Source organism: Ovis canadensis, chromosome 15 (assembly GCF_042477335.2).
Source record: "Ovis canadensis isolate MfBH-ARS-UI-01 breed Bighorn chromosome 15, ARS-UI_OviCan_v2, whole genome shotgun sequence".
Lineage (NCBI taxonomy): Eukaryota > Metazoa > Chordata > Mammalia > Artiodactyla > Bovidae > Ovis > Ovis canadensis.
In genome coordinates, this window is record NC_091259.1 from 28677388 (window position 1) to 28821566 (window position 144179).

Genomic DNA, 144179 nt, shown 5'->3' on the forward strand with positions numbered 1-144179 from the left:
ATGGCTTAACTCAGAGTCAGAAGATATGAGTCAACTTTCCTTTTTTTCCATTAAAACCAGCTGTGATCCTGGGCGAATTCTTAATATGTGTGGGTCTTAGTTTCTTCATCTGTGAAATGAAGAGATTAAAGAGTCTGATCTCTAAGTCTCAGCTGTAACATTCTGAGACTCATTTGGTCTTTCGTTAAATAAGAAAAGTCATAATTTTTTGTTATATGAAGATTAATTTTATATAATCAAGACACCTCTGTGCATGTGTATACACCACAACTTACAAACAGAGAGGAGGGGCTTGTGGACAGGGTGGGCGAAGGAGACAGTGGGGTGAACTGAGAAAGCAGTACTGACATATATAGACTGCCATGTGTAAAACAGATAGCTAGCGAGGACCTATAGAGCACAGGTAGCCAGCCCAGCTCTGTGATGACTTAGGGGGCGGGATGGAGGTGGGTGGGAGGGAGAGACAGTAATAACTACTGTCCAAGATTTAAAGAAGTAATTTATGAGAAAGACTTTTGTAAATCTCAGTATTCTGTACAAACACCCTTGGATCTCAGCTACTCAAACATAAGATATCAAGATAACACAATCCTCATTATTCTTCCTAAATCAGCTTTTCTTTATTTATTACTGTATACATTTTGATAAATGCACAATACTATGTGTAATGTATATGTAAATTTTGAAGCCCAATAATAGAAATGATCATCTATAATTTACTGTCTATCCTAAGTGCTAGAACATTATCAACATAATTGAAAACATTCAATGTTTTATCCTGATTTAATCCTCTTCTTTCTCATCAGAGTTGGCATTTTTTAACTTTTCAAATAGTTCCACCACTTGTGTATGGATCCCTAAACAGCATATTGTTTAAGTTTTGCTTCTTTGTTTTTGGTTTATAAAAATGATATTCCGGTTGGGCTATTTCAAATCCTAAATGATGATGCTGTGAGAGTGCTGCACTCAATAAGCCAGCAAATCGGAAAACTTCACAGTGGCCATGCGACTAGAAAAGGTCAGTGCTCATTCCAGTCCCAAAGAAAGGCAATGCCAAAGAATGCTTAAGCTACTGCACAATTGCACTCATCTCACACGCTAGCAAAGTAATGCTCAAAATTCTCCAAGCCAGGCTTCAACAGTACGTGAACCATGAACTTCTATATGTTCAAGCTGGATTTAGAAAAGGCAGAGGAACCAGAGAACAAATTGCCAATACCCATCGGATCATTGAAAAAGGAAGAGAGTTCCAGGAAGACATCTACTTCTACTTTTTTGTTTTGTTTTAAATATAAATTTATTTATTTTAATTGGAGGCTAATTACTTTACAATATTGTATTGGTTTTGCCATACATCAGCATGAATCCGCCACAGGTATACACATGCTTTATTGACTATGCCAAAGCCTTTGATTGTGTAGATCACAAAAAACTGTAGGAAATTCTTTAAGAGATGGGAATATCAGACCACCTGACATGCCTCCTGAGAAATGCTGGACTGGATGAAGCACAAGCGGGAATCAAGATTGCTGAGAGAAATATCAATAACCTCAGTTATGCAGATGACACCACCCTTATGGCAGAAAGTGAAGAAGATCTAAAGAACCTTTTGATGAAAGTGAAAGAGGAAAGTGAAAAAATTTGGTTTAAAGCTCAACATTCAGAAAACTAAGATCATGGCATCTGGTCCCATCACTTCATGGCAAATAGATGGGAAAACAGTGGAAACAGTGACAGACTTTATTTTGGGGGCTCCAAACTCACTGCACATGGTGACTTGCAGACATGAATTTAAAAGACGCTTACTCCTTGAAAAAAAAGTTATGACTGACCTAGACAGCATATTGAAAAGCAGAGACAGTACTTTGCCAACAAAGGTCCATCTAGTCAAGGCTATGGTTTTTCCAATAGTCATGTATGGATGTGAGAATTGGACTACAAAGAAAGCTGAGGGCCGAAGAATTGATGCTTTTGGACTGTGGTGTTGGAGAAGACTCTTGAAATTCCCTTAGACAGCAAGGAGATCCAACCAGTCCATCCTAAAGGAAATCTGTCCTGAATATTCATTGGAAGGACTGATGCTGAAACTGAAACTCCAATTCTTTGGCTACCTGATACGAAGAACTGACTCATTTGAAAAGGCCCTGATGCTGTGAAAGATTGAGGGCAGGAGGAGAAGGGGATGACAGAGGATGAGATGGTTGGATGGCTTCACTGACTCAATGGACATGAGTTTGAGTAAGCTCTGGGAGTTGGTGATGAACAGGGAAGACTGGCGTGCTGCAATCCATGGGGTCACAAAGAGTCGAACATGACTGAGTGACTGAAATGAACTGAACTGAACTGAAAAATGATATACAGTATGTAATCTGAGTGTCCCAGATTTCTTCACTTAATATTACATTTTTTTATTAAAATGATAGTTTTAATATATCAATATTACTAGCTTACAACATTAACCACAATATTATATATTAACCTATGTAACTTGAATTTTCACACATAAATCTCATAATTTTTGTAATAGTTACATAATTTATAGATCTATAACTGTTAAAAATACTGATAATTATAAACATGATTAATATATAACAGTATATATTAATATGTAAGGGGTTTCCCTGTGGTTCAGTGGTAAAAGAATCCACCTCCCAGTGCGGGAGATGTGGGTTCAATCCCTGGGTCAGGAAGATGCCTTGAAGAAGGAATTGGCAATCCACTCCAGTATTCTTGCCTGGAAAATCCCATGGTCAGAGGGGCCTGGCAGGCAATATAGTCTATGGGGTTGCAGAGACAGACACAGCTTAGTGACTAAACAGCAATAACAACAATTAATATATATACATTTATTAACATATAAATACATAATTAGTATAGATTTAATAATATATAATTTACATGTAATTTATGTTATATGTTAATTATAATATAAATATTAGCTTAGAGATGGATCACTCATTTTTGCTATTAATTCATTCTGTAAATATACCATACATTATTCATTTTCATGAAAATAAACACTTGGGTTGTTGCAGTAATTTTACTATTAAAACTATAACATCAAAGCAGACGTAAGCCTCATGAGGAGCCTTCTATTTTCCTGGTGCATGTGAATAATAATTAGTTCTCCTTCTTTGTTGCCATTTTTGTACAGTTGCTAAGTTGTGTACAACTCTTTTGTGACCCTATGTACTGTAGCCCTCCAGGCTCCTCTGTTCTCGCGATTTTCAGGCAAGAATACTGGAGTGGGTTGCCATTTTCTCCTCCAAGGGATCTTCCTGACCCAGGGATCAAACCCGCGTCTCCTTCATTGGCACGCAGATTCTTTACCACTAAGCCACGTAGAAAACCCTGTTCTCCTTCTACGCATGCTAAATTTTTCTCCATAATATTTATCACTATTTACCACTATGCACAGGTTAAAAGGTGGCACATTGGTAAAGAATCCACCTGCAGTGCAGGAGACACACAAACACGGGTTCAATCCCTGGGTGGGGAAGATCCTCTGGAGAAGGAAATGGCAACTCACTCCAGTATTTTCAACTGGAAAATTTCATGGACAGAGGAGCCTGGTAAGTTGCAGTCTGTGGGGTCACAAAGAGTTGGACATAACTGAGCACACACAACATTATGCACACACACATATATCTTGCTAATTACCTGGATTCACAACTAGAATATAAGATTCTATTTTACCAATGTGATATCCCCAGTTCCTATAAAAGAGCATATAGCAAAGGCTTGGAAAATATCTGTTGAATGAATTAATGAATGAATAAATGAATAGGGTTTGGTTTTTAAGTACAATTATCCTGTTTGGATTTCCTGCTGATACATAAATCAGCATGGAATATTGGAAAGATACTGAGCACACTCTTCTGGGTTCTGATCCCAGATATGCCCCTAACTCTGGGCAAGATGCTCAACTCTTCTGATTCTGAGTATCAACATTTATAGAAAGGAAACAGTAAATACTTTCTGGGTATTTTACAAATGTTTTATAAACCCTGACTTCATAAATATGTGCTAGTTGTTATTCCTTACAGAAAAAAGAGACCCACATATTTTTATGGAGATTCCAGAAAATGAGCACAAGATAAAATTATTTGTTTTGTGTCAAGAATTTCTGCAGTTGGGTAGGAAGCCAGAAAGAAAATAATAGACTGGAGAGAGTGAGAGAACCCAGTTCCTGGGCCTAATCTGATACATTTCCTATGCTGGATGTGGGGCAATTAAGCTTCACTGCAAAATCAAGCTATTTTTAACTTCAAGAAAGCATAAAGAGTTTCTTTTTAAGTAGGGCAACCAAGATAGTGTGTTACTCTTTTCAATCAGCCTGCCTAAATGAAATATTCATCTTTAGTGTCAGAATGAGGAGTGATATATATAGCTGGGCACTAAGAAGGGATGAAGTCTTCTGAGAGTAAATCCTTTAATAGTTCTGGATATAGAATTACTGTAGCAGAAACATCCATTTATATTGAATTAAGGTTCTATACTCTAGAGAAATGAGGGTTTGTTTTTTTCTTCTATCTTGGTCTCACACCGACAGGCAGAAGCAAAGGTGATGATGTCTGGGGGAGCTTTTCAATCGCCTGGGCCCAGGGCAGCATAGTGGAAAAGATCCCTGATTTGGGGGTTGGCTTGACCTTGTGCTGCCTAAAGCTAACAGTGTCGGCTTCTGTTTCATCATATGTAAAGTGGAGTTAATGACAATATTGTCCCACTCTGGTGACTGGAAGGATTAAGTATGATGATGTGAGTGAAAGCCATTTGTGAACTGTGAAGCATGATGTTGATGTTATGAGATCTGAGTTCTGAGATTTAGTGTCATGAGACTGAAACTCAAGGCAATGGTGTGTATTTGTATTATGGGATTAGACAGAAGCCGAAGGAGCAGTTTGATTTTAGCCTCACCTTTTCCTGGACGTTCCTTCTTCCTTCCTCACCCTGCCTTTCCCACGGGTGCCCAGCCATTGTCCTCAGCCACTGCCAAGTGTCTCCTGTGCTCAGCCCCTGTGCCCTGCGTATACATCCTGTGCCCCCTTCCCCTTCGGTTTGGCTCTGCTCTCTCCTTCCTAAAACAATACCAAGGTCGAGCAGAGTGGGAAGCAAAAGGATTATTTGGCTTCCTGTTCATGAAGAGCCCAAGTCTGAGTTTTGCTGTGATCTCTGGGTGAGGTTTATATAGTCACAGAGAGCCGCTGACAAAACTGAGGAAGAAAAGGTCCATTGGGAAGCTTTAACTTTTCTATAATTTGCCCAAAGGGTTTTTGACATTTTTACATATACCAGGGACCTCACGAAAAAGCACAGGCCTCTCTAAACTTTTGACAAGGTCTGGGTGACACACAGTTAATATGAAATCATTGTTAATAGAGGCTCATGGAGTAATGTTTATGGTTTTCATTCTGTGTTTCATAGCCACAGTGAGAATTTAAATGGATTGGTTAGGAAAAGAAGTTTACTAAATTCCTAAGGGAAAAAAAATTGTTTAAATTAAAAAAAATTAAATATCACTAATTATGTATGGATTGGAGCTGGAACCAAAAATCAGCTCTTGTAGTTCTCTCTTCTTGTCTCAGTTTTTCTCAACGCTTTTCTCCATTCCCTTCTCCATTCTTTCTAGGTCAAATCCTGGAAGAATTTAGCTTGGCTGGCATAGCTCACCGTTATTACCCTGCCAGGGGCTCCTGAATTAATCCATCAAGTGAATTTCTTCTGGACCACCCCAGCTACCTTGTTACCAGCAGCAGCAGGTACTTTGCAGAGAACAGCTTGGCTCTGAGTCCCTTGGCAGGGCTGAGGGTCTGCAGGTTTCCAATATAAGACAAACATGACCGACAGATTCAAGACACTTAAGTGTCAGGGCTGTATGAGCGTGAGGGAAAGAAATTGCTTTGCACAGATCAACTTGAGAGGCAGACCCTCAAGTTTCACAGTTGCACACCCTCATCCTTCCACTTTTACTATGATCAAAATTGTTTCTGTAGATGAGACAGAAATCTCTCTCTTGCTTAAATATATAGTTCCATTTCTCAAAGATGCCCAAAAGGAATAGGTAAAGAGTTCTGGTCTTGGGAGTTGATGTGGAAAGGCTTTGTGTCAAAGCATCTCAAAGGATTTCACTTGAGATTGTTAGAATTTAAGCCAGTATTGAATTTCATTCCTCATTTCAAATGCCAGACCCCATTCTACCACTCACCAGCTGTGAGACCTTGAGAAAGTTATTTCACCTGTGTAATGGACATAATACTAATACCTACCTCCACACTTTTATAAGGATTAAATAACACATGCAAAGTACTTAACCTGGTTCCTGGCATGTACTCAATAAATTTTAGCTATGATTTTATTGCTGTTGCTTGATTACTTTATTAACTCTCCAAACATACCATTTAATCAACATTTATTAAGAGCTTACTCTGTGTGAAATATTTCACTAAACTAACTTGCACACAAAAATAAATGATAATTTTCAAAATTAAAAATGTTAATCATATAATTTACACTGCTAATTTTTTTATCAGTCTTTCTTTCAGTTCAGTTCAGTCGCTCAGTCATGTCTGACTCTTTGCAACCCCATGAACTGCAGCACGCCAGGCCTCCCTGTCCATCACCAATTCCTGGAGTCCACCCAAACCCATGTCCATCGAGTCGGTGATGCCATCCAACCATCTCATCCTCTGTCGTCCCCTTCTCCTCCTGCCCTCAATCTTTCGCAGCATCAGGGTCTTTTCCAATGAGTCAGCTCTTCGCATTAGGTGGCCAAAGTATTGGAGTTTCAGCTTCAACATCAGTCCTTCCAAATAACATCTAGGACTTATCTCCTTTAGGATGGACTGGTTGGATTTTCTTGCAGTCCAGGGGATTCTCAAGAGTCTTCTCCAACACCACAGTTCAAAAGCATCAGTTCTTTGGCACTCAGCTTTCTTTATAGTCCAACTCTCACATCCATACATGATCACTGGAAAAACCATAGCCTTGACTAGATGGACCTTTGTTGGCAAAGTAATGTCTCTGCTTTTTAATAGGCTGTCTAGGATGGTCAAAACTTTCCTTCCAAGGAGTAAGCGTCTTTTAATTTCATGGCTGCAATCACCATCTGCAGTGATTTTGGAGCACAGAAAAACAAAGTCAGCCACTGTTTCCACTGTTTCCCCATTTATTTCCCATGAAGTGATGGGACCAGATGCCATGATCTTAGTTTTCTGAATGTTGAGCTTTAAGCCAACTTTTTCACTCTCCTCTTTCACTTTCATCAAGAGGCTCTTTAGCTCTTCTTCACTTTCTGCCATAAGGGTGGTGTCATCTGCATATCTGAGGTTATTGCTATTTCTCCCGGCAATCTTGATTCCAGCTTGTCCTTCCTCCAGCCCAGGGTTTCTCATGCTGTACTCTGCATATAAGTTAAATAATCATGGTGACAATATACAGCCTTGATGTACTCCTTTTCCTGTTTGGAACCAGTCTGTTGTTCCATGTCCAGTTCTAACTCTTGCTTTCTGACCTGCATACAGGTTTCATATAGTATCAGTGAGTTTTGTTATTACTCTAAGCTACAGACTGAAGAGTTTTTAAAAAATATTCCTGATAGTGAATCTGTGTATTTGAGATGAAATTACTTGAAAATAAATTCTAAATAACGGTAAAAGTTTATAATATTTAAATAGACTGGGAAATTATGCCAGAGAGACTATGTCAAGCTTCAGAAAGCTTACACTGCTTAGAAATTTGAATCTATGTAATTTTTATGTGACATTTCTTCTCAAAACAAACATTTTTTTTCCTTGAATGAAAAACTGTGCTAACTCATATCCTCCCCAAACACTCCTTGCACTGCAATAACTTATCAGTGTGTGCACAGGATGGGAAAAAAAGCTAAGGAAGTAGTTTTCAGTTTCAAGTTTCCAAAGGGTGACTATAAATAATAGCCAGTGCATTTGAGCAATGGTGTTTTCTAGTTAATTTAAGTTTTTGCTTACCTGGGAATTAACTGTTTTGTTTTGAACTATACTAAAATTCACTATAAGATGGTAAATATAAATGAATCTTTCTTAAGCTAATTTAGATGCTGAGTCATGAACAAGAAGGTCAATTCTTATACAGGCATTCAAGAGACATTTGTTAACTATAGTAAACTGTAGCTATACATGGTACAGAGGGAGAGGCAGGAGATATGATAATTCCAGGTTATGTTCTACAGACTTTCAAACACTTTTACAGAAAGACATTACTTTGCTAACAAAGGTCCGTCTAGTCAAGGCTATGGTTTTTCCAGTAGTCATGTATGGATATGAGAGCTGGACTGTGAAGAAAACTGAGCACCGAAGAATTGATGCTTTTGAACTGTGGTTTTGGAGAAGACTCTAGAGAGTCCCTTGGACTGCAAGGAGATCCAATCAGTCCATTCTAAAGGAGATCACTCCTGGGTGTTCTTTGGAAGGAAAGATGCTAAAGCCGAAACTCCAGTACTTTGGCCACCTCATGCGAAGAGCTGACTCATTGGAAAAGACCCTGATGCTAGGAGGGATTTGGGGCAGGAGGAGAAGGGGATGACCGAGGATGAGATGGCTGGATGGCATCACTGACTCGATGGACGTGAGTCTGAGTGAACTCCGGGAGTTGGTGATGGACAGGGAGGCCTCGCGTGCTGCAATTCATGGGGTCGCAAAGAGTCGGACACGACTGAGTGACTGAACTGAAGTGACAGTAAAGAATATGTTTTGTACTCCAATCCGTTAGCAATAAACACACACGTGTCCATATAAATAGTTGAAAGAAAAGTTTTGCAAAACTATTCTTATAAGCTGCAATGCATTCTGATTGTTTTATCCTAGTCTATTTCCTTTCTAAGAGAGAATGGTGTTTGTGATCTACTAAATTGATTTCATGACCAGTGAATGACATAACATTTGAGAAATGCTGTTTTAAAAACAAGTATCTTATATCAACATAGTATGTTGTAATTTGCATAATTCTCCAAAGCATAGGACTCAGGAGGAAAAAAGTTGTTTTCTAGTTATTTTCTTTAACTTCAGAAAAGTGCAACCAAATTGCTTGGTAAACACTGCCTTTTAATTTGGATTAAATAAATTAGCTTTTGATTACTGATACTTAAACAACACCCTATTCTTGAAGATTTGACCTTAAAAAATTGCTAAATTTGGTTTACCAAGATATCCAAACATGAGATAATTGATTAGTGAAAACCTTTGAAAAAATAAATTCTCAAAGAGTGTAGCAAAATCATAACTTTAAAATCCCTGACATGAACTAAAGATCCAAAAAGAATCCAAAAAGAATACCTCATCAAGACAATGAATAGCTTTAACACATTCTAGAGTCCTTTCTTCTATGACTTATTCACTTTCACTTTTTACTGACATCAGGGATTATTTCTATAGTATCCTAGTATGTTTCATTGCTGTGGGGTATGCAGTGTACATGTCCTTTAAAACAACTTCTTAACACGAAACTTAGTATGTCAGATCCTTAAGATCTGGAGAAATTAAAGCCTCATATTAAGATAAAATGGCTTCTTCCGCTTATTAAGAACTCAGTTTGCCATGGATGAGGATGAAGCTAGCAGGGAGAATAGAGGTGGATTTTATAAGCAAGGATGTGGCCAGCTGTCAAGTTCAGGAGTGTTCTGTCAAGCAGGCAAGCTCCCAGGGGTTTATTGAGTGCCTATTAGATTTTTTAGCCAGCCTTATTCTTCTCAAACCATTAAATATTAAGTTGTCTTGGTACACATTGCAAAACCTCAAATTTTTTTCTTGTGGCTGCCATGTCGCTCTTTATATAGCCCGAGCGGCCGTGTTGTGCAACTAAGTCTGAACACTCCAGACACAGCGTGTTTCTCATGTCAGAGGAAGTGGTGCAGCTGATCTGAAGGCTGGTGAGAAGCAAATATTCAGGCCACATTTATTCCCAGGCCTGACTCAAAAGGGCTGTGTGATTTAAGGAATTACCCCAGCCGTGCTTCCCTATTTCCAGAGAGTAAAACCACAGGGCAGTGTGGGCTGGTGTGTTTGCACCTGTCTGGCGTCTGCTCCATTGCTCCTGTCACCCTGAGTCATAGGGCAGTAGTGACTGCCTTGTGGGGTGCAAGAGTGCAGGGAGGGAGGGAGGGGTCAGTAGCTCTGCGGCTGGAGTGGGTTGATCCCCATTCAAATTTCAGTTGTGCCATGCTGGCTCTTGACTGTAGATATGCTGCTTGAGTCCCTCAATCACTAGATTCCTTATCTTTGAAGTGGGAACAATAATACCATCAAGTAAGGTTGTTGAGAACATTAAGGGAAAAAAAAATTTTTTTTGGAATCTCCACACCGTTCTCCACAGTGGCTGTACTAGTTTGCATTCCTACCAACAGTGTAGGAGGGTTCCCTTTTCTCCACACCCTCTCCAGCATTTATTGCTTGCAGATTTTTGGATCGCAGCCATTCTGACTGGTGTGAAGTGGTACCTCATTGTGGTTTTGATTTGCATTTCTCTAATAATGAGTGATGTTGAGCATCTTTTCATGTGTTTGTTAGCCATCCGTATGTCTTCTTTGGAGAAATGTCTATTTAGTTCTGTGGCCCATTTTTTGATTGGGTCGTTTATTTTTCTGGAATTGAGCTGCATAAGTTGCTTGTATATTTTTGAGATTAGTTGTTTGTCAGTTGCTTCATTTGCTATTATTTTCTCCCATTCAGAAGGCTGTCTTTTCACCTTGCTTATATTTTCCTTTGTTGTGCAGAAGCTTTTAATTTTAATTAGATCCCATTGGTTTATTTTTGCTTTTATTTCCAGAATTCTGGGAGGTGGATCATAGAGGATCCTGCTGTGATTTATGTCTGAGAGTGTTTTGCCTATGTTCTCCTCTAGGAGTTTTATAGTTTCTGATCTTACATTTAGATCTTTAATCCATTTTGAGTTTATTTTTGTGTGGGGTGTTAGAACGGTGTGGAGATTCCTTAAAAAATTGCAAATAGAACTACCTTATGACCCAGCAATCCCACTGCTGGGCATACACACCGAGGAAACCAGAATTGAAAGAGACACATGTACCCCAATGTTCATCGCAGCACTGTTTATAATAGCCAGGACATGGAAACAACCTAGATGTCCATCAGCAGATGAATGGATAAGAAAGCTGTGGTACATATACACAATGGAGTATTACTCAGCAGTTAAAAAGAATTCATTTGAATCAGTTCTGATGAGATGGATGAAACTGGAGCCGATTATACAGAGTGAAGTAAGCCAGAAAGAAAAACACCAATACAGTATACTAACACATATATATGGAATTTAGGAAGATGGCAATGACGACCCTGTATGCAAGACAGGAAAAAAGACACAGATGTGTATAATGGACTTTTGGACTCAGAGGGAGAGGGAGAGGGTGGGATGATTTGGGAGAATGGGAATTCTAACATGTAGACTATCATGTAAGAATTGAATCTCCAGTCTATGTCTGATGCAGGGTGCAGCATGCTTGGGGCTGGTGCATGGGGATGACCCAGAGAAATGTTATGGGGAGGGAGGTGGGAGGGGGGTTCGTGTTTGGGAACGCATGTAAGAATTAAAGATTTTAAAATTAAAAAAATAAAAAACTAAACTAAAATAAAATAAAATAAAATTCTATACTAGCTCAGAAAAAAAAAATTTTTTTTGGCTGTACTGCAAGATTAAAGGAACTTTTTTTTAAAAACTGCACCATGCGGCATTGGGATTTCTTGGTTCCCCTGAGGGAACTTCCATGCCCCCTGCGTTGGAAGTGCAGAGTCTTAACCACGGAAGCCAGGGAAGTTCCAAAAGAACATTTCAAAAGGAGCTAAACATAATAAACACCAGACACTTGTTGCGTTACATATATGAACTCAATTATTTGCTCAGCCATGTCCAGCTCTTTGTGATCTCCTATGCACTGTAGCCCACCAGGCTTCTCTACCCATGGGATTTTCTAGGCAAGAATACTGAAGTGGGTATCCCCTACTCCAGGGGGTCTTCCTTACCCAGGGATCAAACCCAGGTCTCTTGCATTGCAGGTGGATTCTTTACCATCTGAACTACCAGGAAAGACCAAACATAATAAATGCCAGGCATTTTTTGTATACACATATGAATTCAATTATTATTATTGTTTTATGTTAATATATTGTTTTTTCATTAAGATGTTTTTATTTTTATTTTTTCATTGAACTATAGTTGATTTACTATGTTGTGTTAGTTTCAGGTGTACCACAAAATGATTGATACACACACACACACACACACACATATGTTCTTTTCAGTTTCTTTTCCCATATAGGTATTGCAAAATATTGAGTATAATTGCATATGCTTTACAGTAGGTCCTTGTTTATTGTTTATTTTACAGATTTAAATATACACATTTACAGTGTGTATATGTTAACCTGAAACTCCTAATTGATCTTTCTCCATCCTCCCTTTTGGTAACCATAACTTTGTTTTCTATGTCTGCGGATTTATTTCTGTTATGCAAATAAGTTCACTTGTGTCTTTCTTTTTTTTTTTTTTGATTCTATACATAAGCTATATCATATGATATTTTACTTGGTCTGTCTTGCTTACTTCACTTAATATGATACTCTCCAGGTCCATCCATGTGGCTGCAAATGGCATTATTTCATTCTTTTTGATGGCTGAGTAGTATTCCACTGTATAACACCACATCATTTTTTATCCATTAATCCATTGATAGACACTTATCAAGATGTTTCTATGTCTTGACTATTGCAAGTAGCACTGCAGTGAACATCAGGGTGCATATATCTTTTCAAATTATAGTCTTCTCCAGATATATGCCCAGGAGTGTCATTGCAGGATCATATGGTAGCTCTGTTTTTCAGTTTTTTAAAGATCCTCCATACTGTTCAATTATTATTCTTACATTAAACACATAAGCTCAGTTAACTCTCACAGCAACTCTAGGGGTACCTGTTATCACCATTTCCACTTTCAAGAGGAGACTGAGATTGCTTTGTACAAGATGACATAAGTGGGAAGTGGCAGAACAGGGATTGATTGCAGGATCATAAAACTTAAAAAATGATTCTGCTGCATCCAAAATTTATTCAATGAATAATTAACAAATTTTCCTCAAGACCAGCTAGATGTGAAGCCCCATATTAGGTGATATGGGAAAGTGAAAATAAAACATTGTTGTCACTATAGTTCAGTTCAGTTCAGTTCAGTTCAGTCACTCAGTCATGTCCGACTCTTTGTAACCCCATGAATCGCAGCATGCCAGGCCTCCCTGTCCATCACCAACTCCCGGAGTTCACTCAGACTCATGTCCATCGAGTCAGTGATGCCATCCAGCCATCTCATCCTCGGTCGTCCCCTTCTCCTCCTGCCTCCAATCCTTCCCAGCATCAGGGTCTTTTCCAGTGAGTCAACTCTTCACATGAGGTGGCCAAAGTACTGGAGTTTCAGCTTCAGCATCAGTCCTTCCAATGAACACCCAGGACTGATCTCCTTTAGGATGGACTGGTTGGATCTCCTTGCAGTCCAAGCGACTCTCAAGAGTCTTTTCCAACACCACACTTCAAAAGCATCAATTCTTCAGTGCTCAGCCTTCTTCACAGTTCAACTCTCACATCCATACATGACTACTGGAAAAACCAGAGCCTTGACTAGATGGACCTTTGTTTGCAAAATAATATCTCTGCTTTTGAATATACTATCTAGGTTGGTCATAACTTTCCTTCCAAGGAGTAAGTGTCTTTTAATTTCATGGCTGCAATCACCATCTGCAGTGATGTTTGGAGCCCCCAAAAATAAAGTCTGACACTGTTTCTACTGTTTCCCCATCTATTTCTCATGAAGTGATGGGACCAGATGCCATGATCTTCATTTTCTGAATGTTGAGCTTTAAGCCAACTTTTTCACTCTCTTCTTTCACTTTCATCAAGAGGCTTTTTAGTTCCTCTTCACCTTCTGCCATAAGGGTGGCATCATCCGCATATCTGAAGTTATTGATATTTCTCCTGGCAATCTTGATTCCAGCTTGTGCTTCTTCCAGCCCAGCATTTCTCATGATGTACTCTGCATATAAGTTAAATAAGCAGGGTGACATTATACAGCCTTGACATACTCCTTTTCCTATTTGGAACCAGTCTGTTGTTCCATGTCCAGTTCTAACTATTGCTTCCTGGCCTGCATATAGGTTTCTCAAGAGGCAGGTCAGATGGTGTGGTATTCCCATCTCTTGAAGAATTTTCCACAGTTGATCGTGATCCACACAGTCAAAGGCTTTGGCATAGTCAATAAAGCAGAAATAGACATTTTTCTGGAACTCTTTTGGGTTTTCGATGATCCAGCAGATGTTGGCAATTTGATCTCTGGTTCCTCTGCCTTTTCTAAAACCAGCTTGAACATCAGAAAGTTCACAGTTCATGTATTGCTGAAGCCTGGCTTGGAGAATTTTGAGCATTACTTTACTAGCGTGTGAGATGAGTGCAATTGTGTGGTAGTTTGAGCATTCTTGGCATTGCCTTTCTTTGGGATTGGAATGAAAACTGACCTTTTCCAGTCCTGTGGCCACTGCTGAGCTTCCCAAATTTGCTGACATATTGAGTGCAGCACTTTCACAGCATCATCTTTCAGGATTTGAAATAGCTCAACTGGAATTCTTTTTCAATATTATTTACTGACTTATGTCTCTGCTGACTCCTAAAATTAATCATACCTGGGATAGAAATATAAATGAAGCTCTGGCTACTATAAATGTTTTAATTTCAAAGTTATAAATTAGAGTAACAAATTAAATAAAGGGTGTCTTATCGTCTTACTTTGACAAGAATAACCCCTATGTACTGGGGCTGCAATGAGGGCCAGGCTTGAATTTACAGTTTTTAATGGCTTGGAGTTCTGCTGGAACATGGCAGTTTGGATAGAGAGCACCATTCTGTGACCAGTCTTCCTCCCTGCCTCAGGACACTCAGTAAGGGACTTGGGAGCAGGTGTGGGACATCTCGCCTGCGTGTTTCAGCATTGTTCACCTCCCATACACTAGCGCTTGACCATCCTCTGGGCTTAACTCAGTCTGCTCTCGTGAGGACTGACCTGAGAAAGAGGCTGCAACTGGTCCCAGAAGTAGAATTGAGGCCATTTCTGAAGGGAATTTTTAGAGTTTCAAGAACCTGAGGCATGTCTGAAAGTGGGGACACAGGCTCCGGATGGACACCTCCTCCTGCCTGTGGATCTTTTGCCCAGTGGGGAGAAATAAATGAAGGAGGCCAGAATGTAACCTCTAAAGTATGGCGCCAAGGGCAGGATCCCACTTGCCTTGTGTTCAGGAGTACTAGTGCCTGACTGGAATCTTGCTATTTGTGTGTTTACATTTCTCCAGTGAGTAGCACATATGTGTCCCCAGGAGATCAGCATGATCCCTGATCTATGTTTCGATACCTGTCTTAAACTGAAGTTTGCTAGTATTTATGTTTGTAGACCTTGCCTAGAGAAGAGGAAGGAGGAAGAGGAGGGGGACGGGGTGGGTAACAGGGAGCGGGAGAATAGAGGAAGAAGAAAAGACAAAGGCTTTCAGGACTCTGGTCTTAATGAGGGCAGCTGCTAAAAAAGTTCTCATGCATTTAACAATTGAACTAAACCAAGGAAGATGCTGTTTACTTTGCTGGAAGTTCTGTAGACACTGTCTTTTAAGCCCTTGATTTGTATTATTGCAATTTTTAGTTTACTGCATTTATTTCTCTCATTCCTCCTAACTTTAACTTCCTATATTTGTAATTTATTTTTGTGTCTTAGAGCTGCATCACAGCACCCCATCATTTGCTGTGAATTTCAGTCTGAAAGTCAGAAAATATCAGTTTTTTTTTTTTTAACATTAAAAGAAGATTCTCCTAATTTAAAACCATGCACTTTGCCCTCCAGGTCAGGCATGTGTTTGCCTCTAGAAAGATCTAAAAGAATAGGATCTGGTTATTACCCTAAAGAGCTTACTAACTGGTGGTTGAGACAGACATATAGCATACTGATTATAGTAAAACCCGATAAATGTTACTGGGTGGGTGGGCTCTGCAAAGGAGTGAGGGCCGCAAAGTTGATACTCAGAACTGGGAGAGTCTGAGAAGATGTCCCTGAGGAGCTGGCATTTCAGCTGGGTCTTAAAAATAAGTAGACAAGTGGGATTATTACTATTATCCATTTTCCTTTTAAATTACTTATTTGTTCTACTTCTATACAACTCATGAGGTGTCTGGATTTTCTATGCCATTGCTCACGAATTTAGATTTTTCTGTGTTTTTCTGTGTTTAGCCCAGTGTTTCACATGGGACAGAGTTTTGGGTATAAGTGTCAGGATTATTATTTATAAAATGGGAACAAATACTGCCTGCTTGAATAGAGTTTCCTTGAGGATTCAAAGCAATGATGTGTCTGAAAGCTCAGCACCGGTCCAGTGTGTGAATGGGACTTGAGTTGGCGGCAAGTCATGGAATCCAGACTCTCAAGGCCCAGTCAAGTTGGGGATTGTTTTCCTGGGGATGTCCTGAGGCGAGCCCCGCAGAACTGCTGGAGGGACTGCAGGATGGTGCCGGAGTCTCAGGCTCCTGGAGCTCTCTTTGCCTTTCTTAGCATATGTTTTTTTAAAAAAAATTTATTTAATTTTAATTGGTTTCTGCTGGTTTAGTTGGTTTAGATGGTTTCTGCCATACATCAACATGAATTGGCCATAGGTATACATGGGCCCCCTCCCTCTTGGACCCCCCCTCTCACCTCCGTCCCCACCCCATCCCTCTAGGTTGTTGTAGAGCACTGGCTTTGGGTTCCCTTCAGCATACATCAAACTACTGTTGCTGCTGCTGCTGCTAAGTCACATCAGTCGTGTCTGACTCTGTGAGACCCCGTAGACGGTAGCCCACCAGGCTCCCCTGGCCCTGGGATTCTCCAGGCAAGAACACTGGAGTGGATTGCCATGTCCTTCTCCAATGCATGAAAGTGAAAGTGAAGTCACTCAGTCGTGTCCAACTCTTCAAGACCCCATGGACTGTAGCCTACCAGGCTCCTCCGTCCATGGGATTTTTCCAGGCAAGAGTGCTGGAGTGGGTTGCCTTTGCCTTCTCCTAACAAACTACTACTGGCTATCTGTTTTACAGATGGTAGTGCATATGTTTCAATGCTATTCTCTCAAATCATCCCATTCTCTCCTTCTCCCACTGAGTCCAAAAGTCTATGCCTTATGTCTGTGTCTTTCTTTTATGTTCCTAGAATCATGCAAGATAACTACTCTACCTTTAGATAAATGTCCAGTTCAAGAAGAAGAAAGGAAGAAGGAAATGGTAATTTCTTTACCAGGAAAGCAAAAACTCTCCCAGAAATGTCTGTCAGGCTTCACTTTATGTGTCCTAGGTTAGAACTTTTCTCATGGCCTCCTCTGACTGTAAGAAAATCTGAGAGAAAAAATGCTTCATTTGGACACTTTGGCACCATATTTAGCATCACAGGAAAGGAAAGGAAGGGAAAGGAAAGGAAAGGAAAGGAAAGGAAAGGAAAAAGTTGCTCAGTCGTGTCTGACTCTTTGCCACCCCACGGACTGTAGCCTACCAGGTGTCTCAGTCCATGGGATTTTCCAGGCAAGAGTACTGGAGTGGGTTGCTACTTCCTTCTAAGCAAGATCCAATCCCCAACTTTGTTAGGTAGACCTTGAGAGTTTGGATTCCATGACTTGCCACCAAACACAAGTCAAGTTCACACACAGGACCAGTGCTGAGCATTCAGACACATCATTTCTTTGACTCCTCAAAGAAACTCTATTCAAGCAGGTAGTATTTCTTCCCATTTTATAAATAATAATACTTACATTTATACCCAAAACTCTATCTCATGTGACACATTGGGCTAAACATAGAAAAACATAGAAAAATCTAAATTCTGTGAGCAATGGCATAGAAAATCCAGACACCCCATGAGTTGTATATAAGTAGAAAAATAAACAATTTAAAAGGAAAATGGATAATAATAATTGTCCCACTTGTCTATTTAAGTAGCCAGCAGCCTCTGACAAGCTGTATACAATAAACACTCAATAGTTGGTATTCCATGAGAAGACACTCAATAAATGTTTGCTCTGTTGGACTGAGTCTTCTCCACACTGCTTTTCTGGCCCAAGTCACCATCATCTCTTGCTACAACATGAGACTCCTAACTGATCTCTCAGTCTTCATTCTCACCTCTTTATAATCTATTTATCACCAGAAGTAAAGGTGATTTTTTGAAAATGTAAGTTGACTTAAGTGTGAGAGCTAAAACCATGAAACTCCTAGAAGAAAACATAGAATAAAAGCCTCATGATATTGGATTTGGTAAAGATTTCATGAATATGATATTGAAACGTAGGCAATAACAAAAAAAAATAAATTAGACTACATTTAAGTTAAAAAGTGTGAATCAACAGAGTGCAAAGGCAATTATAAAAAGGGAGAACATACTTGCCAATCGTATATCTGACAAGGAGGTACATATTCAGTATATTTAAAGACTTTCTGAATCTCAACAACAATAAAAGAAACAGCCCAATTAAAAATTGAGCAAAGAATTTGAAAAATATTTCTCTAAGGATAATATACAAATGGCCAACAAGCATATAAAAATGCCCAAGTTTCACTAATCATTAGAGAAATGCAAACGAAAACCACAAGATAGCTACTAGAATGAGTGTGAAAAAAAAAAAAAACAAAAAAAAACACACAAAAAAACAACAACAACAGAAAATAACAACTGTTGATAAAGTTGTGGAGAAATTGGAACCCTTATGCACTGCTGGGGGGAATGCAAAATGGTACAGCCACTGCAGCAGATCTCAAAAAAATTGAATGCAGGATTATCTATGATTCAGCAATTCCACTTCTGAGTATATACCTAAAAGAACTGAAAGCAGATTTTGAAGATATATTCATATACCTTTGTTCATAGCAGCATTATTCACAATGGCTAGAATGTGCTGCTGCTGCTGCTAAGTCACTTCAGTCGTGTCCGACTCTGTGTGACCCCATAGATGGCAGCCCACCAGGCTCCCCCGTCCCTGGGATTCTCCAGGCAAGAACACTGGAGTGGGTTGCCATTTCCTTCTCCAATGCATGAAAGTGAAAAGTGAAAGGGAAGTCGCTCAGTCATGTCTGACTCTTCGCGACCCCATGGACTGCAGCCTACCAGGCTCCCCTGTCCATAGGATTTTCCAGGCAAGAGTACTGGAGTGGGGTGCCATCACCTTCTCCGGCTAAAATGTGAAAGCAATGCAAATGTCCAAAGGCAGGAGAACATATAAACAAAATGTGGTATATAAGCACAATGGAATATTATTCAGGGTGCCCTAATAGCTCAGTTAGTAAAGAATCCACCTGCAATGGAGGAGACCCTGGTTCAATTCCTGGGTTGGGAAGATCCACTGGAGAAGGGATGGGCTATCCACTCCAGTATTCTTGGGAATATTATTCAGTGTTGAAAAGAAGGAAAGTTCTCATACATGCTACAACATGGGTGAACTCAAAGACATTATGATAAGTGAAATAAATCAGTCAAAAAAAAAGATTAATACTGTACAGTTCTACTTATATGAAGTATTTAAAGTAGTCAAATTCATAGAGACAGAAAGTAGAATAGTTGCTGCCAGGGACTGAAAGAGGGAAATAAGTTATTGTTCAGTAAGTATAAAAATTCAGTTTTGCAAGGAGAAAAATTTCTAGAGATTGGTTGCACAGCAGTGTTAATATACTTACTACCTACATTGCACACCTAAAAATTAAGATGATAAATTTTATGCTACATATGTTATTTTACCATAATAAAAAATAAGTCAAATCACATCATTCTTGCATACCATCTTCTGGGAGCTTCTCATTGTATTAGAATAAAATCAAAATGGCCTCTCATGACCTATAGGTCCTACTGATTTGTCAGCTGCCTACCTTCTTGACCTCATGTGATAACAGTCTTCTTGTTTATTGTGTTCCAGTGTCTCTGATCTCATATGTTAAGCTCACTGAACTCATTACTGCTAAAAAGCTCTTGCTCCGCTTTCCTCTCGGTTTGGACAATTCTCTGATTTCACATAGTCGGCTCCATCTCTCAGCGTGCGTGTGTGCTCCGTCACTTCAGTCACGTCCAACTCTTTGCAACCCCATGGACTGCAGCCCGCCAGGCTCCTCTGTCCATGAGATTCTCCAGGCAAGAACACTGGAGGGGGTTGCCATGCCCTCCTCTGTGGGATCTTCCCAACCCAGGGATTGAATCTAGTCTCCTGCCTCTTAGGCAGATTCTTTGCCAGCGGGGGGTGGGGTTGGGGGTGGGGAGGAGTCTCTTATCATTCAGATTTGAACTCAAATACTTCCTTCAAAGAGGAAAGAGATCTTTCCCTAACCCTATCTAAGGATGCCATTCTGCCATACTTCAGTCACCATCTCACCATCTAGTGACTAATTTTAATTTATCCAGAGCCCTTTTCATTGTTTAAAATGATCTAATTTGTTTATTAGCTGTCTGCTTCAGCAGCATCTAAGCTGGATGAGAGCAGAGACTGTCTGGTTTGCTACTGTTTCTCAAGCTGAATCATATAGAGATTTAGTAAATATCAATTAGACATATAATTGAATTCAGCAAAGATTGCGTTCTCATTAAGTTCCAGTCAGTGTACTAGGCACAAGCATAAGCAAACATTATATGATCGACTTTATAATGGTCTATCAAACCATAGAGTCCTGACCCACCAACATATCAACATAACAAAGTAGCAAAGAACCATAGGCTCTTCATGCCTTGTCCATGGATCACATATACACATGTAAGAAGACAATTTTATTTTCTAGTTCCTCTTAGGAAGAACACAGCATTTATTTAATGGGGAAAAGAACTGAAACAGGTGGATATAAATGAAATGTCTCCACATTTCAAAGGGAAGAGTCTCCTTATTAACTCAGTGGAAGAAGAAGGAAGAAGAAAGGAGGGAAGAGGTGATGTTGGAAGCATCAGATGCAAATTTAACTAAACCTAGTAATCCCCAGCTCACTGGTAAAAATTGCTAAACTTACAAAATGCTTGGGTGCAGATGAATCTGTGAGGAGGGAAGAGGTGGAGGTGGGATGTGGTCCAAGGGCTGGGCTTTGTGCCTGGATGGACATGCTCTGGAATTGAGGCGGAAGAGTGGAGAGGCAGAGAATGTCCTGAAGTGGCAGAAAACATGGGAGAGATTTCAGACTCTCCCCAGGCAGTGGATTCGGGCTTAGGTCATGTTCGTCTAGATCTCCTAGGAGCAAGAGGCTCGAGATGATATCTGGTCTATACACATATATTTTTTCTACTAAAATAAATATATTCTCAGTACACTACATTTCATTCATGTGTCAGTATGAATAAGTAGTATGTATATATACATTATAGCCTTTTGGCTTAATATATACTTTTTAAATTTAAATTTTACACATTACTTTTCTTCCAAAGCCTCTTAGGCTATTTCAGAAATTTCAGTGTGTTTTATACATTTTATCCTATTTTAGAAGCTACATCCTTATGTTCTATAATTGTCACGGGGTTATTATGATGATACCCATTTCCAACGCTTCCACAGGAAATTGTTTTCCTTCCAGAAACCTGGCTCAGTGCCAGCACCTGATATAGATATATGAGTCAATGGTCAGTGTCAACTCCAGAAATGTTATGAGTTTCTAACATATCATATAATCCAACCTCTCTGAATTGACTTATGCTGTCTTGAAAGACACAAACATGTTGTGCTCTGTGACTTATCACTACCATAGATCAGAAGACAGAGACTGGCCAGATCTTGGACAAAGGACTGAGCTGCTGTCTTCCATGTGTGGAGTGGCTAATGGACCTTTGGCTGGAGGACGACAGTAGTCAGGGATGCTGGTTGTAGCAGCATCACATTCTTTTATTCAAAAAGCAGGAAAAGATGGTGAAAATATGTTTTCCACAGCAGTAGTAGAAAGCAGTTAGGGCTTTGATTCAGTCCTAGTTTCCTCTACTTTAGGCCTCCTTCTTTAAACCTGTGTCTTCATCTAAAATAGTCACCCCTTGGTATCCATATTAGGTGGTTTCCACAAGCATATGCAGATACCAAAATGTGTGGATGCTCTAGTCCTTTACCTAAACTGGTATAGTACTGCTTGCCCTCCAAATCCACTGGTTCCACATCCCTGGATTCAACCAACCATGGATGGAAATGAAATTTCATTTGGTTGAATCCACAGATGCAAAACTCCCAGATATGGAGGGCTATCTACAAATAATACCTACCCTGTAGAGTTGTAAGGATTAAATGCCCATAAAGCATTTAGCATTTAGTACTTGGGGGGTCTCTAAATAAGGAAAATTGTTTCACATTATTAGTATTATGGTCAGTGCATCAATGATATTCATTCATTTGAAAAGGCAAATATATGGAAATAGAGGTAAAAAGAAACAAGATGTAGCAGAGTCATCTACACAAAAACTACTAACATCAGATAGATAATTCTATGTAAATGTTTTAGTTTTTGTTTCATCGCTACAATTCTACAAAGTCGAGTAGGTAAACGACTCAAATTCTCAAATTACTCAGTTAAACTCTAATGAATCATCATGATATTGATATTGACATGTTAACTTTATTATGTACCACTGTCCTCCACGTCTCACCTATTCTGCTCCACACCCTTCATTCTATTCTCTCTGTCTTGTGGAAGGCAGAATATGATGTTGTATTGATAGTATGAGATTTAGGGAGACCAAAGTTGAAACACAAGCAATTACTAAACTTTCTGAATCTCTTTCCTCATTACAAATAGGATATTGCAGTTCAACTACTCGGTGTTGTGAAATTGACTAAGAAAATGCTTCAAATTCTTAATGAAGGATCTACTACGTGGATCTAATAAGTGGCTGTTTTATTAATTATTGGAATTTTTGCTGCATGCAATATTCCATCTGAAAGGCAATATCTAGGCTTTCAGAAGGATTATTGAATAATATACTCAAATATTTTGAAAGTACAACTATTAGAAAGATGTAGCTTATAAAAAGTACAGATGTTCACAAATTGGGCATTGCTTAGATCAGTATTTCTCAACACATGGTCCAGAGATTGCTGAGGGTCTTAGTGACTCTTTTATAAGGGTACTTACAATACTTTCATGGGATGTTGAAGATCAAATTCTCTTCTTAATAATGCTTGCATCATTTGTCCTTTATCATTTCATTTTCTTATGATTTTTCTAGAGGCTACATGTCATATAAGAGACTGAATGACGAAGCAGATACAGAAAATTAGCTGCTTTCTTTTAAGTCAGCCTTGAGAGACATTTTCAAAAATATAAAACAGTGTCACTCTCCCAGTAAATTTTTGGAAATGCAGATATTTTTCATAAAATATTATGTTAACATTTATTTGTATAATTGATTTATTCTTGATATTCTTGATATTAATAAAATATTTTAAAATTTCTGTTAATTTCTGATATGTACCATCATAACTTATAATAGTCTTTAATAGTATCATTTGTCTTGTGTGGTCCTCAAAGCAGAGACCAAATCTGAGGGTTCTTTTGCATCAAGTATAGTACCTGACAGGGAGTTCAATATGTTGTAGGCAGTAAACAAACACTTGCAAAATTTAAATGTTACACCTCTCTTTTGGAGGTAGTTTCTCATTAATTCATCCTCATTCCATGTCATAACCTTGAAATGTCTTCCTTATTGTATCAGGAAGCAAGTCTAGAAGGAGCTGGAGAATTCTTAACATCAAAATATTTAGTTGTTCCTTCAGTTAAAAATAAGTTCCTATAATCAAATATAGATGTTTATTACTTAAAAACAAAATAAAACTTTTTCACTGATTCATAAGCTGACAGATTTCACACTCTGGTGCTAATTGCCTTATTTATGTCTATTTTCCCACTTGAAACAGAAGTACTGAAGCAGTTGCAAGATGAGACTGAGGCTATCCCAAAAGATTGCTGATTTTCTATGTCAGCTCCCATGCTCTGAAGACTCCTAGAAGAGAGCCGAGTGGGATAGAAACCTACTGAGGGCTCAAGTTTTCCTGAATGTTAGCAGGCTGCTGGAGTATCGCTAACAGGTAAAGCTCATGCTCTGACAGGGCCAGTGACAGGAGAGGTGGGGCCAGTGTCCAAAGCTGGGTTTAGTGTTTTGAGTGAGCAACACAATTTGATGTTGGCTGGGTATGAGTATGGAGGAACTGTTGAGGGATAAACACAGATTTCTAAGTTTGGGGGTACAGAAGACTGGAGAGGCCATCAAGAGTCAGTGACAGATGGGTCAGGTTGAAACCTGGTGAGGCAGGGATGTAATGGACTCAGGTAAGGACAGTTCTGAGTGTTCAGTTGGGGACGTTTTGGCTCCCTAACCTCTTACAGTTTCCTCACCATTAATGGATATAATTCTTCTGTAGACTTGCCTCCACTCTGCTCTCTCAGAGTAGAACATCTCTCTAGTCCCAGCTTCTCTTGATTTCTTCAATTACACATTTAAAACATTTACTTCCTCCATCTTTTGAGACCTGTTAGAAGATCCCAAATTACCCCCAGGTTCTTCCTGTGGACACTTGGAAAATGTATGAGAACATCCATTTGTCCAATATAATATATGATGAGTGTTCTCTAGTTCCATCTATATACAAAGATTTTAAATCGTGTTTAGATTATGAATTCCTTGAAGACGGGAAAACCATCTCTTATGACAATTAGGGTAAAAGTCTTGAAAGTAAATGAAACCATATTCCAAATCAGAAGATCATTGCAGTGATCTTCAGAACCTGGAGCATGGGAATAAACTCTATATTGTAGTGACTAGAACCTCAGACTAAGGCTCAAAATAATCTGATTTATTGCAGTAGTTCCTGCAATTAACTATACCCTCCTGATTAACTGTGCTTTAATCAGTTAACTGTGTTTTTAATCAGTTTTAACTGTGTTTTAATCAGTTAGCTCCTGATTAACCCTTAATCTCTCTAGTCCTCAGTTCACTCAGTTATTAAAGTAAGGGTCAAGATAATCATATAAAGCAAGGTGATGCTAATAATAATGACCATAGCTGGTATGTATTGATTACTTACTACATGACAGGCATTGTGCTACCCATATATGTTATCTTACTTTCTTAACAGCAGTCCTTTGAAGTAGATACCTTTTTCACTATCACTTTACAGATGAGAAAACAGGCTCAGTGCCCGGGTTCACAAGCTAGTAGGTGTTACATCTGACTTCTAATGTGGATCTATTGAACTTCCAAGCCTTTGCCCTCATTCACTAAGCCACTGCCTTCTTCTTTCCAATTCTTATCCACTAAGCCACCATTTTGCTTCTTTCTGAAATTTTCAAATTTGAAACAACAACCAAAAATGATAATAAACAGTCATGGTGATTTCTTCTTCCCCTGCCAAAATCAAAGAGTTAACCTGAAAAAAAATTAAATTGAACAGGACCAATTCCTGATTTTAGTTTATCTTCCAGCATGCTGAGAACCCAGCCCTATAACAGAGGAAGATGGGCGCTGTGGGGAGGTTGGGAATCACAAGGGTGTTTTACAGGCTCGCTGTCGTGGCACGCCGCCACTGTCCCTGCCTCTAGTTAGAGATTTTGAGTCATAGAGATGAAAGTGCCGTGGACATGATGGGGGCATCACAGTGCTGGTCTGAAGTTTAGGTGGGTGCACTGGTGACTGAGGGCTGTTGCATTGGGAACATTCCCTAAGAGAGTTTAAGCTATTGGATGTTGGTTAATGATTACTACTGCAGAGGAGTCTGATCTCTGTGTCAAAGGAATAAGTTTAGAAAACTATATCCTTCTTCCCCAAATTAATTCAAGTTCCTGAACATCTCCTAGGGGCCTCCTAGGGGCCAGTTAGAGTGGTGGGCACTGCAGAAAAAAACTCAACAAGTTGTCAAGTGTGCCTGCAGGAGCTGTGGGGGAGGAGACAGATACATCACACATACAGTGTGGGGAGTGCCCTGCTGAGGGAAGCGCAGTGTACTGAGGGCACAGAATAGGCTGAACTTTAAAATAGTTTCAAGGAGGAGTTAAACTTATGGATGAAGTTCCCTAAATAGAGCCCCTGAATTCACTTTCCAGATACTGATCACTGAAGTCAATTGTAATCCAGCACAACAATTTTTAAGCTGCTCTATAAAAGAGAGGTTGATGGATGGACAGAGGCAGTTGGGAACTGAAAAATAAGCCATCGAAACAAAGCAGATCCCCTATGGTCTTATAAGTGTCTAGTGAAGACTTCCTACTGAGAACAATGCATTTTCAGAAATTAGGTCACAAACATTTATGACTAGACTTTTGATATAAAGATGACAAGAGTGTAGAAATGAAATACATCTTTTATTATCTTGCACCTGTTACTCTATCTGCTATAAGATGTACCAAATCTAAGACAGTTCCAGGTCAGCCTGATAGCTCCCCTCTGCAAATCAAGTAAGGACCAAGGATAATGAGATTACATCATCTTTAATATGTGGTGTCCAACATTGTCTTGGGCATGGCCATCTGACCAGTGTGTGGAGAAAGAGCTTGGAGGACTTATACAAGAGAATTTTACAGAATAGGCTGGACAGGAAGTGGTACAGATTGCCCCTGGCTACATTTAGTCACTGGGCTACTACTAAGTGGCCAAGAGCAGCTGGGAAAGACAATCCAGCTATGAGCCCAGGAAGAAGAAATGGTTTGTGTTGCAACAATGAATGGAGGATTGAAGGACTAAGCCCGAGAAGCATTTTGAAGATCCACCTGGAAAGAAGAAGTTGAAAGAATGCAAACAAGATAATAACTTCTACTGAAATAGTTTGAGTTGTCTTTCACATCTCCCAGGGAATAAGGCTGAGTCACAATGGAGCAAACACTTTCCGATTTTGCAAGTGGATTTTGTAAACTGAACTCTCCTGGAAATCTCTGTATCTATATGCAATTTACACCTCTGATGTCACCTATGAATACTTTATAGTGTGTTCTGATTATTATACTTCTTATGACATCATGTTCAAATGTCACCGTCTCTAATGATGATGATGATGATAATAAAGAGCTGAAGAATTGAGTTTAAATTAATTTTTTTAACAAAGCTATCAAGTAGGTACTATCATTATAAGGATTTATTTTGCAGATGAGGAAACTGAGGCTTTGTTGTTGTTTAGTCACTAAGTCATGTCTGACTCTTTTTTGACCCTATGGACTCTAGCCCACCAGGCTCCTCTGCTCACGGGATTTTCTAGGCAAGAATACTGGAGTGGGTTTCCATTTCCTTCTCCAGGACATATTCTTGACTCAGGGATCAAACTCATGTCTCCTATATTGGCAGGCAGGTTCTTATTGAGTCACCAGGGAAATCGTGAAACAAATTATGAGCAATTAATACAAATCAGTGAATGTTACTCTCCTGCTTAAAAATTTAGTGACTTCCTATTGAGATCAGAATAATTTAACCCGCCTACTTAGACCTGTATGTCTTCTATAATATAGCCCATGTTATTTCTCTTTTTTTCTTTCCTTCCTTCACTATGCTTTAGTCTTAGGGGCCTTCAAATTAATTTTTTCTTAGAGCCTCAGGAGTTTCTGTTCCCCTGGTCCCAGATGTTCAAATGTATAGATAGTTTTTGTCAGTCAGGTTGCAGATTAAGTTCCATCTCTTAAAAGAGGCCTTTCCTGACCATCCTATTTAAATGAGTATTTTCCTCCTCAGAGTCATTCACTGTCTTCTTTCCCTGTATCATTTTCTTTGTGAAAGTTGTCATTTTCTGGAATTACTTTAGTAATGAATTCTATCTGTAGTCTCTTCCTCTAGGTTGTAAACTCTACAAGAATGGTGTCCATGGCTGTTTTGCTTACAGTGGTGTTCCCGGAGTCTAGAGCAGTACATAGCACAAAGGACAGGGTGAATACTGTTGAGTGAATGAATAAAAGAGTAACTGACTCAAGTTACAAGATTAGCAAGAGCTGGTATTCAAACTTGGTTCTTTCTGATATCGAACCAGCTTGTAACTATCTACTATAATGTCTCATAGGCACTCAGTAAACACTGTTGATTGGACCTGCAGCAATGTTCTCAGAGACAATAGATGAGGACTTGATAGGTCTCAACTCCCATTAGTGACCCCAGGTCAGGTTGCCCCACACCCTCACCCTGCCATTGCAAGCTCTGTCATTTGTGACAAGCTCCACAACCCGCTAAGTCTGAGTGTCTCTGTCTATAGAAAGTGATAAAATACCAGCTATACTTTTTGTGAGGCTTAAATGAAATAAGCATATGAAAAATTCATCAAAGACCCTAAAACATGGTATGACATTTGTTTTTGTCAGAAAGAAAAAGAAAAATACATGTTTTCTTCCTGAGCCCTTTCTGTGTAGTGTTTTTGTTTTTAAATTTGCCCCCAATTTTATTGGGATATAACTGACATACAGCACTGTATAAGTTTAAAGTTTTCAGCATAATGATTTGACTTACAAACATAATGAAATAATTACCACAGTAAGTTTAGTGAACATCTATCATCTCACATATACACAATTAAAGAAATATAACAAAGGTTCTTTTTCCCCTTGTGATGAGAACTCCTAGGATTTATCCTCATATATAACATTAATTATTTTTATCATATTATACATCACATCTCTAGTATTTATTTTATAACTGGAAGTTTGTACCTTTTGACCGCTTTCATCCAATTTCTCCTCCAGTTATCTCCTGCCTCTAGTAACTACAAATCTGGTCTGTTTTTCAGTGAGTATGTTTGTTTGTTTATTTTTAAAGTACAATTAACCTACAGTACTGTATTAGTGCCTTTTACACAACATAGAGATTAGATATTTCTATATATTTTAAAAAGATTACGATGATAAATCTAGTTACCATCTGTCACCATAGAAAGATATTATATAATTATTTACCATATTCCTTACATGGTACATTTCATCCCTGTAAATCACTTGTTTTGTAATTGAAAGTTTGTCCCTCTTAATCTTTCTCACTTATTTTTTTCCTGCCCCCAAACTCCTCCTTTCTGGAAACCACCTATTTTTTTCCTCTGTATCTATGACTCTGTTCCTATTCAGTTATGTTTTTCATTTGTCTTATTTTTCAGATTCCACATATAATGGAATGATACAGTACTTGTCTTTCTCTGTCTGACTTATTTCACCTACAGCATAATACCCTCTAGGTCCATCCATGTTGTAAATGACAACTTGATTCTTTTATCTGGCTGAGTAATATTCCAATACATATCACATCTTCTTTATCCATTTATCTATTAATGGGGATTTAGGTTGCTTTCATATCTTGGTTGTTTTAAATAATGCTTTTATGAATAATGAGGTATGCATATCTTTTCAAATTAGTGTTTCTTTTTTTCTTTTGAAGAAATACTCAGGAGTGGAATTGCTGGGTCGTGTGGTAGCTTTATTTTTAATTTTTTGAGAAATCTCCATACTGCTTTCACTCAGTCATGTCTGACTCTTTGCGACCCCATGAACTGCAGCACGCCAGGCCTCCCTGTCCATCACCAATGCCCAGAGTCCACCCAAACCCATGTCCATCGAGTCGATGATGCCATCCAACCATCTCATCCTCTGTCGTCCCCTTCACCTCCTGCCCTCAATCTTTCCCAGCATCAGGGTCCTTTCAAATGAGTCAGCTCTTCACATCAGGTGACCAAAGTATTGGAGTTTCAGCTTCAGCATCAGTCCTTCCAATGGACACCCAGGGCTGATTTCCTTTGGGATGGACTGGTTGGATCTCCTTGCAGTCCAAAGGACTCTCAAGAGTCTTCTCCAACACCACAGTTCAAAAGCATCAATTCTTCTGTGCTCAGGTTTATTTATAGTCCAACTCTCACATCCATACATGACCACAGGAAAAACCATAGCCTTGACTAGATGGACCTTTGTTGGCAAAGTAATGTCTCTGCTTTTTAATATGCTGTCTCGGTTGGTCATAACTTTCCAAACTTGTGTTCTAAGAACGAGTTTGAGTATCATCTTGTCATAGCAGTCACTTTAGCAGATACTGGGACAGAATTAACTACATGCATTTAAATTTATTTTTTACTTCCAGTTTCTGGGAATAAATCTGCCCACGTGAAAATTAGTTTCCCCAGGAACTTGACCCCACTAGTGATTCATTCCACAGTTCAGAGGCCTCCAAGTTCCAGGATACAGATATAATGTGTATATGTCTCAGTAGGGACATACAGTAGGGAGTGTAGATAGTGTTTTGTAGCACCAGATTTTAATTTACTACCACACAGCTTAACATGAGTTTGTAATAGTAGTGTTCAGGGGTGGAAGGGTTTTATTTTAAATTTCTCTAGAGATTATTTGAAGACTTCAATATTTAGATTATTTTTTGCTACTCTGTTACAAGTTCAAGAATAAACAATCAAGATGAATAATACTTGCTTTAAATAGATGCTTAACATGTTTTCCTGTATGTTAAGGAGGAGTGGGCACTGTCTTTGGTGATTTTAATTTCTCACTTATAAAGGACACGATGAAGTGCTTATCTAAGCTCAGGTAGCTATTTCGTGGCAGAGTTGGAACTAAAACTCAAGGCCTCTGACTCTCAGAGCAGTGCTCTGGCTGCAAAATATATTCAACTATGTATATGGTGGAAAAGTGTCACATTTTTGAGCTTTGGACTTGTTCCCTTCTATCTTATGTCACGTGCTGCTCTTCAGTTTAATGCCAACTCCAGCTGAAAGTATCTAGATCTGTGTCTTGTAAGCTTAGGTGCAGCTGCCTTTCCCCTATTCATTGCAGGTGCACAGTTTTGCTTGCAGAAGTGTTCAGGAGTTTTTTGGATCTACTGAAGTTCTGATAAGCTTTAGCAGATCTTACATTTGGAATGTAAGTAGAAAACATAAGTCTCTCCATAGCTGTGATTTTTCTCTTAATGAGGCCATGACATTTTAAAGGATGCCTTCATATTTTTTTCTAACCTTGTGTTAATAGTGTGTTTAAATTATTTTCTAGGTTGACTCTTTTCTCCATCAAGAATTAAGAGGCTAATAACTTTAATTTAAAAAGTTTAATAGTAGTAAAATACACAAACTGTGAAGTTTACCACCTTTACCATTTTAAGATACAATTTAATAGTGTTAAGTATATTCATACTGTTGTATAATCAATCTTAGAATTTTTTCATCTTGCAAAACAAACTCTATACCCATTAAACAACACCTCCCATTTTGCCATCTCACAGGCCCCTGGCAACCACTCTATTACTTTATGTATCCATGAATTTGACTACTCTAGGTATGTCATATAAGTGGAATTATACAGCATTTGACTTTTTGTGACTGGCTTATTTCACTTAGTATAATGACATCAAGGTCCATCCATGTTGTAGCATGTGTCAGAATTTCCTGCCTAAGACTGAATAATATTTTTCTGTCTGTATATACCACGTTTTGTTTATCCATTCATCCTTCAGTGAACACTTGGGTTGCTTTCACCTTTTGGCTATTGTGAATGATGCTTCTATAAACATGGATGTATAAATGTCTCTTCAAGGCTCTGCTTTCAGTTCTCTTGGTTGTATATTTGGAAGTGGAATTGCTGAATCATAGGTAATTCTATTTTTATTTTTCTGAGAAACTGCTCTACTTTTTCCATAGTGGCTGTACCATTTTACATTTCCACCAACAGTACACAAGGATTTCAATTTTTATACATCCTAATCAGCAGTCTTTGTATGTTTTGAAAGTAGTCATTCTAATGAGTATGGGGTATCTCTTTGTAGGTTTGATTGTATTTCTCTAATGATTAGTTTGAACATCTTGTTATATGCTTTTGGACATTTGTATACTGTTCAAGTCCTCTGCCCATTTTAAAATCTGTTTTTTATTTTTTATGTTGATGTTCTAAATATTAAGATTTCAGATATATGATTTGTAAGTCATATGTTTAGTTCAGTTCAGTTCAGTCGCTCAGTTGTGTCTCACTCTTTGAGACCCCATGAATCGCAGCACGCCAGGCCTCCCTGTCCATCACCATCTCCCAGAGTTCACTCAGACTCACGTCCATCGAGTCCGTGATGCCATCTAGCCATCTCATCCTGGGTCATCCCCTTCTTCTCCTGCCCCCAATCCCTCCCAGCATCAGAGTCTTTTCCAATGAGTCAACTCTTCGCATGAGGTGGCCAAAGTACTGGAGCTTCAGCTTTAGCATCATTCCTTCCAAAGAAATCCCAGGGCTGATCTCCTTCAGAATGGACTAGTTGGATCTCCTTGCAGTCCAAGGGACTCTCAAGAGTCTTCTCCAACACCACAATTCAAAAGCATCAATTCTTCGGCGCTCAGCCTTCTTCACAGTCCAACTCTCACATCCATACATGACCACAGGAAAAACCATAGCCTTGACTAGATGGACCTTCGTTGGCAAAGTAATGTCTCTGCTTTTGAATATACTATCTAGGTTGGTCATAACTTTTCTTCCAAGGAGTAAGCGTCTTTTAATTTCATGGCTTCAGTCAACATCTGCAGTGATTTTGGAGCCCCAAAAATAAAGTTTGACACTGTTTCTACTGTTTCCCCATCTATTTCCCATGAAGTGATGGGACCAGATGCCATGATCTTCGTTTTCTGAATGTTGAGCTTTAAGCCAACTTTTTCACTCTCCTCTTTCACTTTCATCAAGAGGCTTTTTAGCTCCTCTTCACTTTCTGCCATAAGCGTGGTGTCATCTGCATATCTACAATTTGCAAATGTTTTCTCCCATTCTTAGATTGCTGTTTCACTCTGTTGATTGTGTTGTTTGATGCACAGAAGTTTTAAATTTTGGTGTAGTCCAGTCTTTTTTTTTTTCTTCTGTGGCCTATGCTTTGGTGTAATATCTATGAAATCATTGTCAAATCCAGTTAAGCTTTCCCCCTATGTTCTTTTCCAGAGTTTATCGTTTTAGCTCTTAGTTTAAGTCTTTGTTCAATTTTGAGTTAACTTTTGTATGTGATATAAGGTAAGTGTCTAACTTCAGTCTTTTGTACATGGACATCCTGTTTTCCCAAAATCATTTGTTGGAGAGAGTAGCTTTTCCGCATTGAATTGTCATGGAACCCTTGTGGAAAATCACTTGACCACATATGTGAGGGTTTTATCCAGGCTTTCTATTCCATTGATCTATATGTCTGTCTTATGCTAGTACCGCAGTTTTGATTACTGCAGCTTTGTGGTGGTGGTGGTTTAGTAGCTAAGTCATGTCCGACTCTTGCAATTCCACAGACTGTAGCGCACCAGGCTCCTCTCTCTGTGGAATTCTCTAGGCAAGAATACTGGAGTAGCCTTGTAATAAACTCTGAAACTAGAGACTTCCAACTTTGTTCTTCTTCAAGATTTTTGGCTCTTCAGGGTTGGTTGAGATTCAACATGAATTTTAAGATGGATCTTTCTATTTCTATAAAAAAATGACTTGGGGATTTTGATAGAGATGGTACTAAACCTGTAAATCGTTTTGGGTAATATTAATATCTTAACAGTATTAAGCCTTCCAATCAACGAACACAGATTGTCTTTCCACTTATTTGTGTCTTCTTTAATTTATTTCAGTAATATTTTGTAGTTTTCAGTGTACAATTCTTTTGCTCCCTTAGTTATATGTATTCCTAAGTATTTTACTCTTTTTTGTGCAGTTATAAATTGAATTGCTTTCTTTGAGGATCATTAATTGTTAGTACAGCTTGTTTTTGTATGTTGATTTTGTATCTTGAAATTTGCTCAATTTGTTTCTTATTTAATTTTTGTGGAGTCTTTGGGGTTTTCTACATGTAAGATCAGGCGGTCTGCAAACAGATAATTTTATTTCTTCATTTCCAATTTGCATGCCTTATATTTATTTTTTTCCTTTTCTAGTTGCTCTGCCCAGAACTTCCAGTATTATGATGAATGAAGAGGTGAAAGTAGAGATCTTTTTTACTGAATAAAAAATTATCTATGTCAAAGAGAATATGAACATATAGCAAACTGATTTCAAAGGAAAATGTTGAAGCTGATAAAAGTCAGAAAAAGGATTTCTGTAGGGATAGTTTTACACTCTTGGGTTGTTTTTCACTCTCTCTTGTATATGGACAGGAACAGTGACCTAAGCCAAAATCACATTAGACAAATATTCCTGCATGAACAGATGCTAATCTAGGCACTGAAGATTTAGGGGAAAAAATGGCAAGGTCCCTGATTTCATGGAGCTTATAGTCTAGTTTGGGTATATGTGGCTTCCCAGTTGGCACTAGTGGTAAAGAACCTGCCTGTCAATGTAGGAGACATAAGAGATGTGGGTTCGATCCCTGAGTTTGGAAGATTTCCTGGAGGAGGGCATGACAACCCATTCCAGTATTCTGCCTGGGGAATCCCATGGACAGAGGGTCCTGGCAGGCTACAGTCCATAAAGTTGCAAAGAGATGGACAGGACTGAAGTGTCTTAGCACACATGCATGTGTATGAAGAATAACTATAATCAAATCAACAAGAAGAAAACTTTTGAAAGGTACATCCTATACACAAAGTACAGCAGGGTTATGAGACAGGTAGTGACTAGCAGATGGTTAAGGATGTCTTATCTGAAAAGGTTACACTTGAGCGGTCTTGATGTGAATGGAAAGTATGCAGCCATGTGAGGACCTGGGAGCAGTGCTCTAAACAGAGGAAGCATCAGCATGTGACTCTGTGGCAGGAGCAAGTGTATTGTGCTCAAGCACAGCAAAGGGAAAGAAGGCCAGGGAGGATGGGGCAGAGAGAGTGAGGACACAGTCATAGGAGATGAAGTCAGAGCAGTTGCCTGGAGCCGGATCAAACAGGTTCCTATGATTCAAGTTAAGAATTTATTCTTAGAGTGATGTGATTCAATCTACATTTTAAAGGCATTTCAGATTTATCTTTGTGTTGCTATAAAGGGACTGAGTATGAGAATAATGGGCTGTATGTGTTTTGTTTTCAAGCTGTCTTTGCCTTGTACAGTATTTGTCACCCACTGGACACAGTAAATCCTGCACTGGACAGAGGCTTGCCTTATTTTCTCATGTCGGGTGCTGGCCAAGCTCTCTAAGGCTACTGGGACGGCCAGGGGAGGAGAGAGTGAACAGAGAAGGTGAAGAGGGAAAACCAGATCTGGGTTCTTGGATGTTGGGACTTTGACTGGAGGTAAGCATAGAGTCAACACCACCAGCACCTCCTCTGTATACATTTCTTCAGTCTATACCACCAGGACCATTCCAAGAGCATCGTAGACTTGCCTTGCCTGAAAGCAGGCCAGAACTGCTGGGCAGACATTGCCCCTGGGAGCAGTCTTCTGCCAATGACGGGGGCGGGGAAGGGTTCCAACATAAATATTCCAATTTCATTTCTCAGGTAGACAAACTCAGATGTGTTCTACACAGTTTTCTAGAATTCCGCAGTAGGATTAAGTCCCAGTTGCCTGTAACAAAGTCTTACTTGATAATGCACCATTTGCCAGCCGTATCCTTCTGTCTCATTTCCTATTACCAATGCTTCCTGTTGTCACCTCCCAAACAAATTACTTACCCTCATATTCTTGTCTCAAATTCTGCTTATGGGGGTAACCCAATTGTTGTTACTGTTGTTTCAGTCATGTCTGACTCTTTGTGACCCCATTAACTTCCTCATGCCAGGCTCCTCTGACCTCCACTGTTACCCAGAGTTTACTCAAATTCATGTCTACTGAGTTGGATTGGTGATGCTATCTATCTCATCCTCTGCTGCCATTTTGCCTTCAATCTTTCCAACATTGGGGTCTTTTCCAATGAGTCGACTCTTCATATCAGGTGGCCAAAGTATTGGAGCTTAGGCTTCAGCATCAGTCCCTCCAGTTCAGGGTTGATTTTCTTCAGCATTACTGGTTTAATCTCCTTCTGTCCAAGGAAGGCACAAGAGACTTCCACAACACCGCAGTTCAAAAGCATCAATTCTTCAGCCCTCAGCCTTCTTTATGGTTCAACTCTTACATTCATACATGACTGTTGGAAAAACCATAGCTTTGACTATGTAGGTCTTTGTTGACAAAGTGATGTGTATGCTTTTCAATATGCCCTCTAGGTTTGTCATAACTTTTCTTCAAGGAGTAAGCATCTGTTAATTTCATAGCTGCAGTAGTAACTGTCTGCAGTGATCTTGGAGCCCAAGAAAAGAAAATCTGTCATTCCTTCAACTTTCCCCCCTTTTATTTGCCATGAAGTGATGGGACCAGATGCCTTGACCTTAGTTATTTTCATGTTGAGTTTTAAGCTAGTTTTTTCAGTCTCTTCTTTCACCCTCATTAAGAGGCTCCTTAGTTCCTCTTCACTTTTTGCCATTAAAGTGGTATCATCTGCATATCTGAGGTTGTTGATATTTCTCCTGGCAATCTTGATTCCAGCTTGTGATTCATCCAACCCATTTTGCATGATGTACTTGGTGCAGAAGTTAAATAAGCAGGGTGACAATATACAGCCTTGACATACTCCTTTCCCAATTTTGAACAAGTCTGTTTTTCCATGTTCGGTTCTAACAAACATGTTGCTTCTTGACCTGCATACAAGTTTCTCAAGAGACAGGTAAGATGGTCTGGTACTCCCGTCTCTTTAAGAATTTCCCACAATTTGTTGGGTTCCACACAGTCAAAGGCTTTAGTGTAGGCAATGAAGCAGAAATAGAGGTTTTTCTGGAACTCCCTTGCTTTTTCCATGATCCAATGAATGTTGGCAATTTGATCTCTGGTTCTTCTGCTGTTTGAAACCCAACTTGTACATCTGGAAATTCTCAGTTCATGTACTGCTTAAGAGTAGCTTGAAGGATTTTGAGCATAACCTTAATAGCTTGTGAAATAAGTGCAACTCTATGGTAGTTTGAACATTCTTTGGCATTCCCCTTCTTTGGGATTGGAATGAAAACTGATTTTTTCCAGTCCTGTGGCCACTGCTGAGTGTTCCAAATTTGCTGACACATTCAGTGTAGCACTTTAACAACATCATCTTTTAGGAATTTAAATAGATGAGTTGGAATTCTATCACCTCAACTAGCCTTGTTTGTAATAGTGATTCCTAAGGCCCACTTGGCCTCACACTCCAGAATGTCTGGCTCTGGGTGAGTGACCACACCATCACGGTCATCCCCATCTTTAAGACCTTTTTTTGTACAGTTCAGTGTTTTCTGGCCACCTCTTCTTAATCTCTTCTGCTTCTGTTACATCCTTACTATTTCTGTCCTTTATTATGCCCATCCTTGCTTGAAATGTTCCCTTGATATCTCTAGTTTTCTTGAAGAGATCTCCAGTCTTTCCCATTCTATTGTTTTCCTCTCTTTCTTTGCATTGTTCATTTAAGGAGGCCTTTTTATCTCTCCTTGCTATTCTCTAAAATTGCATTCAGTTGGGTGTATCCTATTACAACATAGGGTATCCAGCCAAAATCCTTCTAATGATTATTCTATTGGCTACTGGGATTGTGTCCAGTAGCTTTTTACTGAGTGCTTCATAAACCTGTTTCTATGGGTTCCTAAACATAGAAGGCCACATGAAACCTTAGCTTTGACTTGTGAAAGATTTTAAATTTACAAACTGCTACTGCAGATTGGATACAGGTAGACAGAATGAAGTGAACCATCTTTGTCTGCATTCTTCTCATTGTTTGTATCTGCAGCATTCACTGTGTCTGACCATCTTAGGCACTCAAGAAATATTTATTGAATGAGTAACATGGGGAAGATGGTGAGATGAAATGTTCATACTTTGTTATTTCTTAGACTCTTAGAAAGCTCAGGGTAATAGGCAGCCTTCCCAAATTCCCCTTCATTTTACCTCTTTGTACCCAAACTGCCACACAGAGCTGGGAGCTGGGAATGAATGTTGCGGCTGTGACATTCACTTAATTTTTCTCTCTTAATTTATCTGAGCTTAGCTTTCAGTTAACTTATTAAGCAAATATTAGTCAGTACTTACTAAGTTTTAAGTGTTCTGTTGAGGATGTGGAGATATGTGGGCTAGCAAAGAGGCACAATCCTCTGCCTTTTGAAATACAAAGATTATTGAGGGTAGAGCTACTGCACAAATTATTATACAATTCACTGTTTCATTATAGTCATATTAAATACCAGGAAGTATAAGTATAGTATACTGTGGACCATACAACTACAGACCTAATCCAGAAAAGGGAAAAGGCTTATTTGAGGAAGTGACTTTTAAACCGAAACCTATAAAATAAAGTAATTGAATTAAATATTTTGCTACTTCCTCTTTGGCTTTGAAATTCTGTGACCATATCCCCACTTTCAGTCAGTTCAGTCGCTCAGTTGTGTCCGACTCTTTGCGACCCCATGAATCGCAGCACGCCAGGCCTCCCTGTCCATCACCATCTCCCGGAGTTCACTCAGACTCATGTCCATCGAGTCAGTGATGCCATCCAGCCATCTCATCCTCTGTCCTCCCCTTCTCCTCCTGTCCCCAATCCCTGCCAGCATCAGAGTCTTTTCCAATGAGTCAACTCTTTGCATGAGGTGGCCAAAGTACTGGAGTTTCAGCTTTAGCATCATTCCTTCCAAAGAAATCCCAGGGCTGCTCTCCTTCAGAATGGACTGGTTGGATCTCCCTGCAGTCCAAGGGACTCTCAAGAGTCTTCTCCAACACCACAGTTCAAAGCATCAGTTCTTCTGCGCTAAGTCTTCTTCACAGACTGTTTCGCTAATATCTAGGCACAATGGGTCCTGCTTCAAGATACGAGCCAGCATTTCTACTCTGAACAAAAGGCACACTGGATCCTGGCCCAGGTTGCCAAACACTGTACCCTACAAGGATGAATATTTTAAACAGATGAGGTTGGAATGTCTCTGTACTTGCTCCCCCAGTTTTCCTAACTTCCTGGATGTGCATTCTTTTTGATCTGCTTTGCCTCCTCTGTTAACCCATTAACACATCTCTAGTCTGAATACTGAAGGGATCTGACTAAGGACAAATGCACACTTTGGGTGATGGAGCTTACATTTTGTTCTTTTTAAATTGAAGTATGGTTAATATACATTTTTGTGTTGATTACTGCTGTAGAGCAAAGTGATTCAGTTATAATATGCATTCTATTCTTTTCCATCATGTTTATCATAGGATATTGAATATAGTTTTCTGTGCTATCAGTAGGACCTTACTGTTAATCCATTTTAGATATAAAAGCTCACATCAGCTAACCCAACCTCCCACTGCACCCCTCCCCAGCCTCCTTCCCCTTTACAACCACTACTCTGTTCTCTGAGTCCACGATCCTGTGTCTGTCTCACAGACAGGTTGACTTGTGTCATATTTTATGTTCCACCTGTAAGTGATATCTTACAGTATTTGTCTTTCTTTTCTTGACTTACTCCACTTAGTGTGATAATCTCTAGTTGCATGGAGTGTGTATTCTGAATTTGAAAGAATAGAGTCAGGGAATTCTTCCATGTAGTCTCTCTTTACGTATCGGTGAAGATTCAAGCAGCTATAAAATATGTCATTTTCTGGGTTTTCTTCTTTCTGTGGCCTCGTCCCACTGCTCACTATTATAAAATGTTCAGCCACAGAGGTGGGTCTGTAAGGTCTCTTCTCTAGGGCTGAGACAACACAGCTGGGTACTGTTCACCAGTTGTGGCAGAGTTCTTCCTGGATGGTTTCTTATGAAATCTTGGAAGAGGATATATTAATCCAGCTGTTTTCTGACTTTTGAATCTTTCTTATAATTTTCTGATTGCATAAACCACTGATTGAATAATCCCGCATGGGGAGCTCATTGTGTTCTTTGAATGGCTGCATCCATGTACCCAGCCAATACCTATGCCCCTATTGTGTTTTCTAATCACTCCTGTTTATTCCCTGTACTTGGCTCAAACAGGTATGCAGATAGAATTTTGGCTTATTTTATTATATGGCATTTAAACAACACTGAAAGCTTCTTTCCTGGCACAGTGATGTATAAAACAAACAACCCGTCTACAAAAATTGTGTAAATAGTAACGTCCTTGTCAGTTAGAAAAACTCAAGAAGTCAAACAAAAACAGAAACAAACCAAAAAAAACCAAAAAACCACAAAACCAAAAATACCACCTCCAAATCAACCCAAGAATGTGCTTCTTTCATTTCAAATATTTCAGTGGGGTTTATTTCCTATCCAAGGACAATGTTGGGGAACCCTATAATCATCTCCCAAACCACCCATGGGATTACATCTTGCAGCAAGTATGAGGGTTAATGAAGTCAGGAAGAGGAAGAAAAGTCCTGTATGAGAAGTAATTATGCTGAATTGCTGCTCTGCTTGGTTTAATGGTGGAAGCAAAAGGAGAGATGCCCTTCATTGGAGAGACACCAGCCAGGTCCAGTGTCATTTTTAGGGGGAGAGGGTGGGAATTTTTTTTTTTCCAGTAAGGAACGCTTCGTGAATTTGTGTGTCATCCTTGCATGGGGGCCATGCTAATCTTCTCTGTATTGGTCCAATTTTAGTATATGTGCTGCTGAAGTGAACACTCCCCTGTCTTTTAAAACCAACTAGTTCTCTCTCACATTCGGAGAAGGCAATGGCAACCCGCTCCAGTACTCTTGCCTGGAAAATCCCATGGACAGAGGAGCCTGGTGGGCTGCAGTCCATGGGGTCGCTAAGAGTTGGGCATGACTGAGCGACTTTACTTTCACTTTTCATTTTAATGCATTGGATAAGGAAATGGCAACCCACTCCGGTGTTCTTGCCTGGAGAATCCCAGGGACGGGGGAGCCTGGTGGGCTGCCGTCTATGGGGTCGCACAGAGTCAGACACGACTGAAGTGACTTAGCAGCAGCAGCAGCAGTTCTCTCTCACATTAGTGGGGTCAAGGCATATGTTTGGTGAGAAATAATGAGCTATATATACTCGATACAGAACATCCTACATACTTGCACCTAAGAATGGCTGTCCTAAAAGCGAATATATGTTAATTATATCCATTAAAACAAGAAAGTACAAAAATTTAGACAAAAGATACTTCTTATTAAGTGTTGTTCAAGAAGTTTATATTTTTTTCTCCGCATTTTTAAAAACAATGTAGCTCTTTAGATCTAGAGAGGAAACATTTACATTACAACACTAGCTCTTAATCTTTGCCTTATACAGTTCTCAGGATTATGCTAATATCTACTTTTTACTAAAGCACCTATGAGCCAATATCCTTGCACCATTCCATTTAATCCTCAGCCCTTAAGGTAATATAATATTTCCTTCATTTTATAAATGTGGAAACTCAAGTTTTATGAGGTTAAGCAAATTGCTCCAGTTTGCACAATTAGCAAGTGGCAGAACCAGGCTTTGAGCTCAGGTGAAGTGACTCAGAGTTCAAGCCTGAGTGGTGCCTGTCCCACATCCAGTTGCTGGGTAAATGAAGGGGACCAACAGGGAGGAGAGCAAGATGAGGTGGTAGACACTGGGTCTCTCCAAAACTTTCATCTGTAAGAAGTGACATCTAAGATGAGGCTGCTGGAAGGACAATTGGAAAGATAACAAATCAAGCGGTGGTGGGAGCTGGAGGTAGCAGGGAAAGGCAGTTTGTGATATATCCGTACAGACGGAGTGTGAGGCCAGGGGTGGAGAGGAGTGATGAGCCAGATGGTTCTTTCCAGAGAGGGCTGCAACCATACCACTTACCCTACATGCTCTTCTACAGTCTCGTGGCTTCCCAGTCACCAAGTGGAGTCTGAGCCCCTCACTTGTAACTAATATAAAGTGATGAAAGTGACAATGCGTGTTTTCTGTGGCCAGGTCACAAAGGGGAAACACAGCTCCTGCATGGCTAGCTGGGACATCCACCTTTTAAAAAAATTAATGTATTAGTGGCCATATGGGGTCTTACTTGCAGCATGTGGTTCTTGTTTCTGCATGCAGGATCTTTCACCATGGTGTGCTGGCTTCTCTCTTGCTGTGGTGTGAGCTCTAGAGCATGTGGGCTCCAGAGTGGGCAGGCTTAGTAGTAGCATTGTGGCTTAGTTGCCCCACCGCATGTGGGATCCTAGTTCCCTGACCAGGAATCGAACTGTGTCTTCTGCATTGGAAGGCAGATTCTTAACCACTGGACCACCGGGGAAGTCCTGGGACATCCACCTTTGGATTCCTGAGCTCCATGGAAGAAGTACAATGGCCCTGAGCTTGCCATGTTGTGAGGAAGTCCAGAACACATGGAAAAGCTTTTTGTAGGTACTCTGGCTGACCATCTCAGACGAGGTTCCAGCCAATGGACATGTGACATCATCACAGACACCAACCACCAACCATGTAAGAGTGGAGATGCTCCTGGATGATTCCAACCACCAGTTGTTAACTCCCTCCAACCTTTGAGTGTACCCAGCTGAGTCCCTAGACATCATGTAGCAGAAACAGCTGTCGTTTCAGTGCCCTGAGTTCCTGACCAAACAATGGTTGTTTTAAGCCACTAAGTTCTGGGATGACTTGTTAGACAGCACAGTAACTGGAACAGGTGGTTGTATTGTGTAAGCAGTTGACTAAATGTGTCTGGAGTTCAGAAGAGCAATCTGGACTGGAAATGTAGTCCCTGGATTTTCTACAGGATAGATGATAGCTGAGGCCTTAAAAAGACACCTAAAGATGTGTGTGCAACTAAAATAGAAGGGGGGTTAACAATGTAACCCTGGCACTATCAATATTGAAGAGGCAGAAAAAGGACAAGGAACAAAAAGAGACCCAGAAGGAGGCATCAGAAGAAGGAGCAAAACCAGGAGGCCAAAGGATGAGAATGTTTCATGAAACACAAAGAGATCAACACCCTCAGATGCTGCAGAGAGAGAGCCCTGCAAACGTGAGCATGGGCCAACTAACAACAAGCAGGTGCCTTGTCCAGGGCAGTTTCAGGGAGAAGTGAGGATGAAGGCCAGGCTAGGGTGCAGTAAAGCGTGGGTGCCTTGCAGAGACAGTGCTTAATAAATCTTTGAGGAATGAATGAATGTGAGGTGATGAGATAGGGACAAGATGGTTGTAGATGGAAGAAACGAGAAATAACTGGCAGAAAATGAAGCTCCCGGGACTTGGTGAGAGGGAAGAGAGGAGAAGAGGTTTTAGTCTTCGGAGTGAAGCTGCAGCCTCCGGCTGGCTCAGCAGCTGAGGTGGCTTATGTGGAGCTCACTGCACACAGGCACACACACAGTGCCCCTAAAGTTCCAGGGGTTCTTTCCACCACAGCTCAGCCCTGCCTGGGTGACAGTGACACTGGCGAGCTGCCAGCACTTCCCAGAACATGCCAGATTTTTGTTTAACAAAAGGGTAGGGGTTGGGGGAGGAGAGAGCAGTCAGCCAACAATAAAACAGGTCACAGGCTGTGGACTAAGATACAAGCGCCACGGAAAAAGTTAAGAACGTCTATTCCGACAGCACCTTTCTTCTGCCAAAAGCCTATCACACATTGTAATTCAGATTTGTTCTCCCAACCACCCAATCCAGCCCAAATATGGCACTTCCTGTGTAAGTATACTGCAAGAGTCAGGGTCGAGGAGAAGCAAGGCAATCCTTTCAGATAATTTACTCTGATTTTTCACCTACAACCAGATTTAGAACCGAAGACTTTTCATTGACTTTACAGTTTAGATTTTTTTTTTTATTGTCAATTTATGCTGGTTTTGAGGTAAATTTGCCTGCCACAGATTCCCGACAAGTGGCTTAGGGATGTGTTATGCCAACAACCTGATGTTTACTGAGTAGGGAGAATCCTTGTCTAAACATACATTGTAATACAGCATTAAAGGAACAGTACTTTAATTCTGCTGCCATGCAGTCTCACTGATGCTCTGTCGGGCTGAGGTCTATTCTGGGCTGGAGAAATTCTAGGTCAATGGAAAATTATGAAAGCTTGAAGCAAGTTAGGAAAATGAGTGAATTATGGCTTTTTGCCAAATCGTGTGCCTAAGAGGCCAACTTAGACTAACCAGGACAGAAATAACTATTTAAAAACTATTAAAAAAAAAAAAAACTATTTTAAAACCATCATTAAAGCACTCTTGTCTTATATTGGCTTGCCAAATACTACAGGGAGATAGCTTCCTCCAGGCTCTTATATTCCGAAGCAGCTTCTTAGGAGAAACATTTCGAATCTCTATTAACATCAAATAATCAGTTAGTTCTAAAGAAGAATCAGTCTCCGAGTCTCCTCTGTGCCCTGGGACCTTGTTGGCAGATGAATGCCTGAAACTGGTGTCCTCTTATTATGCCACTGAAGCCAAGTAAAGAAGCTGCCACAGTGTGCCGTTTCTCCTGCCAAAGAGTCATGAGACACAAGTGTTTCCAAATTTGCCTCTCTCCAGCTCCCCAAATTTGTTATTCACCAAAAGAACACAAAAAATACTCCAGGACATTTGTTTTTAAATCCTTAACAGGTGTTACTCTTCTAAAACCCTATGACTTCCTATGTGGTCAATGGCTTCATTCAAGAAGAGTGTTTAAGTCCGGGGGTCATCAATGTGGCCTCATCTGCAGACTTGTTTGGCTTGGTAAGGCAGAGACCGTGAGAGAGACCCCATCTGTGACTGGAGGGATAAGCTTTCAGGGGCACCCCTGCTGAGGCCTTTCTCCCTTCTTCAGTCCTTGCGATGTTTAATTTTATGTGTCAACTTGATGGCGGCATGGGGCGCCTAGATATTTGGTTGAAGATTATTCTGGGGTATGTCTGTCATTGTGTTTCCGGATGAGATCACCATTTGAATCAGTAGTCTGAGTAATCAGAAAGCCCTCCCCCATGTGAGGGAGCCTAGTCCAAACCTCTGAAGGCCTGAATAGGACAAAAGGCTGAGCAAGAGAGGATTCACTCTCTGCCTGAAAGTCTTCAAGCTGGGCCATTGTCTTCTACCACCTTTGGACTCAGACTCAAACTGGAACTTACACCCCTGGCTCTCCTTGTTCTCAGTCCTTTGGGCTAAAGATTATGGGACTTCTCAGCCTTCATAGTTATGTGAGCCAATTCCGTAAAACAAACACCATGCACCAAATAAATAAAATCTCTTGGTTTTGTTTCTCCGGAGAACCCTGACTGATGCAGAGCTCTTGCCATGCTTTTCCCTGTCCATATTTGGTGCTTGTGACTGGTCGCTCAGTCGTGTCCGACTCTTTGTGACCTCATGGACTGTAGCCCACTAGGCTCCTCTGTCCATGGAATATTCTGGGCAAGAAATACTGGAATGGGTTGCCATTTCCTACTCCAGAGAATCTTCCCGACCCAGGGATCAAAACTTCGTCTCTTGTATCTCTTTCATTGACAGGCAGATTCTTTAACACTGAGCCACCCGGGAATCAGAAGCCCATGTTTAGGCTGCAAGAAAAGATGGGCGTCCTTAGCAAAGCCATGGTGTCTGCAATTGTGCCTGCTACCCAGTATTTCACTAACAGTGGGACCCTCTTTCCTAGCAGAGTGGGGACTTTACTCCTGTCTCTCAAGTGGTTAACATGGTGGGGGCTATCACTTTATAACAGTATTATTTCCCATCGTCCCTTCCATTTTTCTTGGGCTGCTTAATGTGAAAACTCATTTATAAGGAGTTCCCTATAAATATTTAGTGAAAGTGAAAGTATTGAGCAGGTGGCCAACAAATTGTTCTTTGAAGCAATTTTAAATTCATGAGCATCTGAGTTTGATTGTCTAGTATGCCAATTATTTAGGCTCTTTAGCTCTAAGCTCTCTAACTGTTCACCTGCTTGCAGGTTATTTCAGTCCTAATGAGCAGCTTGACCTGAAGCGGGTCACGGGATATGGGAAGAAATGGAAGTAGAAACAGTTGGCTCTCCTGCTTTCCTTCTTCTTGGTTTGATGGGAGTGAGACTCAGGTTTAGAGATTATGCTTGGGTTTTCTGGTGACTTTTTAAAACATACTTATATTTGGTTGTGCTGGTTCCTGGCAGTGGTTTCCCTTGTTGGGGAGCAGGGGCTGTAAGGAGTGCGGGCTCTGTAGTTGTGTTATATGCGCTTAGTTGCCCTGCAGCACTCAGAATCTTCCCAGACCAGACATCAAACTTGTGTCCGCTGCATTGGCAGGTAGATTCTTCATGCCTGGACCACGAGGGACGTCTTCTGATGACTTTTAATGGGGGGGGGGGAGAATGGGATATGCTCCACCTCAAATAAAGATCATTTCCCATTCCTATGCTGTCACAATTTAGGGCATGTCATACGTGTTTATTAAAATGGCAACAGGTGCATATCCAAGATGGACCTGGGAAGAGGTGGTGTGAGTCTTCAGAGGCAGGATAGGTTTTAAAAATATGATTCAGACACTTAAATACTTGTTTAAAATTAATTTGAGACATGAAATATTTCCACAAGAAAATTTAAATAAACTTTGTAATAATGATTAAACTGATGCAGATGGTGCAGTAGAAAAGAATCAAAATGAGGAGTCAGGAAGATTTAGCAGTGGTTGTATTGTGGTACATGCTTACCCCAGGAAAAACTTGGACATGTTACTCCACCTCTACGGTCTCCAATCATCATGATGTCACATGAATAAAATGAGGAGATATGTGGTTTTCAAACTAGATATGATGGTGCCCTGCCGTCTACAGATGCGAGGAGAACCTGAGTGGGGGGCTTGGGTTCCTGCTTCAACTATAGAAGCTCCGTTTTGCTCAATTTCGTATACATGTGGGGCCTTAATGCAATATAAAGTTTCCACAGCTAAAAAACTTATAAACCCTTGGTAGATGATCTCTGAGGTTTCTCTCAATGATGAAATATAGTGTTATTATTTCAGAGTTCTTTACCCTGATGTGTCCATGGGGTGGGAAGGGGAGAAGACACAGCTATAAATATTTACAAGTGGTTATATTTTAATTTGCTCATTCATTTACCAAGTTTGGTTTGTTCATTCACTCATTCTGCTCCAGACTTCATTCTTCCTTTAGAAATCACCACTGCAATTTTAAAAGTTCTTGTAAGAAACAGATTGTTAAAAGTATTGTAATTTTTTCTTCATGGTCTTCCCCCCACTACCCCCCCCCCCCCATTTACTTCCTTAACTGTTTGATTTTATTTTGAAGTTTTCCAAGTTCCCAGAGTAGGTATTATTTTATTCAGGGAAAACATACCAAAAATTTCTGAGTCAAAGATAAATGTTTTGATTTTTTGTCTTACCAGTTGGTATGCTTTTTAACCCAAATGAGAGATAATTCACTGAAGCTTCATCTCAAACTGAAAATTATATTTTGTGCATATTGTCTCACTGGGGATAACTGAGCATCCACATAAGCCTTTTACTCTCCAAGAGGAGTTAATCAAGGTACTGGGTCTTACTAACAGGCAGAAATCTAAATCTTCTTTTCTCTGACTTTGTGTGGCTAAAAAATACCTTGTAAAAGTTTAATAAATGCAGGTTGTTTTATTTTTGGTGCTGCGACCAGTCTTCATTCTATTGAAGTTTGTTTCTTTCAATGAATATGCAGTCAGTTAAAAAGTGAGCCATTTTTTAGCATCTATAAGCCAGGTCTGTGTTTTCACAGGGTGATTTGAGGTTGCACTGGCAAATGACACTACTTTCTAAAAACTAAGAGTTAGCTTGTTATTGGTGGTGTTGGTACTTTTGAAAAGTACCTGAGGAGAAACTCATAAGCAAAAGCATTAAACTCTGTTCTCTGATCCTTTAAACGATTTCCATTTTTACACCCAAAGTTCTATAACGAGGAAACAAACTGGGAAAGATCCGCTCATCCAGAGCTAGTGAATCACCTTCTATCTGCTTTCAGTAAAATTTTTATAACTCTTAGGCCAAATCCCCATGATGAAAATCACATAACAAATCCTTAGTCAATTGTGGACATTTATAAACCCCTTTGAAAGTGAACCTTTCACTTTCCAATCTCACAGCCAAGCCCATTGTCTTTAGAAACAATGGAGAGCAAAGCCTTATAGTAAAGGCCACTCATTAGCAAACTAAATTTAAGAGAAGGCATTCCCATGCTGTATCTAGTTATACATCTATGTATCTACATATGTATCTATTATCTACTTATCAATCATCTCTCTATATAAATCTACATCTATCCATTTATCTATATCTAACATTGATCTATTATCTCCCTCATCTATCTTTGTCATAGGTATCTATTTCTCAATCATCCTCCGTATAAACCATCTATCTCTCTCTCATCTGCCCATCTATCTATATCTATCATTGATCAATCTTTTAACTCCCCATCTATCTCTGTCGTATCTGTCTGTCTATCATCTATATATCTCCTCACTCTTCTGTGAGTCCCAGGAGCACAGGGAATGTGTATACTCATCTCCATGTGTCCCATAGCACTTAGCCAGGAAATAGGACAATTTCCCCAGGACTTGAACTATTGCAGCCTTTCTACCCTCTCTCTCTCTCTACTTTCCCTTCTTTGGGAATTCTGCTAGTACTTGAACAGCAACTGGAACCAGATTGAGACAGGTTTCAACTTTAGTAGAGTTATCTGGAGAGCTTTGCTTCCTGGAACCTGGACCATATGGCTGTATGAAATTTCCAAGCTTTTATTAGGCCAAAGTGAAACAAAACAAACAATCTCTGAATAGAGGGTTGGTTTACCCTGACTTAAGAGGGATTGATGGCTACCAAAAAAATTAGAACCAGTAAATACTGAAAGGAAAAAAGTCCTACTCCAAGAGAAGCACCCCTCCACCCTCAACCCCAGCAGTGAGCCAGAGAGCTTTTAGGAGTTTGGGCTGTGGTGTCAGGATGTCTAGAACTTTGACTAGGTTTCTCATTGAATTTACAGCTTTTTCAATTTTGTCACTTCAATTTTGTCCCTTGGATACTAAGCTGGCTGGTTGACTGAATTTTGTATTGTGTCCGAACTTGACTTTTAATGTCCATGAGGAAAGGCGATGGGAAAGTCCATCTGGTGAACACCTTCCTGGGGTCACCTGGCTCGTTTAGATTTAAGAAAAAGGAGGAAGCCTTTCCTCAGTCACTTCTTCCATGAAACAACACTCCCCTTCCCCGACATGGCCTACCCTCTCTGCCTTCTGCTCTGGAGAATTTGTCTCTCTCAAGACTCTGCTCCCAGAATAAAGTCCAGTTCTTTTACAGGAGCTCCTCACTGCCGGGCTCCTCACTGCCAGGGCTCAATTCACCTTCCAGGCTTATTTCCCACTTCCTGTGTTCACATTCCACAGAGAACAACTAGCTCTTCCGCATCGGTTCTTCTTCCCCACTTACTGCATATTCCTCTCATATGCTCTCCACCCCCCACACCATGTGTCTCTGCACCTTGGCTGTATTGTTCATCCTGACAGATAATGCCTGCTTTTCTCTCTCTGTATTTCTCTCCTACCTTTTTTTCAAGGCCTGGCCAGAGTACATCTCCATGGAGCCTTCCCTGAGTCCTAGGCTCAACTAACCCACCTACTCACATTGTAAGCTGAAAAAATTCTCCTTATCATCTGGACGCTGTTACTTATGGACATGTTTTATCTTTCTGGTTTTATTCTCTGTTAGTACCAGCCCAGCCTCCACCCAGATGCATTTGCTGCCTCTCTGTATCTTGTTCCATGTTCCAGGATCCTGATCTTTAAACACTTTGTCAGCTGGATCTTTTGTCTGCCAGCTTCCATCTGGTTTCAGCCAATGTGAGGCACCAGCAGGAAGATTGGGTTGGGGAGGAGAGCCCTTCCCTCTCTCCCTATTTAGCACCATATCTTTGCCAGTAGCTCCCTCCTTCCAAGATCACAGCTTCTGCCAAGTGGCCCTTCTACTCCTTGGCTCTCATTAGATTCCAGCCACACTCTTTCCTTCCCTTACTTCTTCAGCCACAGAACCAGTAATGACTTACTGCTGTCATTTACTGTCTGGATGTCACAATAGCCCTTGTTTATTTCTGTAACATACTCACACCTTTCCATGTAGTCCTTTCATTTAAGTATTTTCATAAGCGTCATCCAGAGTGTGTTGTGTTTCCCACTGGGACCCTGACTGATAACCTCCCTTAGCAGATACTCATGTGGAAGGTATTATTTGCACAGCACAGGGAAGGGCTAAGGAGTGAGGCTTTTGAGCTGAGGTCTGCCTATCCCTGGGGCTTTCTGGGGGGCCCTGTGGTGAAGAATCTGCCTGTGATACAGAAGATGCAGAAGATGCCATGGGTTCGATCCCTGGGTTGGGCAGATCCCCTGGAGGATGACATGGCAACCCACTCCAGTGTTCTTGCCTTGGAGACTCCTATAGACAGAGGAGGCTGGCAAGCTACAGTCCATAGGGTCACACAGAGTCAGACACGATGAAGCACCTGAGCCTTCATGTGGCCTCTCACTAGTGTGGAATATTGGGCACTCCCTTTCTTGATCTTTGCTCCAGTTTCGTAGTTTAGGAAACAACAATCTTGTGGTTTGTTCTGAGGATCAGATGAGATTGTATATGGGAAAACTCTTTGTATATCTTTGAACAGGATTCAATGCTGTTATGATTCTTTTAACACTTCACAATGTAGTAAGTACTTAGTACATGATCTGTTTCATATAGACCTATTGGATGAAAGGATAGAAAAGCCATATTTTATGTATTTCTCAGAGTCAAGTGTCCAGAGGTATAAGAAGCAGAGGGTCCACTTACGGAAGATTTGCAGTAACAGACCAGTGTGTATTACACAGAGCCAGCAGAGGTCCTAGGGAAAGGTGGTGGCGTGGGGAGGCAGTCCTAACCAAGATCTACATTGTTCAAGTATTTTCAAGTATTCTACAACCATACTAACAACCATACTGATTTTTAATCTATCAGGAAAGAAGTGCTGCAGAGATCCATTTTAAACTTTAAATGATGGGGGAAGTTATGGAAAGGAAAAGAACACTGAATGTTGATTTGGGGCCTCAAAGAAAATCCACTGTAGGTCATTGTCCTCAGGGAGGTTAGGTGTACTGAAACAATCTGGATATTGAAAAGTGACAGTGTGACTTCCTCAGGGTGCCAGAAACGAACAACCATTACTGTCTTTCTCAATCTTTTGGGCAAATAGGAAAAAGAAATCAGGCTAATTCTCTCAGAGCAGAAGAGTATCAAAATAGTGCAAAGGATGTTGGGAATGGAGAATATACCAAGCCCCAGTGTCAGAGGTGTTAGGAGAAATGACAATTGTGTTATTTGCTAGATGAAGCTTAAGCCATCTATTTGACCATATACTGTTGTAAAATAAATAGGCTTGGACTCAAATGGCCCTGCTGAAAATAGCTGGAACTGCTGAGGAATGCCTGAGGTGAGGGGCCCAAAAGATGCAGTCTGTAAGGTATCCATGGAAAAATGCTGCAGAAAACACAGGGAAGCGCTATTCCAAGGCAGGAAGTGTTAAAATAGAGCCCATAAGAGCTGGGGCCAAGTGGACTTGGCAATTCATCATTTGTGTGGAAAAAATCCCAAGCAGATTCCATGACAATGTCTTTATGAAGGTGCTCTGTGGCTTGGAGTCACTGTTTCTATGCAGCATTTCTTCGGAAACTGTCCATCATTTTACACCTCCTCAGTCTCCCTCTCACAAACCAGAGATAATGCCTAAGGGACTCTATCCCACTTCCCCCTACAATAATTTATCTTTAGAAAACCTCAACTACGCCTTTGATTGAATAACAATGCTCTGTAACAAATCTGCATCAGCCCAAGCCTCTTCTAGTAAGACTTCTCATTGTCAACAGATTCATGAACTCAAGACTTTACTCTCTTCCTTTCCTTCTCATCAAAGTTCCTGGTATTCTGACTGCATAATTATAGCATTGCTCTGGATTCAAGCGCAGCAAGTACAAATTACAGCTTCTAAGGGGTATTGGGAGTGAGGTCAGTAGGTCTTTTCCACTTGTAGGGAATTTGAGCAGGTAAGGCCCCAGAGACCAAGACTGGTTTCAAATACAGTGAGGTCAGCCAGAGTGGACCTGAGTGAAAGCTAATGTGAAACTCTGCTTATTTCTGAGAGGAATGGAAGATTGACAGCCAGAAAGCCATTTTAGGAATCTGATCTGAGAGCTAAGAGCAGAGCAAGGGTTCAGGGATCACTGAAGACCAGTAGCCTGAAGCAAGATGGGGATGGGGCACCCAGGGCTCCTTTTTATTTGATGCTAGCCATAGGGCACTGGCAGGTCAGCTCACCTTTGATGAACAAAGTCAAGCCGAAAGAGGACAGATTTTGGCAGTTGCCCAATGCTGTGTGTGTCTCACTCCAACCCAGTGAGAAGTGATGCTCCTTTCTTAACTCATTGGAGCATGTACTGTATTATAGATGGATTAAATACATTATTTATTAACCTTTAAACACTAAATAAAAAATTATGCTTAATTTGGGAACTAAGATAGTTGAATTCATTTTAATTCTTTGAGAATTAATCATCTATGTGATAAAATTCAGCTAAGGAAATACAATTAATCAGAACTACCTAAATCATGCTATTTATTTTTCAGATCAGATCATATGTGCCTATTAATTGTTATCATCACAAAAGTACCATTTGTAGTTCTTCTCATTTCACCATTTACATTGCTCCCATTTAAATTCTTACATGTCTAAATAATGGTCAATGCATTTCAGCTGATTTTTATTTTTTTTATTATTTATTTATTTATTAATTTATTTCAGCTGATTTTTAAAAAGAGCAAATTCTCTCTCAAACTGCCTAACAAAAATGTTTTTGGCAACACTGAAGGATTCCTTTACTACTGCTATTGTTACCTTTGCCATGTTCTGACCATGATTTTCTGAGTAACTTTGAAATGTGATCCCCTCTGACATATTAGGAAAAAAACCTGAGAGATGTCTCTTCTACTGCCTAATCCCCACACAGTTCCCCTGAAGACACTGCGCGTGCCTGTATCAGGATGGGGATGTATAAACTGAACTGCTGGTGAGGCCAGGAATTAATAGATCAAGCAGCAAAGAGAAGGCAGCTAAGTGAAATGATGCATGACATCTAGCAGAGCGAAGGCTGCAGCTGGGTGCAGGGAGCACCACACCATTATTGCCGCACGTGCATGTGGCAGCTAATTCAAAGCAAGTGTTCAATCAGATTTACTTCTATACCCAGAATTTTACCACAAACACAAACAAAAGACAGACACAAACCCCATTCCAGGGTCAGGGTGGGTAGGCAACACTTGAAATTACAGGGCTATTTTAGGAAAAGAAATTTAATAGAAAAGAAACATTCTGGAACTTAGTTATATTTGCAGGATTGTACAAAGAGCTACTGACAGCAAAAAGCTTCCCAATATTTCTCCAGGTTTTTTATTCCGAAGGTCCCAATGCCCTGCCTTTGAGTTAGATACCAAGTCTGGAGAAATCTGTTTAATAGCAGATCCATCACAATCAGGAGGAGAGCCCCTCAGAGTATTCATTAGATTATTTGGCAGAAGGAAAGGCTTCTTTGTGAGTAGTGGAGACCATGTGGTATTCCAACATTAAAAAGAATTTAAGAGGTATCATCGAATGCCCAGCAGATCCTGGGCTCACCTCTGGGGATATAACTGTGAGTGAGACATGGTCTCCACCTTTGAGGAGCTCACAGACTGGAGCAGGAGACAGACAGAACAGGGCTATAGGGTGCTTTACCTGCCTTAACCGGAGGTAGAACATAGATTAAAAAAAAAGAGAAAACAGGCCCTTAACCACATTCCTCAGACACATTCCAGTGTATCTTGGCTTTTTCACTTCTTAAGGTGACTTACTTCACCTCTTTGGACCTCAGTATCCTATTTGTGAAGTGAGTATAGTAATAATTCCTCATAAGTTGATGAAGGAGATGAATGAGTTAACACATGTAAAGCACCCCCAGACATGGCTTGGTACAAAGTGAGCATGTAAGTGTTAGTCTGATGGAGAGAAATGAACATTATGGAAGTACACAAGAGGAGCAGATTATTTGTCTGGCAGGAGACAGATAGGACTTCCTCTTTGAAAGTGGCAGCAGATAAAAACATCTACCATTTTATTTGGCAGCAAATAAAAGAATCTACCATTCCTAGGCTGATTCCTTCAAATGCATGGTCTTATTTGTCACAATAGTGTTACAAAGTACTAGTAAATCCCCATGTTGTAGATGAGGACCCTAAAGCTTGGATTAAGTCATCAACTCAACGTCACACAGCTACCAAGGGGAAGAGTCAAATTCACATGTGTTTCATTTCTAGAACCCAGATTCTTAAACATTACGCTGTGCTCTGCTTTTGGGAGAGACTGTACGTGGAAGCCAAAGCTTCACATCTTCAACATCCAGAGCCTGGAAGTAAAAGTGAAAATCAACCTTATTTTCACTGTGTCTCTTTCTGGAGGAGGAGGAGTGAGCAAGCTCTGATATTTTCAGAGTGTCCTTGTCAATGGAAGGAAAGTGTCTCCCAGTAACAAGAAGTAGATCTTAGGGAGTAAAAATAAACTAATAATAATGATGATAATCATTCAATATCACAGTAATCCAATCTATGCCCTGACCAGTAATGCTGAAGAAGCTGAAGTTGAATGGTTCTGTGAAGATCTACAAGAACTTCTAGAACTAACATCCAAAAAAGATCCTTTTCATTAGAGGGGACTGGAGTGCAAAAGTAGCAAGTCAAGAGATACCTGAAGTAATAGGCAAATATGGCCTTGGAGTACAAAACAAAGCAGGGCAAAGGCTAATAGAGTTTTGCCAAGGGAATGTGCTGGTCACAGGAAACACCCTCTTCCAACAGTGCAAGAGAAGACTACGCATGGACATCACCAGATGGTCAATACTGAAAGTAGATTGATTGTATTCTTTGCAGCCAAAGATGAAGAAGCTCTATGCAGTCAGCAAAAACAAAACTGGGAGCTGACTGTGGTTCAGATCATGAACTCCTTGTTGCCAAATTCAGACATAAATTGAAGAAAGAAGGGAAAACCACTGGACCATTCAGATATGACCTAAACCAAATCCTTTATGATTATACAGTGGAAGTGAAAAATAGATTCAAGAGATTAGATCTGATAGAGTGCCTGAAGAACTATTGGCGGCAGTTGACATTGTATAGGAGGCAGTGATCAAGACCATCCCCAAGAAAAAGAAATTCAAAAAGGCAAAATTGTTGTCTGAGGAGGGTTTACAAATAGCTGAGAAAAGAAAAGATGCAAAAGGCAAAGGAGAAAAGGAAAGATATACTTATCTGAATGCAGAGTTCCAAAGAATAGGAAGGAGAGATAAGAAAGCCTTCCTCAGTGATCAATGTAAAGAAATAGAGGAAAACAATAGAATGGGAAAGACTACAGATCTCTTTAAGAAAATTAGAGATACCAAGGGAACATTTCATGCAAATATGGGCTCGATAAAGGACAGAAATGGTCTGGAGAAGATATCAAAAATTGGCAAGAATACACAGAAGAATTATGCATGGAAGAACTATACAAAAAAGATCTTAATGACCCAGATAACTATGATGGTGTGATCACTCACCTAGAGCCAGACATCCTGAAATGTGAAGTCAAGTGGGCCTTAGGAAGCATCACTATGAACAAAGCTGGTGAAGGTGATGGAATTCCAGTTGAGCTATTTCAATTCCTAAAAGATGATGCTGTGAAAATGCTGCACTCAATATGCCAGCAAATTTGGAAAACTCAGCAGTGGCCACAGGATTGGAAAAGGTCTGTTTTCATCTCAATCCCAAAGAAAGGCAATGCCAAAGAATGCTCAAACTACTGCACAGTTGCACTCATCTCACATGCTAGCAAAGTAATGCTCAAAATTCTCCAAGCCAGGCTTCATGAACTGTGCACTTCCAGATGTTCAAACTGGATTTAGAAAAGGCAGAGGAACAAGAGATCAAATTGCCAACATCCTCTGGATCATGGAAAAAGCAAGAGAGTTCCAGAAAAACATCTATTTCTGCTTTATTGACTATGCCAAAGCCTTTGAATGTGTGGATCACAACAAACTGTGGAAAATTCTGAAAGAGATGGGAATACCAGATCCTCTGACCTGCCTCCTGAGAAATCTGTATGTGGGTCAAGAAGCAGCAGTTAAAACTGGACATGAACAACAGACTGGTTCCAAATCGGGAAAGGACTACTTCAAAGCTGTATATTGTCACCCTGCTTATTTAACTTATATGCAGAATTCATCATGAGAAATGCTGGGCTGGAGGAAGCACAAGCTGGAATCAAGATTGCTGGGAGAAATATCAATAACCTCAGATATGCAGATGACACCACCCTTATGGCAGAAAGTGAAGAAGAATTAAAGAGCCTCTTGATAAAAGGGAATGAGGAGAGTGAAAAAGTTGGCTTAAAACTCAACATTCAGAAAACTAAGATCATGGCATCCAGTCCCATCACTTCATGGCAAATACATGGAGAAACAATGGGAACGGCGAGAGACTTTATTTTGGGGGGCTCCAAAATCACTGCAGATGGTGACTGCAGCCATCAAATTGAAAGACATTTGCTTCTTGAAGAAAAGCAATGACCAACCTCAGTTCAGTTCAGTTCAGTTGCTCGGTCATGTCTGACTCTGCAACCTTATGAACTGCAGCACGCCAGGCCTCCCTGTCCATCACCAACTCCTGGAGTTCATTCAGACTCACATCCATCGAGTCAGTGATGCCATCCAGCCATCTCATCCTCTGTCATCCCCTTCTCCTCCTGCCTCCAATCCCTCCCAGCCTCAGAGCCTTTTTCAATGAGTCAACTCTTCGCATGAGGTGGCCAGAGTACTGGAGTTTCAGCTTTAGCATCATTCCTTCCAAAGAACACCCGGGACTGATCTCCTTTAGGATGGACTGGTTGGATCTCCTTGCAGTCCAAGGGATTCTCAAGAGTCTTCTCCAACACCGCAGCTCAAAAGCATCAATTCTTCAGCACTCAGCCTTCTTCACAGTCCAACTCTCACATCATATATGACTACTGGAAAAACCATAGGCTTGACTAGACGGACCTTTGTTGGCAAAGTAATGTCTCTGCTTTTGAATATGCTATCTAGGTTGGTCATAACTTTCCTTATAAGGAGTAAGCGTCTTTTAATTACATAGCTGCAGTCACCATCTGCAATGACCAACCCAGATAGCTATTAAAAATCAGAGATATTACTTTGCCAAGAACAGTCTGTCTAGTTAAAGCTACGGTTTTTCCAGTAGTCACGTATGGATGTAAGAGTTGGACTATAAAGAAAGCTGAGCATGAAGAATTGATGCTTTTGAACAGTGGTATTTGAGAAGACTCTTGAGAGACCCTTGGACTGCAAGGAGAGCCAGCCAGTCCATCCTAAAGGAAGTCAGTCCTGAATCTTCATTGGAGGGACTGATGCTGAAGCTGAAACTCCAATGCTTTGGCCATCTGATGTGAAGAACTGACTCATTTGAAAAGACCCTGATGCTGGGAAAGTTTGAAGGTATGAGAAGGCAACGTCAGAGGGTTGGATGGCATCACCAACTCTATGGACATGAGTTTGAATAGGCTCCATTAGTTGGTGATGGACAGGGAAGCCTGGTGTGCTGCAGTCCGTGGGGTCACAGAGAGTCGGACACAACTGAACAACTGAACTGAATTATGGTAATAATAAAAATAATGAATCTACTCAAAGAGTCCTAGAAATAGTGGAAGTCCTGATTTACCATTTTAATTAGGAGTCCTTGGAGATTCTTTTGTTTTATTTTTAGGCCTTTCCCTTAAATTGATCATTTCAGCCTTGATACATTGGGATGGGTCAGGGTAGATAACACTTCCTGACTTGATTTAATTACACTGGTGGCATCCCCAACATTTTTTTTTTTTATAGTCTCTTAACTCTATTGGGAAGAGCTACACTGATATCAACTAAGGAATATTTAATTCACCTAGGAAACAGTGCTTAGATAAAATAGAAAATTCCCTAGATACATATATAACTCTACACAGTGAAATTCACAGAATGTCACTTAACTCAAAGTCAAGAGCTGTTTGGAAAAAATTGTTGCCTGACTGCTAAAAGAGCTGATTCTTCTTTATCTCGTTTAAATCTTTTCTTCTTAAGGATTATGTAGGATGTTAACTCTAAGAGCCACAGTTCTCTTCAACTGCCAAGCTTTCTTTTCTAGTTTTTGAGAGCACACCAAGGCCTAACATCATAGCAGAAGGATCCAGAGGGCTCTGGAATGGCCCAGAGCGAGAAGACTCCAAGAAGCTGCCTTGATAGAACTTGGTAATTATTCATCCATATTAAATGTCAGAGGGAAGGAAAAGATTTTGGGCAACCAAAGTGCTGGCCAAACTTTGCTCCTGACTTAGGAGAATATTGTAAAGGCGGTCTGTATGTGGCCCTCTTTCCCAAAATGCTCTTGCCTATAACAAAGAGGAAAGGAAACTTCAAAGAGCTTGGGCCTGTGTGCAAGAACTTTACCAGGAGAAAATGCCATAGGATGTGCTTCTTCTCCTCCCACATTTGTAATCACTAATCATCATGTTTTAGTTAGAGGTCCTGCTTGTATAACATGCCAGAGCTACAGACTGCTAAAATAAAGAGTGAAAATTTACACCTCTTTAAAAGGCATATATAAGATTTAATTTAAAATAGTCTATTTCTAGATATATAGTCTAGTCTAATTCTAGAGATAGTTATATATATGTACATATATAAAACTGAATAATTATGCTATTCACCTGTAAAATAATACAATACCTTTAACCAACTATATTTCAATAAACAAAATATCTTTTTACATGTTGGCAGTATATAATATATGATTTAACTGTGCATATTTCTATGAAATTAATGATTTTATATTCACTTAAATCACACAGATCCTATAGTAACTCATAAAGACTTAATCTTCCTTGTTTGTGCAGTACACACACCCCTCTTCAGTTCAATAGCGTTTTAGAATTATTTCAAACTACATAGAATTGAGTAAAATTGTACATGATAGAGTAAAATTGTTCACTCTCTTATGAGCTGGAGTAAAATTGTAATCATTTTACATGGAGACATAATAGAATCTTAAAAGATGCTTAATTCAAGTATATTTTCTTTTTGATAATTAGTCTCAACTCTCACATTTTCCAGATTTTTTAGAATAGAAATCTATGATAGTATATCCATCAGGGGACTATATTTAACTTGAATTTTATGTTTTATTTAAGTATATTAGTTTTTATTTTTTTGATTCCTAAAGGTGTTAGAACTATCATAACAATCTGGTTTCTTGAATATACCTTTGAAAATAATTAATGAAAAAGTTTTATTCCAGAGCAAATTTAAAATTTTATTAATTTATTTTTATTGAGGTTGACATAAAAAATTATAAATTGTGTTCCTTTCAGTTTTACAACATGATGATTCAATATTTGTACATATTGCAAAATAATCACTACAGTAAGTTTGGTTAATGTCCATCACCATACATGCTTAAAATTTTTATTTTAATTCAAGATATATATCATTGCTCACACAATTAAACTTATTTACCTAGAAGATTTTTCTACATTTAAATATTGATTACTTTGAAATGATTTTTCCTAATTATGTATCACATTGCACCCACTTCTCCTAGAGTACCTCTAGTAACAGAAAATTCTCAAAAAGAAAGCAAAGCTAATAACGAGCCTCTATGCTTGTTTAACTTATATGCAGAGTATATCATGAGAAACACTGGACTGGAAGAAGCACAGCTGGAATCAAGATTGCCGGGAGAAATATCAATAATCTCAGATGTGCAGATGACACCACCCTTATGGCAGAAAGTGAAGAGGAGCTAAAGAGCCTCTTGATGAAAGTGAAAGTGGAAAGTGAAAAAGCTGGCTTAAAGCTCAACATTCAGAAAATGAAGATCATGGCATCTGGTCCCATCACTTCATGGGAAGTAGATGGGGAAACAGTGGAAACAGTGTCAGTCTTTATTTTTTGGGGCTCCAAAATCATTACAGCTGGTGACTGCAGCCATGAAATTAAAAGACCCTTACTCCTTGGAAGAAAACTTATGACCAACTTAGACAGCATATTCAAAAGTAGACATTACTTTGCCGACGAAGGTCCGTCTAAGTCAAGGCTGTGGTTTTTCCAGTAGTCATGTATGGATGTGAGAGATGGACTGTGAAGAAGGCTGAGCGCCAAAGAATTGATGCTTTTGAACTGTGGTGTTGGAGAAAACTCTTGAGAGTCCCTTGGACTGCAAAGAGATCCAACCAATCCATTCTGAAGGAGATCAGTCCTGGGATTTCTTTGGAAGGAATGATGCTAAAGCTGAAGCTCCAAGTACTTTGGCCACCTCATGCGAAGAGTTGACTCATTGGAAAAGACTCTGATGCTGGGAGGGATTGGGGGCAGGAGGAGAAGGGGACAACAGAGGATGAGATGGCTGGATGGCATCACTGACTCAATGGACGCGAGTCTGAGTGAACTCCGGGAGTTGGTGATGGACAGGGAGGCCTGGCGTGCTGCGATTCATGGGGTTGCAAACAGTCGGACACAACTGAGCGACTGAACTGAACTGAACTGATGCAAGAGTAACATGCTTTATAAAATTGAAAAATATTGGATACAGGATCTGAAGATAGGTTACATTTAAATTTATGTAAATCAGCATTTGGTTTTTATAGTTTTCCTGCTATTCTGTGGTGTGGGATGATTGTTGTTGTTGGTTAGTAGCTAAGTTGTGTCCGACTCTTTGGCGACCCCACAGACTGTGTCCCACCAAGCTCCTTTGTCCGTGGGACTTCCCAGGCAAGAATACTAGAGTGGCTTGCCATTTCCTTCTCTAGGGGATCTTCTCAACCCAGGGATCAAACCTGTGTCTCCTGCATTGACAAGCGGATTCCTTACCACTGAGCCACCGGTGGATTATGTAATTTACCCTAAATGTCACAGCCAGTAAGTGGTATAACCAAGATTTCAAAGGCAGTCTGACTCCAAAATCTACGTTGGTAACCACTGTGTGAAGTGACTTATCAATGTCAGGCTTCCTCTTTCTGCTCTACCACCAAAACATTTGAAATTGTGCCTTTCCAAAAATATCCAGAATGTATTGCTACACTACTAAAGAACTTAAAGATATTCATTATTATAAAATGGCTGGACTTTATTTTGTTTAAAATATTTATATTACAAAACTAATATACACTGTATACAAAAATTCAAATAATAAAATTGTGTTCAAAGTAAAAAGTAAAGATTGGGAGTTTAGGATTGACTTGTACACAGTGCTATATCTAAAATAGATAACCAACAAGGACCTACTGTATAACACAAGAAATGCTGCTCAATATTCTGTGATAACTTAAATGGGAAAACAATTTGGAGAAAAATAGATGCATGTAAATGTATAACTGAATTACTTTGCTGTACACTTGAAACTTATATGCAGAGTACATCATGAGAAACGCTGGACTGGAAGAAACACAAGCTAGAATCAAGATTGCCAGGAGAAATATCAATAACCTCAGATACGCAGATGATACCACCCTTATGGAAGAAAGTGAAGAGGAACTAAAAGACCTCTTGATGAAAGTGAAAGTGGAGAGTGAAAAAGTTGGCTTAAAGCTCAACATTCAGACAATGAAGATCATGGCATCCGGTCCCATCACTTCACGGGAAATAGATGGGGAAACAGTGGAAACAGTGTCAGACTTTATATTTTTGGGCTCCAAAGTCACTACAGATGGTGATTGCAGCCATGAAATTAAAAGACGCTTACTCCTTGGAAGAAAAGTTATGACCAACTTAGACAGCATATTCAAAAGCAGAGACATTATTTTGCCGACGAAGGTCCGTCTAGTCAAGGCTGTGGTTTTTCCAGTAGTCATGTATGGATGTGAGAGTTGGACTGTGAAGAAAGCTGAGTGCCGAAGAATTGATGGTTTTGAACTGTGGTGTTGGAGAAGACTCTTGAGAGTCCCTTGGACTGCAAAGAGATCCAACCAATCCATTCTGAAGGAGATTAGTCCTGGGATTTCTTTGGAAGGAATGATGCTAAAGCTGAAACTCCAGTACTTTGGCCACCTCATGGGAAGAGTTGACTTACTGGAAAACTCTGATGCTGGGAGGGATTGGGGGCAGGAGGAGAAGGGGACAACAGAGGATGAGATGGCTGGATGGCATCACTGACTTGATGGAAGTGAGTCTGAGTGAACTCCAGGAGCTGGTGATGTACAGGGAGGCCTGGCGTGCTGTGATTCATGGGGTCCCAGAATCGGACATGACTGAGCGATTGAACTGAACTGAACACTTGAAACTATTACACCATTATTAACCAACATGCTCCAATATTTTTTAAAAAATGTAAAGAAAGTAAAAAGCCATAGCTTGATTTTTAAAAGACTCATTTTACAGGTGATGATTTTTTTTGTTTATCTATGTTTTATGATTTATTCCCAGTGCTTATCTGATAACTTGCTTCCCTTCATCTACTCCTCACCTACCCTCCATCACTGTTTCTCATTGGCTGGACTGCTTTCTGCAGACGATTCAAGAATCCCTGCTGATGCTGTGGCTAAACGTGACCTCTTTCTCACCCTTATCTTGAAAGTTCCTAAAAATCAAAGACCACATGTGAGTTCAGTAAACATGTGCATCGTTCCTCACCACATGAGACAAAAAACAACCTAAGGGGCACATATAATCACATATAATCACATATGTAGTATGTAGTATGTAGTCATGTGTAGTCCTATATGACTACATCCAAGGAGTATCAATCATGTCTAAGCACCTTACCTGCCTCCTAAGAAACCTGTGTGCAGGTCAAGAAGAAATAGTTAGAACCAGACATGGAACAATAGAATGGTTCAAAATAGGAAAGGAGTATGTTAAGGCTATATATTGTCATTCTACTTATTTAACTTATATGCAGAGTACATCATGCAAAGTGCTGGGCTGGATGAAGCACAAGCTGGACTCAAGATTGCTGAGAGAAATGTCAATGACCTCAAATATGCAGATGACACCACCCTTATGGCAGAAAGCAAAGAGGAATTAAAGAGCCTCCTGATGAAGGTGAAAAAGGGGAATGAAAAAGCCAGTTAAAACTTAACATTCAAAAAATGAAGATCATGGTATCCAGTACCATCACTTCATGGCAAATAGATGGGGAAACAATGGAAACAGTGACAGACTTTTTTTTCTTGGGCTGCAAAATCTCTGCAGATGGTGACTGCAGCTGTGAAATTAAAAGACACTTTCTCCTTGGAAGAAAAGCAATGACAAACCTAGACAGCATAGTAAAAGGCAGAAACATTACTTTGCCAGCGAAGGTCCATATGGTCAAAGCTATGGTTTTTCCAGTAGTCATATACAGATGTGAGAGCTAGACAACAAAAATTACTGAAGAATTGATACTTTCGAAGAAGTAGAAGATTCTTGAGAGTCCCTTGGACAGCAATAGATCAAACCAGTTAATCCTAAAGGAAATCAACCCTGAATATTCATTGGAAGGACTGATGCTGAAGCTGAAGCTTCAGTACTTTGGCCACCTGAATCGAAGAGCCAATTCATTGGAAAAGACCCTGATGCTGGGAAAGATTGAAGGTGAGAGGAGAAGAGGATGACAGATGAGATGGTTGAATGGCATCACTGACTCAATGGACATGAGTTTGAGCAAGCTGCAGGAGATGGTGAAGGACAGGCAAGCCTGGCGTGCTGCAGTCCATGGGGTCGCAAGGAGTCAGACACGACTGAGTGACCGAACAATAACAACAACAAGTGGAAAGAATTTGCTCAAGTTTTGATAAGTTAGCCGGAAAGTTTTGATATTTTACAGCTTGAAGATATTTCGTAGAAAATCTATCCAAACTATTATTTTACAGATGAGAAAGCAGAGACTCAAAGAAATGCAGAGGATGGAAAGCATACTTTGAAATTAAACAGGTAAACATTTGAATCCTGGCTCTGCCTGCAACTAGCTGGCTGTGCAATCTTATCAATTTGCCTAATATTTCTGATTGTCAGTTTTCTTTTCCATTGATATAGAACTGCAAGGATTATCTCACTTCATTCCATTGCCGCTGTCACCAATCTTTCTAATGCAAACCACCACAACCCCTTGCCTGGTTTCTGAATAGCCTCCTGACTTTTACTTCTTATAATTTGTTCTCCATTCAACACCCAAGGTGAACTTTCATAAAACATAAATCAGATCACATCACACTTAGTCCTTCAAAGACGTTTCATTGGTTTCAGAGTAAAATCCTATAAAGCCTTGCGTGAGCTGACCTCTACCTTTCCTGGATTCACATCTCTTCTTGGCTCCCCTCCAGCCACACAAGAGTCCTTTCTTTTCCTGGAACATGTGAAATACATTCTGGCTTGAGAAATTTGTATTAATTGTTTCTGTGTCTGCGGTGCTATCTGCCTAGTTCTCCCCTGAATAGTTCCATCTCATTCTTTAGGTCCAAGTACCCACTCCCATCCATGGTCACTCTCTAGGATAACCTTACATATTAACTTCTATATATCATATTAATCTTTAAAAATTTTTTACAGCATTTATCATTATCTGTAATTGTCTTGCTTTTAAAAAATGTGTCTTAAATTATCCATATCTGTTTGTATACAAGATTGTTATTGTATCAGACCAGCATCTAACACACAGAAACAATTCTCAGATTTTAGATATTCTCATTTATAACCATACCAGCACACATAACTTTTGATGTGAGATCATGGAAGTAGCTACTTTTTCCCATGGGATTTCCTTTGGGCTAGCAGTCAAATTTTAGGCCTTTTCTACCTCCCTGGGACTGTGAAGGTCAGATCATGGGTCAGGAGGGGACAATGCTAGATCAGGATCAGAGGATAGTGGAGAGTGGACTGGAGGAAGTCTGGGGGACATAGCCAGGGCCAAGGGGGTCAGTGTCAGTAATGGTGAGTACTGCCACGGTCTGAGTATGAATTTGGTTTGGATCCTCCACCTTCCCCAATTGTTACTGATAACCCCTGACTATACTCCAGGGGGTTAGAAGTTAAATATGCAGAGTTTAGGACAGTGAATGCTTTCTATTACTATCGCTGGCTTTCAATTACCAGGTGCTTTTGACTTTGGCTAGAAGAAGGCTGAAGCATCTGCTTTAGGCAATTTTAGACCCTGAAACTCCATCAGTAAACTGACCATGAGGCTTTTCAGGAGGTAAGAATTCAAAGGACTGATCCCAAAATAGCATGTTCACAAGAGCTTTGAAACTGCACTACACTCTGCAGTCTCTACCCTCTAGTGCTTTGATGGCCCAATTTCAAAACCTTGCCCAAGCCTGGACTCTTCCTGCTTAGAGAAGTTCTCAGAAGGAGGTCAGTAAAAGCAGAGAACGGCTTAGCCCTGGGCTAAGGCCAGCGATACAGGATCTGAGGTTGGCAGCAGGGAGATGTCCAGCGAGCAAGAGGCAAACCAGCAAAACACCTTCAGGATTTATAGTGATCCTTCAGAGCTGGACACTTCTTTCTTCTTTGACATATAGCATTGTATAATTTTAAGGTGTATGATATAATGAATTGATATGGTATTTATTTCAGGGTGAGGCCATAATCTAGTTAACATCCATCACATCACATAGCCACAAGTTCGTTTTTCCTCATGTGGAGATCTTTTCAGATCTACTTTATTCCTTCCTCCTCTCTGTGCTCAGTCTTGTCTGACTCTTTTCAACCTCATGGGTAGAAGCCTGCCAGGCTCCTCTGCCCATGGGATTTTCCAGGAAAGAATACTGGAGTGGGTTGCCATGCCCTTCTCCAGGGGATCTTCCTGACTCAGGGATTGAATCAATGTCTCTTCTTTATCAGTGCACCACCTGGGAAGCCCATTCTAAACTCACTTAAGAGTTTTCAAATGTGCAATACACTATTGCGGACTAGAGTCACCCTGTTGCACATTATATCCCAGGACCTTCTTCTAACTAGTACTTTATACTTTTTGAACACCTTCCTATTTTGCCCATTCACCAGGCCCTGTCTCTAGCAACCACCAATCTGTTCTCTGTATTTCTGAGTTAAGTGTTTTTTTTTTTTAATTTAAGATTCCATAAATGAGTTTTTTTTTTTAATTTAAGATTCCATAAATGAGTGAGATCATACGGTATTTGTCTTTCTCTGTCTGATTTACATCACTTAGCATAATGCCCTCAAGGTCCATTCATGTTGTTGCAAATGGATGTATTTCCTGCTTTTTAATGGCTGAAGAGTATCTCATTTTATATATTTTTATATGCATTTTCTTTATTCATTCATCTATTAATGGACACTTAGGTTGTTTATACATCTTGAATAATGCTGCAAAGAATATGGGGCTTCTCAGGTGGCACTAGTGGTAAAGAATCCGCCGGCCAATGCAGGAGACCAAGAGACATGGGTTCTATCTCTGGGTCGGGAAGATCTCCTGGAGGAGGGAATGGCAGCCCACTCCAGTTTTCTTGCCTGGAGAATCCCACAGACAGAGGAGCCTGGGGGACTACAGTCCATGGGGTTGCAAAGTCAGACATGACTGAAGCAACTTAGCTTGCACACACATATGCATTTTCTTTATCCACTCATCTGCTGATGGACACTTAGAGAATCTGTTTCCATATCTTGACTAATGCTGCAAAGAATATGGAAGTACAGATATCTCTTTGGGATAGTAATTTTGTTTCCTTCAAATCTATACCCAGAAATGGAATTCTTGGATTGTATAATAGTTCTGTTTTTAATTTTTGGAGGAACTTCCATACTGTTTTCCATAATGGATGCATAAGTGCTCCTTACTGGCATTTATTATTTCTTATCCTTTTGATGAAAAATGTATCTCATAATATTAATAATGAAACATGCTTCCTGTGCTCTTTATGATCAATAAGGAGGATGCATTCTCAACTTCAGAACTTATTCTGGGTCTTATATTTATTATTTCTGATCAGCAGCACAGAAGGCAAAGGCTTCTCTCCTCCCTCCTACCCTGCTTTGCTTTATCCTAATTATCCCCACCTTACTCAATCACATGTATTTTGGGAAGAGAGTGACAGAAGGAACAGTTAGCTATGGAGCAGGAGTTACCATATTCTACTTTCAAGTACAGATAAGGCCAATACCATGGTAGTACAGCCTCCTGGGACCTGCCTGTTGATCCTAGGTCTTAGATACTTTGATCTTCTTGCATCCATGTGGATCATGATGAAGCAGGTACTTAGAATTGAGACTCTCAGGACTGATGTTGGGGTAGCAGTGGTGAGGGTAGAATACGGGAGGTGTGGCTACCAGATCAGCCTTTGGTAATGAGGATGTAAGAGCAGGCAAGAGCCCAACTTGAATTTCACGACCTATTTCTCTGCTCCCTTATCTCTGTTCTTTCAGGGGCAAAGTCCTCCTATGGTCTGTGGTACTTCTCCAATTAGATGCAGAAACCCATTTCAGAAAATTCACTTCTCTTATCCTCTCAGGTCTGGCCAGAGAATTTCCAACAGCATTACTCAAGAGAACATCCTCCTGACACTGTGCTGTGCCTCCCAGGGCCCTTTTACACTTTCGCTCTTCCTTTCTCAAATCCCGCTGGCAAATATCAGCAGGTCCATCTTGAGCTTTGCTTAGACTTCTGGGGAAAGCTTATTCAAATCTCCAGTTTCTACTTTGACTTCCTTTCTGCCAAAAAAGACTTCATTTGGTATAAAAGCACACAGAATAAACCCCAAATTATATTATGAAAGAGATGGGAATACAATACCACCTGACATGCCTCTTGAGAAACCTGTATGCAGCTCAGGAAGCAACAGTTAGAACTGGAGATGGAATAACAGACTGGTTCCAAATAGGAAAAGGTGTACATCAAGGCTGTATATTGTCACCCTGCTTATTTAACTTCTATGCAGAGTACATCATGAGAAACACTGGGCTGGAGGAAGCACAAGCTGGAATCAAGATTCAGTTCAGTTCAGTTCATTTCAGTCGCTCAATCGTGTCTGACTCTTTGCGACCCCATGAATCTCAGCACGCCAGGCCTCCATGTTCATCACCAACTCCCGGAGTTCACTCAGACTCGTGTCCATCGAGTCAGTGATGCCATCCAGCCATCTCATCCTCGGTCGTCCCCTTTCCTCCTGCCCCCCAACCCCTCCAAGCATCAGAATCTTTTCCAGTGAGTCAACTCTTCTCATGAGGTGGCCAAAGTACTGGAGTTTCAGCTTTAGCATCAGTCCTTCCAAAGAAATCCCAGGGTTGATCTCCTTCAGAATGGACTGGTTGGATCTCCTTGCAGTCCAAGGGACTCTCAAGAGTCTTCTCCAACACCACAGTTCAAAAGCATCCATTCTTCGGCGCTCAGCCTTCTTCACAGTCCAACTCTCACATCCATACATGACCACAGGAAAAACCATAGCCTTGACTAGACGGACCTTTGTTGGCAAAGTAATGTCTCTGCTTTTGAATATGCTATCTAGGTTGGTCATAAATTTTCTTCCAAGGAGTAAGCGTCTTTTAACTTCATGGCTGCAGTCACCATCTGCAGTAATTTTGGAGCCCCCCAAAATAAAGTCTGACACTGTTTCCACTGTTTCCCCATCTATTTCCCATGAAGCGATGAGACCGGATGCCATGATCTTCTTTTTCTGAATGTTGAGCTTTAAGCCAACTTTTTCACTCTCCTCTTTTACTTTCATCAAGAGGCTTTTTAGCTCCACTTCACTTTCTGCCATAAGGGTGGTGTCATCTGCATATCTGAGGTTATTGATATTTCTCCCGGCAATCTTGATTCCATCTTGTGTTTCTTCCAATCCAGCGTTTCTCATGATGTATTCTGCATATAAGTTAAATAAGCAGGGTGACAATATACAGCCTTGACGTACTCCTTTTCCTATTTGGAACCAGTCTGTTGTTCCATGTCCAGTTCAAACTGTTGCTTCCTGAGCTGCATACAGGTTTCTCAAGAGGCAGGTCAGGTGGTCTGGTATTCCCAACTCTTTCAGAATTTTCCACAGTTTATTGTGATCCACACAGTCAAAGCCTTTGGCATAGTCAATAAAGCAGAAGTAGATGTTTCTCTGGAACTCTCTTGCTTTTTCCATGATCCAGAGGATGTTGGCAATTTGATCTCTGGTTCCTCTGCCTTTTCTAAAACCAGCTTGAGGAACCATCAGGGAGTTCACGGTTGACATATTGCTGAAGCCTGGCTTGGAGAATTTTGAGGATTACTTTACTAGCATGTGAGATGGGTGCAATTGTACGGTAGGTTGAGCATTCTTTGGCATTGCCTTTCTTTGGGACTGGAATGAAAACTGACCTTTTCCAGTCCTGTGGCCACAGCTGAGCTTCCCAAATTTGCTGGCATATTGAGTGCAGCACTTTCACAGCATCATCTTTGAGGATTTGAAATAGCTCAACTGGAATTCCATTACCTCCACTAGCTTTGTTCGTAGTGATGCTTTCTAAGGCCCACTTGATTTCACATTCCAAGATGTCTGTTTCTAGATTAGTGATCACATCATCATGATTATCTGGATCGTGAAGATCTTTTTTGTACAGTTCTGTGTATTCTTGCCACCTCTTCTTAATATCTTCTGCTTCTGTTAGGTCCAGACCATTTCTGTCCCTTATTGAGCCCATCTTTGCATGAAATGTTCCCTTGGTATCTCTAATTTTCTTGAAGAGATCTCTAGTCTTTCCCATTCTGTTGTTTTCCTCTATTTCTTTGCATTGATCACTGAAGAAGGCTTTCTTATCTCTTCTTGCTATTCTTTGGAACTCTGCATTCAGATGCTTATATCTTTCCTTTTCTCCTTTGCTTTTCGCCTCTCTTCTTTTCACAGCTTTTTGTAAGGCCTCCCCAGACAGCCATTTTGCTTTTTTGCATTTCTTTTCCATGGGGATGGTCTTGATCCCTGCCTCCTGTACAATGTCACGAACCTCATTCCATAGTTCATCAGACACTCTATCTATTAGGTCTAGGCCCTTAAATCTATTTCTCACTTCCACCGTATAATCATAAGGGATTTGATTTAGGTCATACCTGAATGGTCTAGTGGTTTTCCCTACTTTCTTCAATTTAAGTCTGAATTTGGTAATAAGGAGTTCATGATCTGAGCCACAGTCAGCTCCTGGTCTTGTTTTTATTGACTATATAGAGCTTCTCCATCTTTGGATGCATAAAATATAATCAATCTGATTCTGGTGTTGACCGTTTGGTGATGTCCATGTGTAGTGTTCTCTTGTGTTGTTGGAAGAGGGTGTTTGCTATGACCAGTGCATTTTCTTGGCAAAACTCTATTTGTCTTTACCCTGCTTCATTGCTGGGAGAATTATCAATAACCTCAGATATGCAGATGACACCACCCTTATGGCAGAAAGTGAAGAGGAACTAAAATGCCTCTTGATGAAAGCTAAAGAGGAGAATGGAAAAGTTGGTTTAAAGCTCAACATTCAGAAAATGAAGATCATGGCATCTGGTCCCATCACTTCATGGGAAATAGATGGGGAAACAGTGGAAACAGTGGCTGACTTTATTTTTCTGTGCTCCAAAATCACTGCAGATGGTGACTGCAGCCATGAAATGAAAAGACACTTACTCCTTGAAAAGAAAGTTATGACCAACCTAGATAGCATATTCAAAAGCAGAGACATTACTTTGCCAACAAAGGCCCGTCTAGTCAAGGCTATGGTTTTTCCAGTGGTCATTATGGATGTGAAAGTTGGACTGTGAAGAAGGCTGAGTGCCGAAGAATTGATGCTTTTGAGCTGCGGTGTTGGAGAAGACTCTTGAGAGTCCCTTGGACTGCAAGGAAATCCACCAGTCCATCCTGAAGATCAGCTCTGGGTGTTCATTTGAAGGACTCATGTTGAGCATGAAACTCCAATACTTTGGTCACCTCATGCAAAGAGTTGACTCATTGGAAAAGACCCTGATGCTGGGAGGGATTGGGGCCAAGAGGAGAAGGCGACGACATAGGATGAGATGGCTGGATGGCATTACCGACTCGATGGACATGAGTCTGGGTAAACTCTGGGAGTTGGTGATGGACAGGGAGGCCTGGCGTGCTGTGATTCATGGGGTCACAAAGTGTCAGACACAACTGAGCGAATGAACTGAACTGAACTGAACTGTGGCCCAGGTACATTAACACGAACCAATTTGTTCTTCAATTTTCCCATTAATACTATGAGACAATAATATTTAACTCATAGTGCTATTGTGAGCATACATAAAATGTTTGGTACAATGCCTGACAAGTTATAAGTGTCAATAAATGCTAATTAATGTTGGGATGTCTGGGTTTAGAGTCCTAGCAAGGGCCGTGATGAAATGGCATAGAGCCCAGGGAGCAAACATTGCCTAGATAGTGAACTTTTCTGACCACTGAGTGCTGAAAAACCTCAAAATAGCTTTTCACAATAGGGAACTAAGAAACAGAAGTATTAATGTATTTGACCATTTGGCAAATATTTATCATAGGCTTTATATGAGTACCAGGTGCTATGCAGGGTATTATATGCAGAAATCATAAATGACTTTGTGGGTATTGGTGGCAGAAATCAGGTGATTCAAATGTAGGTAATGAGGGAGCTCATACTTTCTGAAACACTTTTAAACCATGGGTTTCAGTATTTTCTCTATGTCAATGCATGAGAATCATATAACATCTCTCATCAATAAGAGACTGACTATGGCAGTGATGTTCTTGGCAGGGGGCAGGAAGCACTGAGAAGGAACCTGTGTGTTTGAAGTAGCCTCATCTCCATAGAGACTGGTGCGGCCTCTATAGGAGAGGAAACTAGTTCCCATCCTGTCAAGAGTCTTTGTAAGCATGCGCAGCAAAGCACATTCATGAGATACATACAGTGTTTATTATGGAATACAATAAAAGCAAATGCACACACGCAGTCTTCACTGACAACACTGACGACGCAGCAGCTGGCAGTATTTGGGACAAGAGAGGGGAGGTGCTCAGGGGAGAATTCATCCATGGCCTCCTTTTAAAGTGGAATCCAGGTCAGGTGGAGAAGGGGCGGCATGGAAGCGTGTCAGCCCTGCTGAAGGGGAGAGGATGTCAGCAAGTGACTTCTGCTGTAACCCCAGCTCTGGCACCTTCTATGTCAGTCCCCGCTGACTGTACGGACATGTCAATACCCTCTCACTATGCTATCTTGAGCTCTGAATCATTCTCAATTCTTTCTTCTCTCCATTGAAAGGTAACTAACTGCCCTGAGTCTCATTCCTTCAGTGCCTAGTTGTTGCTAGAGGGTAACCTTTGCTAATGGATTGTCAAAATATCCAGAAAGCAAAGCTGTGGTACATATACACAATGGAGTATTACTCAGCAGTTAAAAAGAATTCATTTGAATCAGTTCTGATGAGATGGATGAAACTGGAGCCGATTATACAGAGTGAAGTAAGCCAGAAAGAAAAACACCAATACAGTATACTAACACATATATATGGAATTTAGGAAGATAGCAATGACGACCCTGTATGCAAGACAGGGAAAGGGACACAGATGTGTATAACGGACTTCTGGACTCAGAGGGAGAGGGAGAGGGTGGGATGATTTGGGAGAATGACATTCTAACATGTATACTATCATGTGAATTGAATCGCCAGTCTATGTCTGACGCAGGATGCAGCATGCTTGGGGCTGGTGCATGGGGATGACCCAGAAAGATGTTATGGGGAGGGAGGTGGGAGGGGGGTTCATGTTTGGGAATGCATGTAAGAATTAAAGATTTTAAAATTTAAAAAATAAAAAACTAAAATTAAAAAAAAATAAAAATAAAAAAAAATAAAATTAAATTCAAACTGTTACCCCTACCCCTTACACATACACAGAAGGCCCAAGCCTTTGGAAGGTCCAAAGATGGGGCACTAAATTCGTTTGATCATGTTATGCTAGTAAGAAGAGAACAGGCAGTCTTATTTTTTTTTTCTCTATTGACAAATGCAGTTAATAATGACAGCCAACACTTTTTGAACATTAAGCACAAATAGTCAAATAGTCACAAGGACATTTTTTGAGGCAGGTCTCCTTATTCATACTTTACCTAAGACAAAATAGAGGCTCAGGAAAGTTTACTCACACAGCTGCTGAGTGGCCATACCAGGGTTTTAATCCAGGATATTTGGCCGCCAGGTCACTTGGCTGACTCTTGTGGAGCACACCAGTGATACTTCCTCCCAGGCTGGAGACATGCTCAAGTGCTTATGCTCTTAATTCAAGTGTTTCTTGTTAAGGGCAAGCCTAATTTTAGTAGCATCTTCAATTTCAGGAGAACTGCTAGAGTGAATTAGGAGCTACATCTCAAAGCCAATCCAATTTTCCACATTTAAAATCCAAACAGGCTTGATGTTTCTAAGACCGTATAAGGGTATTTTTGATATACTATGAGTGTTTCCATTGAACTTCGTGTCATCTTTTAGTTTCAGAAGAAATTATTCCTGAATAACCTCAACATGAGAGTTCTCTTGTTGTTCCCATGTGAATGCTTAAATTGGTCTTAGGCCACCTTGGAATTATGTCATTTTTCAACAACTTAAATGTGACACTTCAATACAATCCCTTTAGTTCTGTTTCATTTCTTTTCACCTGAATAATGTTGACCTGACATTTTCATCTCCAGGACAAGAAATAACACAAGTAAAAATCATTCTATATTTTATCAGCTTTCCTCCAAGCTTATTGTGCAGCAAAAGTCACATTCTACAAATCTCATTTCCTCAGTAGTTTTTTTTTTTAATTATTATTATTTTTTTTACTGGGGATTGAGGGAGAGGCATTTTTCAAAATTGTAAAAGTCAGGGGACCTCTGTATTTTTTCTGCAAATTCCTGTAAATCTCTAATTGTTTCAAAATAATCTTTAAATTGTGAAATACACACAGAGAAGAGTATATTAAAAATATGCATGGTTTAAAGGGAACATGTTTGTGAACACAGGTGTCCACCACCGTGATTAAAAAACAACACCTCCAGTGCCTTGGAACCCTACTTCCCATCTTGCCATGTGCCCCTTTCCAGTTACATCTTCTTGTCTCTTCCCTGGAGGTACCATCTTTCTGACTCAGTTTTGACCAGAACTTAAAAATGAGGCAGCATAAAGCAGGCAGGACTGGCTAGTTTGAGAGCCAGAAAGCTCATGAGCAATACAAATCTATCTGGCTTGAAAGAATTAACTATTGACTGCTGTAGTCAATATTAATTGACTATTAATAGCTGTAGTCAATTAATTTCAGTTAATTGACTACAGCAGTTAGCAAACAGTCTGAGCTTTTCCAATTTGTGTTACTGAGGAGCAGCTTCTTTCATTTCTCGACCATTTTTACTCTAAATGCATTGTCTCTTACCCATTATAGACTTTCTACTATAGATGTTTGAGTATGACTCAGAATGGGGTAGAGGGGAGAGCGTGGGGAATGATAGACATAGGTTTCAGTCAGTTTGAAGATCAGTTCAGTTATAAACTAACAACATTGGTGTGAGGAGTTCTTTTTAAAATAAAGAAAGATTGGTTCCTGCATAACCTATATGTTCTTTTTCCTTAGAACAATTATTGTGTTAGAAGTGGAGTTCTCTACCTCTCCCATATTTGCTATGTAGGCTTTATCTACTGAGGATCATCAGGGAGGAATTAATGATTCTGAATGCTGTCCCATCATTCCAAGAAGCTGGAGTGCCTTGATCCTAGTAGGAGATGATTTATTTGTTTGACTCTCAAAAGAGGCTCCTGATGACAACCCACCCCAAGATGAACTCTTCTAATTTGTGGTGAGGGTCACATGCATGCGTGCTAAGTCACTTCAGTCATGTCTGACTCCTTGAGACCCTATGGACTGTAGCCTGCCAGGTTCCTCTGTCCATGTTATTATTCTCCAGGCAAGAATGCTGGAGTGAGTTGCCATGCCCTCCTCCAGGGGATCTTCCCAACCCAGGGATCAAACCTGTGTCTCCTGTGACCTCCTACATTGCAGGTGAATTCTTTACCACTGAGCCACAGGGGAAAGCCCAAGGATCACATAAGGAGACTCAGTCATCTTATCTTCCCTGACATCCCTCAGCTGCTTTTCATGAGAAGTTCTCACAGAGATTATGAGATAGGGCAACAGTGTGGCTGAACTGGGAGGGTTTGTATAAAGTAAATAGGAACACAATTCTTATATAATTGGGCTAGAGATATAGCATTGTGTATTGTTTGAATGTTGGTGGGAATCATGAGATCAGTAAAATTCCTGAAGATCTTTTTTGCCAGATATGTGCTTGTATTCTGTGTATTAGTCCATAATTCCAAATCACAGCCCTCACAGCTTATGTGTATGTGTGTGTGTGTATGTTTGCATGTGTAAGGGAGAGGGGGCAGGAAGGGAGCACACAGGGTCCTGTGATAGTAAATGAATGGGTTTGAAGATCATTTCAATCATGCAAGACATCCTTAATTGACCTTTGTAGTGCATATTTTTCATACAGATGCTAATTGTATAGTTTATATAATTAAGACTATGATGCCTCTGAAACGTCAGTCTCTGCATGTTTAAACTATGGACTAAAATGTTCAAGGAATGACAGAGGATGTTCTGCTTCTCTGAATAAGAAAAATGTTTAAAGTTTTAGCATCAAAAAAAAAAAAAAAGACTAGTGATGCCTCTAAAATATATCTCTCAGAAAAAAAGTCTAGTGATGCCTCTGAAATGTAGCTCCTTAGAAGAGTCCTTGTGTATTTGGTGACCCATACTGGTTAAAGAGTAGCTGTTCCTTTGCCTTGTGGATCTGGGGCACGCTGGGCTCATGGATATCTGAGAGGATGTCAATATCATCTTCTTGAAACTTCAAGGTGGAGGTTGTCCTTCAGTTCAGTTAAGTTGGTCAATCCTGTCTGATTTTTTGCGACCCCATGGACTGCAGCACGCCAGGCTTCCCTGTCCATCACCAACTCCCAGAGCTTACTCAAACTCATGACCATTGAGTCAGTGATGTCTTCCAGCCATCTCATCCTCTGTCATCCCCTTCTCCTCCCACCTTCAATCTTTCCCAGGCATCAGGGTCTTTTCAAATGAGTCAGTTCTTCACATCAGGTGGCTAAAGTATTGGAGTTTCAGTTTCAGCATGAGTCCTTCTAATGAATATTCAGGACTGATTTCCTTTAGGATTGACAGGTTGGATCTCCTTGCTGTCCAAAGGATTCTCAGGAGTCTTCTGCAACATCACAGTTCAAATCATCAATTCTTCGGTGCTCAGCTTTCTTTTTAGTCCAAATCTCACATCCATACATGACTATTGGAAAAACCATAGCCTTGACTAGAAGGACCTTTGTTGGCAAAGTAATGTCTCTTCTTTTTAATATGCTGACTAGTTTGGTAACTTTCCTTTCAAGGAGCAGGTGTCTTTTAATTTCATGGCACTAGTCACCATCTGCAGTGTTTCTGGAGCCCCCCAAAATAAAGTCTGTCACTGTTTCCATTGTTTTCCCATCTATTTGCCATGAAGTGATGGGACTATGACAAAGCCTTTTACTGTGTGGATAACAATAAACTGTGGAAAATTCTGAAAGAGATTGGAACACCAGACCATTTGACCTGCCTCTTGAGAAACCTATATTCAGGTCAGGAAGCAATACTTAGACCTGGACATGGAACAACAGACTGTTTCCAAATAGGAAAAGGAGTACATCAAGGCTGTATATTGTCACGCTGCTTATATAACTTATATGCATGAGAAACGCTGGGCTGGAAGAAGCACAAGCTGGAATCAAGATTGCCAGGAGAAATATAATCTCAGATATGCAGATGACACCACCTTTATGGCAGAAAGTGAAGAGGAACTAAAAAGCCTCTTGATGAAAGTGAAAGAGGAGAGTGAAAAAGTCGACTTAAAGCTCAACATTCAGAAAACTAAGATCATGGCAACTGGTCTCATCACTTCATGGGAAATAGATGGGGAAACAGTGGAAACAGTGTCAGACTTTATTTTTTGGGCTTCAAATCACTGCAGGTGGTGACTGCAGCCATGAAATTAAAAGAAGCTTAGTCCTTGGAAGGAAAGTTATGACCAACCTAGATAGCATATTTGGGAGGGGGGTTCAGGATTGGGAACTCTTGTACACCCGAGGCAGATTCATGCTGATGTATGGCAAAACCAATATAGTATTGTAAAGTACAATGAAGTAAAATTTTAAAAAAATTTTTTAAAAAAGCAGAGACATTACTTTGCCAACAAAGGTCCGTCTAGTCAAGGCTATGGTTTTTCCAGGGGTCATGTATGGATGTGAGAGTTGGACTGTGAAGAAGGCTGAGCACTGAATAATTGATGCTTTTGAACTATGGTGTTGGAGAAGACTCTTGAGAGTCCCTTGGACTGAAGTCCAACCAGTCCATCCTAAAGGAGATCAGTCCTGGGTGTTCATTGGAAGGCCTGATGCTAAAGCTGAAACTCCAATACTTTGGCCACCTCATGCGAAGGGTTGACTCACTGGAAAAGACACTGATGCTAGGAGGGATTGGGGGCAGGAAGAGAAGGGGACGACAGAGGATGAGATGGCTGGATGGCATCACCGACTCGATGGACATGAGTTTGAATAAACTCCGGGAGTTGGTGGTGGACAGGGAGGCCTGGCGTGCTGCGATTCATGGGGTTGCAAAGAGTCGGACACAACTGAGTGACTGAACTGAATTGAACTGAACTGATGGGACCCGATACCACGATCTTAGTTTTCTAAGATCATGCGCAGAGTTTGTTTTGATCAACACAGTCAAAGGCTTTGGCATAGTCAATAAAACAAAAGTAGATGCGTTTTTGGAACTCTCTTGCTTTTTCAATGATCCACGGATATTGGCAATTTGACCTCTGGTTTCTCTGCCTTTTCTAAATCCAGTTTGAACATCTGAAAGTTCACAGTTCATGTACTGTTGAAGCTTTGTTTGTAGTGATGCTTCCTAAGGCCCGGTTGACTTTGCATTTCAGGATGTCTGGCTCTAGTGAGTGATCACACCATCATGGTTATCTGGGTCATGAAGATTTTTTTGTATAGTTCTTCTGTGTATTTTTGCCACTTCTTAGTATCTTCTTCTGTTAGGTCCATACAATTTCTGTTCTTTATTGTGCCCATCTTTGCATGAAATGTTCCCTTGGTATCTCTAATTTTCTTGAAGAAATCTCTAGTCTTCCTCATTTTATTGTTTTCCTCTATTTCTTTGTATTGATCACTTAGGAAGGCTTTCTTATATCTCCTTGCTATTCTTTGGAACTCTGCATTCAAATAGGTATATCTTTCCTTTTCTCCTTTGACTTTTGCTTTTCTTTTCACGATTCTTTGTAAGGCATCCTCAGAGAACCAGTTTGCCTTTTTGCATTTCTTTTTCTTGGGGATGGTCTTGATCACTGCCTCCTGTACAATGTCATGAACCTGCATCCATAGTTCTTCAGGCACTCTTTCTATCAGATCTAATCCCTTGAATCTATTTGTCACTTCCACTGTATAATTGTAAGGGATTTGATTTAGGTCATAACTGAATGGTCTAGTGGATTTTGCTACTTTCTTCAATTTAAGTCTGAATTTGGGAATAAGGAGTTCATGATCTGAGCCACAGTCAGCTCCCAGTCTTGTTTTTGCTGACTGTATAGAGCTTCTCCATCTTTGGCTGCAAATAATATAATCAGTCTGACTTCAGTATTGACCACCTGGTAATGTCTGACCATCTGGTGACATCTGGTGATGTCCATGTATAGAGTCTTCTCTTGTGTTGTTGGAAGAGGGTGTTTGCCATGACCAGTGTGTTCTCTTGGCAAAAAAAGAGAAAGTTGTCCTTGAAGATGTTCTATTCTCAAGCCAAATCAGATAGGCATGCTCATTACACAAACCAGCCTGGGAATAGCATCATCTTCCTCATCCTTCCATTCTGGACCTGTGTCTTAACATGTGACATAGGTAGCTTTAGCAGTAATGCCTTTCTGAGTTCCCTTGGCCCTAATTTTACCCTTTCGGAACCCTCTTATCTGTTCAAAATACTTAAGTTATACATCCCTTTTGATTAGTGAGTCAAAATTTGCATGAGATAAAGCTTGAGAGCTAAATTGTGTCTGAATCTTAGGAGGCCTTCAATGGACTACTCAAAATTCATTGCAGATTTGGGAGAAAGGACAATTGCTCATAGTGAAACTTAAGAGGTTTAATTTGGTATAGACCCAAAAGAAAATTGGAGATAGAGATGCCAGAAAAGATGCTATTATAATAACTAGGGAAAAGATAAAAGTGGCTGAAACTAGAGCAATGAGCAAGATATACTCCTCTGACTGCAGAGTTCCAAAGAATAACAAGGAGAAATAAGCAAGTCTTCCTCAGTGATCAATGCAAAGAAATAGAGGAAAACAATACAGTGGGAAAGACTAGAGAAGAAGATCTGAAGATCTTTTCTTTTCTCAAGAAAATTAGAGATACCAAGGGAATATTTCATGCAAAGATAGGCACAATAAAGAACAGAAATGGTATGGACCTAACAGAAATAGAAAATATTAAGAAGAGGTGGCAAGAACACACAGAAGAACTATACAAAAAAAGATCTTAATGACCCAGATAACCACGATGGTGTGATTACTCACCTAGAGCCAGACATCCTGGAATGTGAAGTCAAGTGGGCCTTAGGAATCACCACTACAAACAAAGCTAGTGGAGGTGACAGAATCCCAGTTTATCTATTTCAAATCCTAAAAGATGATGCTCTGAAAGTGCTGCACTCAATATGCCAGCAAATTTGGGAAGCTCAGCAGTGGCCACAGGACTGGAAAAGGTCAGTTTTCATTTCAATCTCAAAGAAAGGCAATGCCAAAGGATGTTCAAGCTACCACACAATTTCACTCATCTCACATGCCAGCAAAGTAATGCTAAAAATTCTCCAAGTCAGGCTTCAACAATATGTGAACCATGAACTTCCAGATGTTCAAGCTGGTTTTGGAAAAGGCAGAGGAACCAGAGATCAAATTGCCAGTTGCCAAATTGCCAGTTGCCAAGAGATCCAATTTCCACTGGATCGTAGAAAAAGCAAGAGAATTCCAGAAATACATCTACTTTTGCTTTATTGACTATGTCAAAGCCTTTGACTGTGTGGATCACAACAAACTATGGAAAATTCTTAAAGAGATGGGAATACAAGACCACCTTACCTGCCTCTTCAGAAACCTGTATGCAGGTGAAGAGGCAACAAAACCGGACATGGAACAATGCACTGGTTCCAAACTGGGAAAGGAATATGTCAAGGGTGTATATTGCACCCTGCTTATTTAAGTTATATGCAGAGTACATCATGCAAAATGCTGGTTGGATGAAGCCCAAACTGGAATCAAGATTGCAGGGAGAAATATCATTAGCCTGAGATACACACATAATGACATCCTTATGGCAGAAAGTGAAGAGGAACTGAAGAGCCTCTTGATGAAAGTGAAAGAGGACAGTGAGAAAGCTGGCTTAGAACTCAACATTCAAAAAAGCTAAGATCATGACATCAGGTCCCATTACTTCATGGCAAATAGATGGGGAAACAATGGAAACAGTGACAGACTTTATTTTCTTGTTCTCAAGAATCACTGCAAATGGTGATTGTAGCCATGAAATTAAAAGACACTTGCTCCTTGGAAGAAAAGCTATGAACAACCTAGATATCATATAAAAAGCAGAGACATTACTTTGCTGACAAAGGTCCATCCCGTCAAAGCTGTGGTTTTTCCAGCAGTCATGTATTGATAATGATAGTTGGCCTATGAAGAAAGCTGAGTACTGAAGAATTAATGCTTTTAAACTGTGGTATTGGAGGAACCCTTGAGAGTCCCTTGGACTGCAAGGAGATCAAACAAGTCAATCCTAAAGGAAATCAGTCCTGACTATTTATTGGAAGGACTGATGTTGAAACTGAAGCTCCAATACTGTGGCCACCTGATGCTAAGGACTGACTCATTGGAAAAGACCCTGATGCTGGGAAAGATTGAAGGTAGGAGGAGTAGGGGACATCGGAGGATGAGATGACTGGAAGGTATCACCAACTTGATGGACATGAGTTTGAGTAAGCTCTGGGAGTTGGTGATGGACACAGAGACCTGGCTTGTTGTGGTCCATGGGGTTGCCAAGAGTTGGACACCAATGAGCAACTGAACTGACTGAGGGCAATGGGAAGAAAAGAATACACATGGGCAGCATGAAGAAACACAACAGGCCGAACTTGCAAAATGAGTGTAGAGAACCTGGCTTTTGCTTTCGTCTTTATTTCTTCCCAATGAATTCCCAATTTTGTTTAGGAATGCACGTCTCCACTACTTGTTCTGGGATAAAATGGGAAGGAAACTGACTCTATCCCAAGCACCAGTGGGTGGATCCTGGTTATCCTGCAACCCGATCCTATTCATTCCACTCCCTTTGGCAGGGATTAGTTTAGAAGTGGATATGTCTCCAGTTCCAGCCAGAGTGATGTGAAGTAAGCTGTCCTGGGGATTAAAAAATGTTTCATGTACTCTGAAGAAGGAAATACTATTAGGCATGTTCCCTTTCTTTCTTTGGATATTGTGCTGTTTGGATGTGGTATCTGAATCTGTGGGTAGTGGTCTTGTTTCTAGACAAAGTGTGAAAGATGGCAAAGCCAAGAGGATTCAGATAAGTGAGGACAGAATCACTTATCCGTGTAATTCTTGTTATGTGAGATACATTTCCTAAATGCTAAAGCTAACTGGAGTTAGGATTTTCTGTGACTGGAAGCTGAAGCCATCGTGATGTAGTAAGAAAGATGAAAAGTTTAAGATGGCTCTAAGGCTTCAGCCTGGGGGACTAGAAGAGTGATTGATTAGTCTCTCCCATGGTGAAAAATGATTGGACTTTAGAATCTGACAGCTCTGGGTCCAAGGTCCAGTTCTACCACTTACTGTATGACTCTAGAAAAACTGTTCAACTTCTTTTAGCATGTTTTTCCTTTTTCGGAAGTCTAATAATGATGCGTATTCTCACAGAGTTACTGTAAAGACAGTAAGGTGACACATATGACGTGCTTGTCTCTAGTAGTAAATCTGATTTCCTGCTTCCCCAATTCCATATCTATCACTTGGTTCCAGAAGAGTAGTTTCTTTCTAAACCTAGCCTGCTGCCCTGATGTCATGGACCGTGAAAGCCGTGGTTTTATGTTGGGAAGGGATTGGTGGGCCAGGTTAGGAGTAAGGCCGAGTAGTTTTGTTAGTTTCATAGCATGGTGGAAGGTCAGATGGAATAGTCAGCAGGCAGTTTTAAACAGGAGGAATTACATCAAACACCTGTTTGACCACAGTGCCATATCTGAGTGGTTTTAATAATAATTTGGGGCTGCCTGGTGGGTCAGTAGTAAAGAATCTGCCTACCAATGCAGGAGACAAGAGTTCAATCTCTGGGTCAGGAATATCCCCTGAAGAAGGTAATGGCAACCCACTCCAGTATTTTTACCTGGGAAGTCCCACAGACAGAGGAGCCTGGTGGGTTACAGTCCATGGAGTCACAGAGTTGGACATGATTTAGTGACTAAAAAAAAAAAACAACAATATAATTTTAAATGGGAGGAATGAAGAGGCTATTAGAGTATTATACCTCACATTTCTTAGTTGGTACAATAAGGGATTAAGAGAGTTAGGGTTTTGCCCCCTATACTATCATGTAAGAATCGAATCACCAGTCTATGTCCGATGCAGGATACAGCATGCTTGGGGCTGGTGCACGGGGATGACCCAGAGGGATGTTGTGGGGAGGGAGGTGGGAGGGGGGTTCATGTTTGGGATCGCATGTACACCCGTGGTGGATTCATGTCAATATATGGCAAAACCAATACAGTATTGTAAAGTAAAATAAAGTTAAAATAAAAAAAAAAAAAACAAAACGAGAGTTAGGGTTTGATTTCAGTCTAATAACCACTATATCTGTCTGCTTAAGAAGAAGCAAACATTTAATTGTTTAACATCTTGTGAAAAAAATAACAATTTAGTGTCCTTGTTAAATTGGATGGGTGGCTTTGACATTACACAGAACCAATTTTAGTCACCCTTGTTCTGGCAGAAGCCCAGTTGCCAGGATTTGTATAACACCTGGCAGACAAAGATCGGGGTACCAAAAGAGAAGCTCACCATGTGGCCATGAGCAGGGGCCTGTGGGAGGCCTCAAATCCATTTGTGGTTAAAACCCTCATGTTTAGGCTTTTCGTGGCCTCTCTCGATGCCCGGAGGAGCCACAGTAGATAAATCATGCAGTCATTACAATTGCAATAAATACAAATTGACCTCATTTACTCATTGCTTGGGTGTAGAATTTCTGCATGTAGAAGGACAGACCGAATAGTAAAACAAATTAATGACAATTTTGAATGCTGTAATCATATTTCCTGGTTTACAAGGGCTTGGATGGTTTTCCTGCCAACTGAATGATTCTCATTTGAAAAACACAGATGCATGTTGGCAGGTCCTGTGCTATCCCAAACACACTGTTAGAAACTCAAATATAGTTATTTAAATTGCCAGATAAAAGTACAAGTTCTCACCCAGCTCAGCTGTTGTAAATGCTTATGAGACAGAGTGCCTGGCTCAGGCTTTGGATCACTTTTTTTTTTTTTTTTGGATGTAGGTGAGAGGAGAGTTATGGGAGTAAAATTGGGAAGCTGGGGCCAAAGTGTTGTCAATTCTTCATATCTTGCTCCTTCTAATTTCTGTAGAGATGATAAGAGAGATGTTGGATAACTTGCTTCTACCATAGGATGGGGCCTGCATGTCTTTGCAAAACCAAGACCAGTAGGCAAGCAATCCTTTCCTTGCAGGGACCAAACACTCCTACTCTCAGTCACTGTGATTTACATGGATTATCTCATATAATCCTAAAACAGCCCTGGAAGGAGAGACTGTGGCTATCACCATGTTGCAGATGAGGAAGCAAAAGTGAAGAGACATTAAGTACTTTGCTTAGCATGACATGGCTAAGTTCACTGGCAGAATGAGACTTGAACCTCAATCTAGGTTTCTTAGATTCCAAAGCCAACATTCTTAACCCTAAACAATATTGTCCTAACCGAGCGAGTGTAGTGTTGGGAAACTGAGGTTGCCGGTAATGCTAGGGTCTTTGAGAATTTTGAAGTGCTTATAGGCAGATATTTGGAATGGGGCCATGGGGCTTCCTAAGTGATAAGGCTGTAGTCACAGGTTTTGCTTAATAAAAAGACTGCCTTTCATCCTTCACACAGGGATAACGAAATAATATGGATTATGAAAACTCATCACTTGTTTGGCAAAAGTCCCTCCAGAGTTAGCCAGATGAAACCTTAGATGATCTGGAGTTCAGCAAAGTTCACAACACCATCAGAATCTGTGTCCAGCACAGGCTTGCTCTCTGTAGAGCCCCATTCATACTTAGGACCCAATGCATTTTCCTTCTTAACACCTGCTTTTCAAGCACAGTGTTGGATTCTATTCCTACCTAGATGACAATAGAGAATAGTTGCTTCTTCCTTTCTGGTAATGAATTGTTTCCTTTTGCTCATTTTCAAAATATAAGAAGAGATCTTGCAGGAACACTTTAATCCTTCTAGATGGGATTCTTTTGCCTTACTCTCAAGCAAAAGAATATCAGTCATTTTCTTTGGGTTCTGTGTTCAGGTCAACAGAAATTCTTCCTGAGTTTCAATGTAAGTTTGTTTTTCTACAATTTAAGCTTTCCCTCCCCCTAGTTCTTCTGGCATTATGATTTGGAAACTGGCTACATAAAGGAAGGGGTGGCTGGAGGAGATGGAGGTGCTTTGTGGATATACTGAGTCCTGATTTGAGCTCAGCTTTGTAGAAGTTGACAGCTGCTCTGCTTATTAAAGAGAATATATTCCTTGTATGTCTATTTTTATATCCTCAGAGCACTAGGAAGCCTTTGTTGGAAGAGAGGTGATCTCTCTCAAGAGACTGAACAACTTGGAAAATAATAGGGGTTGTTCAAGCTTTTCAGGTGCCTAGAAATTGCTCTTTTAGAAATAGCCTTTTGCTTTTGAAACAGTTAATTGAATAGCGTTTACATTCATAATACTACAAGAAATCATCCAACCCCATGTGCAGTTGTGACAGCTGGGAAGGATTTTCAGTCATCTGCATGCCTCAGATCCTATGGAACCTCTGTTGCCCTCTCTCTCTCCCCCTGTAAACGATGAAATACATTTTCTTCTGCTGACACTGCAGCATGAACTTTCCATAGCAACTTATTCCCATACCACCTGTTAATAATGCCAAGAGTAATGTGTTTAACTCCCTGCATACTGTGCCAAAATGTTTACACAATTCAGCTTATTTCAGACTTTAAGGACCAGACATAAATCCTAAACTAGCTGTGTCCTTTCCAAACATTCAGGGAGTTGGTTGCAGCATTTTTGTGGGTAAAATTGGGCAGATTTTTCCCAAGTATTTTTTAATAAAAAGTAGAATACTCCTTTGGGGATTCTTTGCTAACTGTTTTGGGATTCTCAAAAATGAATGGCTTTGTAGAATGTGATCAAGTATGAGTGCATCTTTTTAAAAAAACATTTTAAAAATTGAAGTATAGTTAATTCAAAATGTATTAGTTTCAGGTGATGAATGCTTCTTTTCAGTTAAATATCAGCATTTTTGGCAATGCCCTTAAAACCAGGACTAAAACTTCTAAACTAAAAATTTGTTAATATAAATATCTGAAGATTATTTTTTATAATTTATCATCTGTATTTCTAATAATACAGACTAATGTTTGTAATTCATTGCTTATAGTTTTAATTTATTACTATTGTGAAAATTCTGTACAGATAAAAATCTGCATTTTACTGCTGACAAACCTGGCTTGTACTAGGAAGTGATCTGCCTAAGGTCACAGTTAGTAGGCAATGGAGCTGAATTTACCCTTTGATGTGTTTGTTTCTGAAGCTAGAACTCTTTCCACTGTATCAAAACTGTCTAAAAATGTCACATAAGGAGACATTGATAGGCATGTCTCAAAAGGTTGTTCTGCGGCTGTTACCTTTGGAAACGTAACAGTCTATTCTTGTGGATATTCACAGCGTACGAACCCACTAAAGGCTCTGAGAAGTACTGCAATAGAGAAAACTGCTTAGTTCTGTGCAACTCAGCCATTTCCAAACTTACCTGAACCTGGTGTACTTTCCCCTCAGCACAACTATTAAGAATCAGAGGCTCCCAGCCTGTGGAACACAGGTGAGGGACACGCTGCACTCTGCCAAGCAACTCCAAGTGCCCCAGGGGCCAGCTCTCCTTTCCTCTTCATTGGTTTCCAGTTGTCTCTGAAGTGCCTCTTGAAGAAGATATATTTCTGTCTCTCCACAGCTATTCCTTATTTGTTCTCACAGAGCTCCTGCCTCTTGTTAGTATCTCAGTCATGTCCAACTCTTTGCAACCCTATGGATTGTAGCCCACTGGGCTCCTTTTTCCATGGAATTCTCCAGGCAAGAATATGAGAGTGGGTTGCCATTTTCTCTGCCTCTTGGGAGTACTTTAATCTGACTTCCTAAATGGGAAGTCCTGCCCTTCTGCAAATTTCAAAACAAATCACAAATAAGGCATGGATTGATCAAAGTTCAAATGATTTATTCTGATCTCCAGAGAGTCAAACATTCTTATTTCCATCTAAAAACCTCAACTCAATTGAGCAGAACTCTCTGCTTGAGCAAACATTTTCATGGGACCCCACGTGGTGACAAAGCCAAATGAATTGATCAGTTCCTTCAGAGAGCATTTGATATTATTATACTATCATGCACACATGGTCTAAATCTAAAATGACATCACTCCTGGATAAAGGGCTCAATGAGTGGAGAATCAGTAATTCCCAAGAGCGTAAATATAAACTTTCACGAAAGACTATAGTCCACTAAGTCCCAGCGCCTAAAACTGAGAAAACCTTGCTTACAATAAGCCTAAGTATTTGAAAACTCCTCAAATTCTAATTAGAATGTTCAGTTTTCTTTCAAATCCTTAGCATTGCGTAGATACAGTGAGGAATTTTGAATCATTGATTAATTTATTCTTTTCTGTTCTACAACTCCTCCAGTTCATATTGTACTAATCTGGTGCTTTATATTATGTAGACAATTTTATTATTGTTAATTGACTCCATGCCAGGGACCTTTAGCTATTATTAGCAAATAAGTAGAATAGAAACTAGGCAAAATCAAGAGGGAATAGCCATGGTCTCCCTGAAAGAACTTTGAAACTGAAATTGCCAATTACTGTTTTAGTCTTCTTGGTCTTTTCACTGTTATCCATCTAAGTCATAATGTTTCTTTTTCAAGACAACCTATAATAAGATTCAAAAGTGAAGACTCTAGAACCACTGTTTGAAGTATGCAGCACAGAAAAATTGATGAAAGTTGTGAACTGTAGGTCACAAGAGCATTTTAAAAACATTCAGGGCAAAAATGACCTAGCAAAGTAAGATATTAATGAATTTGGATCCAGAAACACAGACGAAAATGTCAAAACCTTTTAGCGAAGTATAAAATAAGGAATTAAATAAAAAGCTGCTCCTCTGGGGGATTGGACTTTTTCTAGGTCAACAACTACTGAGTCATTAAGGAAAACGAGAGTCCAAGAGATGCTGATTGCCTGTGACCAGCCTCTGTTCCCCAGATGGAGTCAGTGCGCTGCCCTTGCCAACAGCACTAACTCAGCCACCTCCTCGGGGTGGGGCCACATCTGCTTGTGTTCCTGGTCAGCCTGCTTTTTCAACCTTAGAGTGAAGGAAGGGTTGTAATTTAAATGTGGACATTTCTTAAAGTTCAGCTAATCCAGAGCTTTTGTAAAAGGCCAAACGCTGAAGAACAATGATGGTTTTCTTGTACCAAAAAGACAATTAAATATTGTCTATCAGTTGGCCTATGGAAAGAAAAGCGATTCAAGTCACACAATGTGCTATCTGCATAACTGCATGCTATAACAATCATCGTGTCACCATCAGGGTTGTAATGATTGCAGAGTAATGATGAGGTTGTGCCATGCTAGCTATACTCTTTGGGCTCATCAGAATGATCATCCTTGTGATTAAGGGCATTGTCGAGTTTGCTTTTGTTGGATAGATCTGCATTTGCCCTCTCTTTGGAGAGAGCAGCATTTGTGAATACAATTTTCCTTCAGATGGAAGTTTGTCTTATTTTTGGAGGCACAACTTACAGAAGTCTGCTGTCACAGAATTCCAGAGCCAGCAAGGTCCTTGAAGGTCACCGAGGCTGCATGTACAAGCTGCACACAAACAGGGTCAGGATGGTCACATCTGGCCATCGCAGTTCATTTACACAGCTGGGATGCAGAAACATCAGTTTCACCGCGCATGCTGTGCCAAGCACCCTACTGATCCCTGGCCTCAAGGATGTGTGAAGGGCTCCATCCGCAGTGCTGGGTTCTACACACCCAGTCTGCTCATGGGTGGACCAGGTGACACTGGGTGTCATGTTTGGGAGGAGTCAGCCCTCAGAATCTGCCCATCTGCTGGCACTTTGCCTGAATTTCCAACCACTAGAGTCACTCCTTTGGCTTAAGGCTGTGGTTCCCTATCATTTTTCCCCCTTTAGCACAAAGAACTCTTTTTAACATCAAAACATTTTACAGATTTCCCACATAATCATTATATTTTTAGTTGTTGATGACAGAAAAAAGACAAAACAAAAACTTCTAAAATCTGGAATAAAGATACAAAACAAGAACTGCTGAAATCTCAGTGGTGCTTTTGCATGGTTTCATGGTTAATAAATTACACTAACAGTTCAAAGTATTTGAGAAACCGTCACCCATATATCTACTGTAGTTATATTATTTATTAAATTTAGAGACAATACTTTGTAAACATGTGGATTCATGGACCTCTCCATCTACATCCTTACCCTCTACTCCTCCACTCATACGCTGCATGGCCCATTGAAGGGAGCCATTGAATGAATCAGCATTTCATAAGCTTGTGTTTTCTGGAACATGGTTTCCCAGGGTTTAAAATAAGTGTGCAAAGAAAAAAAAGTTTGGAAAAATGCTGGGCAATACAAAATTAAATTGTTTTTGTTACCACAGGCCTTCTCAGAAACTTAATCATTGACATGCATTTTTGAATCATGAAGATTTCAGAATTCACTAAACTTCTTGAATTATGAAAGCCTTTTGTAGGCTCATCTGGGAACATTATTCTGAAGGACACAGCTCTGGATTAAAATATTGTCTCCAAAAGATGTCTGTTGAATATAAATACATAACTTGGGCGAGTAAGACTAGGAAGATTTTTTCCTCCAGGAGGATATTACCAATATTGACTCCTAAGAGAACTTGTTGAGTTGCCAGAGGGAAGGTCTTGAAGGAATAGTGTCCCAGACGACTCATCTCTAAGGAGGCTGAGATATGTGAAATTGGAGCTTCCTGTCTCAAGTGACACTTGATTGTTGTCCGTACTTTCTCATTAAATCCTCACCCCCCAAAACCCTGCTTATAATAAAAATCTCAGAAGCTAAGAGAGCAAATAGCTCAGAATCCATCAGAAATCCAAGTAGTACAGTAAATGGAAACATTTACTGAATGAAAATATACTATGTAGAATTTCTGTCTTTAGGCTGGATACAGGTTTTGTTTGTTCCTGTTATATGGCAGTGAAGCCCCATTTCAGTGACAGAGTGAAGAGGCCTTGTTCCCTTATAGCCTGTGTATCAGGGGTAGATGCAGATGGCTAGACGCTGCCTTCTGCAACTTCCTCTACTGCTTTCTGAATTTCCTAAGCCTCAACTCCCCCTGATTATCCCCGACATATACTGAGCCCCAAATTGCACCCATTAGAACTTCATCCTCTTTACATTTAAGATTTAGATTCCCGTTGAAATTCTGACCTCCCTGGAAAACGTAAAAGTGTATTGGTCTTTGGCAATCTTAGTGTGAAGCTGAAAACAGGATTGATGATGTTGCAGGAGTGTGTGGAATGGTGAAGGCGTTTGAGTACTGGGGACAGGCCGACTGGAGCCACCTAAAAGGTGGCTCTAGAGAGAGACTCAGGGGACCCCAAGAGAGCTCATTTTGCCTGCTAAATGGCCAACTTAAACAGCTAAATCTCTGCAGTAAAACAAAGGCAGGCCATCTGTGCTTGCAGACACAGCTAAACTAATGTGAGGGAGAAAAGAGGAGCAATTACTTAAAAAATTTAAAGCCTCAAGCAATTTTTCCTCAATCAAGTGAATACATCAGGTTAGAGTGGTTTTGGACTTGAAGTTACCAGCAGAATGGTTTCAATTTGTCATTCTCCTTTCTTGTGGAGACACCTCTAATGAGTACATCTTTGCCACTCACTTATCTCGGTGGAGACATAATTTTGCTTTATAGCCCTTTCACACGACATCATGTTGATCAGTTAATAATTTATCAAGAACCTCTAGCCAAATATGAAAACAAATGTGCCCTATAACACATCACTATGTCTCTCTTTGGAACCATTCACACGAACAGGCATTAAGTCAAATTACAAAACGTCTGTGCTTCTTCATCATCTTATTATAATGTACTTTTAACTTTCCATGCAATTAGAATAGAATCATCCCAATTAAAAGGTTTGAACCACTGTGGTGCTCCTATTAAGGTGTTAAAACATTTATTCCATCAAATAGGGGGAAAAATGATTCCCTTTGGGATTTTCTCTATTAAACTAGTTTCCTAATTATGACATGCTATTTAAATAGCTTTTGACTTCACTTCTTATCTCAAATAATACAGTTCAATTAGCCTGTAAAAAATTTTAGGTCTCTAGTGACAAATCTCACAATAAATCCCGTCTATAACAGAGGACAAACATACCTATTAAAATATTCTTGGGAGATCCCATTCTCCCCTTTTTTCTGCTTATGCTCCCAGACTCAATTCTGTCTATTCTCTGAATGTAAACTATTATAACCAACAGTAACAGTAGTGCCAATAATAATTTATTAAGCATCTACTAGGTACCAGGCAGATTACATGTGATACTTTATTTAGTTATTTTATCAATAGTCCAATGATATAGATATTATCCACATATTACAGATGAGCAAATGAGATTGAGAAGTGATTTGAAAACTTTTCCTCTTACTTCATCAGTGTCTGAAATTAGATTTAAACTCACTCCTTCATCACCAAAGTTCATGTTCTTAACCAAAGGGCTTATTCTAATTTTTGTTGGCCCCTTAAACAAAATTCATTGAATATAATTGTGCTTTTCTTTAGTTAATTAAACTAATGTCAGGTTAAAGTGTAACTATTCTTACTTTACATTATGATCATTTAAAAATAAACACAAAACTAGAGGGACTAATATAAGGGATTCCAGTAAACACCCATATATATATGACTGTCAGTTTATTTCTTAGGAGTGTTTAAAGGCAAATTCAAGCCATCAAATCACCCATGAATATATCAGTATGTATCTCTGTCTGGGGGTGTTTTCTAACATAGACATCCTGCCATTATTGTATCAAACAAGGTTACCATCTAACATGGAGACTGTAAAAGTTGGGGTGCTTGTAGGGAACAGATGGCTTATTCAAAAGAGGTAATTAAAGAGAGTTTAATAAGGGACTGTTCACAAAGGTGTGGCCAGAGTTAAAGATGCCATCCCTGAAGGCCAGTATTAATGGAAAACTGTTATCATGGGTAAGCCTGAAGCAACAAGGGGAAGAAGCATCCTAGAACTTGGAAAGAAAGCTGGATAGAAGAGAGAAAGATGGCGAATAAACATTTTACTGACTTTCCTATCACTGTCAGCTTCTCTTGGTGCCTTTAATTGGCCAGACCCAATCAGAATTCAGAGGAAAAGTGATCCGAAACAATTAATACAGGGTTGGCAGATCTCTTTCTGTAAAGGGTGAGATAGTTAATATTTTTGACTGTGTGGGCCACATACAGTCCTTGTCCCTTATTGTTGATTGCTTTTTCTGTATAACCATTATTTCCCCAGGTTAATTGAGATATAACTGACAAAGTTCAGTTCAGTTCAGTTCAGTCGCTCAGTTGTATCCGACTCTTTGCAACCCTATGAATCGCAGCATGCCAGGCCTCCCTGTCCATCACCAACTCCTGGAGTTTACTCAAACTCATGTCCATCAAGTCGGTGATGCCATCCAGCCATCTCATCCTCTGTCATCCCCTTCTCCTCCTGCCCCCAATCCCTCTCAGCATCAGAATCTTTTCCAATGAGTCAACGCTTTGCATGAGGTGGCCAAAGTATTGGAGTTTCAGCTTTAGCAGCAGTCCTTCCAATGAACACCCAGGTCTGATCTCCTTTAGAATGGACTGGTTGGATCTCCTTGCAGTCCAAGGGACTCTCAAGAGTCTTCTCCAACACCACAATTCAAAAGCATCAATTCTTTGGCCCTCAGCTTTCTTTATAGTCCAACTCTCACATCCATACATGACTATTGGAAAACCATAGCCTTGACTAGATGGACCTTTGTTGACAAAGTAATGTCTCTGCTTTTCAATATGCTGTCTAGGTTGGTCATAACTTTCCAGCTCCTATCTTCTAGCAACCAGTCTTCTACTCTCTCTTTCTATGAGTTCGACCTTGTATTTGTCTGTTTGTTTAAGATTCCACGTATAAGTGATACCATACAGTGTTTGTTTTTCTGTGCTTTGTTTATTTCACTTAGCCTTCCAGGTTCAACCATATTGTCAGAAAGGACAGTATTTCCTTCATTTTGTTAAGGCTGAATAGTGTACTATTGTATATATACCACGGTTTATTTATCCGTTCATCCTTCAATGGACACCTAGGTTAATTCCATTCCTTGGCTATTGTGAATGATGCTGCAGTAAGCATGGAACTTACAGACCCCTCTTGGAGACAAGAGTTTCATTTATTTTGAATAGATATCTAGAAGGAGGATTTCTTGAACACATGGTAGTTCTATTTTTGATTTTTGGAGGAAACTTTATATTCTTTTCCATGGTGTATGTATCAATTTGCATTCTCAACAACATTATATTTTTACACTTGTATATTTTATATTCTCAACAATGTACAAGGGTTCCCTTCTCTCCACATGCTCACCAACATTTGTTATCTCTTGACCATTTTAACAGGTGTGAGGGGATATCTCATTGTGCATTTGACTTGCATTTCCATATTTTTTATTACTCATTTTTAATTGGAAGATAATTATAATATTGTGTTGTTTTCTGCTGTGCAACAATGTGAATCAGCCATAAGTGTACATATATTCCCTCTCTCTTGAGCCTCCTCCCACCTTCTCCCATCTCACCTGTCTAGGTCATCACGGGGCACTGGTCTGAGCTCCCTGTGTTATATGGCAACTTCCCACTAGCTATCTTACACATGGTAGTGTATATATGTCAATGACATTTCCCTATTAAGGACAGTGATATTTTCATATACCTATCAGACATTTGTAAGTCTTTATTGGAGAAATGTCTACTCAGGTACTTTGTCCACTTTTTAATTGATTTGTTTTATTGACTGATTGATTTACCTATTGCTGTTGAGTTGTATGAGTTTCTTATATATTTTGAATGCTAATCTCTTAACAGATATGTGGTTTGCAAACACTTTCTCCCAATTCATGGGTTGCCTTTTCATTTTGTTGCTGTTTTACTTTTCTTTGCAAAAGCTCTTTACTTTGATGTAGCTCCACTTGTTCTTTTATGCTTTTGGTGTCAAATCCAAAAAAACATCACCAAGGTCAATGTCAAGGAGCTGTCTATGTTTTCTCCTAGGAATTTTATGATTTCAGATCTTAAATTTGTTTTAATCCATTTTAATTTAATTTTTATGTAAGGTGTAATGTCAGGGCCCAGTTTTATTTTTTGTGTGTTACTGTCCAATTTTCTCAAAACTGCTTATTATAAATACTGTACTTTCCCCACTGTATGTTCTTGGCTTACTTGAAGTAAGTTAATTGAACATATGTGCATGAGTTTACTTCTGGGTTCTCTATTCTTTTTTATTGGTCTATGTTTTTATGCCAATGTCATACTGTTCTTATTACTATAGCTTTCTAATACAGTTTGAAATCAAGAAGTATAATGCCTCCAATTTCATTCTTTCTCAAGATTGTTTTTGCTTTAGAGGTATTTTTCAGTTTCATGGAAATTTTAGGATTGCCTTCTATTCTGTGAGACTATCATGGGATATTTGATAAGAATTGCATTGAATTTTTAGATAGCTTTGGGTAGAATATACATTTTTACAATAGTCGTTTTTCCAATCCATGAACCCAGAATATCTTTCCGTTATTTGTTTCTTCTTCTTTTTTTTTTAGCTTTTAGTTAAATTTATCCAAAAGTATTTTTTATTTTTTTTTGATGCTATTGTAAATAGGATTATTTTCTAAATTTCTCTTTCTTATAGTTTATTGTTAGTGTATAGAAATACAATGACTTTTGTATGTCGATTTTGTATTCTGCAAATGTACTGAATTCATTTTTTAGATTTAACAGTTTTTTGTGTGTATGGAGTCTTCAGTGTTTTATATAAGTTGCAGAGACAATTTTACTCCTTTTTAGTTTTATACTTTTATTTTTCTTGCTGTATTACTATGGTTAGGACTTCCAGTATTGTGTTGAATAAAAGTGAAGGTGACCCCCTTGTTTTGATCCTGATCTTAGAGAAAATGCTTTCAGTTTTTCACCACCAAGTATGGTATGAACTGTGGGCTTATCATGTATGGCTATTATGCTCAGGTATGTTCCCTTTATACCCCAATTGTTGAACATTTTTCTTTTATCATGAAGGGATGTTATATTTTGCCAAATGCTTTTTCTGCATCAATTAAGATGTACCATTTTTATCCTTCATTTTAATAATGTGGTATATTAATGTTTTGTATTACATGTATTGATTTGCAGAAGTTGAAATATCCTTACATCACTGGAATATATCCCACTTGATCTTGATATATGATCCTTATAATGTACTGTTGAATTCTTTCTGCTAATATTTTGTTGAGAATTTGTACATCTATGCCCATTAGGGATATTGTGCTTTGATTTTCTTTCTTACTGTTTTGGTATCAGGGTAATGTTGGTTCTGTAAAATGCAGGTGGAAGTGTTCCTGCCTCTCTTAGAGTTTTAAGAGTTTGGGAAGGATTGGTATTAATTATTTAAGTGCTTTATAGAATTCACTGGGGAAACCATCTTTTGTTTGTTGAGAGGCTTTTGACTGCTGATTCAACCTCCTTACTAGTAGTTGATTGGATTTTTCTGTCTCTTTATGATGTTTCTAAGAATTTATCCATATTTTTCAGGGTTTTCCAATTTGTTCATGTAAAATTGTTCATCATAGTCTCTTTTGATCATTTGTATTTGTGTAGTATCATGTATAATGTCTACACTTCATTTATAATTTGTATTTATTAAAGTTCTCTCTCATTTTTCTTGGTACACCTAGCTAAATATTTGTAATTTTGTTTATTTAAAATAAACAGCTCTGATTTTCATTTATTTTTTAAATCAAAAGAGAAATCAAATCTATCCCAGAGAAATTAAAATGGAAATACTATGTACTAACCTTATGGAATTCAGCAAAACCATTTTTAAGAGGGAAATTTATAGCACTAAATGCCTACCTTGAGGAAGGAAAAAAAAAAGGATCTCAAGGAAACAATTTAACTTTACACCTCAGTGATCTAGAAGAAAGAAAAACAAACTAAAAATTAGTAGAAAGAAATAAGTAACAAGGACCAGAAAGGAAATGAAATGTATAAACTTTTAAAAATGCAAAACTTAGATTTTACTTACAGGTGGTACATTAATAGGCTGCTGGCTAGATTTGGCCCTCAGGCCATAGCCTGCTGACCTTTTTAGTTTCCAAAGACCGGTTTCTGAGAACACAGAGTCAAGTAGGAAATAGAGTGGTTCTAGAAGAGCAAATGAAATATATCTTAGACATAGTCATCATCAAAGATGGCTTGTTCAAATGAGGATCCTAACAAGATCCACACGTTGCATTTAGTAGCTATGTCTCTTTATTTTATAAACTCTCCTCTCTATTCTTGACAAACATCACTGATTTTTTTCAGTAAACAACACATTTTGTCCTGTAGACAAAAGACGTGATTGTTTTCTTGTGGTATCTTTCAATGTATTTCTTTATCGTCTATATTTCCTACAAACTGTTAAATTTGGGGCTTGATTTGATTCAGATTCAAACTTTCAGGAAATAATTCAAAGCTGGTGCTATATACTTCCAATTATATCACATCATCATGAATATGTTTCTGAGTATCCCACTTCTCTTTATACTAAGATTATCAAAGAGTTTAGGTGCTATCAGCCATGTCTCCATTATTAAATTGTCTATTCAACATATACCTGCTATTTTATAGCATCCATTATTTCCTATATCCATTATTTCATGAGATTTATAAAATTCATATTAAATGGTATTTTTAATTCCATAAGTCCTTCTGCACTTATTAGAATTATTCTGCAAAGATTTTCATTCTTTATGAATTTGGTTACCTTAAAATATAGAGCCTATTAGAAATGCAGGATAAACACTTGATTATTTTCCTTTATCAGTTTTAACAGTGTTCCAGCAATCTTTAGTAGTGATCACTGAGCTTTTAAAAAAACAGTATTTTGAAATTTAAAAATACTATTTATGTTTATTTAAAATATACAGACAAATCCTTAAATTTAAAATAAAAACATACACATATTTAGTGTATAAAATCATTGCAAACATCATCATGTTCCTTACACTATTCCATTTTAAGCAAATGGACACATTTAATGTTAGCTTCTGTGTCTTTGTGTGTGTGTGTGTGGCTTAAAGCAATAGAAAATTTATTCTCTCACAGTTTCTAAGGCCAAAAGTCAACATGTAGGCACTGCTGCACTCTCTCCAGAGGCTCCAGGGGATATTCATTTGGAGGGGTGTTCTCTGCTTTTTTGAGCTCCTGGTGACTTTATCATTCCTAGGGTTTGTGTCTGTGTCACTCTGATTGCTACCTTTACAAGCTCTTTGCATCTTTGTGTCTATTCTCTGCGTGTCTCTTGTCATATGAACACTTGCCCTTGGATCTGGGGACCACCCAGATCATCATGGGATCTTTAAATTAGTTACATCTGCAAAGACCAGTTTTTCCCAATAATATTGCATTCACAGGTTCTGGGGATTAGGATACAGACATACACTTCTGAGGCTACCATTCAACCCACTTCAGATATCTTTTTATGATTTATTTTGTGATGATTATTCAACTAACAGAAAAAAACAGTGTTTTGTGGACTGTTTTTTAAAATGTATTACAAACTATAATATTGCAAATATAGGAGCACTAATTGATTTTGCTTTATATAAACATAACACATAGTAAAAGTTTACTAGTGACCTGAGAAACTTAAAATGATCAAATCGAAAGCAATAAATAACCACAACCTAAGAAAAAATGTTAGTTTACTAGTACAATTATTTGGTTTCCTACCACTCCTTGGTACTATATTTGTATTCATCAGGGAATGAAGAAAAAGTAATAGAGTCAGACTTAAAAAGTAATTGTTTCACTTCCATTCGATAGAAGGAACTTGAATTGGCTTGTTAAATCTTCAAGGATTCATTTCCACTGTCTACTGTAAATTTCCTATTCCAATGGTGCCCCACCACGTTTATATTACAGTAGAGTGGCTTATCCATTCTATAACAACACAAAAGAGTTGGACGACGCAGAAGCACCAGATGCATGTTCTCTGTAACTTTTGGAAAATGAGAAAACGTTAAATTTTTTGTTTGAAATTATTATGCCTCTATTTCAAAGAATCACCAATTCCAAGAAAGAAAATTCTTGATTGTATTAGAAGTCTTCAAAGAGAGAAGCTGCGGGGGGCGCTCCACAGAAAGAGAGAGGCAGTGGAACTTTACTCAGCAAAGCGTAGGGGTCCTGAGGAGAGGTGAGCCTGCTCTCCGCCAACCCAGCCCCTCCACAAGCAGCGAGCTAGAGAGAATCAGACACGACAGGGGTTCCGGCTAAGTTCCGCTTTATTGCCACAAACTCTTGGTTTATATAGGCAAGCAAGGGGGTTTTGCGGGACTTTCCATAGTTGCACCAATCACGTTAAAGGTCAAATCGTAATATGCCATAGTTGCACCAATCTCGTTAAAGGTCAAATTGTAATATGCCACAGTTGCACCAATCACGTTAAAGGTCAAGTCATCATGTGCTTCATTGTAACAGGAGTCTATGGTGATCACGCGCTGTCCACGTGTCCCTCATCTCTTCCGCCAGGCACCATCTTAGCTCAAAACCACAAAGCTAGCCCTTCTTTTTTCAAGGTTTCCCATTTAGGGCCCCACAAGAAGCATTTCACATTGCCAAAACCCATACTTTATCCCTCAGTATCACCATAGTGACTGCAATGTGGGCTCCTGTGTCCTCTTGGTGGCTTTCTTTCTGCCTACTACAGCAATACATCTCAGGCTTATCTTATGCATTTCCTGTTCAGCCTCTTAAATCAGCAGTTTCTCCCAGCAGCTCTTGTTTCCTTTAGGAGGAAATATTTGAAGATCAAAATTTGGGTGTTAGGGATGCTCACCCTAGTGTTGTCACTGTATCTAGGCTTTATTTCCCTTAAAAATAAGGTGTCTATTGCATATTTTTTATAATACTGGGTGAACTTATATTTCAGTTGTCCAGGCACAGTCTAAGTTTATGTCTATTCACTCAGCACAATTATTAATGGTGTCCATTAAAAGAATCCCAGTTTGAATAAGTTATATGATCATCCTACTTGCTGCTGCTGCTGCTAAGTCACTTCACCCATGTCTGACTCTGCGACTCCATAGACGGCAGCCCACCAGGCTCTGCCGTCCCTGGGATTCTCCAGGCAAGAACACTGGAGTGGGTTGCCATTTTCTTCTCCAATGCATGGAAGTGAAAAGTGAAAGTGAAGTCTCTCAGTCATGTCCAACTCTTTGTGACCCCATGGACTGCAGCCCACCAGGCTCCTCTGTCCATGGGATTCTCCAGGCAACAGTACTGGAGTGGGTTGCCTTTGCCTTCTCTGGAGCATCCTACTTAGAATTAGCTTAATCTAATTTTAATGGGCACCAAAAGAAAGTTGCCAAAGTCCTTTAGTTTCACTAAAATATGCTTTGGTGTCAATGTCTGAGTCAATTTTCCAAATACATGGCGTTATCTTTCAATATGCGTGTTCTTTTATTTTTTTGTGCTGAGTTGCTCAGTTGTATTGACTCTTTGTGACTCCATGGACTGTAGCCCACCAGCCCATGGAATTTTCCAGGCAAGAATACTGGAGTAGGTTGCCATTTCCTCCTCCAGGGCATCTTCCCGATCCAGGGATTTAACCCAAGGCTCTTGCATCTCCTGCATTGGCATGCGTGTTCTTTATCACTGCCACCTGGAAAGCCTTTCTTTTATTTTAGGAAAGCTATCTAATTTGATAGTTTGTAGAAATTGTTCTCTGTTCAGTTCAGTTCAGTCACTCAGTTGTGTCCTAGTCTGTGACCCCATGGAGTGCAGCACACCAGGCCTCCCTGTGCATCACCAGCTCCCAGAGTTAACTCAAACTCATGCCCATTGAGTTGGTGAGGCCATCCAACCATCTCATCCTCCAACGTTGCCTTCTTCTTATACCATCAATCTTTCCCAGCATCAGGGTTTTTTCAAATGAGTCAGCTCTTCGCATCAGGTGGCCAAAGTACTGGAGTTTCAGCTTCAACATCAGTCCTTCCAGTGAATATTCAGGACTGATTTCCTTTAGGATGGACTGGTTGGATCTCCTTGCAGTCCAAGGGACTCTCAAGAGTCTTCTCCAACACCACAGCTCAAAAGCATCAATTCTTCGGCATTCAGCTTTCTTTATAGTCCAACTCTTACATCCATACATGACTACTGGAAAAACTATAGCCTTGACTAGATGGACTTTTGTTGGCAAAGCAATGTCTGCTTTTTAATATGCTGTCTAGGTTGGTTATAACTTTTCTTCCAAGGAGTAAGCATCTTTTACTTTCATGGCTGCAGTCACCATCTGCAGTGAATTTGGAGCCCCCAAAAATGAAGTCTGCCACTGTTTCCCCATCTATTTGCTATGAAGTGATGGGACCAGGTGCCATGATCTTAGTTTTCTGAATGTCGAGCTTTAAGCTAACCTTTTCACTCTCCTCTTTCACTTTCATCAAGAGGCCTTTTAGTTCCTCTTTGCTTTCTGGCATAATGGTGGTGTCATCTGCATATCTGAGGTTATTGATATTTCTCCCAGCAATCTTGTTTCCGGCTTGTGCTTCATCCAGCCAAGCGTTTCTCATGATGTTCTCTGCACTTTTTATTTTCCTTTGAGGATTCTAATCATACATACTGATTTTCTTTGTTTATATTCTATCTATTGTTTTCTTTCCTGTAGTCTTATTTTTCTTTGAGTTCTCTATTTTCTTCCTTCTGTCCTCCATTTCTCGTCTGTCCTCTCTGTTGTTTGGCCACTCATGCTTTTTTTTAGGTTTAGTCTTCATTCTAAAGTGGGTTGTTAGATGTTAAAAATGTTTTTCCTATTTTGTGATCATACTTAGTCATGTTTACAGTGTTTTTGAAATTAAAATGAAGTTAAAATGAAAAAAATGAAGTGAGTTGTTTTCCTTTATTTTAACAATCCCCTGCTACCCTTGCATACCCGAACCCTGATAGAACTTTTTCGTATACTTCTAGCTTTTTCTCATCAAATGTCTGAGATTTTACTTCTAGGTTATGCTACTTTTTCATAGTTCCTGTATTTCTTATTTTTATCTCAACTCTTTTTTTCAATGTTGAACTGTAGTTTTCATCACCTTTGTGGTCTTAGTTTGGCGGTGAGTGTCTTCAATAATGATTTTTCTCTTTTTTTTATACAATGTCCTTTTATAGGGTTTAATTGAAATCCTCTTTATTTTCTCATGTTAATTTGAGACTCCACCCTCTTTTTTTTTTTTTTTTTTGTTTTTAGGAGATTCTTGTGGAGTCTGGTCAGATGACCTTCCTAGAAGAATGGTTTTAAGGTGCCATCCTAGCTTGTTACCTAGATGTGTTGGAAACTATAGCCCATCAGTTTAGCCATCTCACTTCCTTTGGACTCTCAAAATTTGAATCTTCGCTCCATTTTTCATTATTGTTTCTACAAAACTCATTTATTTTTTCTAGAACCATAGTAATTGTTTCCCTCTTAGAGTAATTCTCTCATTCCAGAGGGGAAGATCTTGTTGCATTTTTTAAAATATTAATTAATTTATTTTAATTGGAGGTTAATTACTTTACAATATTGTATTGGTTTTGCATACATCAACATGAATCCACCACGAGTATACATGTATTCCCCATCTTGAACCCCCCTCCCTCCTTCCTCCCTGTACCATCCCTCTGGGTCATCCCAGTGCACCAGCCTCAAGCATCCTATATCGTGGATCGAACCTGAACTGGTGATTCATTTCATATATGATATTATACATGTTTCAATGCCATTCTCCCAAATCATCCCACCCTCTCCCTCTCCCACAGAGTCCAAAACACTGTTCTATACATCTGTGTCTCTTTTGCTGTCTCGCACATAAGGTTATTGTTACCATCTTTCTAAATTCCATATATATGCGTTAGTATACTGTATTGGTGTTTTTCTTTCTGGCCTACTTCACTGCGTATAATAGGCTCCAGTTTCATCCTCCTCATTAGAACTGATTCAAATATATTCTTTTTAATGGCTGAGTAATACTCCATTGTGTATATGTACCACAGCTTTCTTATCCATTCATCTGCTGATGGACATCTAGGTTGCTTTCATGTCCTGGCTATTATAAACAGTGCTGCGATGAACATTGGGGTACACGTGTCTCTTTCAATTATGGTTTCCTCAGTGTGTATGCCCAGCAGTGGGATTGCTGGGTCATAAGGCAGTTCTATTTCCAGTGTTTTAAGGAATCTCCACACTGCTCTCCATAGTGGCTGTACTAGTTTGCATTCCCACCAACAGTGTAAGAGGATTCCTTTTTCTCCACACCCTCTCCAGCATTTATTGCTTGTAGACTTTTGGATCACAGCCATTCTGACTGGTGTGAAATGGTACCTCACTGTGGTTTTGATTTGCATTTTTCTGATAATGAGTGATGTTGAGCATCTTTTCATGTGTTTGTTAGCCATCTGTATGTTTTCTTTGGAGAAATTTCTGTTTAGTTCTTTGGCCCATTTTTTGATTGGGTTGTTTATTTTTCTGGAATTGAGCTGCATCACAGCCATTCTGACTGGCATGAAAATAGTACCTCATTGTGGTTTCGATTTGCATTTCTCTGATAATGAGTGATGTCGAGCATCTTTTCATGTGTTTGTTAGCCATCTGTATGTCTTCTTTGGAGAAATGTCTGTTTAGTTCTTTGGCCCAATTGAGCTGCAGGAGTTGCTTGTATGTTTTTGAGATTGGTTGTTTGTCAGTTGCTTCATTTGCTATTATTTTCTCCCATTCTGAATGCTGTCTTTGCAATTTTTAAAATTGGAGACATTTATTTATTTATTTTAAATTAATTTATTATTTAATTGAATGATAATTCCTTTACAGAATTTTGCTGTTTTCTGTCAAACCTCAACATGAATCAGCCATAGGTATACATATCCCGTCCCTTTTGAATCTCTCTCCCATCTCCCTCCCCATCCCACCCCTCTAGGTTGATACAGATCCCCTGTTTGAGCTTCCTGGCAATCCCACTCCTAGGCATATACCCCAAGGAAACCAAAATTGAAAGAGAAACATGTATCCCATTGTTCATTACAGCACTATTTATGATAACTATAACATGGAAGCAACCTAGATGTCCATCGACAGATGAATGGATAAAGAAGTTGTGGTACATATACACAACGGAATATTACTCAGACATAAAAAGGAATGAATTTGAGTCAATTCTAATGACATGGATGAAACTAGAACCTATTATACAGAGTGAAATGACTCAGAAAGAGAAAGATAAATACTGTATATATATACACACACACACACACAAAGAATCTAGAAAAATGGTACTGAAGAATTTACTTACAGGGCAACAATGAAGAAACAGATATAGCAAATAGACTTGTTGCATATTTGAGGCTCTTGAGGGTGTAGGCTGCTTTGGACCTACTGGTACTCTCAGGAATGTTTAGCGCATCTTTTTTTTTTTTTTTTTTTTTAGCTCATTTGCTCACTGGTGTCTGGGTAGCTTTCCTCCAGTTTTATCAGTTAATCTTTTCCTCAGATTTTCTTGCTGAGGATTCCGCTCAGAGTGTGGCCCTCTCTAACCAGAAGAGAGAATTTGATGAAATTCAATCCTTCAGGTCTATGAAGACCATTGGATGTCTCTTTTCTCTCCTTTCGACTGCTTCCATAAGCTGTAACCCCACAGGTGTCCTGAGCACATTTGGCTGTTGATGGTGTTTTGGTGTTAACCAAATACACTCCTGGGTCCAGCAGAATTCCTTGTCATCTCATTTTGTTGAGGATGCTGCCTTTTTAATTTATTTTTATTGTTTCATAACAGTAAAAGATGTTTATCAGTTTTCACAACCAATAGCTAGACAAAAGATGAAAGATAATTACAATTGCAAGCCATAATGGGGACATGATTAACTTAACAATATAAAATAATTACATACAATTTCAGTTCAGTTCAGTTCAGTTCTGTCGCTCAGTCGTGTCCAACTCTTTGCAACCCCATGAATCGCAGCACACCAGGTCTCCCTGTCCATCACCAACTCCCAGAGTTCACTCAGACTCACGTCCATCAAGTCTGTGATGCCATCCAGCCATCTCATCCTCGGTCGTCCCCTTCTCCTCCTGCCCCCAATCCCTCCCAGCATCAGAGTCTTTTCCAATGAGTCAACTCTTCTCATGAGGTGGCCAAAGTACTGGAGTTTCAGCTTCAGCATCAGTCCTTCCAAAGAAATCCCAGGGTTGATCTCCTTCAGAATGGACTGGTTGGATCTCCTTGCAGTCCAAGGGACTCTCAAGAGTCTTCTCCAACACCACAGTTCAAAAACATCAATACTTTGGCACTCAGCCTTCTTCACGGTCCAACTCTCACATCCATACATGACCACAGGAAAAACCATAGCCTTGACTAGATGGACCTTAGTCAGCAAAATAATGTCTCTGCTTTTTGAATATACTATCTAGGTTGGTCATAACTTTTCTTCCAAGGAGTAAGCGTCTTTTAATTTCATGGCTGCAGTCACCATCTGCAGTAACTTTGGGAGCCCCCCAAAATAAAGTCTGACACTGTTTCTACTGTTTCCCCATCTATTTCCCATGAAGTGATGGGACCAGATGCCATGATCTTCGTTTTCTGAATGTTGAGCTTTAAGCCAGCTTTTTCACTCTCCTCTTTCACTTTCATCAAGGGGCTTTTTAGCTCCTCTTCACTTTCTGCCATAAGGGTGGTGTCATCCGCATATCTGAGGTTATTGATATTTCTCCTGGCAATCTTGATTCCAGCTTGTGTTTCTTCCAGTCCAGTGTTTCTCATGATTTACTCTACATAGAAGTTAAATAAGCAGGATGACAATATGCAGCCTTGACCTGCTCCTTTTCCTATTTGGAACCAGTCTGTTGTTCCATGTCCAGTTCTAACTGTTGCTTCCTGACCTGCATACAGATTTCTCAAGAGGAAGGTCAGGTGGTCTGATATTCCCATCTCTTGCAGAATGTTCCAAAGTTTCTTGTGATCCACACAGTCAAAGGCTTTGGCATAGTCAATAAAGCAAAAATATATGTGTTTCTGGAACTCTCTTGCTTTTTCCATGATCCAGCGGATGTTGGCAATTTGATCTCTGGTTCCTCTGCCTTTTCTAAAACCAGCTTGAACATCAGGGAATTCACAGTTCACGTATTGCTGAAGCCTGGCTTGGAGAATTTTGAGCATTACTTTACTAGTGTGTGAGATGATTGCAATTGTGTGGTAGTTTGAGTATTCTTTGGCATTGCCTTTCTTTGGGATTGGAATGAAAACTGACCTTTTCCAGTTGAGGGGTCAAAAGAGTGATGCGGTAAGTGGAAGTGCATACATGCACATGTTTTCATCTGCCCAGTCTATGTCTTTAGGTTGGTGCATTTAATCCATTTTCATTTAAGATAATTATCGATATGGTTGATCCTATTGAAAGTGAAAGTGAAAGTGCTAGTCACTCAGTCCTGTCTGACTCTTTGTGACCCCATGGACTGTAGGCTCTTCTGTCTGTGGAATTTTCCGGGCCAAAATACTGGAGTGGGTTGCCATTTCTTATTACCATTTTCTTAATTGTTTTGGATTTATTTTCTATAGGTCTTTTCCATCTCTTGTGTTTCCTGCCTAGATAAATTCCTTTAGCATTTGTCGTAAAGCTGGTTTGGTGGTGCTGAATTCTCTTAATTTTGCTTGTCTGGAAAGCTTTTGAGTTCTCCATCAAATCTGAATGAGAGTCTTGCTGGGTAGAGTATTCTTAGTTGTAGGTTCTTCCCTTTCATCACTTTAAATATATCATGCCATTCCCTTCTGGCTTGCAGAGTTTCTATTGAGAAATCAGCTGATACACTATGGAAGTTCCTTTGTATGTTGTTATTTTCCCCTTGTTTCTTTTACTATTTTATCTTTGTCTTTAATTTTTGTCAGTTTGATTACTATGTGTCTTGATGTAATCCTCCTTGGGTTTGTCCTGCCTGGGACTCTCTGTGCTTCCTGGACTTGGTTGACTATTTCCTTTCCCAGGTTAGGGAAGTTTTCTAATAGCTGCTGAGGAAGCTGTCATCTCTTCAAACATTTTCTCAGGTCCTTTCTCTCTCTCTTCTCCTCCTGGGACCCTTATAATGTGAATGTTGGTGCATTTAATGTTGTCCCAGAGGTTGCCTTTTTATTTTTAAGACCTGTTATTCTACTTGACCTTCTCTGGTGGCTCAGTGGTAAAAGTCTGTCTACAATGTAAGAGACATGGACTTCATCCTTGGCTTGGGAAGAGACCCTGGAGTAGGAAACGGCAACCCACTACAGTATTCTTGCCTGGGTAAATCCCATGGTCAATATAAAAGAGGCAAAAAAGATATGAGGCCAGAATATGAGCTCTCCAGGCTGGAAGGTGTCCAATATACTACTGGAGAAGACTGGAGTGAAATTACTAATAGTTCCAAAAAGACTGAAGTGACTGGGCAAAAGAGGAAGTGACTCTGAGTTGTGGATGTGTTTGATGATGAAAGTTAAGTCTGATGCTGTAAAGAAAAATATTGTATAAAACCTGGAATGTTAGGTCCATGAATCAAGGTAAATTGGACATGGTCAAGCAGCAGATGGGAAGATTGAACATCAACATCTTAGGAATCAGTGAACTAAAATGAATAGGAATGGGAGAATTAAACTCAGATGACTATTGTATCTACTACTATGGGCAAGAATCCCTTAGGAAATGGAGTAGCCCTCATAGTCAACAAAAAAAGTCCAAAATCCAGCACTTGGATGCCATTTAAAAAATGACAGAATGATCTCAATTTCGAGATAAAACATTCACCATCACAGTAATCCAAGTCTATGCCCCAACTGTTGATGTTAAACAAGCTGAAGTTGACTGGTTCTATGAAAACCTAAAGACCTTCTAGACCTAACACCAAAAAGATATCATTTCCATCACAGGGAATTGTAATGCAAAAGTAGGAAATCAAGTGATACCTAGAGTAAAAGGCAAATTTTCCTTGGAATATAACCTGAAGCAGGGCAAAGACTAAGAGTTTTGTCAAGAGAACACACTGGTCATAGCAAACACCCTTTTCCAGCAATAAAAGAGATGACTACGCATAAATATCACCAAATGGTCAATACTGAAATCAGATTGACTGTATTTTTGGAGCCAAAGATGAAGAAGCTCTATGCCTGCATACTAAGTTGCTTCAGTCATGTCCAACTCTTTGTGATCCTATGGACCATAGCCCACAGGCTTCTGTGTCCATGGGATTCTCCAGGCAAGAATACTGGAGTGGGCTACCATGCCTTCCTCCAGGGGATCTTCCCAACCTAAGGATCTTTCCAACCTAGGGACTGAACCTGAGTCTCTTACATCTGCATTGGCAGCTGGGTTCTTAACCACTAGTGCCACTTGGAAAAACTGGCGAAGTGCTATACAATCAGAAAAAACAAGACCTGCAGGTGACAAAAGCAGAGACATTACTTTGCCGACTAAGGTCCGTCTAGTCAAGGCTATGGTTTTTCCTGTGGTCATGTATGGATGTGAGAGTCGGAGCGTGAAGAAGGCTGAGCGCCGAAGAATTGATGCTTTTGAACTGTGGTGTTGGAGAAGACTCTTGAGAGTCCCTTGGACTGAAAGGAGATCCAACCAATCCATTCTGAAGGAGATCAGCCTTGGGATTTCTTTGGAGGGAATGATGCTAAAGCTGAAACTCCAGTACTTTGGCCACCTCATGAGAAGAGTTGACTCATTGGAAAAAACTCTGATGCTGGGAGGGATTGGGGGCAGAAGGAGAAGGGGACGACCGAGGATGAGATGGCTGGATGGCATCACGGACTTGATGGACGTGAGTCTGAGTGAACTCTGGGAGATGGTGATGAACAGGGAGGCCTGGCATGCTGCGATTCATGGGGTCGCAACGAGTCGGACACGACTGGGAGACTGAACTGAACTGAACTGAACTGAAGGTGACTGTGACTCAGATCGTGAGCCCATATTGAAAAATTCAAGCTTGAATTGAATAAAGTAGGAGAAACCACTAGGTTTTTCAGGCATCACCTAATCAAATCCCTTATGATTATACAGTGGAAGTGACAAATAGATTCAAGGGATTAGATCTGGTAGACAGAGTACCTGAAAAACCGTGGAAGAGAGTTCATAACATCGTGCAGGAGGCAGTGATCAAAATCATCCAAAAGCAAAAGAAATGCAAGAAGGCAAAGTGGTTGTCTGAGAAGGATTTACAAATAGCTGAGGAAAAATGAGAAGCAAAAGTCAAGGGAGAAAGGGAAAGATAAACCCAACTGAGCAAGGAGAGATAAGAAGGCCTTCTTAAATGAGCAATTTAAAGAAGTAGAGGAAAACTGTAGAATGGGAAACACTAGAGCTCTCCTCAAGAAAGTTGGAGGAAAATTGCTGCTCTCAATATGTCAGCAGATTTCAAACACTGAGCAGTGGCCAGAGGACTGGAAAAGGTCAGTTTTCATTTCAATCCCAAAGAAGGGCAATGTCAAAGAATGTTCAAACTACTATACAATTGTATGAGATAACAGAATGGGTCAAAATTGGGAAAGGAGTACAACATGGCTGTGTATTGTCATCCTGCTTATTTAACTTATATGCAGAGTACATCAAGCAAAATGCCAGGTTGGATGAATTACAAGCTGGAATGAAGACTTCTGGGAGAAATATCAACAACCTCAGATATGCATATGATACCACTCTGATAGCAAAAATTGAAGAGGAACAAAACAGCCTCTTGATGAGGGTGATAGAGGAGAGTTAGAAGACTGACTTGAAACTCAACTTTAAAAAAAACCTAAGATTATGGCTTCTGATCCCATTACTTCATGGCAAACAGAAAGGGGGAAAGTGGAAGCAGTGACGTATATTATTTTCTTGGGCTCTAAAATCACTACAGATGGTGACAGCAGCCAAGAAATTAAAAGACACTAGCTCCTTTGAAGGAAAGTTGTGGAAAATGTAAACAATGTATTAAAAAACAGAGATATCACTTATCTGACAAAGATCTGTCTAGTCAAAGCTGTGGTCTTTCTAGTAGTCATGTACAGATGTGAGATTTGGTCCATAAAGAAGGCTGAGCACTGGAGAATTGGTCCTTTTCTATTGTGGTGCTTGAGAAGTCTCTTGAGAGTCACTTGGATTGCAAGATCAAACCAGTCAATCTTAAAGGAAACCAACCCTTAATATTCATTGGAAAGACTGTTGCTGAACTTGAAGCTCCAATACTTTGGCCACCTGATGTCTTTTCCATCAGGAAAAGACCCTGATGCTGAGAAAGATTGAAGGCAAAAGGAGAAGGGGACAGCAGAGGATGAGATGGTTGAATAGTATCACTGACTCAATGCACATGAGTTTGAGCAATCTCTGCAAGACAGTGAAGGACAAGGAAGCCTAGTGTGCTGCAGTCCATGGAGTTGCAAATAGTCAGACAAGACTTAGTGACTGAACAGCAACAAAAACAGTATGTCCGTGACAGCAGGGCACATTAGGAGACTTTGAGTTCCATAATAAATTCAGTTTCACAAGGATAAGAATGGATTGGATGATAGTTAAGTGACAGTCAGGGACAACACACAACAAAATCATACTGCCTGGGAAGTGTGCTTTCATCGTCTGCCTCTGCCTTTCTGAACTGGCTGAACTTTTGCCGCTCTCTCTCCTGCCCCATGTCACCATTCTCTCAAAATGTATCTAATGACCTCCTATGTGTGTGTAAGTCATTCAGTCTTGTCCAGCCTTTGTGACTCCATGGACTATAGCCTGCCAGGCTCCTCTGTCCATGGAATTCTCCAGGCAAGAATACTGGAATGGGTAGCCATTCCCTTCTCTAGGAGATCTTTCCAACTCAGGGGTCGAACCTGGGTCTCCCACATTACAGGCAGATTCTTTACCATCTGAGCCACCAAGGAAGCCCAATAACTTCCTGCTAGGTGTTAGACTTTCTGCTAGGTATTTGACCAACAACAGTTCACTAAATTACTTGACAGTGATTTACTGAATATCAGTTATGTGCCAAGCAATGTCCTGATGATGGTAAACAAGAACGACAAAGATTCTGCATGCCTAGAGTAAACATTCTGATATGGAAGACTGAAAATAAGCTTATCCACAGTGGATATTTGAGAGTAACTTAGAAAAGTGCTAAACAGATAATTTAAAATCAGATGACATAATAGTAACTTAGTGGCTGCTTTAGTTTGTGTGATATCAAAGACTTCCTGGAAGAAGGGACATTTGTGCAGAGACCTCAATGCCAAGAAAAGTTAAATCCTGTGTAGATAAGGGAGAGGAGAATCCACATAGAAGTGCAGCTAAATGAAGGCCTTTTACTGGAAGTGATTTTGGCATGTTCCATGAAAAAGCAAGGGCTTCTCTGGTGGCTCAGAGGGTAAAAAATCTGCCTGCAAATCAGGAGACCTGGGTTTAATCACTGGGTTGGGAAGATCCCCTGGAGAAGAGAATGGCAACCCATTCTAGTATTCTTGCCTGGAGAATTTCATGGTCAGAGGAGACTGGTGGGCTACAGTCCATGCGGTTACAAAGAGTTGGGCATGACTAAGTGACTAACACTTTCACTTTTACCTCATGAATCAGCAAGTCCTTATAGCTGGGAGGAGAATAGTACAAAGAACGGTGGGAGAGTGAGGAGTAGAAATGTTTGAGTCTTCATAGGCAAGGGTAAAATGCTTCAGTTTCCTAAAGTGCATTAAGAAGCCATTGGTTCTCTAAGTCTACATCTCTATTCCTGCTCTGAAAACAGGTTCAGAGCAGACTTGTGGACACAGTGAGGGAAGGGGAGGGTGGGACAAATTGGGAGAATAACACTCACATATACACACTACCATGTGTAAAACAGATAGCTAGTAGGAAGCTGCTGTATAGCACAGAAAGCTCAGCTCAGGACTCCATGAGGACCTGGAGGGGTAGGGTGGGAGGGGAATGGGTGGGAGGGAGGCTCAAGAAAGAGGGGATATATGTATACTTATAACTGATTTACTCTGTTGTATAGCAGAGACTAACCCAACCTTCTAAAGCAATTATACTAAAAAAATGGATTTTTTGAAGATTAGTTCTCTCTTTCCCTCTCTTTATCTGTCAGCTCTCTACGTATGTATCTATCTATCATCTTCGTCATCTCCTTAGAAAATATGTTGCTTTGATTTCTGTTGCACCGTGATCTGTTACTGTAGATTTCATTTGCACCTTGTTTGTTTCCCTTAATAATATGCCTTGAAAATCTAAGGTTCTGAGGCTTTTTAATCTGGGAAATGACATACAATGATTTGTGCTTTAAAAATATGACTACGGCAGCATGGTGTGTGTCTTAATTCATTGGTGCTTCTATAACAAAATATGATAAATGGCATGGCTTAAACAATACACATTTGTTTCTCACAGTTCTGGAGACTGGGAAGTTCAAGAGCATGGTGCTGGCAGATTTTGGTGTCCAGTTTACAGATGGCCTTCTTCTTGCTGTGGCCTTTTATGGGGAAAGGGGTGAAGGAGCTCTCTAGGCTTTCTGCTATAAAGGTGCTAATCCTATTCATTAGAGCCCTGCCTCATGACCTAATCATGTCCCAAGGCCCCATCTCCAAATACCATCACATGAAGGATTGGTTTCAGTGGATGAATTTTGGATGACAACAACATTGAGTAGAGAGTTTTGTATCATCTCTCTGGTATAATGGACAGTGATCAGAGTGGTGAATCAAATTCATATAAAAACAAATTCAGAAACAAATTCATATAAAATGACTAAGAATACAAAAGATTCTGATGCTGGAGAAGAGAAGACTCAGGGGAACATGACAGCTGCTTTTAAATATGTAAGGAACTGTCACGTGTGAAAAAGTGTGTGCTTATTTTATATCACTCCAGGGCATAAGGCAGGCGCATGAGACGTCTATCTCAAACAAAGAAAAATAATTTTCTCTAGCTACCCAGTACTAGTACAGGTTCCCTTGTGAGATAATGAGCACAGATACCTAGAGATATTCAAACAGAAATTAGATAATTTGTCAGGAATGCTGAATAAGTGACTCCTGCATTTTATAAAAAGATAATAGCTACCATTTATTTAGCACATGCACTGAGCCAGACACTCTGCCAAGGGATTTTTATAAACATTATCCATTTAATTTTCGTAACAACTGTATGTGGTAGGAATCATCTATTTTTAGATGGAGAACCTCAGTATTAGAGAAGTGAAGTGATTTTTACAAGGGCATACAGTTAGTAAGTGGAGGCCTCAGGAAGGATCTAGGTCTCTCCAAATCCTTTGATTTTTCACCATATTGAGCTCAGACATGCCTAGATGATTACTAAAATATGGTCTCTTTCTCTGTCCTTTTCAGGGTTGGGTCACAGCATTCCATCACGGAGGAGAAATGGTATTCAAAGCCAGGGACATCTACTAGACATTGCTGGTGAGTGTTTGAGGTTAGATGTGGTGTGATGTGTCCTTCCGTCTCTTTTGTGAAGCCAAATGGAGAGATTTCTGGGACAACTCTTCCTTAGAGGAGCTTCCATCATTCCTCTCTCACTTTGGCTTCCTCTAGTCCTGCAAGATGGAAGAAGGCAATGGCACCCCACTCCAGTACTTTTGCCTGGAAAATTCATGAACAGGAGCCTGGTAGGCTGCAGTCCATGGGGTCGCTAAAAGTCGGACACGACTGAGCGACTTCACTTTCACTTTTTACTTTCATGCATTGGAGAAGGAAATGGCAACCCACTCCAGTGTTCTTGCCTGGAGAATCCCAGGAGCAGGGAAGCCTGGTGGGCTGCCATCTATGGGGTCGGACATGACTGAAATGACTTAGCAGCAGCAGCAGCAGCAGCAGCAGCAGTCCTACAAGACAGGTCCTAGGTTGGTGTCTACCAACCCAGCCTGACAGGGCCAGCACTGAGCCTATTTCCTTCAGAGATCTTACAGGAAAGATCCACCCGGGCTCCCCTGGTGCCTCAGATGGTAAAGAATCTGCCTGCAATGCAGGAAACATGTGTTCAATCCCTGGGTCAAGAAGATCCCTTGGAGAAGGGAAAGGCTACCCACTCCAGTATTCTTGCCTGGAGAATTCCATGGACAGAGGAGCCTTGTAGGCTACAGTCCATGGAGTCACAAAGCGTTGGACATGACCGAATGACTAACACACATACACACACACACGAGACAACTGGTTGACAGCTGGATTCGTGTACGCTTGAGCTCCTAGTCCTAAATCATCCTGATTTTATTCCAAAACATTTAGTATATCCTGTACCCCCGATAGTGGAGTTTCTTCCCACTCCAAGAGTTTGATATTCTAATACTCTTGAGGTATAAGATGACTTCAGCCAAGCGTGCAGAAAGGGAAAATGACAGTGTTATGGACTGCATGTTTGTGTTCCCCCCAAATTCCAAGCCCTATCCCTCAAAGTGATGGTATCTGGAGATGTGGCCTTTGGAAGGTAATAAGGTTTAGATGAGGTCATGAAGGCGAAGTCCCCACGACAGGGTTAGTGTCCTTCCAACAAATACTTAATGAGTGCCTTCGAATTATCCTGGACAGTGCTAAGTGCTACATTCATAATGCAGATTAAACATATCTCTAAATATTTTATTTTTAGTTATCAAGTGTTGAGTAAGCAGAAAATAAAGATTTTCACTATTCAGTGATTTGTTCAACGTGTCTTCAGTAAATTTGAAACATTTTCTGGGACGTTCAGAAGAGATGATTCTGTTTTCTCCAACAACAGCTATTTTTAAATTGACAATTGTTACTTCTCTCTTTCTTTTTCTATCTCTTGGATGCTTTAGAATGTGCACAAGTCAGCAAAACTTAGGTTGCTTTTCTTTTCTATTCTCAGAGAGGTTTTAACCTAGAGGGCAGGGCCTGGCGTTCCAGGGCTGGGGTTTCTGAGTTAGCATATGTTTCTTCAGCTGGTCCTGTCACTGTGAGCCCCAAGCAGTAGAGTGCCTGGCCGCGGGAATAAAGTGTCAACTGTGTTTTAGCTCTTATCATATTTCCCATGCTCAAGTGGACTAATAAATGGAGAGAGTCTTTCAACCAGCATGGTGGGTGAATTCTGAAAACAAGAACATGTGAAATGAAGAAAGTAAGGATGCTTCTATCCTATGAATCTGTATTTACTGAAAACTGAGGCATCATAGACAAGGAAACAGGTCTGTTGTGCAACTGACACTTCTGTAGAGGAGGAAAGCCATGAACATATCCTGTCATGTAAGAATCCTAGGAGCGAATGATGGAGGAAAAGGTGAGAACACATTACTCTGTTTGGTCTCCTATCACCTCTGGGAGGATCTGGAATTTTTATTACAGAGGATGGGGATTTTTATTATGGAGTTGCATTAATAAGTTTGATAATCAAAAAACAACAAGCTGATAGCTGTTACATATGACTTCCCAGCTCTGTGAGGATTTATTGCCCTGCTCAGGGGGATGGCAGATTTGGAAAGACCTTCTACTCTCACCTCTGTCACTGAGGCATGCCTTCTGAGCTCTGAGATTTATCCCTCTGCCTGGAAACCCACAAGCCATTCAGAGTTGGCCTTCTGTCTCAGCCACTTATTATAGGACACAGCGTCTGCTTTAAAATTCCACAGGTCATGCATAGAATACATATCCACAAGTCAAGAGTGCATAAACTTTTTATTAACTGCAAGTACTTTCCTTGACTCTGAGCCTTCAGGTTTTCCCAAAGCAAAGAATTTATATTGTGCTATTTGTATATTTTCAGTCTGGTGAAATATACTTATACAGTTATATTAGGCTATTGTTCCCTTGGTCACTGTTTTGGTTCCCAGAGACTATTTAGTTTTTCCCTGGCAGTCATTGTTCAGGTTCAATGCTCTCTCTCTCTGAACTGTTTCTCTTCTCCCTGGTGCTAGCCTGCATGAAATCCAAGTCACTCCTGCAGGAAAGCCAGGCAAAGATAGGTCCCATCCTAGAACTGGCCAGGACTGAGTGACAGTGTGACTACGGAACCTAAGGGAGGGAGGAGTCAGAGGTGATGCCTAGACGTAGATCCCAGATGGCCTGGGGAATGGTCTTTCCATCAGTGAACACAAAGGACAGACACAGAAGACACTTGTAAGAGGAAGGAGAGTTGGTTTATGAAACAGAAATCTGTGTTAAGCTTGAGACATGGTGAGTCTGAACTATGGATCAGACATTCTTGTAGAGCTGCAGGTCTGGGGTTTAGAAATGGATCAGAAATATAGATTTGGGGTTTATCTGCACAGAGATGATGGTGGATAGATGACTATTGGATTCAGGCATCTTTTGAGAGCAGACTGTGGAGAGAAGAGGGTCAAGTAAAACTTGGAGTAGCCCCCTATTGAAGAGAAGAAGGAAGGATTGCAGAGATGGGGGATGAGCCAGGGTTGCACCAGGCCACTGAACTTAAGGGAAAGAATTCCAGAATGTCCAGGGCAACTGTAAAAGTGGACAATGCGTTATGAATTAAACAGAAGAATAAAGAAGGTACTGAAAAATTCACATAAAAGAACAAGAGCAAGAGGGAAGGTCTAAAACATTTGTGACATTAGGTGATTCTACATGAACCCAATATATGCCCTGAACAAAATTAATCTGAATTGTAACTAGATAGAAGCAGAGCGACACTAACTCACAAGACATATCGACAAGGCATGGTGCAAGGGTCTACATGGCTAGGAAACAGCAGTGAAGAGTGCCTTGTTCAGAAGAGTCACAGTTCAGACATGATGAGGGAGGTGATCACATAGCATGATTATTTACCCTGATATATATATACAGATCCCATGGGAGGAGTTCAGAGAGAGTATTTAGAGAGGATGAAAGCATGTGATAGCACAGAGGTGCAGCTGCTGACGGAGTGCCTACAGAAGGCCTGGTTAGAAGCAACAAAGAGAAGATGACCGTCACAGATCCGGCATACAACGAGATGCTACAACAGATGGGGAACAAACTGTGGATTTTTGCTCCTAGTTTCACTTATGGAAAATTAGGATACTTCTTAAAAGATAGAGGAATACATTGAGGCTATTATTAGTCTGCTTGACTAATAATAGTTTTAACTATTAGTTAAACTATTAACTATAACTTAACTATTAACTCTTAACTAATAGGAGTAGTTTAACTCCTACCAACAAAGCAGGAGCTGGCTGGCCAAGCTCCCTGCACAATTACCTCTCTCCCCATTTCACACAGAATCAGGGCTTCTCTTGCTGGCTCCTGGGTGGGCCAGCTGATCTCAGGGTGTTTTGTGGAATGATCTAAGAGGGCCGCTCACTTTCTGCTAGATATAGGCCCCTGTGAGTCACCATGAACCCTGTGTGGGAATGAATCCAACATAGGGAAGCAAAACCAAGAGATGGAGACACTTTTCTGATTGCTTTGCTGAACATTTTGATCAAGACTTCACTTCATGAACCATAAAGTACAATCAAATTCTCATTTAATGAGCTGATACTATCCCCTCATTGACCCCACCTCTGCCAGGCTAAAGTCAGTTTGAATGTCATTCCTGTTATTTGTAACTGAATGCAAACCTAATAAGGCTTTTTAGTTAGTCTTCCTGATTTTCATTTTCTAGCCTATCTTCTACTACAAGGTTGCCAGTATTTTCTTTATAAACCATAAATATAACAGTATCACTGCCTTGCTTAAACCTGTCTGTAGGCTTCTCAGTAACTACTGAATAGAATACAGACTTCTTTAAGTGTTATACAAAATGGGTTATTATCTGGTGTCAGATGACTCACCTACTACCATCTCCTTCCACCTCTCTTAAATTCTAATTTAAATGACCTTGTACTCTTTCATTTTGAAAAAGTCTATCTGATTCTTTTCCAAACTGATCTGTTTCAACACGCTGTTATGATCTTTCACTTTAATAGCTTGTTTTGGTCTCTTGTTTGTAATTTTGTGTTACGAGCATCATCTTGAACAGGAGGGTTTTTCTCTATGCAAGTCCTATGTTCTGAGCTAGGTTGTAGATGCTTCCTTTGGGAGAGTTATATGTTAGCTTTTTCCTGTGTTTATGGGATCAGTCAATTCAGTTTCAGTCACTCAGTTGTGTCCAACTCTTTGTGACCCCATGGACTGCAGCAGGCCAGGCTTCCCTGTCCATCACCAACTCCCAGAGGGCATAGAGAATAAATGAACGCTTCTTCTGGGGGATGTGCGCATGGGGGTGTTATCATTCGTCATTTTTGTACCCTTATGCTGCATTTCCGTTCTCAGAGCACTGGACACCTCTTTAGAATAGGGACTTTGTTTATGCATCGTTTAATCCCACAGGGCCTACTGTGTGAATTTAAAGTGATAAAACCACATTTAGAGTGATTTTTTAAAATGAGTAGCAGATTCTAAAGATCATTTTTTAGTGTAATTTTATTCATTCCTATATATAATCAGGGGATGTTTCTGTTAATAAGTCATGTCCATCAAGTTGGTGATACCATCCAACTATCTCATCCTCTGTCGTCCCCTTCTCCTCCCACCTTCAATCTTTCCCAGCATCAGGGTCTTTCCTAATGAGTCAGTTCTTTACATCAGGAGGCATTTCAGCTTCAACATCAGTCCTTCCAATGAATATTCTGGGCTGATTTCCTTTAGGATTGACTGGTTTGATTTCCTTGAAGTCCAAGGGATGCTCAAGAGTCTTCTCCAACACCACAGTTCAAAAGCATCAATTCTTTGGTGCTCAGCTTTCTTTATAGTCCACCTCTCACACACCTACATGACTACTAGAAAACCAAAGCTTAACTAGATGGACCTTTTTTGGCAAAGTAATGTCTCTGTTTTTTAATACGCTGTCTAGGTTGGTCATAACTTTTCTTCCACGGAGCAAACGTCTGTTAATTTCATGGCTGCAGTCACCATCTGCAGTGATTTTGGAGCCGCAAAAAATAAACTCTCACTGTTGCCATTGTTTCCTCATTTTTTTGCCATGAAGTGATGGCACTGGATGCCATGATCTTCGTTTTTTGAATGTTGAGTTTTAAGTCAACTTTTCCACTCTCCTCTTTAACTTTCATCAAGAGGCTCTTTAGTTCTTTACTTTCTGCCATAAGGGTGCTGTCATCTGCATATCTGAAGTTGTTGATATTTCTCCAGGCAGTCTTGATTCCAGCTTGGGCTTCATCCAACCGGCATTTCATATGATGTACTCTGCATATAAGATAAAGAAGCAAGGCGATAATATGCAGCCTTGACGTACTCCTTTCCCAATTTTGAACCAGTCCATTGTCCCATGTCCAGTTCTAACTGTTGCCTCCTGACCTGCATACAGATTTCTCAGGAGGCAAGTAAGGTGGTCTGATATTCCCATCTGTGGAAGAATTTTCCACAGTTTGTTGTGATCCACATAGTCAAAGGCTTTGGCATAGTCAATAAAGCAGAAGTATATGTTTTTCTGGAACTTTCGTGGTTTCTCCATGATCTAGCGGATGTTGGCCATTTGATCTCTTGTTCCTCTGCCTTTTCTAAATCCAGCTTGAACATCTGGAAGTTCATGGTTCATATACTATTGAAGCCTGGCTTGGAGAATTTTGAGCATTACTTTGCTAGTGTGAGAGATGAGCGCAATTGTGTGGTACTTTGAAAATACTTTGGCATTGCCTTTCTTTGGAATTTGAATGAAAACTATCCTTTTCCAGTCCTGTTTTATGGGATCCATCAGCCTAAAACCAGATTTTATGTGAACCTCTTTGCTTAAGTTTCTTGCATAATGGAAATTAAGGGTAAGTTTGCACTGCATGTATTCATAAAGTCAGAGTTCTTATTCTCAGCAATGATTCTTTTCTGCCTATGTACTGTCTTGGTTGGGCAGGAAGTTTCTTTTTTGCTTCCCTAGGCTGGTGGGTGGAGTTTTACTAGTCTCTTTTTCATAATCAGGGTAGCTCTTTGAGGCTCCAGTTTTCTGAAGGAGGTTCTGTTAAAGTATCCTCTGAACTTGGGTGGCCCAGATCATGTTTCGTGTTCCTTTATAGGCATCAGTACCCTAAAACTCAGGGTCTCAAGCTAGTGTACCCATCTGATAATTCCAGGCTAGGACCGCTTCAGAGCTTCTTAATTCTCAGGTATGAGATCCTCTACTTATGACACATGGGATTTCCTTTGTTTTTCTTTTTTTTTTTTAATATCTTTAATTCTTACATGTGTTCCCAAACATGAACCCCCCCCCCTCCCACTCCTTCCCCATAACATCTCTCTGGGTCATCCCCATGCACCAGCCCCAAGCATGCTGCATCCTGCGTCAGACATAGACTGGAGATTCAATTCTTACATGATAGTATACATGTTAGAATGTCATTCTCCCAAATCATCCCACCCTCTCCCTCTCCCTCAGAGTCCAAAAGTCCGTTATACACATCTGTGTCTCTTTCCCTGTCTTGCATACAGGGTCGTCATTGCCATCTTCCTAAATTCCATATATATGTGTTAGTATACTGTATTGGTGTTTTTCTTTCTGGCTTACTTCACTCTGTATAATCGGCTCCAGTTTCATCCATCTCATCAGAACTGATTCAAATGAATTTTTTTTTTACGGCTGAGTAATACTTCATTGTGTATATGTACCACAGCTTTTTTATCCATTCATCTGCTGATGGACATCTAGGTTTTTTCCATGTCCTGGCTATTATAAACAGTGCTGTGATGAACATTGGGGTACATGTGTCTCTTTCAATTCTGGTTTCCTCGGTGTGTATGCCCAGGAGTGGGATTGCTGGGTCATAAGGTAGTTCTATTTGCAAATTTTTAAGGAATCTCCACACTGTTCTCCATAGTGGCTGTACTAGTTTGCATTCCCACCAACAAAAACCTCGAATAGCCAAAGCAATCTTGAGAAAGAAGAATGGAACTGGAGGAATCAACTTGCCTGACTTCAGGCTCTACTACAAAGCCACAGTCATCAAGACAGTATGGTACTGGCACAAAGACAGACATATAGATCAATGGAACAAAATAGAAAGCCCAGAGATAAATCCACACACATATGGGCACCTTATCTTTGACAAAGGAGGCAAGAATATACAATGGAGTAAAGACAATCTCTTTAAGACAATCTCTTTAACAAGTGGTGCTGGGAAAACTGTTCAACCACTTGTAAAAGAATGAAACTAGATCACTTTCTAACACCCCACACAAAAATAAAATCAAAATGGGTTAAAGATCTAAATGTAAGATCAGAAACTATTAAACTCCTAGAGGAGAACATAGGCAAAACACTCTCAGACATAAATCACAGCAGGATCCTCTATGATCCACCTCCCAGAATTCTGGAAATAAAAGCAAAAATAAACAAATGGGATCTAATTAAAATTAAAAGCTTCTGCACAACAAAGGAAAATATAAGCAAGGTGAAAAGACAGCCTTCTGAATGGGAGAAAATAATAGCAAATGAAGCAACTGACAAACAACTATTCTCAAAAATATACAAGCAACTTCTGCAGCTCAATTCCAGAAAAATAAACGACCCAATCAAAAAATGGGCCAAAGAACTAAATAGACATTTCTCCAAAGAAGACATACGGATGGCTAACAAACACATGAAAAGATGCTCAACATCACTCATTATTAGAGAAATGCAAATCAAAACCACACTGAGGTACCACTTCACACCAGTCAGAATGGCTGCGATCCAAAAATCTGCAAGCAATAAATGCTGGAGAGGGTGTGTTTTTCTTTTTTAAAGTATGGTTGTTTCTTCAAATTTTTTCTGGAGTTTGTATATTTAACTAATTTATTTGTAACAGGAGAACAGTTCTCTCGTGTTGCACTTTATACCGTATTTTAAATCTTTAGCAGGTGACACTGTTCACTGGTGTTCCTAATGTGCAATTTGTACTGTCTATTCATTCATTCCACAAATCTTGTTTCTGTGTGTACTTTGTGGCAGGCACGATTCTAGGTGCTTGGGATACAGCAATGAAAAATGTTTGAAAAAATATTCTGAGCTCATGAATCTTACCTGCAGGGAGAAGGAAACAAATATTATGAACTAGAGTTACATGGCTTAATATGAAGACATCTCAAAAACACAATTGTATAAAAAATAAGCTCCAAAATAATATTCATATTCATGGTACAATATCCATTTTACAAGGTTAAATACATGTAACCTAGCATTATTTATGAATATATCGTAGCTAGTAAACTAGTGAGACTTGTGTCTGATCCCTGGGTCAGGAAGATCCCTTGGAGAATGGAATGGCAACCACTCCAGTATTCTTGCCTGGAGAATCCCATGGACAGAGGAGACTGGTGGGTTCCATGGAGTTGTAAAGAGTCGGACATGACTGAGTGACTAACACTTTCACTTTCATGTCGACTTTCAAGCTTAAATACATGTACCCTAGTATTATTTATGGAAACCTCATAGCCAATAAACTAAAATTATGCAGAGGAAGAACTATCATATTCAGAAAGAGGTAACCTCTGGAAGGAAGGAAGGGAGAGATTAGGCCCAGGAAGGACAACACAGGAAGCAGCAGCTGCTTCCCTAATGTTTTAAGTCTTTAAAAAAAAAATGTATACACATCTGTGTCTCTTTCCCTGTCTTGCATACAGGGTCATCATTGCCATCTTCCTAAATTCCATATATATGTGTTAGTATACTGTATTGGTATTGGTGTCAGAGGGAGAGGGAGAGGGTGGGATGATTTAGGAGAATGACATTCTAACATGTATACTATCATGTGAATTGAATCGCCAGTCTATGTCTGACGCAGGATGCAGCATGCTTGGGGCTGGTGCATGGGGATGACCCAGAGAGATGTTATGGGCAGGGAGGTGGGAGGGGGGTTCATGTTTGGGAATGCATGTAAGAATTAAAGATTTTAAAATTAAAAATAAATTTAAAAAAAAGAAAACAAAAAAAAATGTATATGTGAAGCAAAAGTGGCAAAATGCAAAATTTAATAAAATTGGGTTGTTGTTACAGCTTTGTTTTTGTTTAGTCTCTAAGTCGTGCCTGACTCTTTTGAGACCCCATCGACTGTAGCCTGCCAGGCTCCTCTGTCCAGGGGGAAGCCCAGACAAGAATACTGGCGTGGGTTGTCATTTCTTTCTCCAGGAGATCTTCCCACACCAGGGATAGAACCCGTGTCTCCTGCATTAGCGGGCAGATTCTTTATCACTGAGCCACCAGGTTAATATAATATGTTCTGCATTTTCTGTGTGATTGAAATAATTCATTATAAACCAAAAATGCTAAATGGCTTTTAAGTGAGACTTAAAAAAATAATAGAATAATGGACTAGAGATTGTCATACTGAGTGAAGAAAGTCAGGCAGAAGACAAATACATGATACTGCTTATATGCGGAATCTGAAAAAACATTATAAATGAACTCATTTGTAAAACAGAAATAGAGTCACAAATACAGAAAACAAACTTATGGTTACCAGTGAGGGGTAATAGTTGGGAGATTGAGACTGATATACTCTTATTACTGTATAGAAAATAGAAAACTAATAAGCCCTACTGTAGAGTACATGGAACTCTATTCAGAAGGCTATGGTTTTTCCAGTAGTCATATATGGATGTGAGAGTTGGACTGTGAAGAAGACTGAGTGCCGAAAAATTGATGCTTTTAAATTGTGGTGTTGGAGAAGACTCTTGAGGGTCCCATGGACTGCAAGGAGATCCAACCAGTCCATTCTGGAGGAGATCAGCCCTGGCATTTCTTTGGAAGGAATGATGCTAAAGCTGAAACTCCAGTACTTTGGCCACCTCATGTGAAGAGTTGACTCATTGGAAAAAACTCTGATGCTGGGAGGGATTGGGGGCAGGAGGAGAAGGGGATGGCAGAGGATGAGATGGCTGGATGCCATCACCGACTCGATGGACATGACTCTGAGTGAACTCCGGGAGTTGGTGATGGACAGGGAGGCCTGGCGTGCTGCGATTCATGGGGTCGCAAAAAGTCGGACACGACTGAGCGACTGAACTGAACTGAACTGAACTGAATGACTTGTATGGGAAAATAATCTAAAAAGAGTGGACATATCTGTATGTATGGGCTTCCCAAGTGGTGCTAGTGGTAAAGAACCTGCCTGCCAATGTAGGAGATGTCAGATATGTGGGTTCCATCCCTGGGTCAGGAAGATCCTTTGGAGTAGGAAATGACAACCCATTCCAGTATTCTTGCCTGGAAAATCCCACGGACATAGGAGCCTGGTGGGTGGGCTACAGTTCATGGGGTCTCAAAGAGTCCATTACGACTGAGTCCATATACACACATGTATATGTATAACTGACTCACTTTGTTGTACACCAAAAACTAACGTGACATTATAAATCAACTATACTCCAGTAAAGCTTATAAGAAAAATAGATTACATAATGTGTTGGAAGATGAAAGTTATATGGAAAAGAGAAGAGAAAAAGTAGAGCAGAGTAAGTTATGTCAGGAAGGTTGGGGTGGGGGACAGGTTAGGTATGGTAGTCAGACAGTGTCCACCGAGAAGGCATCTCAGAGGTAACAGAGATTTGAGTGAAGACTTGAATGAGATGACCTCCTTCCTATGCAAGATATCACTTGCTTTGCTGGAACCAAGGTGGTAGTCCTAGGCGAATCTGTGTGAGTGTGTTATACCAGGAGAACTGGTAGGGCTTAGCAATGAGACAATCTGTATAGAGTGCACGTCACATGGGTGGTGGATGTGGCCACCTTTCAGTGAGAAAGGAGATATGAGGAGACAAGTTCCAGGGGAAAGATAACAAGGCCTAAAGTTCTTTAGGGGAAGCAAAATTTACCCTGGAAGTTCAGTCAAAAGAAAATTCTTCTATGTGTTCTTCAGATAAGAAACAAAAATTTATGCGCAGGACATATCCTCAACTATATTTTTCAATCAAATAGTTTTTTTGATGAATTCACCTTCATGTAACCTGAAAACACTCTAGAAAGTGAGTATCTGTGAAAGCAATTCTGCAGGGATCAAAACTATGTCATTCGAGTAATAATCCTTTAACTGCCTCTCCTGGTTTAGGGATAAATTTTAGAGTACTTAGGCTTAGACCCAGAGGTATAGAGTAATTTCAGTTATGCCAGTTAATGCCACTTCAGTTTCCTCCCCATCACACCAGCCCCTACCTAGTTCTCTCTCCAGAGCCTTGTAAGACTAAGTATAATCCATCTTCACATGGTAGGCAGTTATCATAATCCCCCCATCTCTTTTTCTTGTGTTAATGACACTAGTTTTCTCAACTGTACTTTATATGAGCCATGAAGTATCTTCCAGGCCACCTCCACTCCCACCACTCTCTTTTAGCAAAGCTATTTTATTGTGTCACTATCTTAAATCCCTAGAAGTGTTTTGACAGTACATAATACCATGATCCTATATTAATGCACTCCAAGATTATATTGATGTTTCAATTAGTATCAACACATACTTTTCACATGAACAACTACCATGCCTGTTTCTGCAATCCTGTTAACAGTAGAAAGGTTAGAACCATGAGAACACCCTTTCACTCACTATTAGGAACATCCAAATTTTCTTTGAATGTAGTTGTTCAATAAGTAATGCATATTCTAAAACTTGTTAACATCCAGGTTACATTTGCATCTTGTTTGAAAGATTGTAAAGGAATTTATCAAATGCTTCACTACATTTATCTCATACCTTGTATATTATAATATTTTTCATAAAGAAAATAGAATAGCTTTGTGAAACTCATTCTTAGTAATCTATGCTGACTTCATGTAAAAACTCTCACTTTTTTCCCCCTAAAGTTTCACATATCACATATTTCAAAATCTACTCTAGAAATAGATGCAAACTGATGTCATATATAACAATCTATAGTCTCTGGAATTTATATTCTCTTTTTAAGTTGAGAAATAATTTTTTTTCTGTTTCAACACTGTCCATTACTACCAGGGTAGAAGGCAGGGCAATGCACTGGAAGCAAGGAACCAGAGTCTTAACCAGATTTCTCCTAGTTAGCTGTGTAACATTGAGCAAGTTGCTTGATGCATTTGTAAAAATTAGGAGTTTGAACTATAATCACTGAGTGCTTCTTGCTTAGTTTCTTTCATATGCTTATTCTTTTGATACTAATCTACTTACATTCTTCTGATTTTTGTGTATAGTCTCAGAGTGAACTGCTTCCCCTTGTGAATAATAGATGCACCACCCTGCAAAGTGGGCTTCCCAGGTAGCACTGGTGGTAAAGAACCTGCCTGCCAGTGCAGGAGACATAAGAGATGGGGGTTTTGATTCCTAGGGTGGGGAGATCCCCTAGAGGAGGGCATGGCAACCAGCTACAGTTTCTTGCCTGAAGAATCCCATGGACAGGGGAGCCTGGCAGGCTACAGTCCTTGTGTGCACATGTGCTTGGTCATTTCAGTTGTCTGGCTCTTTTGATCCTATGTACTGTAGTCCACCAGGCTCCTCTCTCCATGGGATTTTCCAGGCGAGGATTACTGGATTGGTTGCCATGCCCTCTCCAGGGGATCTCCCTGACCCAGGAATCGAACCTGAGTGTCCTGTGTCTTGTCCCCTGCATTGCAGGTGGATTCTCTACTGCTGAGCCACAAGGGAATCTGGGCTACAGTCCATAGGGTCTCAAAGAGTTGGACAAGACTGAAGTGACAGCGTGCATGCACCCTGTAAAGTAGTTCAATATCCAGGTTCATTTGGTTTCTTTTTTTTTTTTTGAGGCAGAGAGCAAATTTTAGTAGCAATAAATCAATTGATAGAAATGCAACTCCAAGTCAATTAAGTCAAATAGTAACCTACTTAAATTTCCATAGAGGTTAATAGACTTCTTGTCTAGAAATTATCTCTTTTATTTTTTTATTTTTTATTTTTTTTTTATATTTTTTTTATTTTTTATTTTTTTAATTTTTTTTTTTTAGTTTTTTATTTTTTAAATTTTAAAATCTTTAATTCTTACATGCATTCCCAAACATGAACCCCCCTCCCACCTCCCTCCCCATAACATAGAGAGTGAAGTAAGCCAGAAAGAAAAACACCAATACAGTATACTAACACATATATATGGAATTTAGGAAGATGGCAATGACGACCCTGTATGCAAGACAGGGAAAGAGACACAGATGTGTACAACGGACTTTTGGACTCAGAGGGAGAGGGAGAGGGTGGGATGATTTGGGAGAATGACATTCTAACATGTATACTATCATGTGAATTGAATCTCCAGTCTATGTCTGACACAGGATGCAGCATTTGGTTTCTTTTGTTCTTTCTTTAAAAAATATCTTTCTTGAAATATAATTCACAGACCATAAAATTCATCCATGTGATATGTACCATTCAATGCTTTTTGGCATATTCGCAGACTTGAATCACCACCATCTAAGTTTAGAACTTTTTCAATCCTTCTTCTTAAACGTACTTGAGCAGCAGCTCACCCAGCAAACTGCACATACTGGAGTGACAAACTAAGATCCAGGGCTCCAGTCCTTCTTTTGATTGTTTGTACCATTCCTAGTTGTGTTGCCTCATTCAGAAGCTTAGCTTAGGGGGTAGTTCAAGATGAAGAGCCTGAAATTCCTCCTCCCAGGGACCCCACAAATATATAGCTATACATAGATCAATTCCCTCTGAAAAGAATCTGAGAACTAGCTGAACACCTGCTGCTAGTGAAGAATAAAAAGGACCACATCAGATGGTTGGGGAGGCAGAGAAATGCTCTTACCAAAAACTCTACCTCTATCTTGGTTGCACACATAGAAAAGGGCCTCATGAGATGGGCGCTTCTCCCAGAGGGACGAGGGGCTGATGCCTCACATCAGGCACACTAGCTCCTTGGATCTACCCTGGAGAGACGAACCCCTAAATATCAGACTTAGAAAACCAATTGGGCTGATGTCGAAGGGCCCCAAATTGATATCGGAAACTGAGACTCTTCTCTTAAAGGTCTCACGTGTAATATCATTTGCCTGAGATGCAGAGAAATAATAGCAGTTTGAAAAGTACCAGGACTATATGTGATGGAGAGTCATTTGAGAATCTAAAAGCATTAACTGGAGGAATGGGGGACAGTGGAAATGCTCTCTGGAGATGGAGAGAAGGGCTGGCAGCTGCCACTGTTGCATTCTTCATCTATCCTGTCAGCACAGGTAGGCAAACTTGGACATGGGGATGAACCATCGTGGCCTTATTCCACTATTTTGCTGAAGGTTGAGAACTCTGGCAGTTTCAGCAGTCCCTCCACTCTGGCTGGGATGGGCATACACAAAAGTTCACAGCATTCTGCTGTCTAGCTAAAGTCTGTGAGTATGGGAAGAGAATTATGACATACCTCATGACCTGACTGGGGCTGGCAAGTACTAGTGGTCATGGCATAATCCTTGTTCCAGTCTAAAGACAACTCTACATCCCCCTGATCCCTGCCTGGAGCTGGTGAGCAGCAGCAGTCACAGAATTCTTCTGTCTGTGGCCTAAAGTCAATAGGCACAGAGACGAGGCACTCTAGTGCTTTATTGCTGAGGCATAAGCAGTCAATTAATTTTCTTTCTGCCTTTCTAAAGCAAAAGAGCAGGCCCTGCTTCCTACATTCTCCAGTTATCTAAGTAAATCCAGAAAGCACATGTGATCCACACAGGGACACCCCTGGATTGCCTGGCCCTGTGGCCAAGAGACTGTGTGTTCCTGAACTTCACAGAACTCTTAACAATTATCAAGGCACTGCTTGGCAGGTCACCACCACCAGGGCACTGTACAGTCAGGAGGCTGAGACACAGCCCCGATCTTCCTGTGAGAAAGGCCTGTTTACTTAACCTGAAGCTTCATTCTGAGGGACAGGCTCTAGGTTTCCCATATATCTGGAAGTTAATGAGATGCTTCCAGGGAATGAAAGTGCGGAGACACCATCCTTGCCCACACTTTTGGCCTCACTACAACTTGGCAAGAATCCCCAGAAAGGAACTTTTATACTCATAAGGGTCCCCAGTTTATGCAACTGTCACCCAGGGAATGCCTCCACATCTGGTCAGGAGCCCAGCAGAAATTACAATTGCAGACCCACAAGACAATATATATCTACATACTTTAAAAGTCTGAGTGTCAGACTTCTAATCAGGCTGAAAATGGATGCTAAATGAAATTCCTACCCTTTTAGCCTCAACTAACAGGTCATGACACCGCCTCAACAATCAGAGCATACTAATAATAAATTAGGAGAATTTACTGGTTGTCCAGTGGTTAGGAGTTCATACCTCCACTGCAGGGGGCAGAGGCTCAATCCCTAATAGAGGAACTAAGATCTTATATGCTGCGTGGCAAAAATAAATAAATAAACAAATTAGATTTAAGAGACAACAAAGAGATAAGGCAGGGCTGAATAAGAAAAATCATCTCCTGTATGAGGCCACTCCTTCAAGATTGAGAGAGGTGGCAGTTTTTCCTAATACATAGAAGCAAACACATAGAACCAAGCAAGATGAGGAAATAGAGAAATATGTTTTAAATGAAAGAACAAAACACAATCTCAGAAAAGACCTTAATGATACAGAGTTAAGATATCTACCTGACAAAGAATTAAAATAGTCATAAAGATGCTTCCCAAACCAGGGAGAAAAATGGATGAACAATATGAGAATCCCAACAAAGAGCTGGAAAATATAAGAAAAAAAAAAAAACAAACAAAAACAATCAGGGCTAAAGAATAAAATAACTGAAATGAAAAATATAGTAAAGGGAATCAACAACAGATTAGAACATACAGAGGAACAGATCAGAGATCTGGAAGATAAGATAATGGAAATCAAACAATGAAAATAACACAAAGGAAGAAGAATTTTTTAAAAATGCAATAGTGTAATGGACTTCTTGCACTTCCCTGGTGATGCTAGTGGTAAAGACCTGCCTGCCAGTGCAGGAGACATAACACATACGGGTTTGATCCCTGGGTGGGGAAGATCCCCTGGAGGAGGGCATGACAACCCACTCCAGTACTCTTGCCTGGAGAATCTCATGGACAGACGAGCCTGGTGGGCTACAGCCCACAGGGTCACAAAGAGCTGGACACAACTGAAGTGATTTAGTACACATAAGGGACTTATTAGATGACATAAGCACCCTAAAATTTATATTATTGAGTCCCTACAAAAAGAAAAATAGAGAAAGTATTAGAAAGCTTGTCTGAAGAAATAATGACCAAAAATTTCCCTAACTTGGGAAAGGTGATATATTGGGTTGGCCAAAAACATCCTTTGGTTTTTAAGTAAAATAAGGACATAATTTTCATTTTCACCATGGATTTTATTGAACAAAGTATTTACCATTTTGTTCCACTACCTTCTGGCATTTTTAGGCAACTTCATAATTCCATCTTCCCAAACCTTTTTATCTTTCAGAGCAAATAATTGTTTGAGGTGCCTTTTATAGTCTTCCAAGGAACTGAATTTTTTTCATTAAGAGAATTTTGTAAAGACTGAAATAAATGGAAATCTGAAGGTGCAATGTCTGACAAATAAGGCAGATTAATTAGATCTTCCCAGTCAAGTTGTAACAGGTTTTGCCTGGTCATCAGAAAAACATGAGGTCTTGCATTATCCTGATAGAAGATTATGTGTTTTACTGTTGACTAGTTCTGGACATTTTTGTTGAATACTGCTTTCAGTAGGTCTCACTGGGAGCAGTACTTTTTGGAATTAATTATTTGATTTTCCAGAAAGAGCTCACAACTGTGGACTCCCTTCTAATCCCACTATATATACAACATCATCTTCTTTGGATGAAGACTGGCCTTTGGTACGGTTGTTGGTGGTTCATTTCACTTGCCTTATGATATCTTCCATTCCACATTATTGCACAGTATACTCTTTTCATCACCTGTCACAATTTGTTTTAAAAATGGAATATGTTTGTTATGTTTCAATAGAGAATTGCATGCAGAAATACAGTTTTATTCAATAGTTTGTGTGGAACACAGACATCAAAGTGACTAATATAACCAAGTCAGTGCAAATGATTTTTGATGCTTGGTTTGGATATTTTGGGTAAGTCAGTTACCTGTGTCATGGTATAACATTCACTGTTCTCAATTAATTTCTCGATTTGGTTGCTATCAATTTCAAATGGTCTGCCCGATTGTGAATCATTGTCCAGTGACAAATCATCCAAAGGAAACTTGGCAAACCACTTTTGACAGGTTCAACAAGTCACGACACCTTCTCCATACACTGAACAAACCTTTTTGGGCATATCAGTTTCATTTTTACCATTCTTAAAATAATAAAGTATAATACACTGAAATGTTGCTTTTTTCCATGTTCAATATTAAAATCGTTACACAAAATTAAAGGCATTTTGATATTTCTTTTAAAAAAGCACACCGATATGACAGCTGTCACAATACAATCTAACAAAATTGTTTTGAATGAAATAAAAGACAACTAAGTACCACTAGAGCGATCTTATGAATAAACTGAATGAACGTTTTGGCCGATTCAACATCCAGGTATAGGGAGCAGAGAGAATTCCATAGAGATCCATATTGAGACACCTTACAATTAAACCCAAAGAGATTCATATTGAGACACTTTACAATTAAAACATCAAAAATTGAGAGGACTTTCACGTTGAGGAGGAATAAGATGGGGAGATCAACTTTCCCAAAACACATACATCAAAAATTCATCTGCATGTGGAAAAGATCTTATAGAACAACTTCTGAATGATGGCAGAAGACCCCCGACTTCAAAAATAGCAAGACAGTCTGCTCAGAATGAGTGTGTGAGTTTCTTTAAGTGTTCTTGGTTGTTGAATGTTGCTTTCACCATTAGTCTTGGGGTTTTGTCTTCCATGCTGTGTGGCCTGTGAAGTCTTGATGCTACAATATGGGGTTGAGCCTGAACCCCTGAGGTGACACAACCAAATTCAGGACTCTGGAAACCAGAGAACTCTTGATTCCATGGAATAGTAATTGGTGATAGTTCTCCCAAAGGCCTTCATGTCAGCACTAAGACCAAACCCCACCTAAAGGCCAGTAAGCTCCAGTGCTAGATGTCTCACACCAAAATTTTGAGCAAAATAAGAAAATTACACATTAGCAGACAGGCTGCCCAAAGCCATACCAAGTCCAGAGACAACCCTGAATACATGTGGACATGGCACAACACGTCAAAGAGATAAGATCCATTTCCATCCACCAGAACACAAGCACAACTTCCCCTAACTTGGAAACCTTCAGAAGACTCTGGTTCAACCCCACTCATAGGGGACAGACTCTACAATTAAGAGGAATTATGACCTTTTAGCTTGCAGAAAGGAGATCACAATCATGGTATATTAAACAAAATGAAAAGGCAGAGAAACATGCAGCAGATGAAGGAATATGATAAAAACTCACAAGACCAAACAAATCAAGAGGAAATAGTCTACCCAATTAAAAAATTCAGAGTAATCATAGTAAAGATTATTCAAAATATTGTTAATAAAATGGAGGCACAGATTGAGAAGATACAAAAAATGTTTAACAAGGGGAGAAAGCAATGGCGCCCCACTCCAGTACTCTTGCCTGGAAAATCCCATGGACAAAGGAGCCTGGTAGGCTGCAGAGAGTTGGACACGACTCAGTGACTTCACTTTCACTTTTCACTTTTATGCATTGGAGAAGGAAATGGCAACCCACTCCACTGTTCTTGCCTGGAGAACCCCAGGGACGGTGGAGCCTGGTGGGCTGCCGTCTATGGGATCACACAGAGTTGGACACGACTGAAGCAACTTGGCAGAGAATTAGAGAATAGACTCAGCAATGAACCACACAATAGCTGAGATTAAAAATACACAAGAAGCATCAATAGCAGAATAATTGAAGCAGAAAAATGGATAAGTGAACTGGAAGATAAAATGTTTAATATATCAGAATAAAGGAAAAAGAACAAAAAGAAATGAGGAGAGTCTCAGACACATCTGGGACAATATTAAGTGCACCAACATTCAAATTATAGGGGTCCTAGAGGAAGCAGAGAGAAAGAAAGGGTATGAGAAAATATTTGAAGAGATTATAGACAAAAACTTCCATAACATAGGAAAGGAAACACCTACCCATGTCCAGGAAGCCCAGAGAGTCCCATACATGATAAACCCAAAGAGAAACATGCCAAGATACATATTATCTAAACTAACAAAAACCAAACACAAAGAACAGATATTAAAAGCAGTGAGGGAAAAGCAACAAATAGCATACAAGGGAATCCCCATAAGGCTAACAGTTGATCTTTCAGCAGAAACTCTGCAGGCCAGAAGGGATTGGCAGGATACACTTAGAGTGATGAAAGAAAATAATCCTACAAGCAAGATTACTCTATCAGGCAAGAATCTTCTCTAGATTCAAAGAAGAAATCAAAAGCTTTACAAACAAGCAAAAGTTAAGAAAATTCAGCACCACCAAATTAGCTTTACAACAAATGCTAAAGGAACTTCTTCAGTTAGAAAACACAAGAGATAGGAAAGGCCTACTAAAGTAAATTCAAGACAACAAATAAATGGCAATAGGAGTATACATATTAAATGCAAAAGGACTAAATGCTCCAATCAAAAATCACAGATTGGCTGAATGGATACAAAAAGAAGACCCTTATACATGCTGCCTACAAGAAACCTCAGACCTAAGGACACATACAGACTGAAAATGAGAGGCTGGAAAAATATATTCCATACAAATGGAAATTTTTAAAAAGTGAGAGTAGCATTACTCATATCAGGTGAAATATAATTGAAAATAAAGACCATTACAAGAGGCAATGAAGTACACTACATAATGATCAAGGGATCACTCTGAGAACATGTATCAATTAAAAATACATGTGCACCAACATAGGAGCCCCTCAATACATAACACAAATGCTAACAACTATTAAAGGAAAATGGACAGTAACACAGTAATAGTGGGGGACTTTAATATCCCATTCACACCAATGGACAGATCATCCAGCAGAAAATTAATAAGGGAACACAAGACTTAAATGATTGGACCTAACTGATATCTACAGGGCATTTCATCCAAAATCAGTAGATATCACTTTATTCTAAGTGCACATGGAATATTGTCCAGGATAGATCACAACTTAAGTGACAAACCAAGCCCTGGTAAATTTTTTAAAAAATTTAAACCATTTCAAGCATCTTTTCTGACCACAATACTATAAGATTATATATCAACTACAGGGAAAAAACCAATAAAAACACAAACACATGGAGGCTAAACAATATGCTTCTGAATAACCAAGAGATCATTGAAGAAATCAAAGAGGGAGTAAAAAATACCTAGAAGCAAATGACAATGAAAACACAACTCAAAACCTAGATGCACTAAAAACAGTGCTAAGAGGGAAGTTTATAGCAATAGAAGCCTACCTCAAGGAACAAGAGAAACAACAAATAAACAACCTAATCTTACACTTAAAGCAACTAGAAAAGTAACAACAACAACAACAACAACAACAAAGACAGAAGAAGGAAGTAAGTCATAAAGAATAGAGCAGAAATAAATGAAAAAGAAATGAAGGAGATGATATCAAAGATAAATAAAACTAAAAACTCGTTCATGGAGAAAATAAACAGAATTGACAAACCACTAGCCAGACTCATCAAAAAAAAAAAAAAGAGAGAGAGAGAATCAAATGATAAAAATTAGAAATGAATAAGGAGAACTTAAAACAGACAACACAGAAATACAAAGGATCATAAGCAGATACTATGCGCAACTATATGCCAATAAAATGGACAACCTCGAAAAAATGGACAACGTCGAAGAAATGGAAAAATTCTTAGAAAAGTATAACCTTCCAAAGTTGAACCAGGAAGAAACAGAAACTACGAACAGACCAATCATAAACATGGAAATCAAAACTGATACTAAACATCTTTCCAAAAAGTGAAAGCTCAGGAATAAGTGGCTTCATAAGCAAATCCTACCAAAACTTTAGAGAAGAGCTAACACCTATCCTGCTCAAACTCTTCCAGACAATTGCAGAGGAAGGAAAAATCCCATACTAATTCTATTAGGACACCATCACCCTAATAACAAAACTAGACATATATACTATAAAAAGAGAAAATTACAGGTCAATATCACTGATGAACATAGATGCAAAAATCTTTAACAAAATTTTGGCAAACAGAATCTAACAGCATATTAAAAAGATCATGCATCATGATCAAGCGGACCTTATCCAAGGGATGTAAACATTTTTAATATATGCAAATCAATTAATGTGAAATATCATATTCACAAATTGAAAGAAAGCATATGGTAATGTTAATAAATGCAGAGAAAACTTTTGACAAATTCCACATGCATTTATCATAAAAGCTCTCTAGAAAGTGGGCATAGAAGGAACATATCTCAACATAATAAAGGCCATATACAAGAAACTTATTATTTTCCATTGAGAACAAATATTATTCTCAATGGTGAAAAACTGAAAGCATTTCCTTGAAAATCAGGAAGAAGACAAATGTGTCTACTCTCACCACTATCATTCAAAATAATTTTTGAAGTTTTAGCCACAATAATCAAAGAAGCAAAAGAAATAAAAGGAATACAGATTGGAAAAGAAGTAAAACTCTCATTGTTTGTAGAAGACATGATACTATACATAGAAAACCCTAAAGATGTCATCAGAAAATTACTCGAGTTAATCAGTGAATAAAGTCAACAAGATATAAAATTAATACATAGAAATCCCTTGCATTCCTATACACTAATAATGAAAAATCAGAAAGGGGAATTGAATAAACAATCCTATTCACCATTGCAACAAAAGAATAAATTACCTAGGAATAAACCCATCTAAAAAAGAGACAAAAGACCTGTATGTAGAAAACTAGAAGACACTCATAAAAGAAATAAAAAGTGACACAAACAGATGGAGAGATATATCATGTTCTTGGATTGGAACAATCAATGTAGTGAAAATGACTGCGGCACCCAAAGAATTCTACAGACTTAGTGCAATTACCAATGTTATTTTCCACAGAACTAGAACAAAAAATTTCACAATTCATATGGAAACACAAAAGACCCCAAATAGCCAAAGCAATCTTGAGAAAGAAGAATGGAGCTTGAGGAATCAACCTTCCTGACTTTATACTAATAAGCCACAATCATCAAGACAGTATGGTACTGGCACAAAAACAGAAACATACACCAATGGAACAAGACAGAAAGCCCAGTGATAAGCCCACACACCTATGGGCACATTATCATGGCAAAAGAAGCAAGAATATACAATGAAGAAAAGATAGTGTCTTCAATAATTAGCTCTGGGAAAACTGGACAGCTACATGACAAGAATGAAATTAGAATACTTCCTAACACCATACACAAAGATAAACTCAAAATGGATTAAAGACCTAAGACCAGACACTATAAGACTCTTAGAGGAAAACGTAAGCAGAACACTCTTTGACATAAATCACAACAAGATCCTCTGTGACCCACCTCCCATAATAATGGAAATAAAAACAAAACTAAATAAGTGGGACCTAATTAAATTTGAAAGCTACTACACAATGAAGGAAACTATCCTTAGAATGGGAGAAAATAATAGCAAATGAAACAACTGACAAAGAATTAATCTCCAAAACATTCAAGCAGCTCATGCATCTCATCAGAAAAACAAACAACTCAATCAAAAGTGAACAAAAGACCTAAACAGACATTTCTCCAAAGAAGACATACATATAGCTAATAAACACATGAAAAGATACTCAACATCATTCAATATTAGAGAAATACAAATCAAAACTAAAATAAGGTATCACCTCACACTGGTCAGAATGCCATCATCAAAAAAGGCATAAGCAATAAATGCTGGATAATGTGTGGCGAAAAGGCAACACTATTGCATTGTTGGTGGAAATGTAAATTGATATAGCCACTATGGAGAATAGTATGGAAATTCCTTTAAAAACTAGGGAAAAAAACTATCATAAGACTCAACAATCCCACAGGGCATATACTCTCAGGAAACCATAATTGAAAAAGACTCATGTACTCCAATGTTCATTGTAGCTTTACAATAGCTAAGACATGGAAGCAACTTAGATGTCCATTGACAGATGGATGGATAAAGAATCTGTGATACATATATACAGTGGAATATTACTCATCCATAGAAAGGAATGCATGTGAGTCAGTTCTAATAAGGTGGGTGAAACAAGAGCCTATTATACAGAGTGAAGTAAGTCATAAAGAGAAATATATATATATTATACTGACACATATATATGGAATCTAGAAAAATGGTACTGATTTGCATATAGTTATGGGCTTCTCCAGGAGCTCAGAGGTAAAACCTGCCTGCAATGCAGGAGCCACAGATAAAGGTTTGATCCCTGGGTCAGGCAAATCCCTTGGAGGAGGGCATGGCAACTCACACCAATATTCTTGCCTAGAGAATTCCATGGACAGAAGAGCCTGGTGGGCTACAGTCCATAGCATCACAAAGAGTTGGACACAACTGAAGCAACTTAGCATGCATGCATGCAGGCAGAGAGTTTTGTGTGAACCTCATGGAAACCACAAACCAATAACCTACAATAGATACACAAGAAATGTATGACAAAACCAATACAATATTGTAAAGTAATTAGCCTCCAATTAAAATAAATAAATTTAAATTAAAAAAAATCTAAACCAGGATTTCCTTGGTTGTTCAGTGGTTAACAATTGCACGTCAGTGCTGCAGACATTGATTCAGTCCCTGGTTTGGGAAGAGTCAGCATGCCATGGAGCAACTAAGCCCATGTGCCACAGCTCCTGAGGCCTGTGTGCTCTAGGGCCTATGTGTTGCAAGTACTGAGTACGTATGCTGCAACTATTGAAGCTCACATGCCTAGAGGCCATCCTCTGAAACAAGAGAAGCCACTGCAACAAGAAGCCCACACGCCGCAAAGAATAGTCCCTAGTCTCTAGTTCACCAAAACTAGAGAAAGCCGATGTGTAGCAATGAAGAGCCAGTGTGGCCATAAATAAATAAAAGAAATCCAAACATAACTCTACAGAAAATCACCTAACCACAAGAGAACAAGATAAGAATAAAGGGACATATAAAAAACAATAAAAAATAAACAAAATACATCAAATATATACCTAGTAATTACTTTAAATGTCAATGAACTAAGTGCTCCAATCAAAATACCCAGGGCTGCTGAATGAATAAAAGAAGAAGGTCCATCTGCATGCTATCTACAGCAAACTCACTTCAAATCTAGAAACACACACAGATTGAAATTCAAGGGACGAAAAAAGATATTCCATGCAAATGGAAACCTAAAGAAAGCTGGGGCAGCAATACTTATATCAGATAAAATATACTTTATGACAAAGACCATGACAAAAGACAAGAAGGACACTATACAATAATAAATAGATCAACCCAACAAGAAAATACAATATTTGTAAATATGAACCCAGCATTGACACACTTAAATACACACAGCAAATATTAACAAACATAAAATGAGAAATTGACAGTAATGGTATAATAGGAGAGGACTTTAATATTCTGCCTACATTAATAGAAAGATCATCTAGATAGAAGGTCAGTACGAAACACTAGAATTAAATCAGAGGTCCCCAACATTCAGGCCACAGGCCAATACTCCTGTCAGTTCAGCAGCAGAATTAGATTAGAAAGAAAATGCACAATAAATATAAATTATTTATCATCCCAATACCACCCCTCTCCCAGCCCATGGAAAAATTGTCTTTCATGAAAACAGTCCCTGGTGCGAAAAAGTTTGGAAACTGCTGTCTTAAATGACACATTAGAGACCTGGGTTTGATCCCTAGGTTGGAAAGATCCCCTGGAGAAGGGAAAGGAAACTCACTCTAGTATTCTGGCCTGGAACATTCCATGGACTGTAAAGTCCATGGGGTTGCTAAGTGTCAGACTTTCCCTTTAGACACTAGATATGTCTATAGAAAATTTCATCCCCAAATATTAGAAAATTCTTTTCAAATGCACATGGATAATTCTCCAGAATAGATCACATGTTACACCGCAAAACAAGTTTCAACAAATTTAAGAAGACTGAAATAATATGAAGCAACTCTTCTGTGCATGAAGAAGGTGAAAGTGAAGGTAAATTCACTTAGTCGCGTCTGACTCTTTGTGACCCTATGGACTGTTGCCTGCCAGGCTCTTCCTCCACCCATGGGATTTTCTAGGCAAGAAAACTGTAAAGGGTTGCCATTTTCTTCTCCAGGGGATCTGCCTGACCTAGGGATTGAACTCAGGTCTTCCACATTGCAGGCAGACTCTTTACCTTCTGAGCTGCCAGGGAATCTCTTTGAATCTAGAAATTAATTACAAGAAGAAAACTGGAAAAAACACATACATGTATAGACTAAACAAGTTGCTACTAAACAGTCAGTAGGTCAACAATGAAATGAAATAGGAAATAAAAAATACCTTGAAAAAATTAAATGAAAGCACAATAATCCAAAATAAAAATGTGGAAGTTGCTCAGTTGTGTCCAACTCTTTGTAGCCACATTGACTATGGAGTCCATGGGATTCTCCAGGCCAGAATACTGGGGTGGGTAGCCATTCCTTTCTCCAAGGGATTTTCCCAACAGAGAGATCAAACCCAGGTCTCCTGCACTGCAGGCAGATTCTTTACCAACTGGGCCACCAGGAAAGCCCAAAACTGGAGAATGCTGGCAAATCCAAAATGAATGGAACCCAGCAAAAGAAGTTCTAAGAGGTAAGTCCTTAGTAAGACAGTCCTGCTTCAAGAAGCAAGAAAAATCTCAAATAAACAATCTAACTTTACACCAAAAGGAACTAAATAAACAGCAAATTCCAAAGTTAGTAGACAGAAGAAAACAATAAATATCAGAAAAATAAGATAACAAAGATAAGAAATAAAAACTAAAAAATTAGAGAAGATCAGTGAAGCTAAGATCTGGTTCTTTGAACAGATAAACAAAATTGATAAACCTTTAGCTAGACCCTTGAAGAAAAAGAGAGGGCTCAAATAAACAAACACAAATGAAAGACCACAAGTTACAACCAACACCACAGAAATGCAAAGGATCATGAGAGATCACCAAAAATGCTTACATTCCAACAAACTAAACAATATAGAAGTGGATAAATTCCTAAAAACACACAACCTTCCAAGACTGATTTGTAAAGAAATAGAAAAACTGAATAGATACACTGCTACTAATGAACTTAAAACATTAACAATAATAAAAAAAAATAATAAAACTCCTGATAAATTCTAGGCAAGTGTACTGGAGTGGGTTGCCATTTCCTTCTCCAGAGTATCTTCCCAATCCAGGGAATTAACCTAGGTCTCCCGCATTGTAAGCAAGACACTTTACCATCTGAGCCACCAGGGAACCACCAGGACCATATGGTATCATAATTGAATTCTAAACTGGATGCTTGGGGTTGGTGCACTGAGACGACCTAGAGGGATGGTATGGGGAGGGAGGAGGGAGGGAGGTTCAAGATGGGGAACACGTGTATACCTGTGGTGGATTCATGTTGATGTATGGCAAAACCAATACAATATTGTAAAGTAATTAACCTCCAATTCAAGTAAATAAATTTATATTTTAAAAAAATTTTTAAAAATTGAATTCTAAAAGTCACTTAAGGAAGATGGACTTTTGGACTCAGAGCGAGAGGGAGAGGGTGGGATGATTTGGGAGAATGACAGTCTAACATGTATACTATCATGTAAGAATTGAATTGCCAGTCTATGTCTGACGCAGGATGCAGCATGCTTGGGGCTGGTGCATGGGGATGACCCAGAGAGATGTTATGGGGAGGGAGGTGGGAGGGGGGTTCATGTTTGGGAACGCATGTAAGAATTAAAGATTTTAAAATTTAAAAAATAAAAAACTAAAAAAAAAAATAAAAAAAATAAAAAGGAAGAGGTAATACCTACACTTCTGAAATTATTTCAAAAAATTATGAGGAGAAAAAAATGCTTCTGAACTCATTTAATCAGGTCAGCATTATCCTGATAGCAAACTCAGACAAAGATACTACAAAAAAAGAGAAAATCACAGGCCAATATACCTGATGAGCATACATGCAATTATCCTCAACAAAATATTAGCAAACTTAATTCAACAGTATATTAAAAGAGTCTCACACCATGATGGGGCGGATTTATTCATGGATGCAAGAATGGTTCTATGTCTGCAAAATCAGTATGACACTCCACATTAATAAAACAAAAGATAATGATCATATGATCATCTCAATAGATACAGAAAAAGCATTTGATACAATTTGACATCCATTTATAATAAAAACTCCCAAAGTTTTAGAGCTGCAAGGAAGAAATAACTAATATGTAAGTGACCAGGCTTATGACTATCAGTGGAGTTTTCAGCAGAAACATTAATTATACATGATAAACCCACAGCTACCATCATACTCAGTGGAGAAAAACTGAAAGTTTTTCTTCAAAGATAAGGAATAAGATGAGGATAGCCAGTTTCATTACTTCACTCAAAATAGTACTGGATGTCCTAGCTACAGAAAATGTCAAGAAATAGAAATAAAAAGCATTCAAATTGAGAAAAGAAGACGTGAAATTGTCACTATTTGGAGATACTGTGATACTGTATATACAAATCCATGAAGACTACCAAAAGCAATTAAAACTAATAAGTGAATTCAATACAGTTTCAGGATACAAAATTAATATACAGAAATTGGTTGTGTTTCTATATACTGATAACAAGATATCATAAAGGGAAATTAAGAAAACAATTCTGTTTACAATTGCATCAAAAAGAATAAAACACCAGGAATAAATTTAACCAAGAAGGTAAAAGACCTGTACTCTGAAAACTATAAGCTATTGCTGAAAGAAACTGAAGATGATACAAATAATTGGAAAGATATTCTGTTTTCATGAATTGGAAGAATGTTAAAATGTCCATATTACCCAAAGTAATCTACAGATGCAATGTAATCCCCCTCAAAACACCAAATGGCACTTTCACAGAACTACAACAAATGATCCTAAAATTTGTGTGGAACCACAATAGATCCTACAAAACAATAGTAGCCAAAACAGTCTTGAGAAAGAACAAAGTTAAAGATATCATATACCCTAATTTCAAACTATTCTACAAAGCTATAGTAATCAAAACTGTATAACACTGGCAAAAAATCAGACATAGATAAATGCAACAAATAGACAGCCTGGGAATTAACCTATGCATGTGTGGCCAATTAAACTATGACTAAGGAGGCAAGAATATACACTGAAGAAAGGTAGACTCTTAGATAAACAGTGTTGGGAAAACTGGACAGACAAATGCAAAAGAATGACACTGGAGCACTATGTTACACGATACACAAAAATAAATTCAAAATGAATTAAAGACTTGAATGTAACACCTGAAACCATAAAACACCTAGAAGAATACATAAGCAGTAAGCTCTCGGACATCTCTAAGTGTTGCTTTTTTGAATTTTTTGTCTCATCAGGCAAGGATAGCAAAAGCAAAAATAAATAAATGGGACTACATTGAACTAAAATACTTTTGTACAGTGACAACATATTGTGGTGCTCCTATATTGGGTGCATATATATTTATAATTGTTATATCTTCTTCTTGGATTGTTCCTTTGATCATTATGTAGTGGCCTTCTTTGTCTCTTTTCACAGCCTTTGTTTTAAAGTCTATTTTATCGGATATGAGTATTGCCACTCCTGCTTTCTTTTGGTCTCTATTCGCGTGGTATATCTTTTTCCAGCCCTTCACTTTCAGTCTGTATGTGTCCCTTGTTTTGAGGTGGGTCTCTTGTAAGCAGCATATAGAGGGGTCTTGTTTTTGTATCCATTCGGCCAGTCTTTGTCTTTTGGTTGGGGCGTTCAACCCATTTACGTTTAAGGTAATTATTGATAAGTATGATCCCGTTGCCATTTACTTTATTGTTTTGGGTTCGGGTTTATACACCCTTTTCGTGTTTCCCCACTGCTGGGCATACACACCGAGGAAACCAGAATTGAAAGAGACACATGTACCCCAATGTTCATCGCAGCACTGTTTATAATAGCCAGGACATGGAAACAACCTAGATGTCCATCAGCAGATGAATGGATAAGAAAGCTGTGGTACATATACACAATGGAGTATTACTCAGCCGTTAAAAAGAATTCATTTGAATCAGTTCTGATGAGATGGATGAAACTGGAGCCGATTATACAGAGTGAAGTAAGCCAGAAAGAAAAACACCAATACAGTATACTAACACATATATATGGAATTTAGGAAGATGGCAATGACGACCCTGTATGCAAGACAGGGAAAGAGACACAGATGTGTATAACGGACTTTTGGACTCAGAGGGAGAGGGAGAGGGTGGGATGATTTGGGAGAATGGCATTCTAACATGTATACTATCATGTGAATTGAATCGCCAGTCTATGTTTGACGCAGGATGCAGCATGCTTGGGGCTGGTGCATGGGGATGACCCAGAGGGATGTTATGGGGAGGGAGGTGGGAGGGGGGTTCATGTTTGGGAATGCATGTAAGAATTAAAGATTTTAAAATTTAAAAAATAAAAAACTAAAAAAATAAAAAAATAAAAAAAAAATAAAATACTTTTGTACAGTGAAAGAAACGACTTAAAAAAATGAAAAGGTAACATATTGCATGAGAGAAGATATTTGCAAATCATATATATGAGAAAGGATTAACATCTAAAATGTGTAAAGTACTTAGATTACTTAATATAAAGAATCATATCAGAATAAATTTTAAAATGGGCAAAGAACCTGAATAGACATTTTTCCAGAAAAGATGCACAGTTGGTCAGCGAACACATGAAAAGTTGCTCAATATCACTAATAATTGGGAAAATGAAAATTAAAATCATAATGAGATATCACCACATACCTGTCAGAATGGCAGTTATCAGAAAGACAACAAATACCAAGTGTTGGAGAGGATGTGGAGAAAAGGGGACCCTTTTGTTTCCCAACACTGTTGGTGGGAATATAAATTAGTACAGATGTTATGCATAGAAAACAGTAAGGTGTTTCCTCAAAAAATTAAAAATAGAAATACCATATAATCCAGCAATTTGACTTCTCAGTATTTAGTTAAAGAAAATGAAAACACTAACTTTAAAAGAGTATGCACTCCTATGTTCATGGCAGCATTACTTACAATAGCTAAGATGTGGAAGCAACCTACGGGTCCATCAATAGATGAATGCATAATGAATATATTACACACATACATATGAATATTATTCAGCTTTTGGAAAATGAAATTTTGCTGTTCTCAACAACATGGGTAGACCTAGAGTGTATTAGGCTAAATGAAATGTCAGACACAAAAACACAATTACCTTCTTTCACTTATATATAGAATCTAAAAACCAAAACAGATGCACATATAAAACAGAAATAGACTCTTAGATACAGAAAATAACCTAGTGGCTGCTGAAGGAGAAGGTGGTAGTGGGCAAAATAGGTAAAAGGGATTAAAAGGTATGGAAATGTTAGTCGCTCAGTCATGCTCAACTCTTTGCAACCCCATGAACAGTAGTCCTCCAGATTCCTCTGCCCATGAAATTCTCCAGGCAAGAATACTGGAGTGTGTAGCCATTCACTTCTCCAGAGAATCTCCCTGACCCAGCAACCGAACCCAGGACTTCTGCACTGCAGGCAGATTCTTTTACAAGTTCAGTTCAGTCACTCGTTTGTGCCCAACTCTTTGTGACCCCATGAACCGCAGCATGCCAGGCCTTCCTGTCCATCACCAACTCCCAGAGTCCACCCAAACCCATGTCCATTGAGTCAGTGATGCCATCCAACCATCTCATCCACTGTTGTCCCCTTCTCCTCCTGCCCTCAATCTTTCCCAGAATCAGGGTCATTTCAAATGAGTCAGCTCTTCGCGTCAGGTGGCCAAAGTACTGGAGTTTCAGCTTCAACATGAGTTCTTCCAATGAACACCCAGAACTGATCTCCTTTAGGATAGACTGGTAGGATCTCCCTGTAGTCCAAGGGACTCTCAAGAGTCTTCTCCAACACCACAGCTCAAAAGTATCAATTCTTTGGCACTCAGCTTTGTTTATATTCCAACGCTCACATCCATACATGACCACTGGAAAAACCATAGCCTTGACTAGATGGACATTTGGTGGCAAAGTAATGTCTCTGATTTTTAAATATGCTGTTTAGGTTGGTCATAACTTTCCTTCCAAGGGGTAAGTGTCTTCTGATTTCATGGCTGCAGTCATCATCTGCAGTGATTTTGGAGCACAGAAAAATAAAGTCAGCCACTGTTTCCACTGTTTCCCCATCTATTTCCCGTGAAGCGATGGGACCAGATGCCATGATCTTCGTTTTCTGAATGTTGAGCTTTAAGCCAACTTTTTCACTCTCCTCTTTCACTTTCATCAAGAGGCTCTTTAGTTCTTCTTCACTTTCTGCCATAAGGGTGGTGTCATCTGCATATCTGAGGTTATTGATATTTCTCCCGGCAAACTTGATTCCAGGTTGTGCTTCCTCCAGTCCCGTGTTTCTCATGATGTACTCTGCATATAAGTTAAATAAGCAGGGTGACAACATACAGCCTTGATGTACTCCTTTTCCTATTTGGAACCAGTGTGTTGTTCCATGTCCAGTGCTAACTGTTGATTCCTGACCTGCATACAGGTTTCTCAAAAGGCAGGTCAGGTGGTC

At 39.6% G+C, this 144179-nt stretch overlaps 1 non-coding gene across 1 annotated transcript; it reads right to left on the reverse strand.

The window, feature by feature from the left end:
* Window positions 1-40392: 40392 nt before the first annotated feature.
* On the reverse strand, window positions 40393-40499 carry LOC138421424 (U6 spliceosomal RNA). The gene has a single exon (XR_011249502.1). It is a non-coding gene; the product is annotated as a U6 spliceosomal RNA (small nuclear RNA).
* Window positions 40500-144179: the final 103680 nt, after the last annotated feature.